General features: G+C 42.8%; 1 protein-coding gene across 2 annotated transcripts; it reads right to left on the bottom strand.

Annotated features, from left to right (window-relative positions):
- Positions 1 to 56,745: 56,745 nt before the first annotated feature.
- Positions 56,746 to 122,843, bottom strand: LOC147431702 (putative nucleoside diphosphate kinase 5). Of its 2 annotated transcripts, none has more exons than XM_086494625.1 (4): positions 122,108 to 122,843; positions 99,195 to 99,302; positions 99,007 to 99,063; positions 56,746 to 57,156 (listed from the first exon to the last, which is right to left on the bottom strand). In XM_086494625.1, exons 1-4 carry the CDS (start codon positions 122,389 to 122,391, stop codon positions 57,153 to 57,155), a joined length of 453 nt encoding a protein of 150 aa, XP_086350751.1. In that variant the 5' UTR covers positions 122,392 to 122,843; the 3' UTR covers positions 56,746 to 57,152. The 2 variants fall into 2 exon arrangements, with proteins under 2 accessions (XP_086350751.1, XP_086350752.1); XM_086494626.1 differs by having other exon boundaries at positions 99,007 to 99,116; positions 122,108 to 122,839.
- Between the last annotated feature and the right edge of the window lie 21,336 nt (positions 122,844 to 144,179).

Below are 144,179 nucleotides of genomic sequence, written 5' to 3'. Positions count from 1 at the left end.
CCTCGCTCTTGACCATACATCGTGCCATTTTTGTAAGTGATCCTTTTTTTCTTTTAGAAACATGTTGAGGTGTATTGGCACTATACATTGGTGCATTATCCCACGACTAGCAAGAAATAGATTAAATTCATGAGACATATTCTCCCCCTTTGATTTGCATGGAGGGTCCCATATTACCTTTAGAGACATTTTTAGCCATAGCCGGAAATTGCTTGAAACACATGAACACTTCGGACTTAGATTTAAGTAGATACGCACATGGATGCCTAGAGTAATCATTAATGAAAGTCACAAAGTACAGGCAATTACTACCCAAGGATGGAGTTTGCATAGGCCCACAAACATCATTATACACAAGTTGCAACTTGCATGTACCCCTTATTGAAACATCCTTTGGAAACTTTGAACACTGCATCTTACCCAAAATAATGCTTGCAAGATTCTCAAGGATATAGCAAGCTTCAATGTTTCTTGCATCAGTGCATTACTACGATCTCCACAGGCTATTGCACCATACAGGCAAGGAGCTAACAATGGAAAGTTTTGGAGCTTGCAGGTGTCGAGCAATTTGCTGGGAGAGAATTTAGAACTAATTGGATATAGGTTTAGCTCATTGTTTTGAGTGGAATGGAAACAACATCGATGTCTTCCTTGTCAAGCATGTTACAACTAGCACATTAGAGTACCTAAAAAATGGTGGCACCACTTCTTTTTGGCATATCACTCGTGCAAACTTTGCCATATCTCTCAAGTTGGACGCCTGGTTTTGCAATGACTTTGGTTTTCAAATGCTCTGTACGTCATATTTTTTGTTAAAAGGTTTACTGAAGTCTTTTATTATTAAATTTTCATGGCCTTGTTTTATTCCTAGAGAATGTTCACGTGAACCTCGCTTACAATGATTTCATCGATGTATACAATGAAATGATGGATGTTAATCTAACAAAACCCCCATATGATTATGACAATTTGTAACGGGATTAGAAACTACCCGGGTTAAGATGAATGACGTTGGATGTAAGACCTTCCCGATGACCTAGTTTATGGATGCCTTGTGAGCCTAGGATAAGTTTCCTTGTGAACCTTGGTGATGCATCCGCAATGACATCTACCATGATGTATCACACATTATGCCTAGATGGATCTGCAATTACTAGGATTAATTTGTGAGCTAGGGTCATGCCATCTCAATGGAATCCAATCCCATAGATGATGGATACAAAAAGTGTCCATGAATTGAAGTTTTCTCTTTTGAGATGCACCATTACTCTCTCAAAATTTTTGCAGTGTTTGTGATCCTGAAAGGAAATATATAAACATAAATATATATAGCGTATAGATGTTCTTGCAAATGAAAACATGGATAGAAATCAATCGGATAAATCCAAAGCATAACTTGTGCTAGTAAACAAGATGGGTGACTATTGTGAATGGGAAGAAGGCAACACCACCTTACCACTAGAGTACGAGGGAGTGAAAAAAATAGCCATACTTGATAGCACAGCTAGCATAGCTACCAAGGAAATCTAGAAAATGTGGGGAAGACCTGCTCTCAGAAAGTCATGAATGAAATTGCAACTAGCAGACGGATTTGTAGAAAGACCTTTAGGTATGTTGGAGCAGATAATTGTATCCTCTTGTGGATTGAATATGAGCACTTTTGCCATAGTAGACTTTGGTAAAAGCAACAACTTTGACATTATCTTGGGGCGCTATTTATGCATCAACTCAAAATGTGCAAGATTGGGGCTATGACCACCTCTACGAGAGGCACAAGGGTGTAACAACAAGGTTCAAGACCAAGGACCATAGTTATAGAAACGTTAATTGAACACCGACGGAATTCTTTGACGTAACTACAACACCTGACAAGCAATTACCTGCATGATTGACAAACCAAATACATGTTTGGATGTGCGGAGCATTTGAATGTGGAAGCCTAATAAAGGAAGATTGCATCCTAGAGAGGTTAGTAGGGAATAAGATCCACCTTCCATAGACATTTCTTGAAGACTTTTTAAACCCTTTGGGTGGAATAAAATATTGGAGACTCTAGATATGTGCATGAACGAGCTAACACCCACAAAATTTTGTGACAAGGAAGGCTTTGACATAATGCTCTTCCAAATAGTGAATGCTATCTTAAACCCGGAAGTAAAAACTAAGACAACAAAAACTTCATAGATGATTGATTACAAACGAATAGTCAAAACAAATAGTCAACGAGTTTTCCTCTCAAGACATCAACAATGAGAGTGACAATGAATTCCAAGATTTCAGGGATGATAAGTTAGAGAATGACGTTGAAGATGGGCTATCGAGTAGTTAAAAAAATGAGGACAAACCAAAACAGCACGAAGCGCTCTTCTATGATTTTCCAAATCAAAAATCAAGGAGACAGTAAAGATATTTAAAAAAACAAGTGTAAAAACAAAAGAACCGGCAAGAAAAAGTAATGCCTTGATTATTAAGCAAACTATAGTATCTTATGCTCGTTGGAGCAGATGATTGTGTCAAGGATAAAATCACACAAAAACTAGTGAAATCAGCTTCTATGAACACAAATCTAAAGGAAAAAAAGCAAAGAAGAACCCAAAGACACAGCTAAAACACCAACAAAATTGTCCAAAATGGAACACAAATGTGAATATCTAAAAGCTAAAACAAACACTGAAAAGAAGTTTGGACAACTGAGATGGAAAGGGAAGAGGGATCTAACACAGAAAGATTTGACGCGCCCTCTCACTATAAAAAATAGTACTCAAGGAGCTAGGTACTTCTTGTGATGGGCCTAAGAATGCCAAATGGATTGACCTAGCTGGACCAAAGGAATAACCAAAACCGGCTTATTTTAGCAACATACCTCACTGAAGAGGAAGAGAAGCTTCTAATAGCTACGCTCAAGGAGTATAGAGATGTATTTACATGGTCTTCTAAGGACCTTAAGGGAGTTGATCCAAGCATTTTTTAGCATACGATACTCCTTAAGAGTGATTCCAAACGCCACAGAAAACGTCCCTATATGTATAATGAAACAGTCACAAAGAAAATCAAAGAGGAGATAGACAAATTTAAAGAAGTAGAGTTTAGCTATGGGATCGAAAACACAGATTGAGTGTCACCAATTGTGGTATTACCAAAAAATAATAGAAAATTGCGAGTGTGTGTAAATCTCAAATAGGTATACACTACCACCATAAGAGACAATTATCATAGATCATGTGGTTGAGAGAGTTGCGAGCAAGGAGACTTACAACTTTCTTGATGGCTTTTCAGGCTATAATCAGCTCACTATAAAGCCAGAGGATCAACACAAAATATCTTTTGCAACAGAATGGAATATATTTGCCTATAGAGTGATTCCATTTGGCTTGACCAATGCGCCTGCCACATTCCAAAGGCTAATGAGTCACGCGTTCAAAGAATATCTTCTTAGAAATTTACATCAATGACTTATATGTGCATTCTCTCCTCAAAAATGAACACGTAGATCATTTGAAAAAATTCTTTGAGAAGTGAAAGACTTATTGTATTTGCTTGAATCTCAAAAAATATGTCTTCATGGTAAGACAAGGAAAGATTTTAGGGCACATCGTGTCCAAAAATGGCATTTCCACAGATCTCAAGAAGATACAAGTCATTGTTTCTCTTCCAAGACCTATAAAATGTAGAGAGCTACAAGCCTTTATGGTCCATTGTGGTACCGAAGTTTTATCTATATGTACGCAATCATTGTAAAGCCTCTTTATGATCTCACTACCAAATTTGAATGGACTGAAGAGTGCAAGAAGGCATTCCAATAGTTGAAGCAGAGAGTAATTTATGCACCAATTCTAAAAGCTCTTGATTGGAATAGGATTGTTCATGTCCACGTTGATGCATCAGCATATGTAATTGGATGCATCCTAGCCCAACCTGGAGAGAGCAACTTGGATTTTTCCATTTGTTTATCTAGCATACAACTTAATAGTGCGGAAAGAAATTATACCACCTCAGAAAGAGAAGAATTGGAAATGGTCTATGCTGTCAAAAATTTTAGACACTACCTTCTCGCAAACAAATTTATATTCTTTGTGGATCATCAAGCACGTGTACTTGGTGAAAAAGCCATGCAATACAGAACAAATTATATGATGGTTTATTATATTGCTTGATTTTGATTTCACTGTAGTAGTAAAAAAGGAAACTATGCATCAAAAGGTAGACCATTTGTCTTGATTGACTCATGGAGAAGCACCTCAAGGATCTGATGATGATTTGCATGACTCATACCTATTCAATATTGAGATGGTATCAATGTGGAGAGAACATGCAATACCATTGCTCACCATTGGCTCTTTGCAAATTGAAATGCAGGCATCAATCTTTGAGCACACGTGACCACTTGTGCTAATAATGGGATGATTATATAAGCATGGGAATGATGGAATACTTAGGCTATGTATAGAGCCAATGGAAATGAGTGTGTACTTGATACAAGGTCATGTACAAACGACGGGGACTCATAATGCAAAAACAAAAATATATTAACAATTGATGAGCCTTGAACTGTATTGGCCTCATATAAAGTGAAATGATCATGTGACTATGTTTGTTTGTGTGACACGTGCAATTCAAAAACTTGTCAAACATGCAACACTACTTAGGATAGGAGTTGCACGCAAGTGGAGTAATCGTTTCAGATGGAATTTGAAAACTATATGGTAATTGAATATCACCTTTACAGGAGAGGAAATGAGAACAATTTGCAAATTTGTGATGTTGAGAGTGAGTACATACCAATTATTGAGCAAGAACATGCTGGATAGGTAGGCCAACATTTTTCTACAGACAAAACTGCAAAAGAAATACTTCTTGCAAGAATATGGTGGCCTATCTTGTTCATACATGCAGTGCAATATGTGAAAAGATGTGATGATTTCTAGTGCACCAGAGCACCTATGAGACGAGACAAAATGGCAATACAACGTATCATGGGAGCAAGGGGATTTTCCTAGTGGGGGATGAAATTTGTCGGACCTATCTCACCACCTGCCTATAGGATGTAGGCTCAATATATCATAGTGGCCATAGATTATCTAACCAAGTGGATAGAAGCCAAAGAAACACAATAAAATGATCCACAAGCAATTGTGCAATTCTTATACGAGAACATCTTACCAGGTATGGACTATCAATTGAGATAGTCAGTGATTGAGGGACTCACTTCATAAACGACATGATTGAATTCTTGTTAAGAGAGTTCATGGTGCTTCATTTGAAATCAACACCCTATCAGCCTCAAGAAAATGGACAAGCAGAGAGTACAAACAAAGTTTTACGCACAGTGCTCATCACAATTATAGATGAGTCAAGAGCAGACTAGGATCAAAAGTTACAGTCACCTCTTTGGGCATATCGGGTAGCCTACAAAATAAAACTAGGGATGACACCTTTCAATTGGGTGTTTGGGAGTTAATGCCATATTGCACATGGAATTCTTGATTCCCACACTATGAGTAGCCAAAAACTTAGGATGGATGGGACATGAACTGCCAAATAGGACTGACCAACTAACAAAGCTAGATGAATTGCGACTCAAAGCAATTGCTACCATTTATGCACAAAAATGAAAAATGAAAGATTTCCATGATCAGCACATAATCACAATAAGGAGTTTCAAAGGGAGGACTATGTATTAGTCTATACCTTGAAACAGCACTCCAAAAATTTGAAAAAGCAAGCTAATGGGTCCATTGTGATCATCAATTATCACCTTGTGGAGTCATAAAACCTGCAACATAAAGGAAGAGGAGATGCCTAATTGAATCAAAATTTGCAGATTAAAGAGATATCACTTACCGCTAATTGCTGATATGGTCGACAAGATTTAACATGCAAAGCAACAAAAGAAAATTTCTCAAGCTATCCAAGACCATGCTGGAGAGGAAGCAAAGTTGCACATTTTAAAGCACAAAGAACGACATCTCACACCTCCAATTTGACAACTGGAAACCCCATCTCCTCCTATTGAAGCAATTTAGACATACACAAATTGGCTTGGTGGGATGGATGTACGAATCAATATCCAACTAAGAGATAGATCAACAGATAGAGCACCTATAGTTACGGGTGCATGAGTCAACGCAATGAATTATTTGTTGTACCTAAAGTTGTCAGATGGAATATTGACACCGATGAAGATAGAGCTCAGAGTAGCCAACAAAGGCACAATGTTCAGATTGGGACATGCCAATATAACAATCAACATTGACGGCGATCACTATCCACGTCGATTCCACATAATGGTTGATATTGATCTTAATGAAGCAATCATCTTAGGAGTCTTGTGGATGCGAACGTTCAGAACAGTTCCAGATTGTCAAAGTGACACCTTCGAGTTGAATTCAACCTTAAAGGCGCCTTACCTGTCACTCCCTTAGCACCAATAGATCATATTTTGATTGTACAGTCAGTGCAACCAGAATTATAGCCTACAATGAAACCTACACAATCTACACAAAGCCATGGAAAACCAATCAAACAAGTCTAGATAAAGAAACCAATAATTGCGACCAAACCAAAGAAAATATGGCTACCCATGCCACAAAACACCAGTTTTTCTTCCAGTTTAATCTAACAACAAGCAGGCAAAACTACACAAAGTGGTTCTACTTCGAAGAAGAAATCCACACCGCAAACCAACTCTCTATTTATTCAAGTCGAGTATAAATGGATTACAAAATCCAATTTAATGAAGCCACCAACCTTCACAATATCCAAAACCAAAATACAAGTGGGTACCAAAACCCATGCCAAGCCAAATACTCAATCGGCCTCAAGTACTCAACACAGAACCTACCATCAAGGAAGGGGCATGCCATCTTCAGACCACATAAGTTATATGGAAACTCGCCAATGAAAACCATTGAAGTTTAGTGCCCACATCTTGCACAACATTTTGTTGCCCAATGCATCTCTTCCATAAGTATAATAGGGCCACATTCCATGATCGCATAGATAAATCTGTTCGTGCACATGCACATTGCACAAACCTTTGTCTGGGATGACTTAGAATGGGAAGGGAGGAGTAACAGTAGCTCGAGCAGCTGCAAGATTTTACTGTTTTTAGACTTATATTTATATACAAAATAACATAAAAGTTCAAAAGCCAATTGTCTTTAGACAAAGGACAAAGATTGGCACATAAAGGACTCATTTTGTGATTCATTTTTGTACATCATAGTGAGAATGAGATATCTATCTAATGTTTTGTACATAAGATAGTCAAGAGCGACTGATTCTAAAGTGAAAGGGACCAGGCTCAACAATGATGGACAACAACTAAGCCAAAAAGATCCTAAGTAAAGATAGAGTCCTCACCTACATCCATATAAACAAGATACATTATCTTTGAATACGTTTTTACAGGTGTCAACAAAACCCTATCATTTGTTATTCATGTCCTAATTAAAACCTTTTTTACTTATACCTTCCATCCATATAGTGTTAATATCGACAAGTATCCATTCTATAAAAAATGGTATGAAGCTCTCACAGTTTTATGAGATAAAAAGGCCATTACCCCTCTTGATCAAGTGTAAAGTGTGTTTAGTTTTTAATTTTGAAATTTTAAAATTCCTTTTAAGTTTGTGATCAGAAGGCCATCACCCCTTTTGATCCAAGGGATATCTTTATAATAGGTTGTGAAAGTATTAAGGTAAGTATTAAGTTCTGATCAGAAATCCATCACCCCTTCTGATCCGATTGTTTTACCCATTTTTATCCCAAAGAAGTTAAGACCCTTAGACATGAAGTCTTTTTTCTAAACCACTTCAGGTTTTGAAAGGTTCTTGTTAAAAATGAAATCTAAGATTACACACATGTGTCACATGCATGGTCTTTATCCAACTAGTGCTTAACAATATGATTCTTAAACCTATTATGCATGAGTGATCAATAAAGGCCAAAGTATAAATTGTAACTGATAGTCACAATTAATGAATAACATATCATTATTGCCTCATAAATTTCATGAAATAGTAGGCTTTACCAATGTGTGAGTTCCGAAGCCATACAAGGAGCACCCAGAATCCCTTTTTTTAAAAATTGTGTTTTAATCCAGAGTGACCAATTTTTTCACAAAAAAACCCACATTGGTATTAAAACTCAAAAAGCCAAAAGCAATTGGCTGCCTTTCCTTGATTTGAGTTTCTACCAAAGATTTGATTTAGAAAATCAGTGCAATATACTTGAATAGTTTTAGGACCTCCAATGTTTATAGCTTATCAATGTTAAGGGTTTAATCACTATCTAGTAAAAAATGTCCAGCACTATGTTAAGCGAAATGCCAATTGTACAAATACCAAGTCAAGATCATAACTTATGCTACATTTCCCATGCAATATTAGGATAGACTAATAGTTTTAGGAGAATTTTAGTAATTTATCTCCTAAATGAGTAGACAATATTCCATGTATGATCAGTAGGTTAAATAGGTTATGTCTTAACCATAAAAAGACTAGAAGTATAATCCTACAAAAGTTAAAGCAACTATCCACATTTATCAATCGTAAACAATATGTCAACGGCATAAAACCTAGTCATGAGTTCAAAATTATGAAACCCCAATATTTGGGCAGTCCACTACTTTCAACCAACCCCGCACCACTACTTTCAACCAACCCGGCAGAGAAGAGAGATCATTTATCAATGAGTGAGAACTAGTAACCTAGAATTTGAGAAGGACCTATGGGAAGGAGCATGCATTGCTCAATCAATCCCAAGACAAATGTCAAAATTAGCATACCATCTTAACATATTAAGTTAAAAACCAGCATGATTTTTCTATTTGAATTCAAAAGCTGTCCTTTGAAAGTTTTCTTCATTCTAAAGGTTTGACTCCCTTAAACTGCCAAATAAAGAGGCCCTCCTAGACCCCATTGTCTTCCTTATGCTTCACCAAAAATGGTGAAATGCAATAACTTTGCAAGATATAGATGTGAATGCATCTAGATTTGGCATCAAGCATTTTCCATTGCTCATCGGTATAGCGCTCACCTTCTTGGCATGCAAAGAGTGGCTCTAATTCAATTTCATGGATTAAGACATCCTGAATGTGCTCTTTCTATGTGGAAAAATTTGTACAATCAAACTTTTTGATGTTATAGATGTCGTTCTCAGAACAAGGGGCCATAATTGTAAGAGTTCAACCCTATGGCAAGAAGACCAAGAAACTATGGTGAGAATCTTGAAAAAAATTGACAGATTCTCCCTTGTAACTAGAGAAAAATCTCAACTAAAAATGATCAAAAATTTTATCAAAATCAAAGACTGATGCATAGAGGGTATGGTTTACTAGTGTACATAAACTAATCACTGAATTGATCCGAAATAGACCGCCAAAACGACATCAAATTCACCTAGTCTTCTCGATACATAACCTTTGGCAAGGCCTTGAAAAAGGGGTGCTCCAACAAACCTATGTCATCAAATGGATCTCAACATTTGAGAATCCTCATACTCAATAAAACCTCACCACGACCATCCAAAGGCTTATCATAAGACATGACTAAAGTGAAGCTCAACAATGACTATCTTTTGGCCAAGTCTCAAAAATGGTTGGGATTGCCAAAATGCCAAGATATGGATCCAAAAATGATATGCAATGATAGTGTCTACAACTCAATGTACATGAGTGATTAGTGCTACTATGTGTAGGAGGACCAATGCATAAAAAGGCACCAATTTGATGCAAGCAGAAAATAATGAATGTATCCCTATGGGGATAAAAGATTTCAATACCATCTGCAAGTGACCACAAAAAAATGCATTTGATAACGCAATGATAAAACTGCATAGCATCCCAGAATGATAAAATTGCCACAAATTTAGTGCCAAAAGTGTGTGGTAAAACCCTATACTTGTATCCAGTAAACCTATGTCCGAAGCAAGCCAAATACATTCTGTGTATGCAAACCAAAGCTACCTCTCAAGCCTAATGAGACAAATTGTGTAGTTTTTATGACAGCAAGTACACAAGTAATAAGGTTTACTTGATAAAGAAACTATTTCACCTTCGTATGAAAGAAGAAAGCACAATGTTTGATTATTTAAATTAGTTTAGCGTATTCTTTAGTCAATGGACATCAGAGGGATTTGATTTTGACAAAGAGGTGCATGTGCTTGTTATGTTGTCTACCTTCCTCATGGACATTTTTTGCACAATTATAAGTAATGCTACACTTAAGGAAAGCTTGTTTTATATATTTATATATATATATATATATATATAGAGAGAGAGAGAGAGAGGGAGAAGGGAGAAGGGAGAAAGCTCCCTCCTAAAGCTCTTTCCAGGAGGGAGCTTTTATGGAGCTTTTTTTTATTTTTTCTACTACAAGTAAAAATTATTTTTAAAAAATCTCCCTCAAAAAGTTGTCTCGATTCCCATCCCCATGCTTAAGACGGTTGGTCCTTCATATATTTTGGTTTTTACTTTAGACATAAGTGCAGATACTCTTGTTACAGAAGGTGCCACTAATGCACACAATTGCGTCATTGATTTTGGTGCTTCCTTTCATATGACACCACATAGAGATTGGTTCTCTACTTATGCATACACAAAAGCATAATGAAGTTCATTGACTCTTATGAGCTTGACATTGTGGGTGTTGGAGACATTAGATTGGTCTCACATGGTGGCACGGAATTTATGTTGAGAAGTGGCAGACATATTCCTAAGCTAGCAAAGAGCTTGATTTTAGCAGGGCAACTAGATGACAACCATTTTTGGGAACGGATCTTGGGTCATTAAAAAGGGTAATGTTGTGGTTCTCAAAGGGAAGAAACATAGTACCTTGTATTGTATGTATGTGTCGTTTGTAAAGAGGATTATTTAAGTATAAGCGAGTTGTCATCTACTGAATTATGGCATAGCCGGCTAGGCCATATGAGCCAAAAGGGAAAGAAATCATTGACTTACTTACATACATTCAGTTTTCCCAAATTTTGTACATGTAAACATTGCATTTATGGCGAACAAAGTAGAATAGTGCACTTACCATTGAATAGAAAGTGCTTACATCCATTAGAATTTGCGTATAGCGATGTACGCAATCCTAATTTGACCAATTATCTCGGGGGCTTGTTACTTCCTGCCTTTCATTGATTACTCCATTAGAAAGGTATGTGTCTATCCTTTAAAACACAAGGATGATGTCTTCTCTATCCTTAACAAGTTCTTATCATTAGTTGAAAATAAGTTAGGCGAGAAGCGCAAGAGCTTAAGGATTGATAATGGAGGAGAGTACTTCTGCAAAGTACTTTTGTGCTAAGAGAGGCATTAGGTGGAATTTTACTATGTCTTACACACCTGCTCATAATGGAGTCACTGAGAACATGCATCACATGATTCAAGAGAGAGTCATCAATTCCTTTTATAAAAGTTTTTACCAAAGGTTTTTGGATGGAAACCGTTTTGACATTAGGACACATCATTAATAAATCGATTAATATGCTATTGAATCACCTTATTGCAAAGTACTTGCGGTTTGGAAAGAAGCCACACTATGATCATTTGCATGTCTTTGGATGTTAGACCTATATACATTTACCAAAGGAGCTTTGAGATAGGCTATACCCAAAGTCACACAAGTGTTTTCCTTGGTATGGTGCAAATGGAAAAATGGGATGTCATAATAATCAATATCTAATCCCCTAACATATTTTATCATGTTAAGCTGATCATTTTATATGGGGAAGTACCAGGGGAGAAAAAGCTAGAATATTGGTTAAGCTGGCAGACCGACCATAGTAGGGATCCAAAGGGGGGCCCATCTGCAAAAGAGAAATGTGCATCAATGGGCTTCAAAGACCCTAAGTTTCAGCCCATTAAGACTTCCAAAATGCTAAGGTTCCAAAATTCAATAAAAAATCCAATGGTCAAACCTTAGGGAAATTGGATGCCTTTGGAAGACCTAAAAGTCTTTGCAAATCCCTAGATGGGAGGGGGTGAGCCCTTTTAGTAGGGGATGAGAGATAAACACACACACACTCAGGCTCCCTTTACACAAAGGGAATAGGGGACACATGTTAAGTCCCTAGCCCAATTGCCCCCAAGGTGCATTCAAATCCTATTGGATGGCCATAGAGGTGGACCAATGAGAACTAGGCTAGAATACATTTAGTTTAATTCCTTTTAAAACATTTGATAAAATAACCAATAGGAATTAAGCTCTCTATAAAAGAACCAATAGGAATTAAGCTCTCTAGAGGACTATTGGACAGTCTCCCAAGGGGTCCAATGAGCATTCAGTAGCCCAATGGCTTGCCTGATTCCTGTTGGCCAGAAGACAAAGGGGTCCAATGAGAGTTTAATTTCATAAATCAAATACCTAAAGCTCTCAAAAAGGGGGAAGGAGGGCACATGTCGAAAGGCTATCACTTATGCTTCTCAATTATCATTGGCTAAGCTTTGTAGGGTCCAATGGGGTGCCAGCATGAGTAAAATGCAAGAGGGGTCGACCAAGAGAGAGAGAGGGCTGATTTTGGCAAGGCATTATCACTCACACATAGACAGTCACACAATTTCATGTGTGAAGCAAATAAGACTCTCTCTCTCTTTCTCAAGCTTTAATGGAAAGCTCATCATCTACTCCAAGCTTGTGAGAAGGGAGGCCTACACCAAAAACTCTTGGCTTTGTGATGCAAATCCAACCAAGAGCCAAGTTCCAATGCATGCTCATCCCGTCTACACCTAAAAATTGTTAGATTCGCTGGCAATAGTAAAGAGAGTGAAATTAATGTTGATAGCTTTGATTTTGCTAATGACCAGGCTACTAATGATGTCCCTATGCTTGTTAACTACCTTGTTTCTAGGCTTCAACAAGCCATGGGAAATCCATCCCTCCAAAGTGGAGTGCAATGGCAGCTTCGTGCTCATGGGATTCTCCAAAATCCCCACCATGAAGAGAGAGTACCTAGAAGCCTCCTTGTGAGATTTCCAAAAGAGGCCTCTCTCCGATTCGGGAAGAAGAAGAGGATCCGTACAAAGGGCTCAAAAATCTACTACTTGATGACACATCTCCTTCCCAAAGGAGAACTCAAGAGTCCCCACCAAAAGAACGAGAAAGAAGTGAGTCTCCTGCCACCTCGGCAGAGATGGCTCCACAAAGACGGTGGGCAAAGTGCTCTCCATCACCCCCTAAACGGAGAATACCATCGCACACTTCTCCACACCATAATTCAAAGAGAGATGATAGAAAACAAGAGAAGAAAAAGGTGATAAAGAGGTCACCCTCTTCTCCATCTTCTTGATCCTCTTTCTCTTATGAAGAAAGTGATGGTGCATACAAGGAGGAACAAGGCAAGAAAAAGGCGAGAAAGAGGTCACCCTCTTCTCCATCTTCCTCAAATTCTCCATCTTTTGAAGAAAGCGATGGTGCAACTTTTGTACCACCAAAAAAAAGACTCCATAATAAATCCTATGCTGCATGGAAGAGGTCGTCCAAGCTCAATAAGTTCAAAGAGGGAGGAAAGAACATCTCTTTCCTTACCTACGATGGCACCTTTGGTGCTACGAACAAAGTCTTGGCTTTCATCAAACAATTCGATGAGGCATTTGGAGATAAGGGCTTCATGGAGTCCTCTAAGCTACACCATGTAGCTATGCATTTTCAAAAGTTCGCCAGGCAATGGTGGTCTAGCCTACGGGCAAATGGTGAAGCTCCATGAACATGGAAAGCTTTAAGAGCTTCCATCATGAAGCAGTTTTTGGCTACCGATATGCCAAAGACAAAGTAATCACTGAATGGCGAAGCTTGAAGCTCTCTCCTTACAAATCTATTCATAAATATGTAGACAAGTTTTGGGACTTACATCTCAAAGACACTATCTTCAAAAAGATGGATTTTGGAGAGCAAAAACAACAATTTGCGCGGACTTTACTGAAGATATGGCGGAGCATGTCAACTCCCAACGGCCACGTACCATATTTGCGGTCATACACCAAACCATGGTGTCTTCACAAATCAATTTCCAAAGAGGGGCTAAGAGAAATCTTAAGCCCATGGAGAACAAGGACTGTAACAATGAGCCTAAGGGGAAGGGAAATGTCCAAAAGTTTCCTAAAGCCAATGCCAACAACAGCAAAGCTAAGGAGAAGGGAGTTTATAAAGGCAAAAATAAACTCTCTTCTGAAGAGCTTGAGTCTTATCGTAAAGATAACCATTGTTTCAAGTGCGGGGAGCAAGGGCATGCTTCCCCTGCTTGCCCCCACAAGAATACACAAAATGAGCCTCCTAGAGCTACCTTGGTCAAAATCCAAGAAGAGGAAGCTCACCGCAAAGGATCTCCTCTATGCCATGCTTGGGGAAAGGTAAGAGAACATGATGCTTTTATTCTCTTTGACCCTGATTCTACTCACAATTTTATATCCACAGAGTTGGCCACCCAGCTAAGCATCCAAGCCTATGAGATGGGAGATGTTCTACCCGCCGATGGTGCTTTCAAGGGGCAAGAATCTTCAGCCACTCCCTTAATTGGGAAATTGAGGCTCCATGTCCAAAGCTGTGTGGACAAAGAGAACTTCTTTATCTCTCCTCACAAGCATGAGGATGTATCCTAGGGGCACCATGGTTTGATTGCATGGCTGCCAATGTTAAATTCTCTGAAAGGAAAATCTACTTTAGGTTCACGGAAAAAGATATGTATATAGATGCTAAGGAATTGGGTAACACCATACCCATTGTACATACACAAGCTTCCAATAAGTCAATAAAGAGCTCCATTTCCATGTACATGATTTTTGTTAAAGAGTCTCAAAATGAAAGTAATGCTTTAGCAAAAGAAAATTTATACAATCACAAGGAATTAGAGTTATCCAATTTTCTCAAGGGATTTCAAGATGTTTTTATTGATGACATTCCTTGTGGACTACCTCCTAAACGAGACAATGATGACCATGCAATTGAACTTCTTCTAGGAAGCTCACCACCTAATAAACCTCCTTATAGAGTTTCTCAAGCTCAACAAGAGGAGATTATGCGGCAAGTGCATGAGTTAATTGAGAAGGGCATGATTAGGCCTAGCTCATCTCCATTTTGTTCACCTATGTTATTAGTGCAAAAGAAAGACGGCACATATCGTATGTGTGTCGACTATAGAGCACTAAATAGCATCACTATCAAGAATAGGTTTCCCATTCCATGGGTAGAAGACCTATTTGATAAGCTACAAGGGTCCACCTACTTCAGTAGAATTAACCTAAAAAAGGCTACCATCAAATAAGGATAGTTGATTAAGACATTGTAAAGACCTCATTTTGCACTACGTTTGGTCTTATGAATACATTGTCATCCTTTTGGCTTGACCAATGCACCAGCCACATTTAATCGCTTGATGGAGAAGCTATTCAAGCCTCACCGAACCTTTACTGGAGTGTTCTTTGATGACATTATCAGCTACTCTAATTCATTAGACGAACAAAAGCAACACCTCCAGGTAATATTTCAAGTCTTACGAGAGAATAAACTTTATATTAATCAAAAGAAAAGTGAGTTTTGCTTACAAGAGATTCAATAATTAGGTCACATTATCTCTCAAGATGGCATCCAAATGGATCCATCAAAGCTAGTAAGAAAAGGATGGCCTAATCCAAGGAATCTTCATGAACTAAGAAGCTTTATAGGTATGTGCATATACTATAGACGCTTCATAGAAAAGTTCTCACAAATCACGGGACCATTACATGACCTAACAAAGAAAAACGTTAGGTATACATTATCTTCTCTACCCCATAGTCGAGGAAGACTATGATTTCAAGAGAGAGGTAATGTCATAATAACTAATATCTAATTCTCCTAAATGATTTTTTCGTGTTAAATTGATCATTTAATATGGGGAAGTACTAGAGGAGAAAAGGCTAGAATATTGGTTAAGCAGGCAGATCGCCCACAATAGGGATCCAAAGGAGGGAAAATAGGGATCCAAAGGGGGGTCTATCTACAAAAGAGCAATGTGCATGAATGGGCTTCAAAGACCCTAAGGTTCAGCCCATTAAGACTTCCAAAATGCTAAGGTTCCAAAATTCAATAAAAAGTCCAATGGTCAAACCTAGGGGAATTGGATGCCTTTGGAAGACCTAAAAGTCTTTGCAAATCCCTAGATGGGAGGGGGAAAGCCCTTTTAGTAGGGGATGAGAGAGAAACACACAAACACACACACACACACACACACTCAGGCTCCCTTTACACAAAGGGAATAGGGGACACATGCCAGGTCCCTAGCTCAGTTGCCCCCAAGGTGCATTCAAATCCTATTGGATGGCCATAGAGGTGGACCAATGAGAATTAGGCTAGAGTACATTTAGTTTAATTTATTTTAAAACACTTGATAAAAGAACCAATAGGAATTAAGCTCTTGAGAAGACTATTGGACAGTCTCCCAAGGGGTCCAATGAGCATTCAGCAACCCAATGGCTTGCCTGATTCCTATTGGCCAGAAGACAAAGGGGAAAGGGGACACATGTCAAAAAGCTATCACTTATGCTTCTCAATTATCATTGGCTAAGCTTTGTAGGGTCCAATGGGGTGCCAGCATGAGTAAAATGCAAGAGTGGTTGACCAAGAGAGAGAGAGAGAGAGAGAGAGAGAGGGGGGGGGGGCTGATTTTGGCAAGGCACTATCACACACACACACTCACACAATCTCATGTGTGAAGCAAAGAAGACTCTCTCTCCTTCTCAAGTGTTAATGGAAAGCCCATCATCTACTTCAAGCTTGTGACAAGGGAGGCCTACACTAAAAACTCTTGGCTTTGTGATGCAAATCCAACCAAGAGCCAAGCTCCAATGCATGCTCATCTCCTCTACCATGCTAATTACTAAGCTATGATAAGCTATTATGAGTGATTATGTGAGGATATATACTTCTTTCTCGTAAGAATACTCCTTCTTCCTCTCAATCTACTCTCATACCCCGCTACTCTCACCATCTTCGAAGGTGTGTGTGGTCTTGGGTCTGAGACTGTGAGGGAATTGATGTTGTGTTTTATAAGTGTGTGCATGGTGCTTGAAGTTTCATCTTCATTGCACCAGCAAGTTATTGAAGGAACACAAAGTATTGTATTGTAAAATGTCTCCCTTGGTGGGGGAAACCTATAATACAAAGCCTTTTGGAGGGGGGACCGGCTCCATGTAAATCCGGTCCTAATTTAACTTCTCTCTCTTTTGAAGTATTGTTCATGCCTATCTAACTAGGTGTTATGTTTTTTGTTGCTCTCTCCATCCAAGCACTCTTGCTATGCTCATTAGGAATCTATTCTAATGAAATGCTCACTATGTTTATGCTATTTTCCGCTACACACAAGTTACTAGGCCATTAAATGTTACATGGGATATCATCTCTACCATCACTCAAAATTTCATAAATTCATTTGTATTCACACGTTATCTTGAACGAGTCAAATATGCACAAGAAGCCTATCAAAGACGTTAAGTACAAAAAATCACATTCAAGAACTTTGCCCCTTACATTTTGTGACAACTCAAAAGACTAGTGATGGACTTTCCACTAGGAGTGCTCCAATTGACAAGATAAAGAGTAAATCTAGTAGATCCTCAAATCCACATGAGTGCTTTCAGTCAGGGTTGGACTATGTCATGCTGGTTGACTATGGGTAGACATCTTGTTACAAAGAATCCATTCACATGGATGACAAGGTCCAATGGAAATAGGCCATGCAATCAAAGTATGACTTGATTTCCAACAATGAGACCTAGGATTTAGTTGAGTTGCCAAAAGGCAAGCAAGCCTTAGCTTGCAAATGGGTTTACAAGAAGATAAGAGGATCCCAAGCCTAAGTACAAGGCCAGATGTTTAGGGGTTCAAGCCGCAAAAAGGAGTTAATTTTGATGAAATATTATCACCCATAAGCAAGGTGACTACCCTACATATAGTGCTTGGACTAGTAGCCATTGAGGATTGGAGCTTATCCAAATGAATGTGAAGACCACATTTCTTCATGGGGATCTTGAGGAGGATGTTTTCAAGAAGCAATCTAAAAGTTTTGAGTAGCTTAGCAGAAGGAGCTTGTATGTAAATTCAAGAAAGCTCTTTAAGGCTTAAAGAAGGGTTCAAGTCAATGGTATCAAAAGTTTTTATTCCTTCATGAGGTCCTAAGGGTTTAGAATGTGTCATGAGGATCACTTCTTGCATACAAAAAAACTCAGTGACAGTTTTCTTGCAGATCATTCGCATCTTATATGTAGATGACATGATAATTTCAAGAAAGTCCACTTAGTGATAGTTTGCTTGCATCTCATTCTTGGATAGCAGTGAAACATATCCTCGAGTACTTAGGGTACAATAGCCAAGTGCCTACACTTTGGTAATAGCAATGCATATATTGTTGGTTACATAGATGTGAATTAGACGGATTGCAAAGATAGTAAGAGGTCTATATCGGGCTACATATTCATATTCACAGGAGGAGCCATTTCTTGAAGTTCATCTCTCCAAGATTGTATGCCTTCTTCCACTATAGAGATTGAGTATGTGTTAGCGTCAGATGCCAACAAAGAATCTATATGGTTGGCACATTTAGTGGGAGACTTACACATTCAGTTGGTTCTAGTTTTTCCTTGTGATAGTCAGAGAGTACCATTGCATTGACAAGTACTCTTGTGTTTCACTCCAAGTCAGAGCACATTGAGGTGAGGTATCATCTCATTTGGGATGTGTTGACAAATAAGGAGTTGAATCTTATCAAGGTTCAGACTAGTAACAACCCAACAGTTTTTCTTACAAAGAGTCTGGCTATGGAGCAATTTGTATTGCATCAAATTCATGGATATAGAGTGAACACAATTGTACAAAGGTGAATCTATTGTCATGCTTTATGGTCGTAAATACTAACTTTAGTCATAGCCACTTATGGACACATTGGCTTTAAGTGAAAGATTATTGGGGTAAAGGGCCAAAGTGCGTGAATGCCATGACTAACCCCCTACATTTCTACCAGTAACTGATTCTTCATCTTCTTCTCTTGAGTAATAAGGAACCCAGGCGGCATCCACGCATGCACACACACACAATGTGTGTCTCCACCCAATCTATCTCTTCCCTTCCCTCTTTGCATGCATGCATCCATGCACCTCATGCATCCATGCACCTTATGCATCTACCAATTGTTGAAAATCGGCCTCTATATTCTTTTCATTTATCAATGCCCCTTTGATCCTCTCTCTCTCTCTCTCTCTCTCTCTCTCTCTCTCTCTCTCTCTCTCTCTCTCTCTCTCTCTCTCTCTCTCTCTCACACACACACACACACACACACACACACACACACACACACACATGTGTGTGTGTGTGTGTGTGCATTGGTAGTTGTCTGGCCATAATCCCTAAAAGTGATTCACATGAGTGAATACGCTTTTGTCTAATTTTGCAATACATTGTCCACAAATATTCCCTCTCTTTGCAAAATCTCTCTCTCTCTCTCTCTCTCTCTCTCTCTCTCTCTCTCTCTCTCTCTCTCTCTCTCTCTCTCTCTCTCTCTCTCTCTCTCTCTCTCTCTCTCTCTCTCTCTCGTGTGTGTGTGTGTGTGGTGATAAATGTGAGCTACATCTCAAGCTAGTACATGGATGGTTCAACTTTGTTGTAGGTAGGCACGTCCCCCTCTCTTTGCAAAGGCATACTCAATGTTTGAGTTTCTCTTCGTGCACGCATGCACACACATACTCATTGCAATAGAGAATGTAACATTTAATGGCCTAATAACTTGTGTGTAGCGGAAATGAGCATGAACATAGTGGGCATTTCATTAGAATAGATTCCTAATGAGAATTACAAGAGTGCTTGGGTGGAGAGAGCAACAAAAATCATAACACCTAGTTAGATAGCATCGACAATACTTTCAAAAGAGAGAGAAATTAAGATAATGACAACAGTTGAGGACCGGATTTGCATGGAGCCGGTCCCCCCTCCAAAAGGCTTTGTATTATGGTTTCTCCCATCAAGAGAGACATTGTACAATACAATTCTTTGTGTTCCTTCAAGACTAGCTAGTGCAATGAAGATGAAAGCTTCATGCACTAAGCAAAACACTTAGCAAACACAACTTGAATTATCCTCGTTCTCAGACCCAAGACCTCACACACCTTCGAAGATGGTGAGAGCTAGCAGGGTATGAGAGTAGATTGAGAGGAAGAAGGAGTATCTTACAAGAAAGATGTGCATCTCCTCACATAATCACTCATATTAGCATAGCTTAGCTTATTAATTAGCTTGTTAGAGGAGATGAGCATGCATTGAAGCTTGGATCTTGGTTGGATTTGCATCCACATGCCAAGAGTGTGTTGATGTAGGCTTCTATCTCACAAGCTTGGAGTAGGTGATGAGCTCTCCATTAAAGCTTGGGAAGAGATAGTCTTCTCTTTCTTCACACATGAGATTGTGTGAGTGTGTGTGTCATAATGCCTTGCAAAAATCAGCCCCCTCTCTCTCTTGGGCGAGCCCTCTTGCTATTTGCTCTTGCTGAGCCCTCATTGGCTCTCCCCAAGTCAAACCAATCACTATTAAGCATCATAAGTGATACCCTTCTGACATGTGTCCCCCTTTTCCCTTTTGTGAGAGCTTTAGGTAATTAAATAATTAAACTAAACTCTCATTGGACCCCTTTGCCTCCTGGCCAATAGGAATCAAGCAAGCCATTGGGCTCCTGAATGCTCATTGGACCCCTTGTGAGACTGCCCAATAGTCTTCTAGGAGACTTAATTCTCATTGGTTTCTTTTATTAAATGTTTTTAAATTAATTAAACTAGATTTTCTCTACCTTAATTCTCATTGGTCCACTTCAAGGGTCATCCAATAGAAACTGGGCACACCTTGTGGGCATCTGGCCTACGGAGCTGACATGTGTCCCTCATTCCCTTTGTGTAAAGGGAACCTGTGTGTGTGTGGATTTCTCTCTCATCCCCTAGAAGAAGGGCTCGCCCCCTCCCATGTAGGGATATGTGTTGACTTTGGAGAGCACACAAAGCATCCAATTCCCCCTAAGCTTTAACCCTTTGGACACAACCTTTGAATTTTGGAACCTTAGCATTTTGGAAGTCTTAGTGGGCTGAACCTTAGGGTCTTTTTAGCCCATTTTTGCACATGGCTCTTTTGCAGATGGCCCCCCCTTTGGATCCCTATTTTCCCTCCTTTGGATCCCTACTGTGGCCAGTCTGCTAGCTTAACCAATATTCTAGCCTTTTCTCCCCTGGCACTTCCCCACATTAAATGATCAGTTAAATATGAGAAAATCATTTAGGAGAATTAGATATTGATTATTATGTCATTACCTCTCTCTTGAAATCATAGTCGTCCTCGACTATGGTGTAGAGAAGATAAAGCATATTCATGAGTCCTTTTCTTAGCGGGTAGAGGATTCCTATGTTACCCTACGACATCATTCCACAATGGATGACTAGTCCATTTGGTGCTTGAGAGCCTTAGGCTGCCGCAAGCATGTCTGCACATTAGTCCTATCATTCTTCCATAATAGAGTGACAAGCTCTACTTGGTGTTTGGGAGACGTCGTCTCCGCAAACTTGATCTAAGCATGCATGCTACTTCATTTTTGTGCACAATAAAGAAAAAGAAAGTCTTATAAGACAAAAACTTTGTTCATTTTGTACATTTGCTTACTCATTGGGAAGCATTGTAAGCATTAACAAGGTTTAGGTTATCCTTTAATTGTATGCCTTGCATCCATCTAGCATCTTCAAAAGGATAATTCTTAAACTTAATAAGATATCGTCGGATAGTCTTACCGCCTCTTAGCACCTTGTCTTCATGTCGAAGAATGGACTCGGGCTGCAGCACCTCCTCTTGGTCCTCGATCTCCGGCGAGTCTTCAATAGTTGGTTCTTGAGGTGGCTCTCCTTTGTAAGGCTTTAATAGGCTCACATGGAAAGCATTGTGTATGAGCCAATGATTGGGCAACTTGAGTTGATAGGCCATCTCATTGATTGGCCTAAGAATCGGAAAGGGACCATAGTACCTTTTTGCTAGTTTAGCATAGTACTTTCGGTGGCCCGTAGGATTCTTGCCCGTCGTGTGCCTTAATAGAGCCTTGGGAAACTTTAACAAGACCCAATCGTTTTCTTTAAAGGCTTGGGCTCTTCTGTGCTTGTCAGCAGCAACCTTTTGCCTTTGCTGTGAGATCGAGATAGCATCCTTAATCTTTTGGAAATTCTTGTAGGTCTCGGCTATACTCATCTGCAGTGAAGATCTTCCCATGTACCTTAAGTAGCAAGGGACTTTTTTATCTTCCCTCAATTACCTCGAAAGGTGCTTTTCCCGCGGAAGTATGTACAGTGTTATTGTAAGCATACTCCACTAAGGGTAAGTACTTCTCCCATTGGGATCTTTGATCTACTTCCGTTAAATAGGCTTTTAGTAGATCGAGAATGGTTAGGTTAGCTATTTCACTTTGGCCATCCGTTTGTGGATGATAGGCCGAAGAGAAGTTTAGCCTTGTCCCTAAATTCTCAAAGAGACCCTTCCAGAAATTACTGGTCATTCGAGGATCTCTATCCGACACTATGGACATTGGCAAGCCATGGTACTTGAAAATTTGTGAAATGAAGAGGGTTGCCATTTGATGGGCTTTGATAGTCTTTTTTACAGGTATAAAATGAGCTTGTTTACTGAACCTGTCTACTATCGTCCATATTCCCGTATTCCCATGGATAGACTTAGGCAATCCAAAGATAAAATCCATGGATATGTTCTCCCATGGTGAATTAGGGATTGGCAAGGGTTGAACCAATCCAAGTTGCTTCCCTCTATCAAATTTTTTCTTTTGGCATACCACACATTTAGAAACATACTCTTGTATGTTCACTTTCATGGTAGGCCAATAGAAATATGTTTCAATTCCCTTTAAGGTAGACTGAATCCCTCTATGCCCCGCATAAGGTGGAGCATGAGATTCATACATTACTTTCTCACGTAGTGAGTTAGTAACGCATAGTCTATTGCCATAGAGAAGATAACCATCTTGTAAGGTAAATGGTTCTTCTTTCTTCCCTAATGCAAGGGCTGAAATCACATCTCTAAAATCGGGATCAATAGCATACTCATCTATCATTGAAGATAGATTCATCTATCATTGAAGATAGATCATTGTGAGTTGCTATGGAAACCGCATTCACTCTCGGCCGTCTTGAGAGTGCATCAGCTACTTGATTATGCTTGCCAGCAATGTGAGCAATATGAAAATGAAATTGTGAAAGGAAATTTTCCAACCTCATTTGTTTGTCGGAGAGCTTGGTCTGCGTCATGAAGTACTTAAGACTTTGGTGGTCCGTTCGCAGAATGAAAGGAGTCCCCAATAAATAGTGCTTCCATGAGTCTAAGGCATGTAGAACTGCAAGGAGCTCCTTTTCATATATGCCTAGAGCTTGCTCAATAGGGTCGAGCCTTCGACTCTCATAGCCTATTTCTTTCGATTAACATAAAGTTTATTCTCTCTCAAAACTTGAAATATTACCTGGAGGTGTTGCTTGTGTTCGTCTAATGAATTAGAGTAGATGATAATATCATCAAAGAACACTCCAGTGAAGGTTCGATGAGGCCGGAACAGCTTCTCCATCAAGCGGTTGAATGTGGTTGGTGCATTGGTCAAGCCAAAAGGCATGACAATGTATTCGTAAAGACCAAATGTGGTGCGAAATGCGGTCTTTACAATATCTTGATCAACTATCCTTATCTGATGATAGCCACTTTTTACGTCAATCCTACTAAAGTAGGTCGATCCTTGTAGCTTATCAAATAGGTCTTCTACCCGTGGAACGGGAAACCTATTCTTGATAGTGATCCTATTTAGTGCTCTATAGTCGACACACATACGATATGTGCCGTCTTTCTTTTGCACTAATAGCACCGGTGAGCAAAATGGAGATGAGCTAGGCCTAACCATGCCCTTCTCAACTAACTCATGCACTTGCTGCATAATCTCCTCTTGTTGAGCTTGAGAAACTCTATAAGGAGGTTTGTTAGGCGGTGAACTTCCTGGAAGAAGTTCAATTGCATGGTCATCATTACCTCGTTTAGGAGGTAGCTCACAAGGGATGTCGTCAATAAAAACATCTTGAAACCCCTTGAGAAAATTGGATAACTCTAATTCCTTTTGGTTGCTTTTATTTTCTTTTGCTAAAGCATTAGGTTCATTTTGAGAGTCTTTAACAAAAATCATGTACACGGAAATAGAGCTCTTTATTGACTTGTTGAAAGCTGGTGTATGTACAATGGGGATAGTGTTACCCTTTTCCTTAGCATCTATATACATGTCTTTTTCCCTGAACTTAAAGGAGATTCTCCTTTCAGGAAATTTAACATCGGCAGCCAGGCGGTCAAACCATGGTGCCCCTAGGATTACATCCTCATGCTTGAGAGGAGAGATAAAGAAGTACTCTTTGTCCACATAGCCTTGGACATGAAGCCTCAATTTCCCAATTAAGGGAGTGACTGAAGCTTCTTGCCCCTTGAAGGCACTGTCTGCGGGTAGGACATCTCCCATCTCGTAGGATTGTATGCCTAGCTTGGTGGCTAACTCCATAGATATAAAATTGTGAGTAGAACCAAGGTCAAAGAGAATAAAAGCATCATGTTCTCTTACCTTTCCCCAAGCATGGCATAGAGGAGATCCTTTGTGGTGAGTTTGGTGAGTCTCCTCCTCTTGGATTTCAACCAAGGAAGCTCTAGGAGGATCTTGGCGGTTGTTCTTTTGGGGACAAGCACGGTACGCATGCCCTTGTTCGCCGCACTTGAAACATCGGTTATCCTTACGATAACGCTCAAGCTCTTCAGGAGAGAGTTTATTCTTACCTTTGTAAACTCCCTTCTCTTTAGCTTTGTTGGAGTTTCCCTTAGGAGACTTTTGGACATTGTCCTTCCCCTTAGGCTCATTGGAACCCTTGTTTTCTGGGGGCTTATTATTTATTTTAGCCCCCGTTTGGAAATTGATTCGATAGGCCACCATAGTATGGTGTATTACCACCGATATGGTACGTGGCCTTTGGGAGTTGACATACTCCGCCATTTCTTCGGTTAAGCCCGCACAAAATTGTTGCTTTTGCTCTCCAAAATCCAACTTTTTGAAGACAGTGGCTTTGAGTTGTAGGTCCCAAAACTTGTCTACATATTTGTGGATGGATTCATTGGGGGAGAGCTTTAAGCTTCGCCATTCGGTGAGTACTTTGTCTTTTGCATCGGTGGCCAAAAACTGCTTCATAATGGAAGCTCTTAAAGCTTTCCATGTTCCTGGAGCTTCACCGTTGGCTCATAGGCTAGACCACCATTGTCTGGCGGACTTTTGAAAGTGCATAGCTACATGGCATAGCTTAGAGGACTCCGTGAAGCCCTCATCTCCAAACGCCGCATCGAATTGCTGGATAAAGGCCAAGACTTTGTCCATAGCACCAAAGGTGCCATCATAAGTAAGGAAAGAGATGCTCTTCCCTCCCTCTTTGAATTTCTTCAGCTTGGACGACCTCTTCCATGCGGCATAGGATTTCCTATGGCCTCTTCTTTTTGATGGTTCAAAGGTTGCACCATCACTTTCTTCAGAAGGTGGAGAAAAGGGTGACCTCTTTCTCGCCTTTTTCTTGTCTTGATCTTTGTCGTCTTCACCATCACTTTCATAAGAGGAAGAGGATGAAGAAGATGGAGAAGAGGGTGTCCTCTTTCTCGCCTTTTTCTTTTCTTGCTTTTTATCATCCCTCTTTGAATTGTGGTGAGGAGAATAATACGATGGTCTTCTCCACTTTGGTGGTGATGGAGAGAGTTTAGCCCGCCGTCTTCGTGGAGCCATCTCCGCCAAGGTGGCGGGAGACTCGCTTCTTTCTCGTTCCTTTGGTGGAGGCTCTTGAGTTATCCTTTGGGAAGGAGATGCATCATCAAGAAGTAAATTCTTGAGCCCTTCATATGGATTCTCTTCTTCTTCCCGAATCGGAGAGAGACCTCTTTTGGTAGTCTCACAAGGAGGCTTCCTAGGTGTTCTCTCGTCATGGTGATGAGCTTGGAGAATCCCGTGAGCACGGAGCTGCCGTTGCACTTCACTTTGGAGAGATGGATTGCCCATGGCTTGTTGAAGCCTAGAAACAAGATAGTTAACAAGCATTGAAGCATCATTAGTAGCTTGCTCATGAGCAAAATCAAAGTTATCAACATTAATTTCACTCTCTTTACTATTGTCAGCCATTCTAACAACTTTTAGGTGTAAACTTTTTAGGTGTACTTTGGCACTTCAAGCCCTAGTTGCTACTCCTCTTTACCCCTTTAGAAAAAGCACTCAAGCTACTGTACTCGCGGCTCGAATACCATTAATTGCAAGGAATAGAAGAGAGGGTCTTTCGACACCAAAACATCACCGTCTCCTATCAAGCTTCTAATAGCTCAATAGTGGTTAAGCCGTAGGGAAGCCCCGTAGGACTCCACTATTAAGACCATAGCTCTCGACGGTGATGCCCCGTTAACTGCACAAAGGCACGCGCACTACAAGGCTGAAAAATCCTTATTCTACTTACTCACAGGCAATTAATAATACCAACCATTTGTAGTTAGCTTGAGGACCTCCCTTCTTGAGCAAGAAAAGAGAAATCTTGTGCTCTGATACCAATGTAACATTTAATGGCCTAATAACTTGTGTGTAGCGGAAATGAGCATGAACATAGTGGGCATTTCATTAGAATAGACTCCTAATGAGAATTACAAGAGTGCTTGGGTGGAGAGAGCAACAAAAAGCATAACACCTAGTTAGATAGCATCGACAATACTTTCAAAAGAGAGATAAATTAAGCTAATGACAACAGTTGAGGACCGGATTTGCATGGAGCCGGTCCCCCCTCCAAAAGGCTTTGTATTATGGTTTCTCCCATCAAGAGAGACATTGTACAATACAATTCTTTGTGTTCCTTCAAGACTAGCTAGTGCAATGAAGATGAAAGCTTCATGCACTAAGCAAAACACTTAGCAAACACAACTTGAATTATCCCTGTTCTCAAACCCAAGACCTCACACACCTTCGAAGATGGTGAGAGCTAGCAGGGTATGAGAGTAGATTGAGAGGAAGAAGGAGTATCTTACGAGAAAGATGTACATCTCCTCACATAATCACTCATATTATCATAGCTTAGCTTCGTAATTATCTTGGTAGAGGAGATGAGCATGCATTGAAGCTTGGCTCTTGGTTGGATTTGCATCCACATGCCAAGAGTGTGTTGATGTAGGCTTCTATCTCACAAGCTTGGAGTAGGTGATGAGCTCTCCATTAAAGCTTGGGAAGAGATAGTCTTCTCTTTCTTCACACATGAGATTGTGTGAGTGTGTGTGTCATAATGCCTTGCAAAAATCAGCCCCCTCTCTCTCTTGGGCGAGCCCTCTTGCTATTTGCTCTTGCTGAGCCCTCATTGGCTCTCCCCAAGTCAAACCAATCACTATTAAGCAGCATAAGTGATAGCCTTCTGACATGTGTCCCCCTTTCCCCTTTTGTGAGAGCTTTAGGTAATTAAATAATTAAACTAAACTCTCATTGGACCCCTTTGCCTCCTGGCCGATAGGAATCAGGCAAGCCATTGGGCTCCTGAATGCTCATTGGACCCCTTGTGAGACTACCCAATAGTCTTTTAGGAGACTTAATTCTCATTGGTTTCTTTTATTAAATGTTTAAATTAATTAAACTAGATTTACTCTAGCTTAATTCTCATTGGTCCACTTCAAGGGTCATCCAATAGAAACTGGGCACACCTTGTGGCATCTGGCCTACGGAGCTGACATGTGTCCCTCATTCCCTTTGTGTAAAGGGAGCCTGTGTGTGTGTGTGTGTGTGTGTGGCTTTCTCTCTCATCCCCTAGAAGAAGGGCTCGCCCCCTCCCATGTAGGGATATGTGTTGACTTTGGAGAGCACACAAAGCATCCAATTCCCCCTAAGCTTTAACCCTTTGGACACAACCTTAGCATTTTGGAAGTCTTAATGGGTTGAACCTTAGGGTCTTTTTAGCCCATTTTTGCACATGGCTCTTTTGCAGATGGCCCCCCTTTAGATCCCTACTGTGGCCGGGGTTTGCTAGCTTAACCAATATTCTAGCCTTTTCTCCCCTGGCACTTCCCCACATTAAATGATTAGTTTAATATGAGAAAATCATTTAGGAGAATTAGATATTGATTATTATGACAGAGAACGACTTTGGGAGGGTGAGGGAGGGCAATACATTTGCTTTGACACATAGAGGTGCCCAACATTCAACAATTTTTGAAGCACTTTAAGAAAGAGTACTGGAGTGTCAAGGGGAGTTGGCCTAGCATTAAAGGCAAGGGGCTTGAAGCACACATGCTATGGTTCCTTCCCTGTGACATGTGGGTGTGTGTCCTCCACACTATCTCACACGGGCGGCTTCAAATGGGATCTACGATTGAGGTGAATCGGGCAGTCAGATGCACATTTGTAAATCTGAGACATTTGATAAATTTGGGGAGAAAAGTAAATTCAGGTAGGCTTGTAAATTTGGGGCAGTCCACACCCCATGTCTTGAACCCGTTGAAGGAGTACGAGCGGAAGTGCGACGCGAGAGAGAGTGCGAGAAGAAGAGCACGACGATATGGTGAACTCGCTCTACTGTAATGTGTAGAGCATAGTGAGTTCTTATTAGGTTTTTACAAAAGAATATGTGTACATACCTGGCGGCCCGCCCACTTACCTGGGCGACCACATTGGGCTTTATACCCCAACAACCTCCCACTTAAAGTCCAATGTGGTACTTTAAGTGTTAGAGAAGCTACTATACAAGCTAATATACAAGAGATGTAGAGAAGTGATGTACTACCCTACACCTAATTGCTTGCGAAAATGCACAAAGCTCTCTGAGGGAAGTCCTTTTGTAAGTAGATCAGCAGGATTTTCTGTGGTGTGAACTTTGACAAGCTGAAGTTGCTTATCCTCGAGCATTTCCCTGATGAAATGATACTTCACATCCACATGCTTTGTCTTTGAGTGATAAACTAGATTGAGAGCCAATTGTATAGCACTTTGACTATCACAATATAACACAGGCATCTCTTCTTTGATTCCCAAATCTGTTACTAGTCGATTAAGCCAAATTGATTCTTTGCACGCCTCTGATGCTACAACATATTCAGCCTCTGTAGTAGACTGAGTAACACAATCTTGTAATCTAGAACGCCATGATACTGCTCCACCAGCCAATGTAAAGACATACCCTGACGTAGACCTTCAGTTGGTATTCTAAGTCACCTGCATAATCTGAGTCTGTAAAACCCTTTACACTTAGCTCCTGACTCCCATAGCATATACGCATACTCTTTGTAGCTTTCAGGTATCTCAATATTCCTTTCACTGCCTCCCAATGTTTCTTGCCTGGGTTTGACACGTATCGACTTACTACTCCCACTGCAAATGCAATATCTGGGCGAGTAGCAATCATTGCATACATCAAACTACCCACTGCAGATGCATATGTAATCTTATCCATTTCATCCTGTTCTTCCTCAGACACAGGACAATCTTGTTTGCTAAGTTTCACATATGGTGGCAATGGAACACTCAGTGCCTTTCCCTTCTCCATATTGAAACGTTGCAAAACCTTGTCAATATACTCTGTTTGAGATAACCAAATCAACTTCTTTGATCTGTCTCTCTCAATGCGCATACCAAGTATATGACTTGCCTCACGCATGTCTTTCATGTCAAACGATTTTGCCATCTTTGACTGCAAAGCTGAAATTTCTTCCAAGTGCTTTTCAGCAATCAACATGTCATCCACATACAAAATAAGGATCAGCCAACTACCATCCTTAGCCCTCTTTGTATGTAGACAGTGATCAAACTCACTACATTTGTAGCCTTGAGAAAGCATAAACTTGTGGAATTTATGGTACCATGCCCTCGGTGATTGTTTTAAGCCATAAAGACTCTTTAACAACTGGCATACCCAATCTTCCTTGCCTTTCTCAACAAACCCTTCTGGCTGCTGCATGTAAATTTCCACATCCAAATCACCATGCAAGAACGTTGTCTTGACATCCATTTGGTGCAACACCAAATCTAATATGGCAACCAATGCAAGAAAGCATCTCAATGTAGTCATCTTGACCACCGGAGAGAAGACTTCATCAAAGTCAATGCCTTGTTCTTGCTTAAAGCCCTTGGCAACAAGCCTTGCTTTGTACTTTGGCTGACTATCATGAGCGGTGATCTTATACCTGTAAACCCATTTACAAGGTAGAGCCTTTTTGCCCTGTGGTAATTTAACTAGCTTCCATGTCTTGTTTTTATGCAGAGCTGTCATCTCTGACTGCATGGCCAATTGCCAATTTCCGGAGTCCTTCATTTGCACTGCTTCCTTGTAACATGAAGGCTCATTGCAATCAGTCAACATGACATAGTTCATAGATGGAACAAACCTATCAGGAGGTTGTGTGACACGTCCAGATCTACGCACAATAGGTGTATCAGGCTCAGCCACAACCTGTGGTTCCAATCTATCCTGTCCTTGCTCCTCTTGAGACCTGACATTTTGTCTTGCACGTGCAGGTCCATCTTCTTGGAAGACAACTCTTCTAATCTCCTCAACCCTCTCTGGTTTAGAATGATATTTGGATTCATTAAAGTGAGCATCATTGCTGCGGACAACCTTTCTGGATTCGGGATCCCAAAGTCTATACCCCACCTCACCAGAATTACCATAGCCTAGAAAGATGCACTTTCTACTCTTTGGCTCAAGTTTGTTCCTAAATTCCTTTGGAACGTGAGTATATGCCTCACAGCCAAAGACTCTGAGATGCTTGTATGAGGGAATTTTGCCTGACCATACCATCTCTGGCACTGAATCCTTCTGCAAAACCTTGCTAGGAGATCAATTTACAAGATGAACAGCTGTTGATATAGCTTCAGCCCAAAACCCATTTGGCAGCTGTGCATTAGAGAACATACTTCTGACCTTCTCTTGTATGGTCCTATTCATCCTCTCAGCAACACCATTTTGAGGAGGATTGTAAGGAGCAGTAAGTTCACGTTTTATACCTTTTGACTCACAAAATTCCTGAAAAGCCTTTGAAACATACTCTCCACCATTGTCACTGCGTATGCATTTAAGCTTCTTGCCACTCTGATTCTCCACAAGTGTCACAAACGTTTTGAAAACACTAAACGCTTCATCCTTGTGCTTGAGAAAGTAAACCCATACTTTCCTCGAGTAATCATCTATAAATGTCATAAAGTAAGAAGCTCCCCCTAGAGATAGGTTAGGCATAGGTCCACACAAATCACTATGAACAAGTGCCAACTGTGTATCTCTTCTACTGTTTCTATGCTTATGTGGCTGTTGTGTTTGCTTACCATACAGACAATGTTCACAGAATTCAAAATCATTAAATGAAAAGCCAGGTAAATAACCAGAAGGAGACAAGATTTCCATTCCCTTCTTGGACATATGTCCTAACCGGCTATGCCACAAAGAAACGTTCGGCTGGTCGGTTACATTGATTACATTTTTAGAGACATTTGATACATAAATCATGTAAAGTCCTCCAGACTTTACTCCATGTGCTACTGTCATAGAACCCTTGGATATCTTCCACATGTTCTGTCCAAAAGTGGTGACGTAGCCAGCATCATCAAGTAAACCTGTGTTAATCAAGCTCTTTGTAATTGCGGGAACATGTCTCACATTCTTCAGCGTGAAAGAAGAGCCATTCTGAAACTTCAATTGAACATCTCCAACACCTAAGATCTCACATGTCTGCCCATTGCCTAGCCGAACATGATCTTTAGTGGTCACATAAGAGGTAAACCACTCCTTGTTTGGAGACACATGAAGTGATGCCCCTGAGTCTATAATCCAGTCACTCAGTGCATTTCCATCAGATGTTGTAAGAAGAGCTGAGTCCATTGTATTCTTCAAGAAGTAGATGTCTCCTGACACTAGACTGTCATCCTCTGCAACAGTGTTTGTCACATTTATTTCTTGAATCTTCACTGAGGACTTGTTCTTCTCACCATGGTCTTCAGCTTTCTCTTTGCCTTTTTCTGCTTTCCATTCTCTGCAGTCTCTTTTCATGTGACCCTTCTTGCCACAATGGTAGCATTCTATGTCTCTCTTGCCTTTAGCACTGCGGGACTTGCTACGAGACTGATTCCTCTTTCCACGTTTGTACTTTTCTTTGGTCCTTCCCCTGACAACTAAGGCGGTTCCTTTGCCTTTGTCCATTGTCTTTCTATTGGTTTCTTCAGTAAGCAGACTTCCTTCTACACCTGCTATGTTCAAACCATCTGGAGGTGCAGAATTACTCAAAGCTGTGCGAAAAGTGTCCCAACTTTTCGGCAATGTGATCAGCAGGAACATAGCTCTAACAGGTTTATCAAACTTGACACCTTGAGCTGACAACTGACTATAGATTGTGTTGAATTCATTCAGATGATTGGACATAGGTGTCCCTTCTTTCATCTTCAAGTCAACAAGCTTCTTAAGCCAGTATACCTGTGAAGCTGCACTCTGCTTCTCATAAAGATCACTCAGCTTTAACCATGCTTGATAAGCCGACATCTCGTCTGCTACATTGAAGTAAACGTTTTCTGCCAAAGTCAGCATAATGGTAGAAAGTGCCAATTCATCCATTTCGCTCCATTCATCTTCGTCCATATCTTCTGGTTTTATCCCCTTGAGCTTTATAGGTTTTATCTGCTTCTTTTGTACCAACACGTGCCAAATCTGCTTCTTCCACAATGGGAAATTGGTTCCATCCAGCTTCTTGATATTGTAAAGAGGAGTGTCCTGTGATCCAGCCATAGCTACGCTTCATAGTGGTTTACTTTCCTGGGAAAAATTCGGCAAAGTTTTCCCTGTAAACTGACCTCTGAACCAATATCAACCTGTCAAATGAACCAAGAAAGCTTCAGATTCTGCAGAAATTTTGGTAGAGTCTCCTTTGTAAAATGGCTCTGGTGTACTAAAAACAGACCAAAAAACAGCTCAAGAAACCATTGTCTCTCTAACACTGTAAGCTGTGGGTAAACATGTCCTGCACCTGTACTGTCTCTGACTATCCTGTCACTGTCCTGTAAGCATAGACTGCGACAATGCCTCAATGGCAGTAAAGCAAAGATGCAATCCCAACTGTCTAACTCACAGTCAATACATCCTAGCTGCCTATCTAAGGGTGCTCGAGGGATTGCTCCAAGACCTGTATCACCGAAAGGATCTCAACATTCGAGAATCCCCCAGCTCAATAAAACCTCACTCGACCCTCAACAAAGGCTGCAGTAAATCTGACAGTACATAGACTTCCCACAAAGTCATACATCCACAAATTTTCCACTATATGCTGTAACCGCTGCGGCGGTTGTTTGCTGCGTGACTCACAGCCAGCAAACCCTCAACAGACATACATCATCTCTGACAATACATCCCATGTGGAAGTACCTGCAATGTCAGGATGAAATCTGGAATATCAAGCAGCAAACACAAGCTACCTGATGAACTAGTGGATGTCGCCTACAGTCTGTGTGTAGATGCGCCCGTGTCGTATGTGACACGCCTCCAAGAACTGTGAGTCTTCCTTCGATGTGTAGACAGCCACAAATCAGCACTCTGGGAGTGTCGATATCCTCAGCACCTGCAGTCGTAGGCCGAAAACCCCAAATTTGCAGAGTCGGATCTGCACCCGTCGAAACCACGTAGTCGAAAATGGCCTGCGCAGACCTTTGTCGAAGCCGAACGGTGGCCGAGATGACCTCAGAATGAAATTCTGACAACACCAAGCTCTTCTGGCTATCCCACGAGATTTGGGGCCGTGTCTTTGCCTGTCGAATTTCACTCCAATCTAAGTTGGTGACTCTAGCCTCCTGCAGTGCTGCCCCAAGCCTCGATCTGAGCTCTGATACCAGTTGAAGGAGTACGAGCGGAAGTGCGACGTGAGAGAGAGTGCGAGAAGAAGAGCACGACGATATGGTGAACTCGCTCTACTGTAATGTGTAGAGCATAGTGAGTTCTTATTAGGTTTTTACAAAAGAATATATGTACATACCTGGCGACCCGTCCACTTACCTGGGCGACCACATTGAGCTTTATACCCCAACACCCGTGACCTCCCCACTGCGAGCCATGTGCACTAACCACTACCCCTGTATGCGTTTGTTGAAATATAGGGGATTCGAGTATGTCATATTGTAAATGTGGGCCGATTAGTAAATTCGGGGCAAATTTGTAAATTCGGGCAAACTAGTAAATTCGAGGCAAGTGCTAAATCTAACGTTCCACGATTGGCGCACCTTGCATTTTCCTCCTCCACCATTGATCCCATTTGAGCATACATGTGTGATATAGTGACAAGGGGTGTGGGTGTGTGAGCACAATCCCATAAAACTACAAAAAAGAGGCTAATAAGGGAGCCACCCTGCCAACAAGGAGACCAACAAACCAGAGAAGAAAATAAGCTTGAGAGCTCTTTTTAAGCGAACCAAGGTGTCACACGTGGAAGTGTTGAGCTCTCAGTATTTTTTGAAGCTCTTTCATAATGAGTACAGATTGAGTGTTTCCTGAAGGGTCGAACAATTCTCAAAATGGTTGAGATGTTGTGGGTGTACTTTAAACACAATTAGAGATATGAACCTTGTCCACCACATTGAAGTCTCCATCCCCTTATTTGAGTATTCAATATTACAAAATTGTGGGTAGTGATATCAATTCACACTAACATAAATGTCAATTTCACCATTACTACATAAAGTTTGTAATTTCTAGTCAAGCCAAGGTGACCTTAATCAATGGATGTATGATGGATGGCCAATCTTCACATCTTTGAACTTTTAAAAGAAAGTTGAAGAACATGAGAAGGGTTTGTATCCACAAATCCTAGAGTCCTTTAAGTACCCTTTGGTAGTCTGCACACTATTCTAGCATCCCTTTTCATCAACTGCATGTTCATGGCCTTTAGAATGTGGTGGAATCCTTCCAAAGCTGAAAAGTTGTGGCTTTGTTTGATATATGAGGCATAGCTCTTCCAATGTTTTCTTCTTCTCATGAATAGTAAGTTGGACTGAATCTTTGTGGTGAGGAGAGTTATAGTATGGTATGGTACTGTATGGTATGTCAATGAGTCCCCTTGCACTTTTATGCTTAGGATGTGGTCACACAAAGCACAATTATTAGTAAGATCTTACTTATGCAACTATGCCAAAATTTGCAAAGTTTCAAAAGGCCTTGCATAGTTGGATATAAGACAAATAGCTGGTACACATGTGACCATGCATGAGACACAGTTATTTCAAGAAGTAGCTAATAACTATGCATTGTGCTCACATCATGTGACCATTACCGTACTTCTCAACTTTGCCCGAAACTCTTTGGGCCACTTCAATTGGTTTGGACTCTCCCACATTTTTTTATATTTTTTGTTTGTTAAAGCATCTCCACTCTTTTGAAGCCTTTCATTGTTAAAGTCTTGTGCTCTGTACCTGAGCTCATATGAATCTTGCATCAATAAGCTACATATTGGTTTCTTTTATAGTCCCATATAATCCTTTATACCATATACTTTTTGGGTAACTTCCTAATGAAGCTACTTGTTGTCCCATGCTTTATAGTTTTTGACTTTGAAGCATCAATATCATGATTTCTCAATTCATTGCTCTTGCAAGTTATATCTTAAAGCTTGATGTCCTGTTTTTTTTTGCCCATACTCACAATTGTGAGTGGTAGAGTTACATCACCTCATAAATGAATGTACAACAACCCTCAAGCATTGTCGGTTCCGTGATGAGCCAAAAGATATGACAAAAGGGCGAAGGCCTTTGCCTTTTCATACCTTGAAGCAAAACAAAGCTTGATGTTCTTGATAGGATGTAGTGCTAGAGTTGTACCATTGTAGTTGTAGATTTTGTCGTTCTAGCACAATGTTCTTCCATCCTCCGGTAGCCTTTTGGCTCAAGGAGACAGTATCGTTTATGGAAATTCAAAAGAACATGTTGAGATTGAATGGAAAAGATGCATTACAATCATGGAAAATTCATAGAAAAGGGCCTTGAACACATGTTGTTGGGAAAACAAAAACTAGGGCACCTCTATAGCAATGTTACTTAATAATGTGAAAGACTCAACTGAAGAACTTCAAAAGCTTCTCAAATCCCCTTACACAAACCACGGCTCAAAAAAAAAACAATCTCACAAATTGGCCATCTCCCATCCAAAAGAACACCATGGAAGCTTGAAAACACCTGTCCTGACGACGCCATGGAATTATGCCACATGCCAACCAATGCACTTGAGGAAAATAGGTTCCCTCTTCAAAACCACAATTTCAATGCAGGCTTCTACAAATTATGCATGCTTCCGCAACTCTAAATACATACAATTGCTAGCATGCTGCCATTTCTTACACACAATGTGAAGCATACTTTATCTTCTAAACCATAACTACAAAAGAGGTGCTTTAAAGCTTTAAAAACTCTTTGAAATCTCCAGGACAAAAAATTTTGTAAGTGTTACTTTTTACTAGTATAGAGTAAGAGCCTTGGCTCTAAGGTTGGGTTCACATTTTTCATGATGAGTCTACATGGACCAACCAATGGAGGTACTTGAAGGTTTGCAATTCACACAGCACAAGTCCTAAGCAAAGGCATGCTTGAATGGCATGTTGACTTGTATCCAAGCATCCTTTTTGTTCTTCTAGCTTGGTCTAGCCACCCCTCAACACTAAAAGGGCACAGGTAGAGGGAGATGGGATTCGCGGTGGAGTTCGAAAACGGGGAATCTTGAGGGCGAATGGAGGATGGTAAAAAATAGGCGCCCGTTGCAGGCACGGGGGCTCGAATCCTCACCACCGCCATGACAATGCACTAACTGCTACGCCCATGACAGGCAAGTTGACATGTGGGCAAACCATAAAATGATAAATAAACTTGGATAGGCTCCCAGCTTGTCCAAGTTTACTTTTTCGTGTCCTAGTTTACTCTGGCCATCTTACGCTGCTCGCGTCTCGATCCTCGTGTCCTAGCTTCGTTGTCGTAGATCCCACCGCTTGGGCTTCATTAAATTACCTGTGCCCTTTAGTGTTGAGGCTAGCCACCCAGTAGTGGACAACTACTCCTTCAACAAATCAATTGTCTCAAAGGGCTTGCATGGGAGCACTTTTTTTGTGGTCTTTGCAATGGGCGATGATGATGGAAGTATGAAGAAGGGCAATAGGAAACGATGAGGTAGGCCGAAAATCCTTGGTGAAAAAATGTGAGACAAGCGGGGAGACAAATGCTATGTAATAGTCTACATTGTCCCTAAAACTAAGTGGGGTGACTTTTGATTCAAAGACATGGGCAAAGGGCATGATTTGGTGGTATTATGTGCTTTAAATGGTGTAAATGGACTGCAAGGTCTGTAAAACTTGCAATTGAAAATAAGATTTAGCTCTATTCTAGCATGCTCCCACCTATGACCATTTTTACTTGAGGAAAAGGGGGGGGGGGGGGGGGCATGTTACCATGGTGATGTGTCTTCTCCCAAGGAGAACATTCTTTTGACGACATCATTGGTTCATTAGGATGCATGACCCCCTCAAGTTCCTATTTTCCTTGTGGCTGAAAAGTCCACTATGGCATGGCCTCCATAATTTAAAGTGTATGATGGTGAAAAACATCATTATAATTTAAAGTGTATGATGGTGAAAAACAAAATGATGTTTGACTCTCAGACAAGCCTTCTCGAAAGGGTTGGTCCCCAAGCTTTGACCATGGCATCCTCTAAGTTAATTAAAAATAGAGACACAACATAGACCAAATTTGCAAAAGTGCTTCTCTTACTTAGTGGCATTTTTTTTTAATCCATTCTCCACTAGCATTTCAAGATTCTTTATGACACCCCATGATACTACCATGGATTGCATCTACTTGTACCAACCCAAGGGTAGTATTGTTTGATGCTACTACCTACTACCTATTGCTGGGTCTAACTTGAAAAATGCTATTAATTAGTCTTCCAGATTCCTTGCGAATCTGTGCCTCCTAAAGCAAACAAAAAAGAGATGTCTCCATCATCCGCCTGTACAGCCCTCGCCCCTCACCATGGCGCCTCTGTGCACCCCCCTCGCAATTGCTCATGCAGTTGCCTCTGTCTCGCTCTACACAATTGTCTCTCTCTCAGCTTCGCTTCGCAGCAAGTCTGTCTTGTCTCTTTCTCTCGCTTCACAATTCCCCTTGCAATGCCTGTTTTGCTCCACCCAAGCCCTCGCGTGCACACAAGCAAGAGGGAGAGAGAGGCATTCTGGGTGCAGCCGCAGCCTACCTTGCAAACAAGCCATTCTGAGATTCATCTTTCTGTTATCAGTCGCGGAAGCACACCAGGCGCGCCCTCTGTCTCTGGCTCGCAATAAAATTCCCATGCTGCTCTTCACCTGCACATTCTTGCTCCTACCGTCCTCCCGGGCCCTCGTCTGCAAATGAGCGACACACGCGGCACTGCCGGCTCACCCAATCACCAAAAATCTCTCTCTCTCTCTCTCTCTTCTTCTCTACACGTCTCACTCCGTCACGTGCCATGTATGCTCCCCAGTCCTTACCTTTTGATCTCAAAACCTGAAGGCATCTTTGTTGATTCTTTCTAAAAAGAAATGAAAAAATCGTTTTGGCTACCTACTACCTAGTAGCTACGCCTCGGTCTCCTTCTAATACATGGGATCTCTGAGGATCCCGTTTGGATTTTACTCCCAAGGATTTCACTCCCTTGGGAGTGAAATCTTCTCTGATACTACTAGCAAATTAAAGTTATCTATGACCCCCTTAGATACTACTTTCATAGATTGAATCTAGTGAAGAATGCAAAGTAAAATGTATTACTTTCCTTTTTCTTTGTTTACAAAAGGAACACTAGATTCTCCTTGCATACATTTTTTTTCACCTTTTCGATTATTGATCCTTTTAAGTAACAAGAAAAAAACTAGCAAAATAATCAAAAGCAACATACTATTGAAAGCAAAATAACCCTAAAAATCTAAAAGAAAAAGGCAGTGTGGAGTCTTGATCAACAACAATTATGAGAGCATGAGTGGCTACCCCCAAACAAGTAACAGAATTTAGGCTCAATTCTTTTTCCTTTTTTTTTAGCTCTCTTTAACAGGATGGCGCCCACACACCCACACCTGCATGTCGCACGGGTTGATTCTTAATTTAGGCTCAATTCTTAACAACATGAGGATGGCAAGTCCATGTGAATGACAAAGATTGCTCCATATTCCCCATAGATCTCCAAAGCACCACAATTTTTAAGGAGCCCTCAAGAGTATACTCTTTGTATGATAGACTAAAAGAACCTGAAAGTCTATGAAGCATATCCTTGAGAGAGCACACGCCTTCTCTTTTATTCTCAATGACAGGTATGGGATTCAAAAGCTCTTTTGTGGAGAGAGCACTTAGACAACCTTTTGTGATGGCTCTTTACAATGTGCATGTCTCTTTCTCACACAGCACCACGCCAAACTTGGAATATTAAGGATATGTACCTCTTTCTATACAACTTAGCTTTTCAAAGTCCACTCAACTTAGCTTTTTCACAATCTCAATCAGGATAGACTTGGCAGTCGTGTAACTCTCGACACGCACACTATTCACGCACCTTACCAACTCCGCTATCATCCCATGATAGTAAAAGCTTGGGTGTGTCTATCTTGGAGTCTCTAAGCTAATAACAAAATAACATTTAGGTCTCTCCAAATTAAAAAAACCTTTCAAAACATCCTCAGTGCATAAGTGAAGGGTGAGTCCAGGAGATAAGTCAAAAGACTTTTTGTGTTCATATATTAAAAAAACACGGTCGAATGCACATTCATACATTTGTGTTTTTCTTTTGTTTATGTTTTCTTTAGAGTTTTCTTCTCTATATATATATATTTATTTATTTATTTATTTATTTTAAAAAAAACCATTAGATATGCATTAATAACAATGTATCTTACATGTGTAATCTTACAATTTCACACGTTAAAAAAGCATTGCCACAAAAAAAAAAAAATTTGACCTACCAAAATTGTTGCTAAAATAGTATAAAGCCAACAATGTGATTTTAAAAGGATTTCATACTGAAGAAAACCAAAGTCATTCAACTTTCAGGTAGTGTTCGAGAAAAATGTGTCTCAGCTTAATATCGTGCCGTTTTCAATTTCCAAAATGCCGGTTGAGTGCAAGGGGAAAAGGAGAAATTCCGCCCCAAAATAAAGAAAAATTGTGTAAAAACCTGAAAAAAGTAGCCTAATTTTTAAGAATTTCCTCTTGGCAAATTCAAAGAAAGAAATTTTGTATGTTTAGAAAAATAATTTTTCCCGAACACTCCTTTCAATTGGATTTGTGCTAGTTTGCTCTCGGCTTTGTTGCTATAAAGCTAGAAAAGAAAATGACGTTGATTGGCATACAATGTCTAGCTATATTCAATTGAAGTATATAACAACTTATAATGATTGAACATGTAGACTTGAGAATTATAAGTAAATGAGAAAGATGATAGACCAACTAGTTTGTAAGAATGCAAACCAATTAAAATTGAACTTGTTAATTGAATGCAAAAAAGAAAAAAGCCGTCAACCAAATACATCATTTCAAAATTATTTAATGGTACATATGGCCTTAGATCTTTTTGGACCACATAAGTAGTCCTTAGTAAAGGGTGGATTTTTGGGTGCAAATCCGAACCATTGGAAAAAAGCTTGCTGATTAATGCCACATGGCAAGTTAATGATATTAAACTTTATTTTAAATTATTTTTTTCAAGTACTTGTGAGAGAGTGTTAACATTTGTGTACCTCTCTTTAAAGAGGGACATTGAATATTGTGTCATAAACGTTTTTTTTAATGTTTTTGTAATATTTTATAAATTAAATAATTGATTGTTGTCATATTTTTTTTCAATAAAACGTAATCTTTTACTATGATACCACATGTTTTCAAATACTAGTGTCACTTTCTGTTATTTTCTCTCACAAAGAGCCTTGCGTAGGCCATAGTGAATTTTCACCTTGTTTCATTCAGTGCTCTTTTGAGCATCGTATCATGATTGTTTTGCATGCGTGTTTAATCCTAAACCCACACATTGTCACCATAGAAGGACTAGACACATGGCATTGTGCTATCTTTTATATTAAAGATCTTGAGAGATCTTCCATCCAAAATCCCAATTTGAATACAGCATGTCAATAATTTAGGAGCCTAAGGTTACTCTACAAATTAGTACAACAGTTTTGGTTCAAGCACACTATAGTGGTTGTTTGCACGTGCACAAAAGGCTCCCTTTCCGTTTCCTTCTTTTCCCCGATGAGCATCCTCTTAGATCCTCGCTACAATGATTCATCCAGAATTGTGCCCACATACTACCTTCATGGACTTGCACTGCACTTTGCATATTTTAGATGTTTTTAGCACATTTTACAGATTAACATTGTTAGTTTGTTATATAGCTATTTACATCGGCCATATGACACATTCAAGGGTTAATTATAGCATTTGACAATGCTAGTTGCTGCAAGTTTAAAAGGTACAAGGGAGCAAATATCTTGAGCTCTTCCATACGCATACGCGTGCATGCAATGCATATATGCTCTCTCTCTCTCTCTCTCTCTCTCTCTCTCTCTCTCTCACACACACACACACACACACACACACACACACACACACACACACTCATTAGCCAGGGTGAGGGATTGCCTCTTCTTCTTCCTCCTCCTCCTCCTCCTTTAGCAATGAGGCAATTCCATGCAAGTGGTTAATTGTGCAAACACACTAGAAGGAGGTGGGCAGATAGAGAATCCCTAGGAAGGCATAATTGTGTCATCAATTCATGCCATCCCATAATGTGAGGACTCTGTAACGAGGTGGGTAGGTGAAATTAACTATTGCAGAGTATTCCTTGTAAAGGTATCATTCCTACTTCAGTACTGCGATTGAGTTCTCTCTCCTCTTTTGGATAGTACCCTCTACAAACCCCCAATCAACTTGATTATAAGCCTTCTTGAAATTTAAGACAAAAATACGCTAAACTTTGCCGAATTATTTGGCCCAACCTTGGGCAAAAGCTATTTGTAATGGATGTCTCACATCTAGTAAAAAGGTTCTAAGCCAAGCATTAAACATGCAAATTAAAATTTTATAGACATTAATAAGGAGAGTAATAGGCCACCACTGGCACAACATGGTGAGAGATATTCCCCCCTTCATATTAAAGAATAAGAATATATGATCCAATTTGTCTATAATAATAACCCTCCTAACAAATTTTTAAAACTTTAGGAGGAAATATCATGTGATACCACCATCATTACTAGGATAAGAAATAGGTTTGATGCCAATGATTGTATCCAATATCTTGCTTTCAATAAGGGGATTCATCAAGGCATGAGACATCTATGGCATGGTCTCTCACCAAGAAAAAAAATAACACCTCCTCTTGTGCATGGTAAATAGTGTGAGTGATCCAATAAGTAAACCAAAACAAGAGATAAAGGTAAAGCCATGGTTTGTGCAGACTTCAAAACTAGATTGAATCATGCATAACGTGGTACTTGGGTGAAAGGGGAGAGCGCGCGCACACGCACGCACACACACACACACATGTACATATGTCTACCACAATGTACACTAAACATTCCCTTTGGCTTCTTGATAACGAAACCACTTATTGATTCTTAAGAATCATTGTTGGTGTTATGGCAAGAAAGTGAATGATAATTTCAAAGTGACCAAATTTCATGAAGAGAGGTCACTATGGAGCTAACTTGCATTAAATATAGAGGTTATGACCCTTTGATTCATGTAGTTATGCCCCTTTGATTAATGTAGTCATACCTCACCTCTTGGGACTATTAACCTAGTCATGTATCCATTCTTTTGTTAATATAATCCATTCATGATAATCTACTTGTCGCCTCTAGTACACCTACTTGGATTCATATCCATGACGTTGCTACTTTGTTAGATTCTATTTAGCCACAATAAAACTGGTTAATGTTGATTCAGTACACTATGAAATCAGTCCTCAAATCACTCCATATCATAGTAGCAGACCCATTTTAGAAAGAGGAGGGAAACTTTGGAGGATTATTGTGAGCTATACACAGCTTCTTAGGTAATGAGATACAAAACAAAAGGGTGCAGAGAATCTAGGCAAAGGCTGTCATTTCACAAATTTGGGTACTCAAGTTGTCGTAATTCTTATTTCTTTCAATATGTTGTATCCAATGATGTTGTGTTTTCAATTTGAGTAATCCACTTGACATGCAACTCCACTCCTTCATTGTTGGTAACGTATTCAGCAATTTAAGAAAGGGGGTTATCTTCTTCTAGAGTCTCAAATGGCTGAGTCCAATGAAAATCATGCTATGGTTTCACTTAACTATCTACTTCTTGAGCTTAGGCAAGTCATTCTATGGATTCAATTGAGGATGTAGTAGTGCATCTTGCACTCAAATCTTATCTATTTGCCACTTTGAGATCTCTACCAACTAGTAATGTTCAATTCTCCTCATTGGCAATAGTAATACTTCCAAGTTCAAAGCTCCTTACACAATGTCATGCCTTTATCTTTCTTGATAGTTCTTTGGCCCTACATAATTGCCTATTCTACTTGGTTATCATTGTATCCATGATGTTGAGCACTCAAATTCAAGTTTCACGAAATCCTTGCACCAAAATTTTATGTCAAATCACATTGTAAACAAGCCCTATGTAATGGGAATAATACACTACCCTCTTATCAACAAGGGTAAGACTTTTCCTTTGAGCACAAGCACCAACCTTTTCTCCTTCAACACTATGCAGGCTTGGAGATCACTTTCAAATCTATCATTTGTAATTGCAAACACTTGCAAGGTATAAAGGTAAACAGTTTTATGACCAAAAGATGGCCTTTCTTATAGCACCTTCACAAGAAAGTGCCCACTGACCTTGATAGATCGGGTTTAACTATAAAAATTCAGATGTCAAACGCCAAGGCTATCAGGACATTTAAAGGAAAGAAGCGAAGGGGGGGTTCATCTTGGATCATCACATTAAGCTACACACTAACCCATTGCGATGTATATTTCCACTCCAACTATACTTGATTCTAGCTAGGCTATGAGCTTGGTCATGGGCTTGCATATTTCTCATGAGCAGTGTCTCAATGAGGTGCGTTTAGGGCTTGTTGGGGGAAGAAGGTAAAAATGGCATCCTTAGCTAGACTTGCACCATACCCAAAAGCCTATTATCAAGGTTCAAATTTCAAGGAGATAATGTTGGGTAAAATGCTGGCCATGATCACTTGTCATTTCCCATAGTATAGTCACTTGAACCTTGATGTGTTATTTACTCCTCAATAAATGCAATGCATTGAGCAAGACTCCCCTACTTATAAGCTCAGCCCACCATTCTAAAATATGATTGAAGGCTTTTGGTATCCACCATCCCCACCTTACCTTCCTTGAGTTATGCCCCTTTGATTCAACCAATCACACCTCACCGCTTGCGGTTATATAATCAAATCATGTAACCACTCTTTTTGGTAACCTAATCTTGTCTTTGTTTCTTAGTTAGTGAGTCTTATTTTTCAACTTGCTATGAAGTGCTCATAATCATGCCATTATCAAATTTTTAATTACCTATGATCCATGATAAGTAGATTATGCTGGATAGTCTTAATTCCTCAATAATTGCTCCTATGATACAGATCAATAGAAAAGACACAAAACAGAGCTCTAAAATAGGAAGTTTCCTCCCTCTAGCCTTGAGAGAAAATTCACGTTTTAGGTGTTAAACGTCTATGTGTCTTCAACTATTATGAGTGGAAAACTTGTTTTCTTCATCAAAATACAACGTTCATGATACAAGAACTACACTACCCTCATTACTGGGGTACTCCTCAACGTGTGTCAACTTTCTCCATACCATACCCATGTTGATGATGGCTCAAGGCAGCAACAACTTCTCGGGAGGTCACCCATCTCAGCACTTTCATTGCACAAGCATGCTTATTGCAATTTCCATATATTGTTCTAACCATCCAGACCCCGAAATCTTAAGGTGCTATGCACCTCTAGTCTAGCCGATTTATGCAAGCCTTGTCTCAAGTTGGGCTTACCCTAATAGCTGCCCTCTTAAGCAAAACTTGGGATGCTCATTTGTTCATGTTTGCAACACATTCCTTATGCCACACAGGCTTTACCTTGGCTTTATGCCACGTAGACTCTCTATGCCACACACGCTTCTAATGCACACAACCATGGCACCAATACCAATATAAGGCTCATAGGGCACAACTTTTTTGGAGGTCACCCATGTCAATATTGTCGTCACACAAGCACCATTAATTGCAAGGTTTCCATAAATTGGTCTAGCCATATAGCTCCCAAAGTCTTAAGGTGTTAGTTAAGGTGTTAGGGACCTTTGATCAAGCCAATTTATTTATGCAAGCCTTGTCACAATTGGGATTTATTCAAACATTTGACATCACAACAGGTGTAAGGGAATAGTGAATCATGAGACGAAAAGTGCACAAGAATATGCAAAAGAACGTGCCAAGTCCAAAGATATATGTACAATTTTCAAAATAAAAAGAATTTTGAAGTGTGGTTTCTTTCAACTTAGTTGCATTGTACTCTCTCTCTCTCTCTCTCTCTCTCTCTCTCTCTCTCACTTATTATCTTTAACACATGGCTCCTCACAAGTTTTATCCTCCATTTCAATTTGGTGGTACGTTGATTTGCACATGTTCTTGCACATCCTTGCATCGGTTCCTAAACGCACGAAGCTACACAATCTTTGGTCAAATCATGGAGAAAAACATTGTAATTTACATTCTTTAGTCATTCTTATCACAAGGGCTAACTTTTTGAGCTAAGATTTCTCAATCTAGATGTGTATAGCCAATTTCCTTATCTATGTTGCACTCAAGAGGAGATGCTATCATAAATTGCAAATGCCCTCTCACAAGCATCATCCACAAGAGCACAAGTTCCTCTGCATACAAAAGCAAGATCATCAAACTCAAGTTCATCATTACTAGATTGTGCTTAAGGTACATATGCTTATCAGCAGCAAGATTGTGCTTAAGGTCTAATGCTTGAAAGATGTCCTTTCTCTTTTAAAAGCCTTCCTTCTTTTTTTTTGTGCAAAACTCACAATTGTGAGTGAATTATATTGAGCAGCCCAAAAAATTACAAGGTCTAGTCATGCTCTTGTTGGCTGCGGGTTGGTGGGGGTGGCTACCCTGATGTAATTATAGAAGCCTCTTTTAAGAGCATGGAAATACTCCTTAAAAGTTGCATCTCTAAGTTATATATGAACTCTTTATTGACACTCAATAAACTCAAATGCGGACCAAAAAAAATTTGTTATGCTCCATGTTACTATACACAAACTCTACTAATGTTTTTCTCCCATTGGTGCATTGGTCTACTTCTTTTATGTAATCTTTAATTAGGTCCAAGATAACTAAGTAATCAATTTCAACGCGCCCACTTTTTTAGCGTGATAGGCCACAAAGATTTTAGGCTCGTTCCTATCTGGTCAAATAGATCGACCACTCTAAAAGCAATCATACTTGTATATTTATGAGACAAAGAGGTTAGTCATATGGTGTGTGGATTGATAATCTTCTTCACGTATAAAATACATTCGCTAAATCTAGCATATATCCATATTTCGACATTGGCTTTAGAAGACCAAAAATGAAATCCATAGAGATAATATCCCATGGTGTTTCTATTGCTGCCAGTGGTTGGAGTAACCCCTCTTGCTCTTCTCAATCATACTCAAATATTTGGCACATGGAACAAAGCATATGCTTTTCTTTTCTCATTGATGACCAACAAAACCATCTTAATTGGATTTTACCATCACTTGAATACCATGATGGCCCACAAAAAAACGAGCACGGAATTCCTGCATAACTTTCTCTCTTGATGCATGGGTAACCGAAGTGTGTGTGCGCGTTGATGCATGGGTAACCAAAGAGTGTGTGTGCGCGGATGCGTGCGTGCACGGTGTGTGTGTGTGTGTGTGTGTGTGTGAGTGTGTGAGAGAGAGAGAGAGAGAGAGAGAGAGGGGAGAGGGAGAGAGTAGATCATTGGGTGGAGCAAGACTCAAAGGAGCTACTCCTTATTCTTGGTATATGTACAAGAATAAGGTGACTAGTGGGCAGGCGTCTATAACCTAGGCGGACGGGTAAGGCATAGACGCCTTTATCCCAACAATCTCTCACTTAAAGGCGAATGTGCCGATAAGTAGGTCCTACTAGCTAAACTACTAGTATGTACAAGAAAACGGGTAAGAGACTCTCTCAATCTATATCCAGTGGCTCACTTAGATGATCTACGTGCAATCGTATCGGCTCTAATGATAGACAAGCAAGCGTATCCACGCTAGAACCTGCATGTATATCCCGTAGACATCTCTGCATGGTCTACAAAACTCCACTATGCATCATGCTAGTGTTAGTCAGACAATCCCTGCTACAAATGCTCCCACTGCAGCTGCTAGGGGTCGGGTCTCAGATGCCGAGCCTTTTATGCTCGAAGCTGAAAGAAAGAATGCCAAAGTCGGACCGATGTGAGGTGATGCCCCGGCTGACTCACCGAAGCTCGCAAACGTATGTGTGTGCATGCACGGCCGAGATTGCTCGCATTGTCGCTCGTTTCGCCGCAACCAAGAGAGTTCAAAATTCTCTCTCTTGCTCTCTCTTTCCGCTCAATAAGAGGAATCTAGCTTGCTGTCTCTCTCCGATTGTCTCTCTCCGAGCTACTCAGTGCGGGCTTTTTCTCTTTCTCATACTCTCTTGCGAGAAGTGTGTCTGTGAACACATGCTAAGAGAGACATTTTTTTTTAAAAAAACATTTTTCTCTTTGTTCGGTTGTCTGAACGAGCCCTGAAGTGTGTGTGTGTGTGTGTGTGTGTGTGTGTGTGTGTGAGAGAGAGAGAGAGAGAGAGCAACACACACTCTCTGCCTTGCGTCCTCCCCTGTTGGTTGCCTTGCTCGGATGCGGTGCAGTGTGTGTGTGCGAGAAGGGAAGAGGGAGAGAGTAGACCGTTGTGTGGGTGAAGCAAGACTCAAGTGAGCTACTCCTTATTGTTGATAAACGTACAAATAAGGTGAGTAGTGGACGGGCTTCCATAACCTGAGCGGTCAGACAAAGCATAGATATCTTTACCCCAACAGTAATAAATACATATCCCTAAACCATAGGAAATTAATGCATCATCAAAAGTGTTTGATTAAGTACACCTTTTAACATGCATAAATCTTGAGTCTCCCTCGCGTAACTTGTAAGAAGCTTGTGACTTCCCATTGTTTATGGAAAACACTAAGTCTATTTAGTTTCAGATGCATATACTTAGTACTAAGATCATTGTTATATGCTTCTGAAATATCATATTTTTCTACCATTGCAAAAGAGAATATAAGAAATGTACCTGCCTCATTTGTTTGTCGGAGAATTTGCTCAAAGTGATGGGTACTCTAGGGAACCATTCGTATGTTAAAGTTTATATGGATCTAAATAGAATACCCAATGTGATCCTAGTTATTACGTTGTCTTTTATGTGCTTATGTTACTTATTTGACATAATTCAATTCAAGGTAGGGTGATTCTTACTAGGTAGTATATAAGTGCACCCAAGCCTCCATTGTATAATCATCAATTCATTGGCATGGTAGGTTGGTTTCTCTCTCTCTCTCTCTCTCTCTCTCTTTGTACACTTTTGCATTGTCAACTTTGGCATGGTATCAAAGTAGTTTGCTCGTTGATTGTGGAGAGTATCGACATGGTCAGGAGACGAGAAGAGGATCGACAATGGTTTGTGCCAGCATTTTTCAGTTGCGTTCAAAAATGCATGTATAGGGGGGTCTCAGGTGGCAATGTTCCTTGCGAGACTTTTGAAACAGAGTCCACAAATGAATTTCCAATGGAATTTCGGATACAGGATCTGCAAACGGTATTCTGGAGAGGGCGACAATATTCTTACAGTGCGTTTTGAAACGCATGGGAGACGAAGACCCAAGGCGGTCGGTGCAAGGGCTCTATAGGTGACATTTGTTGCACACCGAGGAGAACCTCACTTCAAGGCATTTTGAAACGCCACTGCAATTGGACAACCAGTTGGAACAACGTTTTTGAGATGCAGTTAAAATAGGGCAAGCTTGGGGAACTCACTTTGCAGGGCGTTTTGAAATGCCATTCTACGGGTTAATTTTTAAAACAATCCTCTGAAGCAGCTTAAGGCACTTGGAGAAATTGAAGCTACTTGTCAGCCTACATCTTGAGACATGACAATGCATGAGCTATGGTGAACTTTGTAGGCATATGTGGCATGTTGAGATGTTGTAAACTGACTTCCACAGGGTTGCTTTTTGAGATGCTAGGAAAAGTCCTCCAGGGAAGCGTGTTGAAACGTAAGCAAAGAGGGAGCCTCCATCCACTGAAGCGGATGAAATCAACGTCAGAGAGGCCAATATTGTTGGCTATGCCTAGTCCATTGTCTTGTACACAACTGACTGCTTTGGTACTCACAAGGTCAACATAGCCTCGACAAAGAGGGGCTAATTGTTGGAAGGGCATCGGGCCTCTTCCCCTATGATTAAAGCAAACACGACACCAACAACTTGAACACAAATGAGGAAAAGAAAATACTTGTACTTCTCACCCAAAAAAAAAAAAAAAAAACACGAGAGTTCTCCACTTTCATTCTTGATGTTTAATACACAAACTTTATACTCAATAGCTATTTGATCAAAAACATTTGATACGCGCCACTCAAAGCTTGATACACAATGCTTGATATACAAAACTCAAAGCTTGGTACATGATTTTTGAGCCCTAGAAATCGCTAGATGAAACACCTCCCTCGAAGCTTGGTACTGGATTTTGGAACCCTTGTATAAGCGGAATACTCTATTGGTTGCCTCATGTTGCTTTATAACCTCCATGCCATGCTATTGTCCTCAATTACTACCCTAAATTTAGCCAACATAGGTTGCAAGTCCCAGCAATGCCGTAGGAAAGGCGGCTTGATCGCACGGTAGTCTGACATCAACGTGCACCAAAGTCATCGATTTTTGGCTCAAAAGATGCACCCAATCTTGTTGATGCTTTCACGTCTCATGGCTGTTTCCATTTGAACTTTGTGCCTGCATGCTACTCACGTTGTTTTCAAGCTCTCTCTCCTTTAGTAATCACATTATCCACCTTTAGTTAACCCAATGGGTGGCCTCCACTTGGACGAAAGCCCAAGTCTATTGGCCATAGCCCATTTAAGTACCCACAATTCAACCCCATGGCCTCAATGCTTTAATATTTCCCAAAGAATCAATGTTTTGGAGAGCTTTAAAAAATTTCCGATGCTTCCAAAATGTTCAAAATGTTGAAATCCCAAAACCAAGTGTCCAATTGTCCAAAAGCCATCTCCATGGCAATGCTTTGGAAAAACCTTTGTCCCAAACACAAATCCCTTCAAGCCAATCCTTGGGTGGAGATTTTGCTACATTTATACCATTTTCTTGCAAAATCTAAACGAAAATTTTTTAGTCTTCTCGCAACCAACTGTCTTGAATTTCTATTTGGCTAAGCTAAGACACTTTTCTCAAACACTAAACTTGTTTTTTCTCCTTGTGGAATCAAAATTGCATAGCATGCACCCCCTCTGAACTTACACATCCTTCGGCATGTGCCACTCTACATCTCCTCTTGGCCTAGCAATGTCTCTGGATCATCCTCTTCATCACTGCCAAGCTATCGATCCAAAATTTGGTCCTCGATTTCAATCTTTGAATCATGCTTCTTGAACAGTTTACTCCACTTCCCTATTATGTGCACCTTCAATAGTGTTCCCTCTAGCTCACATAGGTTGCAGATAGCATTGTCATTTACATGTTAGACAATGTATGGTCTAAACCAACACTTCACCAAAATGCTAGAACGTTATTATAAACCAATACCCAGTCTCACTTTTTCATTTCCCTTGGCCTTAGTCTATGCTTCTTGTCAAAACCCTCTTTGTTCTTCAACCTTGCTTCTCTTAGCTTTTCTGTGGTAACCTCAATATTTTCACTATGTCTAATACAAGTAGACCTTGTTTGCTCAAGTTTGTTTCTCAAGGTAGACTACTCCATGTCAATATTGATTCTTTTCTTTGCATGGCCAGTTTTTGCCCATACATCAACTTCAATCGCATATACATTATCATGGAACTACGTGTGGTATAATCCGCCCATAAATCATATGGTGATATCCTAAGCCAATCACCAATACGCCTGTTGTATAATTCAGACAAAGCTTTAATGATGGGTGGATGATCTCTTTCACTTTCTCCATTAGTGGTTAAAGCTAGTTTAATCCCTTACATGGTTAAAGAAGAAGGTGTTAAAGTTTATACATCTCAAGTGAATGTCTGATGTGATGTTAGTTATTATTTTTTCTTTTTACTTATTTAACTTATTTGAGACGACGCTAAGTAGGGTGTTAAAGTTTATACATCTCAAGTAAATGTCTGATGTGAGTTATTATTTTTTCTTTTAAGTACTTATTTAACTTATTTGACATGACACTAAGTAGGGCAATTCCTATTGTGTAGTATATAAGTGCACACAAGGCCCCATTGTATAATCATCAATTCATTTCGTGGTTGGTTGGTTTAGCTTAGGAAAAAATGTCAAGACCTAAAAATAAATTGTAGGTAGCTTATCTAAACTAGCCCCACATGTGTGTACAATAATTATATCTCTTGTAATGATCAATCTCTTTTGAAGAGATTCAATCATCATGTTTACATGCAATCTCCTCTTTCTTTTTGTTGACCTTGGCCCTGAAATCTTGACTACCCTTTGGCATTGGGCTTGTGCACTAGTTTAGTATCAACTTAGTTATTTTCAATGATGCCACAATGTGGTGTATAATCTTGACAAAAGCACCTTAAGAGAGAGCACAAATATGCTTGGTACAAGCCTTTGATCGTATAGTCTCCCTTAAATGGACTTTGACCATAGAGCATAATAAGTATGCACTTACATCCTTTGATAAACGAACACGAATCGTTATGTTTGCACAAATAAATCTCTCTATCTTTGCTTAAATAAATCTCCTTGTTTTAAGACAATGACTTTGAGATGTAGATAGACAACCTTATCTATTAATCCTTCTTTGCTCAAAATTGAAGCTTCTTTAAGTGATCATAAGAATGATCAATGAGTAATTCTTAATGAAGCCATTTTGACACTCTTTTGTTGGTAAGCCTAATGAAGTTTTCCGGTTTCTTAAACCTACAAGTAGCCCCTTGGCATGATCTAGGCCACTACCCTCGACCCATTTTGCATGGCTAGCAGTGTCACGGTGGTAACGGCAAAATTAGTTATCACGTAAAGACAACTAGCATAAAGCATCAATAAATATAAACATTTGAGAATGCGTCTGATAGCATTGAGTGGTACATGGCGGGGCAATCAATGAGGGGCTTCTAGAGGGGTTGTTTCGAAGGTCTACCCACAGCTTCTTGTTTGTGCAAGTCACTATGCTAGAGGGGGTATTTCGAAGGTCTACCCATAGCTTCTTGTTCCTGCAAGTCACTGTGCACAAGAGAAGTTGATGATCAAGGGGCCTTAGTCGTACGCAAAACAAACACTCAAGAACCTGATGACTTTGTGCTTAATGTGGATGTTTTTGGCTTGTCAACTAAGCTAGTCGGCTTTAATTGACTGCAAAAGAAGCTGAGCCATACAATCTTGGGTCTTTGACTACATAAACTAAAGTACAGCCTTTCACAAAATCAATTATATTGAGGCCTTCGCCAATAGCAAACGTGAGCTTTGTGTCAATTGTAGCCCGTGAGGTGCCCCTACAATAGCCCATGGACTTTATCACCTGCACCGTGGTTGTTCTTCCCTCTACAAGCAAGACTGCAAACAAGGAGAAACACAAAAGGAAGCAGCTTTCTATCCCTAATGATAGATGGAGAATCAAAGAATTGCAAAAGGAGCTTGAGGATGAGGCCAAGTTGAAAGAATAGGAAGAACACTGAAGAAATGGTCATGGTAGACATGATAGCAAAGAATAGGAAGACATACAAAAGCAGTGATGATGGTAGACATGATAGCTGAAGTGAACACAATTGTCAACGAGGACAAAAGTCAAAAAAGAGATGACGATAGAGATTGCAATAGACAAGATCGACATGATGATGGAGGTCCGGGTAGACATAATCGACATGAGAGAAGGTCGAAGAGACCATGATGGAGAGGATAAATATAGAAGGGATCATAGCCACAAAGATGTAGTGATAGAAGAACTAATAGAGAGCATGTTGATTGCAAGGATAGATACAATGGATATATTGGTAGTGATGATGATAATAAATGCAAAGACCAGAGAGCAGGAGCAATCTAGATTATAAAACCCCTAGCTTTTTAAAAGGGCATCAACCACACGAACTTGAGTTAGCATTTCAATTGTCGAGGATCATGGCTACTTTGTGCATCTTGTGGCGGATTGTACATGTGTCGTTAAATAGCCACACCTATGATTTCTAATACAAATTATGTTGTGAAGAAAGATCAAGAGGTATGGATTAAGCTTGTTTCCATGATTGGGAATAAAATTAGCCTTTCCATGAGGGATTTGGAACAAATGATAGGGCAAGACCTTCTTACGATGAAAAGAAGCTCATCTCAAACGAGGAATCTAATCCTCTAGTATGAATCAACCTTCAACAAGTGGCAAAGGGCTTTCTGAGATTATCACAACGAAGGAAGATGAAAATGGCTCTTGTATTGGACACTAAAGAGAACTAGTTCACGTAAGCGGCTAAGTGCCATGGGTCTTGGGTGTGACAGTATGATGCTAATAGATATTGGCTCTTCTATTGAGATAAAGGCGCTAAAGAGGAGCTTGAATTGAGGGCAAACATGTCTTATTAAGAGGGCAAACAACGTACTCCATTGATATATTACTTGTAAAAATCGAAAGACTTCAAGATGACTTATTTCACAAAGCTTCAATAAAACAATTTGCTTTGGCCAAAGAGAGAAGAAAGTTACGAGAGCAGCAAAGAATCTGAATTGTCCTTGGGAAGATCCCATGCCAAAAAACTAGAGACCAATATCTTGCTCAAGGACTTCATGGCGTAGGACTCTCTGCATATGATACACCAAAGGTGGAAAGGATGCATTGGGTAAGGCACCCACATTTAGTCAATGGTGCAAGGCTCTCTGCATATGATATGCCAAAGGTGGAAAGGACGCATTGGGTAAGGCACCCACATTTAGCCAGTTGCCAAAGCTATCAATAAAGCAGTAAAGACAAAGTTGTTTACAACCTTTTTAACCAAAATGTAGTCTCTTCGAACATGCTGACTCTAAGATATGCCCAACATGGCTATGACAAGGACAAGACACAAATTCACATGGTCATGGCATGGACTTAAATACCAAATTTACAAAGAGAAACTCACGTTATATATCTTGTTTTTGAATACCATGCCTATGTTGTAGGAAATGGACTATAGGCCAAGGCACGGCTTTTGTTTCTTATAAACTAAAGAGACACAGTGCCAACTCTCCACCATACTTTTGCATGACACACGTAGACCGTGCACTATCAATGTTTCTTATTTTTTTTAAATTTGAATAGTACAAAAAGTTAAAACTTATGTTTTTCTTTTTCTTTCCTAGCTCCTCAAAGGTGAGATTTTTGTCGTTCAAACTTCAAGTGAAGACATTACTCATAAGGTTAGTGCTCTGCCTTGATGGAGAGATTACATGCATGCTTTACAAGAAAATGAGGTTGTGATTTCACAAGTATGCTTCATAAAATCTTCTATGTTTACTTTGATTTATACTTTTTGTTTACCAAAAAGTTATCGAGTAAGTTTTCCATAGTACCCTATTTAATACATGTCAACTACTATGACTATTGTTTACACACTACATAATATAGTATACAGTCGAAACAACAAAATGAGGTGCCCCCAGCTTAGTATTCTCACCCTATCAAGCAGACACGCTTCTTTTATCACAGTTGCCCAATTCAATGCAGTATGTATATGTTTACTTCATTCCTAGGTGGCTTATGTCTATCTACATATGTCCTTATTTGGCAATGCATCTTATATATTGCAACCCAACGTTCTCCTCTGCATAGCCATTCTGTAGCACGAGGACAACTCTTTATCCCAAAGTTTTCCTCTTTAGATATGTTTTGCACTAGGTTTTGTGATCAACAACCAAGACTCCTTACTCCCTCTCACTGCGACAACTCTCTCTCTCTCTCTCTCTCTCTCTCTCTCTCTCACACACACACACACACACACACACACACACACACACACACACTACACTTGATTTAGAGTAAGGTCGCAAATGACCAATATTACCAGACTAATTGGCAGTCTACAAAATAAACTACCAAAGTAGGTTCAAGAGTAGGATTTAAGCAAAATGATCAAGATGCAACTCTTTGCTCGATTCAATTATCCCCTTTACCAACCCTATATTGTATAGTGAGCCCTGTGGAACACAACTTGCTTCTTCCCAATGCTCATCAAGTCCCAAGCTAAGCTATTACATTGTTGCTTATCAATTGGTTCTACTCACCACAACAAAAGGTGAGGCGACAATAATCACGACCAACTCACCAAGTAACCAACTACGCTCCAAAATCTATCACGGCAAAGAGTTCACTACTCAAAACAATTGTTGGAGAAGCCGTGAGATTGGACCATTTTATAAACAACTATAGAGGCAATCAATCATCATATATGATTAATAAATACACATGCAATTCTTATTTAAATACTCACCAATGCACTTTGTACTTGTTTACTTCAGTGCTAGATGCTTGATGTCAATCTGCCTATGTCATGTTATGTTTATGTCCTCTTATGATTTATAGATGTTCTATAGCAACGCCCAATTCTAGGTCTTGGTTCTTATCCTTTGGGCTCTTACGGCAACCTACCATATCCTCTTAGCTAAAATTTAAAGTTGTCTTGGTTCTTACCCTTTGGGCTCTTACCACATCATCTTAGCTAAAATTTAAAGCTTGTTAGAGAAGGGAGAAGACGTTAAAAGCATTTTCAAGGAGTAATTACTTTATGACGGCAATTTGACACCCTTGAATGAGCCAAAACTTACTCACAGTTTTGCAAGCTCCAAGCGCTTCCTCCACTCCTCCAAAAGCTATTACAAATCACAATCTCAGCTATAAGGTAATAAATAAGGAAGCATCTGCCCTTTCCTTCTGTAGCCGTTTGATGGTAGAGCATCCCTCATACGAATCAAATTGGGAAGTGGAAGGAGGACATGAATCATTTCGCCTTTAACGAGGACATTAGTACTACCTTCCTTCTAAAAAAGAAGAAGACCCATGATTGATATCGTCTTCTTGTGGACATCTCATCATTTGCATGCCCAAGATGCTACGTCTGATTTTCTTTGATCTTGTCTGTTTGCCCGAATAAACTCCAATCCCTGCTCTTAATGCTTCAATTTGCATGCTCTAGACCTTAAGAAGAGAAATTTACTTCTCATGGGGGTGAGAGATCTTGAGTGACTTTTTTCCAATCCATGCATCTTGATATTGCCATTTTGCACATGGAACAACCGTAAGAAACCAAGGAGTTTCACAATGGCATAATGTCCTTGACTACCAGAAGTTGGCATTGCAGATTGAGGGAAGAAGACTATCTAAAAAGGGAGAAAGTGAGACCATTGTGACTCCAATGAAGCCGAAGAAAGAAAAGTTAAAAAGAAGAGAGAAAATACGATGCACGCGTGGCAAAAAGTGATAGGGCAAGAAAAGCACTTGTGCCTTGCAATCCCAACCTTGAGCCTTCCCTTGTTCTCTTTCTGTGGTGTCCAAACAATTGACGTTTGGTCATACGACATTAGTACTCTAACTTGGACATAAAGAATGGTGCAACAACTGTGGACTTCTTACATAGTGATGTGGACCCCTCATCACTATCGTTACAAACACTAAAAGAACTGGCTGGGCTAAGCTTGATTTTCTTCCACCAATAACAAGAAGCCTTCAACCTGACAAGAGTGAAGGCATCTAGCAGCTTCCACCTTATTTGGTTTGGTTTTACAAATTACCTGCTACAACTCTTCGTGCCTCATCTCTGCACCATCATCTACAGCCACAAACAACATGTTAGAGGCGGGCGGCGGGGGCAGAGAGGGGGGGGGGGGGGGGGGGGGGGGGGGGGGGGGGGGCCACCAAGAGTATGTTAACCGATCACATTGTTTCATGTGACACTCATATAACTGTGACACAGACATACAACAGTGTGTCAGCTAATAGTGCGACGATGGTAATAGGAACAAAACAGATATTTGTTAGAAAAATGAGAAAAATTTGAATATACCTCTCTCTCTCTCTCTCTCTCTCTCTCTCTCTCTCTCTCTCTCTCTCTCTCTCTCTCTAGATTCATTTTAGTATCTCTTTTTTCGTACTCAGACATGGTATCAGATTTATCAGTATGTAACAGATTGGTCTCAAAGGTCATTTTGGCCTTTTGAAGACGTCAATATATCATTTCATCTCTCTCTCTCTCTCTCTCTCTCTCTCTCTCTCTCTCTCTCTCTCTCTCCTCTTCTAGATTCATTTTAGTATCTCTTTTTTTGTACTCAGACATGGTATCAGATTTACCAGTATGTAACAGATTGGTCTCAAAGGTCATTTTGGCCTTTTGAAGATGTTAATATATCATTTCATTTCTCTCTCTCTCTCTCTCTCTCTCTCTCTCTCTCTCTCTCTCTCTCTCTCAACTCTATCGTGCTGCCCCCTGCTCTCTCTCTCTCTCTCTCTCTCTCTCTCTCTCTCTCTCTCTCTCTCTCTCTCTCTCTCTCTCTCTCAACTCTATCATGCTGCCCCCTGCAGCCCAGCCCCCCCCCACCTACCACGCCCTCTGCTCGCGCTCCCCCAGCTGCCCACGCCCTCGCGCTGCCCCACCTGCCTAGCCCCGCCCACGTGCTGCCCCCCCCCCCCCCCCCCCCCCCCAACCTGCCACGCCCTTGCGCTGCCCCTCCCCTGCCATACCTCCTTGCGTTCCCCCACTCGCCTAGCTACCACTCCCACTGCCCTCTGCTATGACCTGTGTTTTCTACAGAACAGAGACAGAGAAAAGGGTGTCGAGAACACAAATTTCGTCGAGCACGGAATTTTTCGAATTCTTCTAGTACAGATCCAGCAGTTTTCCACAAGGGAATCCAGAAATTCAGATAGCAGATTTTTTCGGCAAATGTATGCTTATGTGGATGTACGCTTGATACGGGAGATAATGTATGCATAGTGTGGATGCATATGTGCGCTTAGTGGCTCTTTTTCGGACGGCGATTAAGCATGAGGAAGCTGAATGATAAAGCCGACCCCCTAAAGGATGCCATTCAAAAGTGCAAAGAGGAAATGACAGAGACCATTACCAAGATGAACCGCAATCTATTGGGCACAATAAAAATGCTCGAAGGACGCATGTTGATCCAAGAGAGCGAGATAAATGCACTGGAAGATCGAGTGACGACTCAGGATGAAGAGATTGCGTCACTCAAGAAAGATCTCGCCGAAGCACAATCATTGGAAGAGGGCGAACTGCAACCCTTAGTAATCGAAGAAATCAAGGAGCAAGTGCGGGCCATCAAAGAGGGAGAAGAGCAACACAAAGAGATGACGACTTCTTGGGTGGATGTTCTTACAAAAACTCAACAGAAGGCGGATAAAGCCGAGAAATGGATCGAGGTGGCCAAGAAAGGAAAAGGCAAGGAGATAACGTCCACGTCCACACCCACTATCATTAATCAGACACTAGAGGAGGAGCAAAGAAGACGTGTGCGCGCTTTACATGTGAGAATTTGCGGTCTTAAAGACAAAGGCAATGTGGACGAAGAGGTAAAAGAACTCATGGCCTTGATGGGGGTTCATGAGCGTCGCGACGCACACAAGAGCCTGGAGAGTGGGCAACAAAAGGAAAAATGGAAGCAGTGGGGAAACCTCAAAAGAAAGGGCACTCATTCTCCGTTTTCCCTCCATGGAAGCGAAGAAGTCCTTGATGAAAAGACCGACTCTTAAAGAGACGGGCATCTTTCCCGGGGATGATCTTACCCTCTCGCAGATCGCTCATATGCAGGAAGTAATGCCGGAGATTAGAGCGGCAAGGGGAAAAGGCAAGATTGCCTTTTACCAAGATGGAAGAGTGGTAATACTAGAGCGACGCTCCACATGACGGTGTGAGACTTATGGGACCACACTCAAAGTGACTGCCTGGAACTGTAATGGATCTATGCGTCTTGATGTGGGTGCTTTTGAGGATAGTTTTATTGGAAGAGACATCATCTTTTACTCTGAGACACACCAGGCCCCTGGGCAATCCATGCCTCACATCAGTGGATACAGGTGGGAGACAGCTTACAGACAGGAGACACGCTCAGAGCACAGAGGACGGGGCTCGGAGGGAGTGGTAGTGTTATTTAGATAGGATTTGCAGCCATTGATACATATAGCCCGTAGGGATGAGCACGCTAGGTACATGTGGGTGAGATTGAAAGCAGAGACAAGCAGATATATCTACATTGTTATTTGCTACTTTCCCCAGAGTACATCAGTCTATGCATCACCCAGAGGACAATCCCCTTTTTCTATTTTGGATGATGACATATGGGAGTTCTCTAAGATGGTGACATTATCATCCTAGGGGACTTCAATGCTAGGACTGCCCATCACCAGACAGTGTTTTATGATACTTCAGAGGAGATGCTAAGAGAGCTAGATGTTGTAGAGACGGGATTGTCCAAACTATCACACGATGTGGAATATACTGAGTATGGGCGACACCTAATAGACATGGGCACTGCACATGGACTGGCCATCTTCAATGGCCTACAGAGGTTTCCTGTTGCAGGAGGTTTCACATGCTTCCCACACAGACATGTAGCCAGCACAGTGGACTATGTCATGGCACAGCCGAATCTCATCTCTAGTATCCAGGATCTCACAGTTGGGCCCAGACCGGTCGGGGTGGCAGTGGATCGTGCTCTTGTGTCGATGACCATCTCCTTCCAGTTCATTGTAGCACACAGGCCACGGGTAGCAGCCCCTACTCGCTACACCTTCACGCAGGAAACGGATTCTGCATACATAGACGGGATCTACTGACGCCTATGCACTGAGGAACCGGGGCGACCTCTGGAGGAGCTTACTATACTGACACAGACATTACATGATGCAGCAGCAGAGGCATACCCACACATCCAGCCTGAGCAGAGACGCCGATCAGGGAGCATGCCTCAAAACAGCTGGTACGATGAGGAGTGCCGCCATACTAGAGCTAGACTTCAGAGGGAGGTGCTTTTGGGGGACGTCACTCACAGACAGTCGCAGATTGACCATGCGGCGAAAGAAGAGGGCATTTTTGGCTCGACTCGAGCAGGATCTATACCAGCTATTCTTGAGTCAAGACTCGCGTGAGGCGTGGCGGCTCTTTCATGAGCAGTCCCCTCCCCCCCTGCTGTTACCTCCACAGAGACATGGGGTCGGTACGCATCATCTTTGTACACAGTACCTGGACAGCCGCCCCTTCCAACCCCCCCGATCCATGCCCACACACATGTGCTTTTTTCAGCGCTAACATGGTGAAGAAAGCCATTGACAGGATGAGGACTGGGAGAGCATATGATCATGATGGCTTAGTCGCTGAGCATTTCATGCATGCCAAAGACCTACTAGCAGAGCTTCTAGCAGTTATCTTTAACCGTGCCATGTGTGAGGGCCTGCCGGACACTTGGAGCCTCTCTACGATTGTACCTATCTTCAAGTCAGGAGACCCCATGGAGCCTGGGAATTATCGCACTATCATGATTGGACACACACTAACACGGTTGTATGCATCCATTCTTGAGCAACAGTTGAGTAGATGGGCTGAGAGGGAAGGAACGCGTGCAGCTGGGCAGGCAGTGTTCAGGAGAGGCTTCTCTACTCTTGACCATATCTTGACACTCAGGGCCATCATCGAGGAGGGCAGATCTCATGGGAGACGGATCTATTGTAGCTTTGTGGACTTCCGCAGAGCATTTGACACAGTACCCACAGCTAGATTGATGCGCAGATTACAGGAGATGGGAGTACCCACAGAGCTCATTTGGGGGATCATGGCATTGTACAGATCACTAGTAGGGCATGTACGCACCCCTGAGGGACTATCTACACCGGTTTACTCCACTATTGGGGTGAAGCAAGGCTGCCTGCTCTCTCCTACTCTATTCGGTATGTATGTGGATGAGGTTTCTGACTACATTGAGAGCGATGGTGATAGAGGTGCACAGTTGGCAGGGACATGGATTCCACTTTTGTTATATGCTGATGATATTGTGTTGATCTCCGAATCTCCGGAGGGAATGCAACGTCAATTGGATGCTTTGCATAGGTTTGCCCACGAAAGTGGTTTGTCTGTCAACCTTAGTAAAACCAAGGTTATGGTGTTTAATACCACCCCACAGTGGATCAGGAGGTCAGCACCTACATTCACATACGGCCAGGAGACTGTGGAGTACACAGATGCTTACACTTACCTTGGAGTGGTTTTTAGTGGACCTGCATTCTCACTCAGAAGAGCAACAGAGACCAGATTGACTAGAGCCCACGCAGCATTGGGTAGACTGGAGAGGATGTGTTCATAGGTTCAGTTTCAGGAGCCTCGGACGAAGCTCTGGCTCTTTGACACTTTGGTGGCTTCTGCATTGCTCTATGGAGCTGAGATATGGGGACCTTCATTGGATCACCACGGGAGGCCGGGTCGCACTGATGGATGGGGGAACATGGAGAAACCTCTCGTCTCTATGATCTCGCGGCTTATTAGAGCCAAGGCATAAGTACCACGGGCCATTATCCGAGCAGAGCTAGTGGCCCCCCCACCAGTGGTTGAGGCGCTCACCAAATCAGTCTCCTTCATACACCGCACATGGTAACTTCCTAGAGACAGATATGCTCGCATTGCACTTGAGTCCTCTCGACAGTTAGCCATGCAAGGAGATACAGCATGTTGGTATGGGGAGATGACATCATGGTTTCAGGCGCATGGGTTCAGCATAGACAGGTTGCCACCCTTCCAGTACTCATTGGATGCACCATCTCTCACTCTTACACAGTCCGCAATCACCAGGCTCATCCGCCAAGACCTGACCCAGCTAGACACCAGGAGGACATGGATACAGCCAGTACAGGAATTGGGCACGAAGATGGCTTTCTACAGAGACCATCTTCTCCAACTTACGGAGGATGGTTTTGTAACGAGACCTAGATACATGGACACCCACTTGTCTCATGGGATACGATGTGCTATTGGCCAGTTACGTACATCTTCTCACCAGCTGCGGATTGAGACTGGGAGATACAGCGGAGTACCAGCAGAGGCCAAGTCATGCCCCTTGTGTGACATGGAGCCTGAGACAGAGTTGCAACCGCTGCCCCGTCTACTACGAGATACGAGGCCACTTCCATTGCTTGTTCAAAGAGGGTTTTGGACCACTCTCCAGAGTCATGGGATACGAGGATCAGAGATGCCTGGGTTTGTTCTTGCTCGAGCTACGCAGACACAGATAGCCTGATGAGTGGCGAGGCTAGCCAGTCTCAGAGACGGAGCAGACACGGGACAGCCACAGGAGCCACTCCCACAGCAGAGCTCCCTTTCGTCTCACACCAGAGGCACACTGATCGACCGAGCGATTGAGCTAGGGAAATCCAGGCGCCCACGACTGCAGAGGACTACACAGCATCGACGGAGGCTACGTCAGAAAATTCGGAGCACTCTGGCCAGGCATGCACGACGCCCGGTCAGACTACTAACCATGGAGGAGATTGATGAGATCCGCCAACGACCGATGCTAGATCTCCCGCGATTTAGCTATCCCAGCAAGCCGCCCATTTTTCTTAGTTCACATTGACCAATCTAGGATCCCACAGTATATATCTTTGTTTTGTTATGTTGTTATTTTGTTACTCTGACTTTGTATCAGATCCACCACATTGTAACTTTTTGGTCTCATAGGTCACTTTGGCCTTTTGAAGACGTTAATATAACATTTCATTTCATTTCTCTCTCTCTCTCTCTCTCTCTCTCTCTCTCTCTCTCTCTCTCTCTCTCTCTCTCTCTCTCTCTCTATGAAAAAATCTTCCTATTGAAATAAGCATCTCAAGGGCACACTCTCAAGATCAATATACAAAGCCAATCACCACAGAATTGTAATCCAAAAAAAGTCCATGTAATATAGAATAAATAACCATGCCTATTTCTTGGATAATTATAGTCTCCCATATCTAAATTGAATAATTATTTGGTAGGTGCTTTGTGTGTTAATGCGCTTACTTCTGCTCGTGACCAGGCTGAATTTTTGCACCAAATTGTGGATCTATTGCCTATTGTGGATTCATAAGTTGTAGGGGAAGATTTCAACAATGTACAGACTATGGAGGATTGGTGGGCTACTGTGCCTCTTGCCTTGCTTGCTATTGCACTCTGTGATAGAGATGCATACGTACTTCTTTTGCATTTTCTGGTACCGATGCTTGGCATGTCCCATCCATGACTCACTCTGCAGTCTTTGCAGTTTTGTGCGGTTTCAGGAGACAGTCAGGTCGTTTGCTAGAACGATTAGATAGATTTTACATTGGCTCTTGGGCAGAATCTAATGGTGGGACAATTCCGATGTGGCTTGCTACAGTGCTTTCTAATCATGCCCCAGTTTCTTTGCATTTGAGATTCCAAGTTTTCTCTATGCCTAGACAAGGATCATGCATTCTTGATTGCATAATGCTCTTTTGTCTCGGGCGGTGCAAGATATTTGGTCCCTCACTAGCTCTACGGATCCCGTGACTCATTTGCACGCATGCATTACTGCACCATCGCAGCCTTACAGACAGGCAGCTGGAATGCGACATAGCTTGAGGTGTTTCCAGACGATGGGTTTTTGGGACAGGGAGGATTGACACCAGAGAGACTCTCAGCCACATTCAGATGGAGAAATCTGAATTCTCTTATCACGTTTCGATATCGGCATTGATATCCAAGGTTGATAGGATGAATTAAGGATTTATTTGCACATTTTAGGGAGTGCCCTATGGGGATTCGGGCTTTGTGTGATTCAATAGACACACTGCACAAGAATCCTGATGCGGTCCTTGGCATGGCTTCAGATTATTCTGAGGTCTTGTTCACTGTTGATGCGATGACTGATAAAATTATGCATGCACGACTGGAGCTCTAGTCTCATGTTAGGACCGTGGTCACGGAGGATATAGGTCGCAACTTATTGGCATGATGCAGTGGTTGGTATTGATGGTGCTGCTCGTCCCGGAGAGGATGGGTTGACACGACAGTTTTTCTTGCAGTGTTGGGATGTGCTCAATCTAGTTATGCTTTCAGATTTGCAGCACATTTTTGTTGCAGGAGATGCCTCACACTAAGTCATCTGGGCTCGTGTCTCTTATACCAAAAGGCGGAGATGCATCTTCCCTCCAACAATGGAGACTGCTCACTCTCATGTCTTCAGTGTAAAAGATCTGATCCCACATTATTAGTCCGCGCTTGCGACTATTTTCGCTTGACCTCATTATGCATCACACAGAGGTTTTGTGCAAGCTCAATGCATTTTGGACAATTTTTTTCTCCTTTTAGGAGGGTTTTTTGTTGACGCCATGTCGCTTTCCATGCATGGTAAAACTCCACACTCGCGCAATCTTGCTATGCCTTTCGATGGCTAACCAAATTTGTTGGATCAGGAGTATGCAAATGGCACTTCGCTCTTTGCACAGTATATCTTTCTTACTTTGGATAGCTTACGGAATGCTCTCACTACCTTTTGCTTGGCCAGTGGTGCTCTTATCAACTCGCACAAGTCTTTTGGTTTTACGGTAGGAGTTAATGAGGATTGTCAGTGGGATGTACACGATAGTTTCACTTGGTTGGCCAAGGGATAGGCTTGCAAATATTTAGGTTTTCATGTTGGCATTGATGTGTCATATGAGCAACGATTTGAACCAGTTTTACAGTCTATCAATAGGAAGCTTTGTCATTGGTCTTCCTTCCATTTGTCTTTGGCTGGCAGAGCTCTTGTGGTAAATCAGGTTCTCCTTGCGACGGCCTGGTTTACTACATCCCGCATGACTTGTCACTCTAGATTTATGGCACGTCTACGCCGCTTAGTGCAGAATTTTATGTGGAGCGGATCAGATGGGTCTACAGACACACAGCCGCGAGTTCACTGGGATACAGTGATCTTTCTCCTAGACAGGGCGGTTTGGGGATTATTGATCCAAAGATGCATAGTAGTGCATTGCTTATCACGCTCATAGTCCACTGTTTCAAGGGCTGAGCCTAGGAAGCAGTTAGGCAACAGAGGTAGAAAGTGGTGCCTCTACTCGAACAAATCTACATGCGCAGGGACCCTCCACGGCTGCCACCTCTTTACAGCAGAGATACCACCTGCTTCTCCATAGGATTCCTAAGGATATCGTTGTACCTTCATGTAGTTCTAAAGTAATGATATTCCTCTTGCTGTGCTGATGACACAATATAAGGAGAGCTTTCCCCCTTTTGGATTACATAAGAATGAATATGTTACCAAATAGCGCTCCCTTGCACAAAGGTGCCATGATCATGTCCACAATGTCACCATGTTATCCCACAAATATGCATACACCACCACTAGAATGGCCAACTACAATCTCCCAAAAAGTATGAGATGCCCCAAGTGACAGCTTGCCACATCTACTGTAGCTTTCCAGGCATAGCTTGTGCTCCTGCACAAGAGTATATCCACATATTTGTCTACATGAGAACGCACCTCTCGTCTAAGCAAGTTCTGTCTTGGGCAACCGATACTAGTGTGATGCAATCCATTGACATTCAATGTGTAAATCCATGTCACAAAATAAAGATGAACCTAAAACCTCAAAATCATACATCAATCGTAGCAAGTACTACACAGACAAGAATTGGCAACGCTGCTGTCTTGTGCCAGTGGAAGAGCATCATCATCATGTGGCAACGCTCATAGGGGCTGTCTTGGAACAAAAGAGCGAGCAACCAGCATTATCACTTGCTTTCATCACAAAGAAGTCTATCAGGCACTCTATGCCCATCACCTTGACCTTCACATCTTGAGCCACGCCCAAACACCTAGCTTTAGCATGGTTGGTCATCCTCATGCGCACATTTGACTTGGCTACCACCTTAACACCTGTCTCCTTCATGGCTTCTTCTGTCATGACACAAACCTGTGCTTCACCGTCTATGTAGGCCTGTACCTGCATCCTCTTCTCAATGACCGCATCCACAAGGGGAAGAACGTCAATCGGGCTACCTACACTTAAAGCCATATTATGCATTGCATGCACATTGCCCTTAGCTCTTGGTAGCCTCATGCTAACACTTCTAGACCACTGTCTCCTCACCTTAGGATTCAAAGCTAACAACTGACCAAAAGTAATGGTTGCTTTTTGAAGAGTGTACCTTCTATGCACGGCGCAGAATGGAGAGTCCCACAAACAAAGCTCCCAAGTTGTCCCCATCGTACTCAGCACTTGAGAACTGCCAAGCTAGGGAAGCACTAGCCATGAAAGATCGAGGAACATGAGGAGGTGGCAGGGCGTACAGAAGTGAAGATGATGGTGGCGCACGCGAGAAAATGTGAGAAGAGGCTTGGGGGGTTGGGGGGGTTAGGGGTTATGTGGGTAGATACTAGATAGTGCTTGTGGTGGTGGAGGAGCAACGATAGGAGGTGGTGGAAGAGGAAGAGGCACAAAAGATGATGGCAAAGGCAAAAAATTTGTATCCATGGCATAATGTGAACGAGCTGTTGGAGTGGTGCACCGAGGTATCTATGGTGCAGGTACTGGATGCAGAGAGGTAGAAGGTCTATCCTTCTATGGGCAATGGGCATTCTATGGGTGGCTGAAACCTATGAAACAACGAGAAATGTCGGCTGCCTAGTAGAGGCACAGGTACAGTAGGAGGTGCTGCCGACGAAAAATACGACAATGAGGAATTCTTTACCAATCCTTTATGGAGCCATAAGATGGTCTCTCTCTCTCTCTCTCTCTCTCTCTCTCTCTCTCTCTCTCTCTCTCTCTCTCTCTCTCTCTCTCTCTCCAAAAGTGGGGCTTTTGACCCTTTGCATTACATAAAATTAACCATAGGTCCATATAAAAGAAAATGGGAAAAACCCTTGAAAGGTATACAAGGAGATCATGGGAAAAATTTCTAAATCAAACCACACGATACATCTAGGGATAAAGATACGGTAATCAGGTGGTGTAGCTGGATTGTGATCAAGTCTACATAAATCTTCCCGAATCTTTGTCCACCTCAGGCGACGTAGCAAAAACCACAGATTCCAATGTTGGGAATATGACTGATATAAAGCATCCATCGTAAAAATCTCATGTAGCAGCTCACAAAGGCCAAGGGACGGTGAAACCCCTAGGTGGTACCTCCAAAATCATCCGCATCCACTTTCACATTCCTGATGATGTACCCCAAAAAAGGATGCGGATCTGCGGCACAACCAAACTGGAAGAGAGGCAGGAGGGACACAGTCACTATCCACCTCAAAAGCAAAGGGAAGGTACCAAGATGTACATCTCTTTGACCAAACCAACTTCACTAATGCCTCTCTAAACTAACTCTCAAACAAATCTGCAAAAACTCTCTCTCTCTCTCTCTCTCTCTCTCTCTCTCTCTCTCTCTCTCTCTCTCGTGTCGCTGACCATTTCTTTTCAGTTTAGTGTAGCACACAGGCAACGGGCAGCAGCCCCTACTCACTACACCTTTACACGGGAGACGGACTCTGGATACATAGATGGGATCTACAGACGCCTATGCACAAAGGATCCAGGGCGACCTCTGGAGGAGCTTACTACTAAACTAACACAGACACTACATGATGCAGCAGCAAAGGCATACCCACATACCTAGCCTGAGCAGAGAAGCCATTCGGGAAGCATGCCCCAGAACAGCTGGTATGATGAGGAATGTCGAGACACTAGAGCTAGACTTCAGAAGGAGGTGCTTTTGGGGGACATCAGTCACAGATTGACTTCCGACGCCTAGTGCGGCGGAAGAAGAGGGCTTTTTTGGGTCGCCTAGAGCAGGATCTATACCAGCTATTCTTGAGTCAGGACTCACGTGAGGCATGGAGGCTCTTTCATGAGCACTCCCCCCCCCCCCCTTCCTGCCATCGCTTCTACAGAGGCGTGGGGCCAGTATGCATCATCTTTGTACACAGTTCCTGAGCAGCCCCCCCTTCCCGACCCCCCTGATCCATGCCCACACACATGTGCTTTTTTCACCGCTGAGATGGTGAGGAAGGCCATTGACGGGATGAGGACTGGGAGAGCATATGATCATGATGGCCTAGTGGCTGAGCATTTCACGCATGCCAGAGATTTACTAGCAGAGCTTCTAGCGGTTATGTTTAACCGTGCCATGTGTGAGGGCTTGCCTGATACTTGGAGCCTATCTACTATTGTACCCATCTTCAAGTCGGGAGACCCCATGGAGCCTGGGAACTATCGCACTATCATGATTAGACACACATTGGCACGGTTGTACGCATCTATTCTTGAGCAGCAGCTGAGTAGATGGGAAGAGAGGGAGGGGATACGCGCAGCCGGGCAGGCAGGTTTCAGGAGGGGTTTTTCTACTCTGGACCATATCTTGACGCAGAGCGCATGGGAGACAGATCTATTGTAGCTTTGTGGATTTCCGCAAAGCATTTGACACAGTGCCCAAAGCTAGATTGATGCGCAGATTACAGTAGATGGGAGTACCCAAAGAGCTCATTTGGGGGGTCATGGCATTATACAGGTCAGTAGTGGGGCATGTACGCACCCCAGAGGGTCTATCCACACCGGTTTACTCCACTATTGGGGTGAAGCAGGGCTGCCCGCTCTCTCCTACTCTATTTGGTATGTATGTAGATGAGGCTTCTGACTACATTGAGAGAGATGGTGATAGAAGTGCACAGCTAGCAGGGACATGGATTCCACTATTGTTATATGCTTCCACTATTGTTATATGCTGATGATGTTGTGTTGATCTCCGACTCTCCGGAGGGGATGCAACGTCACTTGGATGCTTTGCATAGGTTTGCCCAAGAAAGTGGTCTGTCCGTAAACCTTGGTAAAACCAAGGTCATGGTATTTAATACCACCCCACAGTGGATTAGGAGATCAGCACCTGCCTTCACATACGGCCAGGAGAAGGTGGAGTATACAGATGCTTACACTTACCTTGGAGTGGTTTTTAGTGGGCTAGCATTTTCATTAAGGAGGGCAGCAGAGACTAGATTGACCAAAGCCCATGCAGCATTGGGTAGATTGGAAAGGATGTGTTCACAGGTTCAGTTTCAGGAGCCTCGGACGAAGCTCTGGCTCTTTGACACTCTGGTGGCTTCTGCATTTCTTTATGGAGCTGAGATTTGGGGACCTTCACTAGATCATCATGGGAGGACGGGCCGCAAGGATGGATGGGGGGACATGGAGAAGCCTCTGGTCTCTATGATCTCGCAGCTCATTAGAGCCAAGGCTTCAGTACCACGTGCTATTGTACGAGCAGAGCTAGCTGCCCCCCCACTGGTGGTTGAGGCGCTCACCAGATATGTCTCCTTCATGCACCGCATATGGGAACTTCCCAAAGACAGATATGCACGCCTTGCACTTGAGTCCTCTCGACAGTTAGCCATGCAAGGAGATACAGCATGCTGGTACGGGGAGATGACATCATGGTTTCAGATGCATGGGTTCAGCATAGACAGATTGCCCCCTTTCCAATACTCACTGGATGCGCCCTCTCTGACTCTTACACAGTCCGAGGTAACCAGGCTCATTCGCCAAGATTTGACTCAGCTAGACACCAAGAGGACATGGATACAACCAGCACAAGAGCTAGGCACGAAGATGGCTTTCTACAGAGAGCATCTCCTTCAGCTTACGGAGGATGGTTTTGTGACGAGGCCCAGCTACATGGACACCCACTTGTCTCATGGAATACGATGTGCTATTGGCCAAATTCGCACATCTTCACACCAACTGCGGATCGAGACCGGGAGATACAACGGAATACCAGTAAAGGCCAGGACATGCCCCATGTGTGACATCGAGCCTGAGACAAAGTTGCACTACACATGCCACTGCCCCGTCTACTACGAGATACGAGGCCGCTTTCATTGCCTGTTCAGAGAGGGCTTTGGACCTTTCGCTAGAGTCATGCGGTACGAGGATCAGAGATGCCTGGGTTTGTTTTTGCTTGAGCTGCGCAGACACAGAGAGAGCCTGATGAGAGGAGAGGCTAGCCAGTCTCAGAGACAGATCACAGACTTCTTTAGAGCTGCCACTAGACACCCAGAGGAGTTACTACCACAGCAGAGCCCGTCGCTTTACACCAGAGGCATACTAATCGACTGAGCGACTGAGCTAGGGAGATCCAAACACCCGCGACTGCGGAGGACTACACAGCATCGACGGAGGCTGCATCAGAGGATTCGGATCACTTTGGCTCGACATGCACGACGCCCGGTCAAACTACTGACCATGGAGGAGATTGATGAGATCCGCCAACGACCGATGCTAGATCTCTTGTGATTTACCCACCCCAGCTAGTTGTTTAGCTGCTTAGTCCACACCTGGCAGTTTAGGATTCCATAGTATTTATTTTTTTTTTTTGTCATTTTGTCATCTTGTTACTCTGACTTTGTATCAGATCCACCACATTGTAACTTTCTGGTCTCATAGGTCACTTTGGCCTTTTGAAGACGTTAATATAACATTTCATTTCATTTCATTTCTCTCTCTCTCTCTCTCTCTCTCTCTCTCTCTCTCTCTCTCTCTCTCTCTCTCTCTCTCTCTCTCTCTCTCTCTCTCTCTCTCTCTCTCTCTCTCACAATAACAGGTCTTGAGTTCAACTCTTCTCGTCGAATAGATCTTTAAGGTCTCTTGGGATAGTTTCCTACGACGTTGAAACAATTTTCTTCTTCTCTCTTATGGACAGCTCTCTCTCTCTCTCTCTCTCTCTCTCTCTCTCTCTCTCTCTCTCTCTCTCTCTCTCTCTCTCTCTCTCTCTCTCTATTTTTGGGCAGAAAAGAAGAAATTATTCTGTGTACAAAAGAGACCCCTGCTCGTGCTCCCAATGGCCTATCACCCAAAAGAAGTAGAAAAGTGGATAATAATGTGAGAGTTATATGGATATCAAGGTGGCCTGTATGATGAATGTGAAATGAACCATTGAGAAGGTGCATAATGCAAGGTGATCTCACCATGGTCCCGACTAAAAAGATGTCACATGACACATCCAACCCTATGTGTCCGTGGACAAGCTACAGCATGATCAGGGTTCGGTTCAGTCAAGTCAGTCTAGAATAGGAAGTGATCTGGCACTTTTGTGAGTCTGTTTGCAGACCTAGATGCATATCCTCTGGTTGCACACGGCATGATCATAAGCATTACCATCAGAATCCTTCAAGGGAATTTTCCAGTGCATTTAGCATATTTTCCCTATTTTTGATATTTTTCACTTATTATTTTCAAGTGACTTTTGTTGGAAAGTAGGTAGGGCAAATTGAGTAAGTTTGTACATAAGCAAACCTAGACTAGCACTAATTGGGAGAAGAGGCAGCAGGAGCCCAAGCTCAACAAGCAACTTCTCAGCAAGAACCCCCTTGGTGGTTTTCCCTCCAAGCAAGACTTCCACTTCCCTAGCGTTTTTCATCAGCAAGCACCCTTGCCAACAGTCCCAGCATTTGGCGTTTTTCAGCCCAGTACATATCACCAAGATCCCCAGTCTTCTAGCGTTTTCCATCAGGAAGGTACCAGCAGCCTAGCGTTTTCTGAAGCATCATCGCCCCCTGTGTGCATGGCGATTTCAGCAGACAAAGACCTGCAGTTTTCAGTCCTAAAGACCATCAGATTTCAGCCCCAAGGACCCGCAGATTTTCAGCCATAAGGACCAGCAAAAGCAGCTTTTCTCTTGCGTTTTCAGCCGCAGCAGAATTCAGCCATTAGCGTTTTTGAACAGCAGTAGAAGGACAGCAGTTTTCAGCCCTTAGATCGGTCTCGCCATCCCCGTCGTCGTCATCGATCTAGCCTAGACTTGCATAAGTCACATGCGTTCAATTTGTACCAGTTTGTGCAATCAATAGTAGACCACTCTCGCCGACGAGAGTGGGACCTTCGAAGGAGGGTTTTACAACGTCTCTGGTGTCGTATTCTCTTCTCTCTCTATCTCTCAGTCTCATACACTTGTACGCACAGTGTCCATTCACTTTGTTTGTGATCATTGCACTCTCTCATTAAGAATGGAAGGCTCTCCCTTCCATAAGAACAAAAGGAACCTTGAGCATAGTTCGGAGCACTCATCTCGAGCAAAGTCCAAACATTCATTCCGCTGCACCTTACAAAAGAACTTACGATCTCTCCCATGTGTGAAGAAAGAAGCATCTATATTGCTCCACTGCCTTGAAGAAGCTTGCAGACGTAACCCACTCGTGAAGACTGCTAACGTGGCAGGCCGTACGGACGCCCGTGATTTGTGGCGGATTATACGATGGCTGCGCTGCAAGTTTTGGAAGGGTTAAGACACTTTTAAGTTTGAAGCTTTTCATGTACTGCTTTTGAGAGGCCATGGGCCTTTAAATATGTACCTAGGGCCTGTCTTCCACTCAAATTGCTGACGAGCACTGAGCAGAGAGGGACCCCGATGTTGGGTTAAAGGCCCAAATGGCCCCCTTTAATGTACATTTTAAAGGTTACTAACCTTTGGCCAAGTTCACATTGAACGTGGCCACTAACTTATTAAATTGGTCCTTATACAAATAATAAAGGGTAAGTGAGTTTCTAACAACTCACTCACTTATCCCCTTTTGAAGAAAACGTGCTCTCTCTTCTTCTGCTAGCGCTAGCTGTCCTGCTTGCCTTCGCCTCCCTTCTCTGCACACACCTCGCGTGCTCTTTCACTTGCACACACCGCCGCGCGCTCATCAACTGGTATCAGAGCCCGATTAGGGTTTGCCCCCAAACCTGCAAACGCTGAATTTCAACCAAGAACGTCAACTTTCTCGCGAGAATTTGCAATTTCGTCGCCAAAGGACTCGCGTCTCCGGACACTAGAGAGCTCCCGGCAACCCAAATTGACCTAAAACAAGCTGAAATTAGGTCAAAAACAGGAAATTACAGGTTATGACAGCAAAATACAGGTTTTGAAAATGATGTATTAAGGTGTGGGAATACTTTTGCTAAGTCCCCGCTACCCGAAAACCCTGAAATTGCCGAAAACAAGCCCTAAAACAGGTGTTTTAAGCAAATTTCAGATTTACGCAAGTTTTTGCAAGTGTTTTTATGGTGCGATTACATTGGGGAAAGTGCAAAAAGATGCAATCCACGCACATTTGACAAATTTTGTCGATGTATGACCATCTGTGGCTCAATTTCATGCAATTTGATGCTACAAATTGGGGCTTTTGTGCTTGCATGCTTCTAAAGGTTGTGTATTAGCCTTATGTATGTCTTTTGAGGTTAAAAACAACTAAATTTGTTGTTTTCGAGCACAAATTCGCTCGCTGAAATTTCCTGCGCATAAATTTCAGAAATTGAATTTTGTGCCCAAATCGTTCTATTTTGCCCCAAGTTGCTCTTGTGACCATTTGGAGCTGTAGTGCACATCTCTGTGAGGCTATACTCCGATTTTTGCACATTTTGCCCAAAAATTCAACGTATTATCCCTCTTATTTCGTGCAACTATGGCCTCATCTTCTTCGGATGTGAAGAACCTCTTCGAGATTAGGAGGTTCGATTGTACAGGTTTTGATCTTTGGAAAGACAGGATTCAAGGAATCCTATTTCTTAAGGATTGCGAAGGGGCACTTAAACAAGTGAAGCCACAGAATATGACAGATGAAGCATGGGTTAGCATGAACAGGAAAGCCGTTACATACATTAAAATGGCCATGACAGATGAGACCGTCATTGATGTGAAGCGTCTCACAACTGCTTTTGATGTGTGGGAGAAGTTAAAGGAAATGTATGAAAATACAACACCTGTCAACCAGGTGCACTTGATGCGAAAACTTGTTGGCATGCAACTAGATGAGTCCAAGAGTGCGGCAGAGCACTTGTCATTGTTCGCAGATACTTTGTCGCAGTTACAAGATTATGGCTTGCCCCCTTTTGATGATAAGCTGAAAGCTATCTTCTTGCTTGTTACCTTACCTGAGTCATGGGAAACTTTGGTGATTCCGTTGTCCAATAACCCCAATTTGACCTTTGATGGTGTTAGGGGTTCTATCTTGAATGAAGAAATCAGGAGGAATGCCTCTTCAGCTTGAGGAGCTGCACACGGCTCTTAGGGCCCTCCCTCGTGGTAGCTGTCCAGGTGAGGATGGGCGGACTCTCAGCTTCTTCTTGGAGTACTGGGACCTGCTTGGCCCAGATCTTTGTAGTGCCTTTCAGTACATTCTGCACACAGGAGTGATGCTAGATAGCATGAGTGAGGGCCTGATTTACCTCATTCCAAAGGAAGGTGGCTCCTTGGATGAGATTCAACAGTGGCGCCCCATCACCATCCTCAACTCAGCCTACAAAATTCTTGCCAAGGCTCTGAGTTTGAGAATTCAGCCACTTTTGGAGAGCCTTATACATGGGACTCAGACAGGTTTTGTCAAGGAACGCAGTATCCTTGACAACATCTTCACTTTCTGGGAGGCTTCTGCCCTGGCACGGCTCCGTGGGGAGGAGCTTGTGATTCTTCTTCTCGATTTTGAGAAGGCATACGACAGAGTTGACTTGACTTTCTAGAGGGCACTCTGCGCAGGATGGGCTTCTCAGATGCTTGGATCAGAGGGGTGTCAGCTTTGTACAGACAGGCTCACAGTCAGGTGCTTTTGGCAGGAGGTAGAGGTGAGCGCTTCATGCTCACACGATCGATCAGACAGGGTTGTCCTCTTGCCCCCTTTCTCTTTCTGTTCTATGCGGAGGCGATGAGCAGATTTTTGGTGTCACAGCAGGTTGGTCTGAGGGGCTTAGCACTCCCTATACGGGGAGATGAGCTTCTGGACACTGAGTTTGCCGACGACTAAGCCTTGTACTTAGAGGGCCAGGAGGCCAATCTACACAGATGTGAGCAGGCTTTGGAGACCTTCTGTTGTGCATCGGACGCACTTATCAACTGGAGAAAGACACTGGCTTTCTCGGTTGGCAATGCTCCTGTGCCAGATTGGATGCCAGGAGAGGGTTTCAGGTGGATTCCTCCAAGGATTGCAGTTCGGTACTTGGGTTGTTAGGTTGGTTTGGACTTGTCCCCCGAGCAGCAGATTGCTCCTCTTCTCCTATCCATCAGGAGAAAGCTGCTACATTGGAGCTCAGCACGACTTTCGCTGGCAGGTATAGTAGTAGTTGCCAACCAGGTGTTGTTGGCAACTATGTGGTACATCACTTCTTGCTGGATCTTCTCGAGTTCTTGTATCAGCCAGGTAGAGAGGCTGATCAGGAACTTCCTTTGGTCAGGTCGTGACACTCAGATTGCCCGAGCCAAGGTGGCTTGGTCAGTCATCACACTTCCTTGTTCTCAGGGAGGGCTTGGGATCATTGATCCAGCACAGTAGAGCAGAGCCCTTCTTGGGAAGTTCGTCGTCAGAGGACTTCTTCCAGGCGAGGAGCCCTGGAAGGAGTTCTTGTTGCAGAGGCTTCGTGCCAGGGTGCCTCAGTCAGGAGGCCCTTGGCAACCTTTGACCAAATGGATCTTTACAGAGTTGCGCCGAGTTGGTTTGAGCAGGAGACTGGAGGACCGCTTCGCTGTGAGTTTGCTTCGATCTTGGGAGCTCCTACGGCGTGGCCTAGAGCAGAGACAACCGACGTGCACGGAGGAGCACCTTCGGCAGCCCCTCGTCTGGAACCCCATGGTTAGCACTCAGAGAGGCCACTTGGTTGGGAGTCGGCCTCATGTTTCTTGGGGTCCCATGGCAGCAGGTCCAACGCGCTCTCTAGGTGACTGGCTAGAGTTCACAGGTTTGTCAGAGGAGGTGCAAGGTGTCCAGTTACAGGGCATGAGAGGGGTGCAGAGCATGTGTCAGGACATCTCAGAGTCAGTTCCAACTGAGTGGTTCACGCCTCTCGAGCCAGTAGCACCTCGATGGATGGGAGCCTTCACACGACTTGAGGTTCTCATTTCAGTCAGGGCCTGCTCAGAGACTGTCCCAGCCCTTTTCTTCGAGCTTCAGGGTGGGGGACGATTACAGTGAGTTGCAGTAGAGGCCCCGCAGGTAGCAAAGTGTTGTTTCCAGAGGATCCAAGTTGTGGGCATCTGAGGGAGGACTTGCATCATAGACCCTGACCCAGCAGCTCTTAAGACTGGACACTGGAGGCTATGAGCTTGGGAGTGTTGTCCCTTGGCACGAGTACAGTGGGATCCTGGTGAGTGGCTATGGAGAGACCCCTTCTCTGCTGCAGACCGCCCAGGAGTCCCCTTCTTTCAGTACACTGTTCGGCTTGGACGTCATATACTTGCAGCCTTGCAGCACAGAGAGAGGCCCGCCCCGCTGCAGCACGTCATTGGCAAGAGGAGGGCCTCACAGTCGAGTTCTTGGCAGCCTTTTGGCAGAGGCTGTGGGACTCCAAACAGCCGAGGCGCGTCACTTTGTTTCAGTGGCTGGTTGCACACAGAGCCACAGCAGTAGGGAGCTGGCTTGTACATAGTGGTCTCTCGGCCGCATGTGCAGCCTGTGACTAGTTGGTGGAGAGTCAACGTCATTGTCTTTGGGACTGTCCCTCGGCCCAGCAGGTGTGCCTACGAGTTCTTCGGCTGATGCCTGCCCTCTCCTCGGCTCGACAGTACACTTGGGGGGCAGCGGCTTGGTCCACCCTCACGGGCCCGGCACTTCAGTTTGAGCTATCTTCCACCAACAGGATGATAGTGATGCAAGGGGGGCGACCTACACTTCAGCCGGCTACATAGCTTACTCCACAAGAGTGGTGCAGTGAGAGAGAGGAGTGTTGGGAGCTCATCAGTGGCCTGACACTTTGGTTCATTTGGCGGGCCCGCTGTTTCCGCATCTTTGAGGCTCGCCCTGTGCCACCAACAGAGACTGTTCGTGACTTTTGGCTAGAGCTGATCCATACTCTCAGAGGACAGCTTGAGGGACTACAGGGCAGCTCCGACCGCATGCGGGAGCGCCGCGAGGCTTTCCTTCGACTCTGGCGCCCTCGGCCTTTCTACACCATAGTCCAGGGGGTGCTCAGATGGCACTACTGTCCACCTGTGTGGCTCTTCCCTCCTCCCATCTCTTGATTTAGCCTCATTGTATATATGCTGTTTTTTCATTGGGAGTGTCTTCCCATCATGCTTGTTGTAGCCCTCTCTTGCAGAGGTGGTTGTAGCCCTATGGGCAGTTTTCATTAACTAATAGAAGGATCTTTTTCTCGGAAAAAAAAAAAAGAAATCAAGAGGAAAGCAAGTGGAGAGGAAGGCAGCTCTGCCAACATGGTTAGAGGAAGGACAGAAAAGAAGAATGCTTATGCACAAAGGAGTAAGAGTAAGAGTAAAGAAAGGGGAAATGCCAGCAGAGGCAAGGGTGATGTGACTTGTTTATCAATGTGATAGGAAAGGTCACAAGAAACCCGATTGCAGATATTATAAAGCTGAGTTAGAAAGGAAAAAGAATGGAGGAGACAAAAAGAAAGAGAAGAAGGAAGTCAAGGCACATGCACAGGATAGCTCAAAGGACAAAGAGAAGGCCAATGTGGCTTCTAGTGTCGTGATTGAGGAGCTGTCAGATGTAGAGGACATCTTGTGTGCCACTTTGTTAGATGATGATGCTTATGACTATGATGCCTCTCTTAATGTTCATTCACAGGACATGCAGATCACCAAGAGTGATCTTATTGATGCTTTGTTGACTGTCAATGATGCATAGTCCCAGACTTGGATTGTTGATTCCGGTGCTTCATTTCATGTGACTCCTATCAAGGAGTGTTTCTCTACTTTTGATGCGGGCAAGCGTGGCCATGTATACCTTGGAAACAATCATGCATGTTCCATTGAGGGTATTGGCACTGTGCATCTCTCCATAGATGGCACAAATGAGCTTGTCTTGAATGTTGTTCGATATGTGTTGGGAATCAAGAAGAGTCTTCTTTTTGTTGGTCAGATGGATATGCATGGTTACAACGTCTTGTTTGAGAGAGGGTCATGGAAAATGACTAAAGGCTCAAGACTGATTGTAAAGGGTACAAAGAAAGGGACACTTTACTGCATACATGGAAAGGCCGTGTTGGGCAAGTTTATTGCATTGGCTGAAATTAACTCTCACATGGAGTTGTGGCATAAGAGGCTTGGCCATATGAGCCAAAAGGGCCTTTCTAAGCTTTGTACTTTGAACAAGCTTGATGCTAAAGGCACAAAGCTTGATTTTTGTAATGAATGTCAATATGGCAAGCAAGTAAAGCGTTCTTATTACTCTAGTGTCTCTCGTAAATCTTGTGTGCTTGATCTTGTACATTCTGATGTAGTAGCATGCCTACAAGTCTATGGGTGGTGCATGTTATTTTGTCTCCTTTGTTGATGATCATTCTAGAAAAATTTGGATTTATTTGCTTAAATCTAAGGATGAAGCCTTTGCTGCGTTTAAGAGATTTCATGCATTTGTGACCACCCAAACTGGTAGAAAGCTAAAATGCTTGCGTACAGACAATGGGGGGGAGTACACAAGTGCTGAATTTAACAAGTTTTGTGAAAATTTGGGCATTAAGAGGGATCTTACTGTGCCATACAGCCCCTCTTCTAATGGTGTGGCTGAAAGATTTAATACGACACTTTGTGAGAGGGTGAGATGCATGCTGTCCACAACTAATCTCTCTCATGGATTTTGGGGAGAAGCTTTGAAAACTGCAGTGCATATATGCAATCGATCCCCTCACATGTCTTTGAAAGGTGACACATCCCTGAAGAGGTTTGGTCTGGCAAGCCTGCTTCATATAATCGATCACTTACGCATTTTTGGTTGCGAAGCTTTTGTGCATGTAAGACCGGAGTTGAGGAGTAAACTAGATGCGAAGTCCATTAAAGGCCTCTTCATGGGATATGGTGAAGAAGGCGAATGGGTGACAGGATTTGGTTACCTCAGCTCAAAAGGGTTGTACGCAGTTGGGATGTTGTTTTTAATGAAGCAAGGCTGCTTCAAAACAATTGTGCCTCAAAGCATGACCATAAAAGGGTGAAATTTCAGCATGATCAGCCACCTGTTAGGCCTATTTTTGACCCTCAGGATGCACCACAAATGGCTGAAAATGTAGATGATCCACTGGTGTTTGAGCCAGATGATGTTGGACAGCAAATTGAGGCTCCTGAAGGGCATTTGCAGCCAAGAAACAATGCTGAAAATGATGTACAGCAGCCCATTGTTGATGATTTTGTCGTGCCACCTGATGTAAACTCATTGCCGCATAATGTGGATCATTGGGTGAGGCGGTCTACTCGTCAAAGACAGCATGTGAGTCGATATGACCCCTCTTTGCATTACATTATGTTGACAGATGAGGGAGAGCCTCTTACGTATAAAGAGGCAAAGACATGTGAGCACAGCGACAAGTGGGAGCTTGCTATGCAGGAAGAGATTAAAGCTTTGCATGCTAATCATACTTGGGATTTGGTTGAATTGCCCAAAGGAAGGAAGGCTATTCCTAACAAATGGGTGTATAAAATCAAAACTGTTGATGCAAAACCCAAGTATAAGGCAAGGCTTGTGGCAAAGGGATATGTTCAAACCAAGGGCATAGACTTTCAGGAAGTATTCTCTCCTGTTGTCAAGATGACCACGTTGTGTGTATTGTTTGCCATTGTGGCTGCTCTTGATTTGGAAATGGACCAAATGGATGTACATACCGCTTTCTTGCATGGTGATGTGGAAGAAGAGCTTTACATGAAGCAACCCGAGGGTTTTGTCATCCCAGGCAAGGAACATTTGGTATGTATCCTCAATAGAAGCTTGTATGGGCTGAAACAATCATGTAGGCAGTGGTACAAGAAGTTTGATCGCTTCATGCTTAAACATGGTTACAAAAGAAGCCATGCAGACCATTGTTTGTATACCAAACGTGATGAGGATGGCAACCCTATTATTCTTGTGCTCTATGTAGACGATATGTTGATAGCTGCAAAGAAAAGAAGCACTGTTGATGCTCTTAAAGGACAGCTGAAATCTGCGTTTTCAATGAAAGACATTGGGGCAGCTGAACATATACTTGGAGTACGTGTTACACGGCAAAGAGACAAGCGCCTATTGTATTTGTCGCAAGAAAAGTACATTGAAAAGGTGCTGGATAGATTTAACATGGCTGAAGCAAAGCCTCTTGGTGTGCCATTACAGCCATATGTTAAAATCTCCAAGGATGATTGTCCCAAGTAAAAGGAAGAAGCCAATGACATGCAAAGTGTGCCTTATGCTTCAGCTTGTGGTTCACTTATGTATGCTATGGTTGCTACTAGGCCTGACATAGCCCATGCAGTGGGAGTTGTAAGCCGGTTTATGGCTAATCCAGGCAGGTTGCATTGGGATGCAGTGAAGTCCATTATGAGGTACTTGAAAGGGACTAAAAACAAATGCCTCTTCTATGGTAAAGGACCAATGGAGTTGAAGGGATTTTGTGACTCTGACATGGCTGGTGATGTGGATAAACGGAAATCCACAAGTGGCTATGTATTTACTCTTGCGGGAGGTGTTGTTTCATGGTGTTCTAGATTGCAAAAGATTGTTGCATTGTCTACGACAGAGGCTGAATATATTTCAGCTACTGAGGCTTCCAAAGAAGCTATTTGGTTAGCACGCCTATGCAGTGAGTTTGGTTTGCCTGCCAAGGCACCTATACTTGGTTGTGATAGCCAGAGTGCCATATGTCTAACAAAGAACGCCATGTTTCATGCACGCACAAAGCATATTGATGTGCGGTATCACTTTATACGAGAAGTGCTTGAGGATGGCCTTATTACATTGGTTAAGGTCCATGCATCACAAAATCCAGCCAATGCTCTTACTAAGTGCTTACCCAAAGCACAATATCATCTATGCATAGAGATGGTGGGAGTCACGTAGCTTAAAGGCGCCATTTATGCCTTTAAGTGGGAGGTTGTTGGGTTAAAGGCCCAAATGGCCCCCTTTAATGTACATTTTAAAGGTTACTAACCTTTTGGCCAAGTTCACATTGAACTTGGCCACTAACTTATTAGATCGGTCCTTATACAAATAATAAAGGGTAAGTGAGTTTCTAACAACTCACTCAAACTCACTCACTTATCCCCTTTTGAAGAAAACGTGCTCTCTCTTCTTCTGCTAGCGCTAGCTCTCCTGCTTGCCTTCGCCTCCCTTCTCTGCACACACACTGCACTTCCTCGCATGCTCTTTCACTTGCACACATCGCCGCACGCTCATCACCCGGACTTTGTACTTTGCTCAGGCTTTAATATAAAAATAATACCGAAAGAGGCGCCAGACTTTGGGGCCAATAACTTTGGGCACGTGTCGTCTCTATTGAATTGTGATAAAGTTATGAAGTGTTTTTAAGTGATTATCTCGTGTGTCGTGCCAGATTCCCGATTTGGACACCCCAAGTCTATCACAGTGGTATCAGAGCTCAATCGATTTACCTCCTACGGAGAACCCTTTGGTCGCGACCCGCATGGATTCAGTCGACGAATCCCGCAAAGACCAAAGCAATCCACCTGACAATTCAAGGTCAGGTGAGAGCACGGAAAATTCAAATGGACGATGGCTAGCTCCTGACAATTCAGAACAAGAGTACGCGCCTCCATGGCCCACGGAGTATAAACAAATGGAGATGCACCATCAACAGCAGGGTGATGCTTGTGCTAAGCAAATGCTCTAGTATTCGAAGGATCCCCAGTACGCAAAATTTTTGACCAAGCATCCGATCGACGAAATGGATACTCGGTGGCGAACAGCCATCAACTCACCTTTAAAGTCAGCATTGAAGAAACCACCTGTCCCGCGGGTGTACACTGAAGATGAACTTGATGATGTGATAGAACGACGAGTCGACCAAATATTGAGAACCACGAAGCATTCAAGGAGACGCAGCCAAGGAGCAGACTACCTCGGTTACTTGGGTCGTCAGTCTTCTTTTGCAAATGCACGAAAGCCAAAGAAGCAAGTACATTTTGAGGGTGTTCCCAGTTCACCCTCATCCTCTTCTGACAGTTCAGATAGCTCCTATGATTCCACTGATGAGAACCGAAAGAGCAGCAAACGAAGAAAGACTCAGAGACACGGTAAGAACAAGAAGAAGGCCAAGAAGAGCAGATCCCACCGAAGATCTCGGACATCTTTTGACAGTTCTGAGGAAGATTCATCCTCTTTTGAGAGTTCGGACTCTAATGACCAGATGTTTTATTCGAAGAGGAAGCACTTTCATAGAGTCAACCAATACGACTTTCTCGAGAATAAGAGCAAGAAGACCAAAGAATTCAAGGACGGTGGACAAGCACTAAAATTTGATACCTTTGTAGGTTTTCGAGATGCTCACAAGGCCCTCAATCTATTCAACAATTTGACGCAGCTTTCTCTGGAGGGCGCTACTCAGAGACTCCAAGATCAGGAGGGCAGCATCCTATTTGAAAAGAAATGCACGGACATGGCGGTTCACTCTTCTCTTACGGAAAGAAGCACCGACAAAGTGGCTAAAGTTCAAGCGACTATTTATTTCCTCTTGGCGCACTGGGAGTGCGAATGTGATGTGATTACCGCTTGGAATCATCTTCGGATGACCAAGGGAGTATGGTTTCTGACATCTTCCTCCGGAGTGCAACTTCTGACAAAGTGGGGTATACTGAAATGCTTGCCATGGAAACCCTAGAAGATTATAACTTGAAATTTCTCCCCATCTCTCAATAGGTGTCTCTCTTCGAGCTAAAACCCTTGGAGGTCCGGTGTGATTGCTATGTCTTGGGAATACCATCGCCGCCAAAGGAACACTGTCTGTCCAAGAGCTGATGGACCATGCTGTGGTTGTCTACGACCTCATGGAAGGAACCTAACCCTAATTTTTTATGCAGGTTTCAGGATGGAAAGTCAGTCGACTTTTCAAGCTCGGCTGATGTCGAGATTGCTTTTTAAGTTTGAGTTCTGTTTGAACTTGTTTGGTGATCCTGTTTGGAATTTGTTTGAAATGGATGGTATCTGTTTTGAACGTGTTTTGATGCCGATTTGAAATGTTTGACTCGTTTTTAATACTGGTTTCAATGATTAGTGATTTTACTCCTGGGTGGAGTAAGGAGAAATGTTGTTTTGGTATTGTTTGAACCTCGGAAAGACGCAGACGGGATGTCTGGGAAGTGTTTCGTTGTATACTTGAAAACCTCGGAACGACGCAGGCCGATGTCTGGGGAGCGTTCCGTTGTATGCTAGAAAACCTCTGAACGATGCAGGCCGATGTCTGGGGAGCGTTTGGTTGTATGGTTGACCTCCAAGCGACGCAGGCTGCGGTCTAGGGAGCATTTGGTTGTACAGTCTTCGGAGCTCATGGCCCGGACCTTTTTAGATTATTTGCGGGAGGGGTGACGAGGTAGTCATTCAGTAGCTTCATACCGTAGACCGTTTGTCTCGGGGGAGTGCTCAGCGGCGCTGTTTGCTGTGTCATGTAACATGCATATGTCGCATTTGTGTTGCATTGTGATGTGCCAACCACTGAATATTCCTAATTGGATGAGATTGCCTGGGTATGTAATTTTAGTGCATCAAGACACTAGTGGAAGATCGGTGCGGTCAAGGTGTGGTGGCTAATTTTGCTACACCGAAATATCAAGAGTTTCGATTTGGACGAAGGGAGAAGCCAACTCCTTAACAAAAAAAGAGCAAACTGATTGTCCCTCGGAATGATCCTCGGAAATTTTTTAGCTAACTTGAATTGTTTTGCAGATATGCTGTAATCGCGCACGATTACTTTCTTTCAAGAAGGAGAGATGTCACAAACTGCTGACGTGTCAAGCCATTGAAGAACGGAGCCACTGAGCAGATCCCGACTGAGGGGCCTAAACCCTAAGTGAAGAGGCAGAAACAACAGAAGATGAAGAAGGACCATCACACACACACACAAAAGATATGTAGCCAGCTGATGACGTGGCGAATCTGTACGGACGGCCCGGATTTCATGTTGGCTTGCTGACATGGTAGACTGTACGGAATCCCGCGTTTCACGCTGACTGCTGACGTGGCAGACTGTACGGATTTCTGGAGATTGCACTGACATGCTAACGTGGCAGCTTGTACGGATTTCTACGATTTGCGATGTTGGCGTGGCAGTTGTACGGATTTCCATGATTTATGCTGGCAGCTTTTGGGCACTTCTTTTGGACCAAATGCTTTTGAGTTTGAAGGCTTTTCATGTAAACTGCTTTTGGGCCTAGGGCCTTTAAATTATGAGGCCATGGACTCATTCTCGGGCATGCTTTTGAACGAAGGTGCAAAGGATGGAGTATCGGCTTGTACTTTGATGATGCAATATAAAGAAATATCGGAAGGGACGCCAAGGTTTGGGGCCAATACTCTCTGGGGTGGAATTCCGCCACTCCATGTTGCTTGTCGTCTCTCTCTTAGTTCAGTTGTTATTGAAGTACTAAAAGTCTGTTCAGTCTGTTATTTTCTATTGGCACGTGGTGCCCGTCTTGTGACATCACACCCAGACTGCACTGACCTTTTAGGGTGCCTCGATGGACTAAGACCACATAACTGTGTATATCATCCAAATTGGAACTATTGTTGCACCAGATTTACATGCTTCATAAAATGCTATATACGTGACACAAATGCACATATGCAGTCACCAAACATAAAGACATTCAGATACAGCCAAACGCTCCCCAGATCACAATCTGTGTCGTTCAAAGGATTACAACTAAACGCTCCCCAGATTGTAGTCTATGTCGTTCACAGGTTATTAAACATCATTGAAACCAGCATTGCAACCAGAATCAAATAAATTTAACGGGTACTAAGACAAGGTCAAGCAGGTTCAAACAAGATTTGATCTCGCTCAAACAATTCTTAAACAATATTTAACATCTCAATTAAAATTTCAAACAAGTGGTTCTTCTCGTTGGATCTCCATCTCCCATGCTCTCAAAAGCTCGTAAATATATCTTCCTACATCTTGCTACTTGTTGTCTACAAAAGAGCATCCAAGATATAATTTTGACACGCGCTGCAGACACCCTAATTTGTTGTTGAAAGCCCTAATCTGGAAATGGTTGGAATCAAAACCCGTTCATCAATACGTAGGGCTCGTAGAGAGGATCAACTTGACTTCTACGCATATCTAAATTTTCAGCTGTTGAAGAGATTTTTAAAGGTCTCCGCAACACAGAAAAGCATTATGATTTTAGAGCTTTTAGGGCCAAAAAGAACTCCTGATTCTTCATCTCCTCTTTCTATTGTCGTTTCTTCTCCTTCCATCTTTATAGCTTCGTGTTGTAGCTTCATGTAGGACCGGTTTGCTTGTGAGAACAAATGATTGAGGCTCTAATACCATTGTAACCATAGAGGGCATCACTTGCCAACTGAAATAACAGAACTTGAACAAACTTTAGCACTTCAACACAATCAGAAAGAGAGAGAGAATCCACACAGTGGATACGGAGTGGCAGAATTTCACTCACATATGCACTAGCCATAAAACCTTAGTGTTTCTTTTGTATCGCTCTTGACAAAGGTACAATTGTTGGGAAGAGTCGCTTTGCAATTTGCTGGTGTCAGATTTACCAGAGAGCTCCCCCAAGGCACTTATTTAAAGGCTCGAGGCCCTGAAAAGTAGTACATACAAAGGCTAACGTTGAGAAGCCCTTTTCCTTGCGAATAAGTTGCCACACCAACATCCCTAAAAATCCGCCATGAATTTTGGGTCTTTAAAATTCTGTTGCGATTTCCGGTTTCCTAAAAACCCGCCACAGTGTCTCCAGATTCCGTACAATGTGCCATATCATCACCTTTTGGGCGCTAGAACTCGTCCTCTTTAGTGGACATACCAAATCATCACTTTAGTGTCGAGGTACTCTGAGAAGACTTGTTCTCCTTAGGCTTTCCTTATTGTGCTTCATCTCCTGTGCGAGAGCAATTCCTACCGCCTTGTTGAGATCGATTGGATCGAGTACCTCGACATCATACTTGATATACTCGTCCAATCCATGAAGGAATGCCTCTTTGTGCTCGTCATCCGATTTGTGTAATTGTGGCATACCATTTTGCTTGACGGCGCCGATCGTCTTTCAACCATGCTAGGTAATGTGGTGGCATAAATCGCGCCTTGAGCTTGTCTTCGAAGTGGGCCCAATTGAAGGAAAGGGACACGCCTTCCTCGGTTTCCTCTAGGTGCGCGGTCAATTGTGCCTCTTGCTATGTGTGGTACCAATTAATGGCATCACCGACAAGGTACATGCCTGCCATCAAAACCTTGTTATTTCCTGTCTTCTTAGTTGTCGCAAAATAAGCATTAAATTGATGCAACCAAGAACAAATAACACTAGCATCCCATATTACCGTCATACTTATCGAATGTTATCTTCTCTGTGACGGGGTTGTTGGAGTCCGAGTCTCTGCTTGTGCTACTTGATGAACTACCAACATCTTTGACCGGCTTGGGTTTCGAGGTAAGTACCTGTAGGACCAACTCTTGCATGCGTTGATCTCTCTGCGCCTCATGCTCTAACTCCAAGGCCGCTCCTCTGTCTTCGGCCACCAAGCGCGCTTGCTCACGTTCACGCTCCAAGGCTACCCTTCTGTCTTCAACCGCCCAACGCGCTTACGCTCCAAGGCTAATCGTCTTTCTTCGCGCTCGCGATCCAATTCTGCCTTTCTTTCCTTGCGCTCACGATCCAAGATTGCCTTTCTTTCCTCGGCCGCCAAGCGCGCTTGCTCACGCTCGCGAACCAAGGCTACCTTTCTTTCTTCGCGCTTGCACTCCAAGGCGGCTGTAACTATGTCAGACTTTGTAAATAATTAATGTATTTACGAGAAAAGAATTATCTAATTAGTTGTGCACACATCAAAATACTTATAGCAGTTCTGGGGCCTCAGGTGCGCCCAAGTTTGGGCCAGAGCATCTCAGAGAGACCCTAGCAGAAAATACCCTAAAGCCCTAGTGATTGGGAAATCAGGTCTTCAATGAAGGGGTAGATAGTAGCCTCAGATTTCAGGCTCAGAAAATTACGCCCGCTAGTGCAAGCTTAGGAATCAGATGGGGTCCTTAGAATAATAACCCTAAGGCCTGAATTATTTTACGACCTTAGGATAAGTTAGTTAAAGTATTTTTAAATTGTTTATGCCGGACCAAATGACCGGACGACTGCGAACAGGTAATGCCAGAGCAGTGCTGGTACGGCATTGCGTTGGGCAACAGGTAACAGTTTCATTGCATTGCATCTATGTGTGCAGTTGTGGTTCAATTTGCACATTTCATTAATAGTTTGTGAACTTTTAAAAGTGAAAGTTTAAGGGTTTTTTAATTATTAAGTGTGCCAAGTGGTACACTTACCAATGCAAACTAACTCTCTCTCACTCTCACTCTCACTCTCACTCTCACCCTCTCTCTCTTCCTAGCGCCCCCTCTCCCTGATGGCTATTTAGGAGTCCCCCCCTCCCCCACTTTTCAGTGTTGGCAATGCTCCTACCCCCCCTATTGTGAGTATGCTCTACGCATTGGAGCCCTCCATAGAAGCTTGAGAGCAGCCCCTTGCGACATATGTGGTGGCCTCGTGCTCCCATTGTCTAGAACAAGGGTTCTCATAGCCATAGCCAGCTTTTGATGAAGTTTATCGCGAGAAGTTGCAACAGCCACTCTCTTCGTAGAGTGTAGTGGCTGTAAATTCTCTGTTTTCAGCCCTTAATCACCTCCTTTAGGGTGAATTTCAGCAAAATACATATAGAATTTAGTTCTTCTCTACCTACACTACCCATACACAAAGTTTCGTGCAATTCCATCGCGGAAAAGGTCTCTATTTCGGCTTTGGAAGGTGCTCAGGTAACATTTTTAGGTTATGTGCAGAAAATTACAGCAAGCATGTGTGCGTGCATTTTGTGTGTTTCTCCCTTGTTTTTGTTACAGGAATGATTATGCATAAAGGGACTCAGTTAGCGGAAGGTAGACTCTCATTTTCGAGAGCTTCCGTTGAGTTTTGTGGAAGATAGACTCTCCTTTTCGAGAGTTTCCCAAAATCTCATAGCAGAGGGAAAAATCCTCTCAGTATTCAGAGAGTAGCTTTCGCACTCTCTCAGTCAGAAGCAGAAAAGAAAGAATAGAGGACAGGCTATTGCCCCGTTCTTGTGCTTGTAAAGATTCTCCCTTAGTAATAAAGATAATCTCTTTATGGGGGGGGACCAGCCCATCTTCTGGTCCCCAATGAAGTGTCAAACTCTCTCTTCTGGTCCCCAATGAAGTGTCTCTCTCTCTCTCTCTCTCTCTCTCTCTCTCTCTCTCTCTCTCTCTCTCTCTCTCTCTCTCTCTCTCTCTCTCTCTTTTTATCTTGAAGTACAATTAAAAGTTAGTTTACGCTTCCGTATTTTTGTGACCGTGGTATCAAAGCAATGTCATCTCTCTCTTCCTTAAGGGATTGACGACTCTTGGCAGACTGCAGAAATGGGAGGACGCAAGATAGAGTTCTCTCCTTACAACAGGTGGAAGAGTTGCAAAAAGCTCTCTCCCATCCAGAAGTCCAAAAGATTCTCCATACTCTTGAGAAAGGGAAGGAGAAAATGCCGATGGGGTCGGGAGAAATCCCGCAGAACCCAAAGGCGCCAGAACCAAGGAAAGATCCTTTGATTGGAACCTACCGCATGCACGAGAGGCAGAGGAAACCTCCAGAACGTCATGTGCGGTTTAATCCAAAGGTTCAAGAGCAGGATCCTCTGTTAGGTGCAGCAGAATGATTGTTTGCGCTTTGCTCAAGATGAGTGCTCCAAACTGTGCTGAAGATTCCTTTTGTTCTTATGGAAGGGAGAGCCTTCCGTTCTTAATGAGAGAATGCTATGATCACAAACAAAGTGAATGGACACCGTGCGTGCAAGTGTATGAGACTGAGAGATAGAGAGAGAAGAGAGATACAACACCAGAGACGTAAAACCCTCCTCCGAAGGCCTCACTCTCGTCGGCGAGAGTGGTCTACTTATGATTGCACAATGTGGTACAATGCGTATGCAATGGACTGATGCAACTTGGGACTATGCCGATGACGACGACGATGATGACGACAACGACTGTAGGGCTGAAATCTGTGGTCTTCTAACTGCTGAATTTCGGGACTGTTTCGGTGGCTGAAAATGACTGTTTTCGGCTGTGCATTTTCTAGGGCTGAAAATGGAGATCTTCTGCAACCAACTAGGGCTGAATCTGTTGCTGTCCAATAGGGCTGAAAACGCTGACCATCTGATGCGACAATGGCTGAAAACCAAAATCGCTGCTGCATCTGCTAACGCTAGGGAAAAACACTGGTCTTTCTGGGACTGCTGGCGATCAAGGAATGGCTGAAAACGCCAGGGAACTGTGGAGGTGCTGAAGGTGTGCAAAAACGCCAGGGAACTGTGGAGGTGCTGAAGGTATGCAAAAACGCCAGGGCTTAGTGGGAAACCCAAAACGCTAGGGCTAGGTATCTGTTGCAGTAAGGTATTGCTGAAAACGCCAAGCAATGGTGGGGGCTGGCGATGGCAAAACTGAAAACGCTAGGCTTGGGGAGGGAGGTCGCCAAGACTCGCGGGTGCTGGGGGTACTGCGGGTTCTTGCTAAGAAGGTGCCTGTTGAGCGGGAAGCTCCTGCTGCCTCTACTGCCAGAAAGTGCTAACTTCGGTTTGCTTATATATTAACTTAGCAAAATTGCCCTACCTACTTTTGTTGGGAAGTCACTTAAAAATAATAAGTGAAAAATGTCAAAAATAGGGAAAATAGGCTAAATGCACTGGAAAAATCCCCTAACTGATTCTAATGGATTCTGATGGAGATACTGATGATCATGCTGTGTGCAACCAGAGGATATGCATCTATACCAAGTGACTCAGCATGCACGGTCTACGAATAGACTCACAACAGTGTCAGATCACTAAAATCTAGACTTGACTGGACTGACTGAACCCTGCTATGTTGTTGCTTGCCCACGGACACATAGGGTTGGATGTGTCACGTGACATCCTCTTGATTCTCCTCGGTTTTCTTTCATGAAGGATCTGGATGACATCGTCGCTCCAGAGGACATGTTTCTGGACGATCCGTCGCAGCAAGAAGTACATTCAAGGGAAAGGACTCTTGTCCACAAGGAGTCTAAGCATAGAAAGAAGGAGCACCATAAGAAGGAGCACCACAGGCAGAAAACATTCAAGTCGGGAGACAAAGATGTGAAATTCGACACCTACAATGGACGGCGTGATAATGACAAAGCTTTGGCTTTCATCCGCCAATTCAAAGTTGCATTTGCTGAAGGGAATTTTAAAGAAAGATCCAAGCTTCGCCATGTCAATATGTACCTGAAAGGCACCGCCAATAGTTGGTGGTTAACCCTTAGCCTGGAAGATCGCAAACCCCAAGATTGGACTGCTTTCAAGAAGGAGTTCTACGCACAGTTCCTTCCTCCAGACTATGAGGAAGAGGTAAAGAAAGAATGGGATCGACTTTCACAGTCGGAGAACGAAACTGTTTCACGCTATGTGATAAGTTTTGGGACGTTCTCTTGAAAGTCACTCCATTCAAGAAGATTGACGATTCGGAAAAGATGCGCAAGTTTGAAGCGGGATTGCATGAAGCCTTGCAAAAGGCTATGAAGCCTTACCCTCGGGGTAACTTGCAGATACTTATGGAATCAGCCCGCATAGCTGATGGAATACATGACAAGGGTACTCCCAGGAAGATGGAGCAAAGCACTTACCATGCCAAGCAGAAGGCTCTCCATGAGCAGCCTACCTCTACTTCTTCTTCTCAAAGGAAGAAAAGAACCACCTCCGAAGCAGAAGCAAAGCCAAATCAGCCCAAGAAAGGGAGATATCTCTCTCCTGCTGAGTTGCGAACCTGCATTAGTGAAGGAAGATGCTTCAAGTGTGGACAAGTTCGTCATATGAAGGGTGATTGTCCTACCAAACCTCCGCAACCACCCTCTTCCAATGCAGTCCCAGATGTACAGAGCAATACAACCAAGGATGGAAAAGAAAGAGCTCTTCTCAAAGCATGGGGTAGCATCAACAACCAACAGGCTCTTATTCTGTTTGACCCTGGCAGTACAGACAACTTCATCTCTACAAAGCTAACTGATGACCTGAACTTACAGCCCAATCGTCTTAGAGTTTCTATTCAAGCACAATTTGCTTTCAAAGGGCAGAACTCTAACTCTACTCCAATCATAGGGAAGTTGAATCTAAAGGTCGACAACTACAAAGATCAAGAGTCTTTCTTGCTAGCTTCACTTGAAGGATGTGATGTTATCTTGGGAATGCCTTGGCACTACTAGATGCATCCCATTCCTGACTATGTTCAGAAAACCTTATCCTTTGATCATAAAGAAAAGGAGTATCTTGTACTTGCAGATGCAGTTGATTGGTGTATCCCTATCGCCAATCAGATTGCCATCAAGAAAGTAATGAAAAAGTGTGTTTCAGCGTACTTGATTTTTGCAAGAGAGAGAGATGTGTCTGTTTCACAACTTTCTTCCTCTTTAGAGCAAAAAAGACTTAAGTTATTAGAAAGTTATAAAGATTGTTTTGCAGATGAACTTCCAAATGAACTCCCACCTTCGCGACCTGAGGATCATACAATTGATTTGATCCCAGGAAGTTCTTCTCCAAATCAGCCCCCTTATCGAGTTAGTCTAATGCAGCAAGAGGAAATTCTCAAGCAGGTTAACGAACTTTTGGAGAAGGGCTTAATAAGGCCTAGTACTTCTCCATATTGTTCACCTGTCTTACTAGTACAGAAAAAGGATGGCACATTCCGCATGTGCATAGACTATAGATCTCTAAACAAGATCACAATCAAGAATCGATTTCCAATCCCTCGGATTGACGACATTCTTGACAAGTTACAAGGAGCAAGTATCTTTAGTCGTATGGACTTGAAGAGCGGTTACCATCAAATCCGCATAGCTCCTCAAGATGTGCATAAGACTTCATTTAGAACAACCTTCGGGTTGTATGAATTTCTAGTGATGCCTTTTGGACTCACTAATGCACCAACTACATTCAACAAAATGATGGATAGAATCTTCCACTCATATAGAAGCTTCACAAGCGTTTTCTTTGATGATGTCTTAATCTTCTCAGAGACGGAATACGAACACTACAAGCATCTCGCATTAGTGTTTGAAGAATTACGCAAACACAAATTATTTGTGAATGCTAAGGAGTGAGTTATTTTTAAAAGAAATCCACTATTTGGGCCATATAGTATCTCATAACCAGGTGAGAATGGACCCTGATAAGATTCAAGCAGTTGTAGAATGGCCTACGTCAACCGCAGTACATGATGTACGAAGTTTCCTTGGCCTCTGTTCTTATTATCGGCGTTTCATTCAAGCCTTTGCCGCTATAGCAGGTTCCCTTCATGACCTGACAAAGAAGCGGACTCCATTCCAGTGGGGGTCTGGACAAAAACAAGCTTTTGAAAAGCTTAAGTATTTACTCAATCACGGACTTGTTCTCACCGTCCCTGATCTTCGCAAACCTTTCGAGGTATATTGCGATGCATCTGGAGATTGTGTAGGAGTAGTTTTGAACCAAGAGGGTCACGCCATAGCCTACGAAAGTCGGCGCCTTAAAGATGCAGAGTTGCATGTCTCCATATACGAGAAAGAGCTAATGGCAGTAATTCATGCTCTTTCCATTTGGAAACACTATCTGTTAGGAGCTGATTTTATTATTAAGACAGATCATCAAAGTCTTTGCTACTTTCTCACACAAAGAAAGTTATCAGAAAAGCAGATGAGATGGGCCAACTTTCTTTCAATGTTCCATTTTCAGATTTTACACACTTCTGGAACAAAGAATGCAGTTGCAGATGCTCTCTCTAGGCGTCCAAAGATCAATGCACTAACAACCATTTATCATGAGGAACTAGAATCTCTCAGCGAGATGTATCCTCAAGATCCAGACTTCGCTACAATTTGGGCAGATCTTCAAGCTGGTCACTCAAGGCCACCTTATTCCATTAGGGATAATACGCTCTATCGTCAACAAGCAATATGCATAGCTCAGCCCTTGCGACAGAAGGTGATGGATGAAGCACATAATTCTCCTTGTGCCGGGCATCGGGGAATTGCTGCTACTACTAGTGCCCTCGAAAGGTATTTCTTTTGGCCAGCACTCCGTGCGGACAGTGAAAAACATGTACGTGAGTGTTTAGTCTGCCAAAAAGTAAATTATGACAGACATAAAGTTTATGGCAAGCTTCAGCCACTCCCTGTGCCTAACACGCCATGGGAAAGTATTGCCATGGATTTTATTACGGATCTTCCTAGATCCGAGAATGGAAATGATGCAGTCTGGACTATAGTAGACAGATTCAGTAAGCAAGCACATTTCCTTCCAGTAAGGAAGACGATCAAAGCTGATCACATGGCTAGGATATTTCTAGCTCAGATTTTTAAACACCATGGATTGCAAAAGACTATTGTCAGCGATAGAGATCACTGCATGACTAGTCTATTTTGGCAAGCATTGTTCGAAAACTTGGGAACTAAGCTTGATTTTTCATCAGCTTATCATCCTCAAACAGATGGTCAAAGCGAAATCGCTAATGCCACTGTTTTAGATCTCCTCAAGTGCTATGTTTCGGAACGACAATCCGAACGGGAACAGTACTTACCAATAGTTGAGTTTGCGTATAATAATACCATACATTCCTCAACTAGTAAAGCTCCCTTCGCAATTATTTATAGGAAGCCACTCTTACTTCCTATTATGGTTACCAAAGAAAATATCTTCGCCGCAGATGAATTTGTACACAATATTGATATTGCCCATCAACAAGTAAAGCAAGCGATTCTTCGTACTCAAGAGCAACAGAAGAGAAAAGCAGACAAGCACAGAAGGAATCTCAATCTTGAAAAAGGACAATATGTCCTGCTTCCGTTTGAGAAAGCTAGATTGAAAAAGCGGGTCAAAAAAGGAAAAGTTGTTAAACTTTCCCATAGATTTTACGGCCCTTTCAAAATTACAGATAAAGTCAATGATGTGACTTTCAGATTGGATTTGCCCTCTCACTGGCGCATCCATAATGCTTTTCATGTCAGTCTCCTCCGACCATATGTTGGACCTCCTCTAGTGGCGCCAGTACAAGAAGATCCTCCAGAAGTCGAAGAGACTGAGGAAATCCTTCAACCTAAACAGATAATACACCACTCGGAGAGACAACTAAAGTTGGGGAGCCTACATCGAAAGTATTTAGTCAAGTTCAAGAATTACACCCCTTTAGATGCAAAGTGGATGGCTGAGTCTGATCTTAAGGACTACCCAGACATCTTGCACAGTTATGTTGGCGCTCTACAGTTGAGATCAACTGTTTAGAACCAAGAGGGATGTAACTATGTCAGACTTTGTAATAATTAATGTATTTACGAGAAAATAATTATCTAATTAGTTGTGTACACATCAGAATAGTTCTAGCAGTTCTAGGGCCTAAGGTGCGCCCATGTTTGGGCCAGAGCACCTCAGAGAGACCCTAGCAGAAAATACCCTGAAGCCCTAGTGATTGGGAAATCGGATCTTCAATGAAGGGGTAGATAATAGCCTCAGATTTCAGGCTCAGAAAATTACGTGTGCTAGTGTAAGCACAGGAATCAGATGGGGTCCTTAGAATAATAACCCTAAGGCATGAATTATTTTACGACCTTAGGATAAGTTAGTTAAAGTATTTTTAAATTGTTTATGCCGGACCAAATGACCGGACGACTGCGAACAGGTAATGCCAGAGCAGTGCTGGTACGACATTGCGCTGGGGAGCAGGTAACAGTTCATTGGATTGCATCTATGTGTGCAGTTGTGGTTCAATTTGCACATTTCATTAATAGTTTGTGAACTTTTAAAAGTGAAAGTTTAAGGGTTTTTAAGTTATTAAGTGTGCCAAGTGGTACACTTACCAATGCAAACTAACTCTCTCTCACTCTCACTCACCCTCTCTCTATATGTAGCGCCCCCTCTCCATGATGGCTATTTAGGAGTCCCCCCCTCCCCCATTTTCAGTGTTGGCAGTGCTCCTATCCCCCCTATTGTGAGTATGCTCTACGCATTGGAGCCCTCCATGGAAGCTTGAGAGCAGCCCCTTGCGACATATGTGGTGGCCTCGTGCTCCCATTGTCTAGAACAAGGGTTCTCATAGCCATAGCCAGCTTTTGATGAAGTTTCAACGCGAGAAGTTGCAGCAGGCACTCTCTTCGTAGAGTGTGGTGGCTGTAAATTCTCTGTTTTCAGCCCTTAATCACCTCCTTTAGGTGAATTTCAGCAAAATACATATAGAATTTAGTTCTTCTCTACCTACACTACGCATACACAAAGTTTCGTGCAATTCCATCGCGGAAAAGGTCTCTATTTCGGTTTTGGAAAGTGCTCAGGTAATATTTTCAGGTTATGTGCAGAAAATTACAACAAGCATGTGTGCGTGCATTTTGCGTGTTTCTCCCTTGTTTTTGTTACAGGAATGATTATGCATAAAGGGACTCAGCTAGCGGAAGGTAGACTCTCATTTTCGAGAGCTTCCGTTGAGTTTTGTGGAAGATAGACTCTCGTTTTCGAGAGCTTCCCAAAATCTTATAGCAGAGGGAAAAATCCTCTCAGTATTCAGAGAGTAGCTTACGCACTCTCTCAGTCAAAAGCAGAAAAGAAAGAATAGAGGACGGGCTATTGCCCCCTTCTTGTGCTTGTAAATATTCTCCCTTAGTAATAAAGATAATCTCTTTATGGGGGGGGACCAGTCCATCTTCTGGTCCCCAATGAAGTGTCAAGCTCTCTCTCTCTCTCTCTCTCTCTCTCTCTCTCTCTCTCTCTCTCTCTCTCTCTCTCTCTCTAATTCTCTTGAAGTACAATTAAAAGTCAGTTTACGCTTTCGTATTTTTGTGACAGCGGCACATTGCACTTCTTGTTGTAACATTATGTCTATCATCGTCTTAACCAAAGCCTCCATAGGATTTGGTGCAAATCGTGGCATAGATGGGGAAGGGGGAGGGTCGGAAAAACCTCCTGGTGGAAAAAATTCTTCTTCGCCACCTCCATGCTCATCACCTTCACGCAAAGTATCCATTCCGCTTCGGGTGATGACCAGACACTGAGTTCTTGGTAAGTCCACGAGGAACTTGGGGTCTTGTGGTTCTTGGGTTCTTGGGTTCTTGAGGTTCTTGAGTCCTTGAGGTTCTTGAGTTCTTGAGGTTCTTGAGGTCTTTCTTTACCTTGCAATCTGAGTTAGAGAAGGCTTTCCTCTTACCCGAGCTCTACTCTTCCCTGCGGCGCACCCCTTGGCGGCCTTGCACTCACACCAAGGTTGCTTTTTCCCATCTCACGTCGATTGGCCGGCCGCTAAGTGCACGGTCTGATGTCAATCGGTGAAAAGAGACACAAGGAGAGGCTGCACAAGCCCTTCTTTCTTGGGTTACTTGTCACTCTTCAAAAACACGAATAGGCATCGACACGCCCAAGTGGACTTGGGTTACGTGCGACCGCAACAAGCAAAACAATTTATGTGGTTCTTTCCTTGAGTGATACAGAAACAATGCCAAAGCTATGATACCAATGTAAGGTGCAGAGGAAGTGAATGTTGAACTTTGCTCGAGATGAGTGCTCCGAATTGTACTCGAGGGTTCCTTTTACTTACGGAAGGGAGAGCCTTCCTTCCTTTAGTGAGAGAGTGCAAATGATCACAAACAAAGTGAAATGACACTGTGAATGAAGGTGTTGAGACTGAGAGAGAGAAAGAGAGAGAGAAGAATACGACACCAGAATGTTGTCAAACCCTCCTCCAAGGGCCCCACTCTCTATGGCGAGAGAGGTCTATGCTATTGATTGCACAATCTGGTACAATGGTCTAAATGCAATGGACTTGCCGATGATGTCGACGACAATGATGACGGCGACGAGACGGGCTGAAAACTGAAAACGCTAGGGACTGAAATTTACAAATTCGTTGAATTCTACAACTGTGTCGGCGAGGATGGCGATGGCAACGACGCGATGATGCGCTGAAAATGCAGATGCTGAAATCTGCGAACAGCGGGCTGAAACTGTAAACATTGGTTGATCTCATCGTGCGGCAAGGAACTGCTGCGGGAAAGTGAGATCTGCGAGGTTTGGGGCTGCTACTGCGGAGTCTAAGTGCTGAAAACTGAAAACGCTGATGCAATGGATGTTCTCGTCGCCGGGAATCTGCAAAACGCTAGAATGATCTGCAACTTGCAAAAACGCCAGGCTGATTCTGCGATCTACTAACGCTAGGGCTGATTCTCTGATCTGCTAACGCTAGGGCTGGAATCTGGAAAACGCTGGCTGATCTGGGAAGTACCAAAACGCCAGGTTGTCTTGTGGCTGAAAACGCTGAGTCTCCTGCCGGTTCTTGTTGAGAAGGTGCACTGTCAGTTGCGAGAACTCTACTGCCTCTTCTACCAGAAAGTGCTAGCGCTAGTTTCGTTATATATTAACTTAGCCAATTTGCCCTACCGAGTTTCCCAACAAAGTCACTTATTAATAATAAGTGGAAAATGGCTAAAATACGGAAAATGGGTTTTGTGCACTGTAAAATGCTCACGATGGCTACGGACTATAATGCTGATGATCATGATGTGTGCAACCAGAGGATATGCAACTACTCTAAGTGCCTGGACATGCACGGCTTGCGTAAAGGCTCACATAGGTGCCAGTACACTTCCTAAGCTGACCTGAACCCTAGACCTGAAGTAGCTTGTCCACATGCACATAGGGTTAGATGTGCACGTGACGTTCACACAGGAAAAACTATGGTGGAGCTTTACGAAGCATTGTGATTTAGGATCCACAAGGCACTTTGGTAACCCACAGGAGTTTGAAGCTTTCAGTGCAAAGCAACAATGAAGCAGAGTAGCTACTTTGGAGAAAGGACTACATCTTTGCCTTGAGCTTGGCATCCATCGCATAAGGGTAAGAGGTTATCCTCTTTTGGTGGTTAAATAGGTACTTGGGGCTCTTTTGAAGGTTAAACAGGTAGTTGGGGTGTAGCAAAGTACAGATGTGAGGCTGAAAAACATATGCTACAATGCAAGCTATAATTGGGCAATTGTATGAGTTGGAAAAATCACAGAAGTATGCCTTCCTTCCTCATGCCGAAAGGTATGTGCTTCTTGGTGGAACCTTATACATGAAAGGGGTCTTGGCTCTCTCCTCAAATTGGTAATGAGGTTACAAATTGTGAATTGCACACAATTGGAGATTAAACCATGCAATACATAAATTCAAAAAAATCTATGGATTGATCCAAGATCTAATTCTGCCACTTGGCCATCAAAATTGAAGGCATTGTAAATCCTCCAAAACATGCCATAGAACAACACGTTTGAAGACAAAAACCAACAAGTTGTCTCCAAATGGCTTTCCGTACAAGCATCCAATTATTGGGCGCAAATCTCACGGTGGTAGTTCTGCTGATAAGATCCCACACTTGATTTGTCATTCAACACAAGAAGTTATATATTAATTTACAAAAAGAATGAATGAACTTGATGTTTTGCATTTGCTTTGCCATGGGACATGCATCATTTACACAAAGCATTATTAAGTTCCTAGGTATTTGCATAATAGAGCCTTTATTAGAATTAGAAGTGTGATTGAAGTCATTGATATTGGTGAACTGCATAACAAACTCTTATCTCAATCTAAACTCACTATTTGTCCAGTCACAAAACAGTCATGTGCAAAATCTGAATACGTAAGAACTTGCTTTTTGTGCAGTTATCTCGTTAAGAACAACGCACCTGCTTGAACATCTCCCAACAGAATCATAATTTCTCGATTTGCTGCTGCAATAGAATCTGATCCATGAACACAATTTTGCGTTGTACTAGATCCATATATGGCCCTAATGCTGTATCATCTACGTTATCAATTAATAGCACTAGTCATCTGTTTGAATGGTGATTCAAAAGCAATAAGCATCACACACCTATTTGGTTGCTCAATTTGTGCTTTCTTTGGATCAGTGGGTCCAATTAACTCACGCCATTTTGCAACTGCACTGTCTTGCTCTAACACCATTGCCAGGATGGGACCACTGCAAAAGAAATTGAGAACAAACCCACTTGAAATCTCTACACGTCGATGGCAATACGTAAGTCATAATCGATAACTAATCTTGCGAGGTGTTTCAATTATGGCAGTTCAACCGAGGCTTACTTTCTGAGATACATTCAAAAAGTGTGCTTTTGAGCAATCAAGATGTTAAAGCAAGTCAAGTGCCTAAAAAACACGCACAGGAACAAGGTTCAATGCAGATTAAAGAAACGTGAATGTTGGAAACGGACTCAACAACCATAAAAAATCAATAAGTTGCTGGTTAACTCCCATCGCCACACCCTATTGTTTTATCATGCCAAGAACCATCCAAATCTTCATTTTTTTTGCAGCTGCGTCCTGCTTCCATTGTTTTTCACCCAATCCCACCCTGATAGCTTGTATTACTGCCTTTTAAATGCGAATCTATCGGTAGCACTTGACATACGTAGCGACAAATTACAGCCCACTCTGTACACCCAGATCTCACAATATTTATCTGCATTTCTACTCGGAATTGAGTCAGCTGCCTCTCTATTGCCCAAGCAACCTCTCTTCTGCTGTTTTTGCAGCCATTCATCTGCATTTCTACTTGACATTGTTGGATCGTTTCTTAGGCATCTATGTGACCCCTTCTATGTAAGTTCGCTTCCCAGCAGTCCTGAACCTGCCTACTTCATCAGTGTTTTTGTTAAGCCTTGAGATTTGTCCTCTCCAGCGCGAGCCCTACAGTACCTATTATTCCTGTGTTATGGCCCATTTTGTCATATCGGCATTTTCAACCTCTCTGCTTCCAAAGTGACCGCTTCTTGGTGCTTGTTTGTTGTTTTCCAGCCTAACCTAAGGGTTGGTCTCTTCAAGCAACGGCTGGATGGTGACCCCGTAGGCTGCCATAGCAGGGAAGTGCTTCATCTCAAGTGTTTGGGAGGGTTGTCCGAGGTGGACTGAAGGGTCTTAGGGAGTGTCGGGGTTAAGGATCGCAATTGACAATTATCAGGTGGATTGACACATACTCACATCTTTATAAGAGGAAAGGCGATTGGCTGGTCAAGAGGGAGGTAGGTTGTCGAATCCGAAGCGTTCGAACTTGAGGTGTGGGCAGCAATAATGTAGAAGCCCTCAGGAGTCAGGGCCATGTTAACATTGTCGAAGTTCTAAGGTTGGATGCAGCTGTGCAAAGTGGGCTGAGAGAGCATATGACTTGAATGGCCATAGGGGAAACCATATTAGAAGCGAGGGCTATGCCATGCTGCATAGGGTGAACAAGGTTTTGAAGATTCCTGAACCCCCTGAGATAGTAGCAGTCTTTATCTTCATGTCCACTCTTCTCACAGAAATGGCAATAGGCCCTATGGGGACAGGCTTAAGGGAGGTGGCCAGTTCCAACATGTGTTGCGCAATACTTGTGCCTTATACTCTCCTTGGGCTCTAATCTCCTCTTTTCCCACCTCACTTGCTCCACCACTGCCTATTAGAGGCACCTTACTTGCCTTAGTGAGTGGAGTGAGGTCCTTTCTTCTTGCAACTTGCAAGGCATAATGTAGCTCGAGCACCTCGAGCTCCGTGCTTAAAAACCCAATTAGTCACCTTACATAAAGACACTGGTTGGTATAGCACCAGAAAGCTCTTTGAACAGTTTTCTAGCTCCCTATGTTCGTGTAGCTGCAGCAATAAACTCTCCCAAGTTAGAGTCTGGTTCAACAAACTCTCCGAGCTCCATGCCTCGGGGAGAGCCATATCTACCCATTTTTGTACCATGAAGTCTCCAGGTGGTTGGGGAAGCTTGGCTACCAGAGCCCTAGTCCCAATGACTAACTCGGCGAAGGTCACACCAGTTTCTAGCACCAAATTTTCAATATCGTCCAAAGATTTTTCTAAATGGTCACCAAGTCGAAAGGCATTAAAGAATGCCTTCTTCAATGAGTTTTAATCTTCAAAATGGTTCTTTGTAAACTCGTTGTACCATTTGTCTGCAAGGTTGTCCAATGGCCTTATATGTCTCATACACAAACAGTTCTAGTTCTAGACCATCTTAGTGTAATGTGCAGCGGAAGTGAATGATGGTGAATGCTCAGAATGAGTGCTCAATTAGTGCCCAAGGCTCCTTTTACTAAAGGGGTGAGAGAGCCCCCCTTATTGCTATGCCGATAGTATTCTATTGTATGACTTTATGAATATTGAAAATGGGAATTCCCGAATTGGAACCTGAATGATGTGTACTCTCTCATGTATTTTGTTTGAGTGCAGGAACTGAAAGACAAAATGACTGCAGCATTTCGGTCTTGAGAATCTATACTATATAGAATGATAGCAATAAGAATTAGCTAATCCGACATCAATGAGGTCCGGGATGGATCTAGGTGCGATTGCCAAATACGTTGCAAGGAATCATGGTCTTAGATCTGGAATCAATTTTTATATAATTGATATGATGTGAATATGCACTAACTGTGTCGACTTTGTGCAAGTGCTTCATCTGTGATGACTAGTGCGTCAGTACTTAGAGTCAATGTCTATTGAACTGGTTTATGGCCTCTGTCTGTTTTGCACGCGTAATCAAGGGCGATTACCATTCTTTAAAGAGGGGGGTATGTCACAAACTGATGACGTGGCATAACTAATAAAGTTGTTCCAGCTTTATGACACCCTGCCGACGAGGCCTAAGTGACACAAGGCATTAAAATATTTGCAAAGAATCTGCTGACGTGGCCGGGTGTACGGGCGCCCACGAATTGCGTTGTTGACGTGGCTGGTTGTACGGAATTTCGCGATTTGCGTTGGGCTGTTTTAGCGCAAGCTTTTGGTCCCAAATGCTTTCAAACTGAAGCTTTTCATGTAAACTGCTTTTCCAAGGCCAAGGGCCTTTAAATAAGACCTTAGGGCTCCCCTTGGCAGATTCAGTGCTGACGAGCCGGTGAGCAGAGGAGAGCCCAAGGAAATTGTACTTTGCTCTATTATTAATACAAAAAGAAATACCAAAAGGGGCGCCAGTCTTTGGGACCACTCTCTTGGGCACGGAACTCCGTTGGGCCGTGTCGACTCAGTTGTACTGGGATTTAAATTTGTGAAGTTTTTAAAGTGAATCTCTCTTGTGTCGTGACAGATTCCAGACTTAGGGTGTCCAAGTTTGTTACAAACCCTTTAGCATGTCCAGTATATCACCGATACTAGGTATTGGAAACCTATTCTTGATGATTTTATTGAGAACCCTGTAGTCAATGCACGTTCTCCACGATCCATCTTTCTTTAAAACCAACACCACTGGTGAACAATAAAGTGAGGTACTGTGTCACAAAATGATGACATGGCATGACCACTTGTGACCGGACAAAAGTGATGACGTTGCTGACCGTACTGAATTCCCGAAATTGAATATGATTGATTTTTACTCTCATATTTGACTTGTTTGAGTGCAGGAATTGAAAGAAGAAATGACTACAAGCTGCAGCATTTCGGCCTCATAAATCTCTACAGACATGATCGCAATAAGGATTAGTTAATCCGGCATCAGTGAGATCCGGGATGGATCTAGATGCGGTTACTAAATACGTTGCTTGCAGTCATGGTCTGAGATTTGGAATGAATTTTTATGTGATTGATTTGTCATGTGATGTCCCGTGATGTCATGAGCAGTGATGTGATTGTCGTCTTTGTGCAAGTGCTAAAGGTGTCGTGTCTAGTGCGTCGGTACTTAGAGTCGGTGTCTACTAGATTGGTTTATGGCCTCTGTCTGTTTTGCACGCGTAATCGAGGGCGATTACATTTCTTTCAAGAGGGGGATATGTCACAAAATGATGAAGTGGCATGACCACCTGTGAGACCGGACAGAAGTGATGACGTGGCTGATTGTACGGACGCATGAAAAATGCGTTGGCAGGTTGACTACACGGACGCTGCAAATCGCGCTGACAGGCTGACGTGGCACAACGTATGAAAATTCCTCCTTTCACGTTGACAGACTGACGTGGCACAGCGTACGAAAATTCTGCTTTTCACGCTGACAGGCTGACCTGGCAGGACTGTGTGGAAATTTTGCTTTTCGCACTGCAGATTTTTATGGCAGATTTTTGACCAACTGCTTTTGAGTTTACAGGCTTTTGGGGCTCTGCTTTTAGCACCCCTTGTAATGTTTATAAGTGATCGAAGGGGGCTCGCTTCTCAGAGCATTTGGACGCAGAGTCTGAGAGTGAGCACCCGCGGGAGTTGTACTTTGCTCAAAGATTAATATAAAAGGATATACCGAAAGGGGCGCCAGTCTTTGGGGCCAATACCTCTGGGCACGGAACTCTGCAGGGCCGTGACGACTCTCTCGCTCTCTTTCTATTAAAATTCAGTGATTTTGAAGTTTTTGAGCGTGTGTTGCTATTGATTTCTCGCTTGGAGTGCCCAAGCCGGTTACATACTGGGTTGAATGAGACCCTCCGGAATTAAATCAATAGTGTGATCTTCAAGACACTGAGAAGGTAACTCTCCTGACAAGCCTTCAAAGAAACAATCAGCTTGAGCTTGCAAAAAGTCTTGTTGTTCCTTCCTGAGGTCGGACAAATTTGACATTTTCTTGCATCTATCTCATGTAAGAAGATCGAGTAAACAAACAGATTGGATTTCATTAATCTGGAAATGGCCGAAGCCGATACAAATGGGATAGACTCGCCCTTTAATTTTACATCAAGAACTATATCTCAATGCTTTTAACGATCACTAGCATCAGAGCATGAGCATTTTTCACCACAGGGATCCAGTTTTGCAAGTGCAAGTGAAACACCTCTTACGTCCCTTTATTAGGGCGACTTTTTGATAAATCCCAATCGTGGGGCTGTACTTGCACTGCTCGACCAAGATCTATGCATCTATATGAGAAAGGCAAGGGGCACCCAATAGAAGCAAAAGAAGCAGAGACACAAAGAGGGCACAGCACCCAACAGACCGGCAACATCCTCAGGCTCTCCAACGTTTTCTCAAGAAGCAGATCCAGAGCAAGCTAGCGTTTTTGGCCAACAGACATCAGCGTTTTCAGCCTTGGGAAAAAGGCCAGTAGCAGTTATAACCGGCCTGTACAACGTAGAGGGTGGTACTATTTCAATTACCTATTAACTTTACACAGAGCACTGAGAAGGAAAAAGGAAAGAGAACACAGATGCGTCCAGCGACTAGAATGAACTGCGCACACGAGACAGACACCCTGTAGGCCCCAAAGACTGGCGCCCCTTTCGGTATTTCTTTATTCGATTTAAGGTAGACGATCGGACCACTTAGTACAAGATTTCACAAAGCTGTCCAAACCTGGCGAGGGCTGAAAGCGCAAGTTTCCGACCTGATTTCGATAGCATAACGACGCAAAAAACCCTGTAGGTCAAAAGTACCTCTCTAGGGTGGATTCCCTCACTATTTGGAAGCTTTCTGGTGAGCTGTCACAGAAATTCAGCGTGCTGTAATTCTCTGTTTTTCACTGCCATGTGCCCAAAAGCCTGTGCACGCATCCCAAGGCTCTCACGAGGCTCCCCTGGTGTTCCCTTGCAATTTAGGTGCAAAACCCTAAACCTGCAGAAAAACACAGCAGGCTGTAATTCCCTGTTTCGGATCGTTTTTAGCGGAGCGAACACGCCTACGCGTGTCCCAAGGGCTCCCGCACGCAATGGGATAGTTCCCCTGTGAATTGGACGAGTTTTCACGCGAGAAAACTCTCCAAACTCGCAATCTTTCGCGATGGAACTGTGCGTACCTATGGGGGATTAGCAATTAGCTAATCCTGTTCCTATTCAGAAGGCTCTTGCCTTGGCAAAAGCGCATAAACTGTAACAGACTTGGACACTCCAAGTCAAGAATCTACCACGACAACACCAAATAACCACTTCAAAACAGTTCACAGTTCACAATTGATTCAACACTGGCCCAGCGGAGTTCCGTGCCTAGAGATATTGGCCCCAAAGACTGGCACCCCTTTCGGTATTTCTTTTTGTATTAATCTGAGTTCAAAGTACAAGAGTGCGGGCAGGCGCTCACACTCAGACTCTGCATCCAGATGCTCTAGGTTGTGAGTGGCCTACCCACTTATTTAAAGATACAAGGGTTGCCAAAAGCAGAGCCCCAAAAGCTTTCCAAAAACTGAAAATCAAAAGCTAAAGCAAAAGCTTTCTTTGTCTCTCATAATCTCTCTCTCTCTTGAGAGGGAAATAAAGCAAACAAAGCAGTTCTCTCTTTCTCTTCACATGCGTAGAAAAGCAATGCCCCAAAAGCTGCCGAACTTTTCACGCAAAAGTTACCCGTGATTTGCGCCGCAAAACGCGGGGACTGCAACGTCAACATGTACGGATTAGGGTTTGCAGAGTTTTAAGGTTAGGGTTAGGGTTTCAATTTTTTAGGGTTAGGGTTTCTACAGATTAGGATTTGGACAGCCACGTCATCACTTTGTGACATAAACCCCCAGAACTGTACATATTCATCCGAGTAGCCCAACTAGTGGGGCATTACCATATGTGCCAAAGGGGAGAGAGAGATGCACGAGAGCAAGTCATCGTGCTACATGAGACAGAGGAGAAGGCAAGCTTTCTATTAAAGCTATAGACCTGCACAGTGCACCCACTACTCACACATTGTAGGTCACTTTGTGAGTAAAAACCCAACCTCAACTCAAAAATGGGCGCCCCCTCTTGGGATCAGAGCTGCAGGTTGTTCTGGTACTACCAAGTGTCCAGTTTGCCCCTTTGAGTTAATTCCCTAGTTCCCACTGACTTATAAAGCTGTAAGTGACTTTCCGAGTGGCCCAGACTTCATTTGGCACACACAGGCTTCCATACTCATCAGAATTCAGTGCTAACTGGCCCGACTAGTCCCAGACTGACCGACCCAAACTCCCGATGTGAAAAACCTGTTCGGCCGCAACCATTTCACACTGGCCATGCAATGTCCACTTGCACCTTTTCAAGGGTTCTACGGAAAACAAGTAAAGATAAAAATAAGTAAAAATATCTAGTACTTATTTACGGAAGGCAACAGGAAAAATACACCTCCTGGTGACACTTTCCACCCTTGAAATACTGCAAGCGACCTCGCTTGCATGCCAATAATACATGCGGTATCTCCTGATATCACATGTATTCTATGATGGGAATCCAAGATATACATGCTTCCGAAAATGTAGCGTTGGACGATTAAACAATCCCACCAACCTGGCTACGACACATATATCAAGCATAGAAGTCTTCTAGTGTATTGTCGAGCACAAACATCTCTAGCTAAATTATGTATGAGAGTAGATACAATTGCTTAGCTACTCTGTTGAGCATCATGAACCATGCTCTTGCCTTGCTCCAAAAAGGCTACATCAAGTCACTGTGGGTTCCATCTGAAAGGCTTCAAGATACAATTGCAATAGCTGAGGTGAATCAACCAATTCAGACTCTTCCATCCATTTGACATCCAACAATGGATAGTCCTTGAATAACGTCTTGCAACCTTTCCTCTTAACCTTTCTTTCTTTATGTGCCAATATCTCTTCAGGAAGAAGGATCTCATCCAATTCTTCCACTTCGGGTTGTTCCTTATCAAGCATATTCTCTGGCACATCACCAACAAAGGGTCTTAGAAGGCTGACATGATAAGCATTATGTATTTTCCAACCTTCTGGTAGCTTCAACCTGTAAGCTACATCGCTGATCTTTTCTGAAATCTAAAAAGGACCATAATATCGCATACTGAGCTTAGGAAACAAACCTTCCTTGCCTTTCCTTTTCCTTAACTTGGCCCTTTCAAAGCGCAAAAGCACCCAATCACCAAGTGAAAATACAAGTTCATGACGGTGACGATCAGTAGCTTTCTTTTGCTTAGCCTGAGTCTTTTCAAGAGCAATCTTTATCTTCATGTATGTTTCATCCATATCTTGGACATACTTGTTTGCCTCAATATCTTGTCCTTAGTCTGCAAAATGGGCGGGACTTTCTTCCCTCCTTCCACTATCTCAAATGGTGCCTTACCTGTTGACGTATGCACAGTGTTATTGTAAGCATATTCAACCAATGGAAGATGATGTTCCCAATGTCACGTGCACATCTAACCCTATGTGTACGTGACAAGCTACTTCATGCCATCGGTTCAATTCAGTTCAGTTAGCCTAGATTAGGAAGTGATCTGGCACTTTTGTGAGTCTGTTCGCAGACCGTGCATGTCCAGACACTTAGAGTAGATGCATATCCTCTGGTTGCACACAGCATGATCTTTAGATTTCCATCAAAACCCATTAGGAGCATTTTACAGTGCAGAAAACCTATTTCCCCTATTTTAGCCAATTTTCACTTATTATTTTTAAGTGACTTTTGTTGGGAACTGGGTAGGGCAATTTTAGCAAGCAACTATATAAGTAAACCTAGCGCTAGCACTTTCTGGCAGAAGAGGCAACAGGAACCAAAGTGTTCAACAGGCACCTTCTCGGCAGGACCCCCATACCTAGCGTTTTCTGCATCAGCAAGAGACACTAGCGTTTTTCCCACAGAACCAGCCCTTGCATTTTTGCATGACAGGTTAGCCTCAGCAACAACAAGAGGCAGTAGATCAGCCCTAGCGTTAGCAGATTCCACAGCACCACAACAGATCAGCCCTAGCGTTAGCAGATTTCCCACAGCAGACAGTTTTCAGCCCTAGCGTTTTTGATTTGCAGATCAGCCCCAGCGTTTTGCAGATCCACCACGACGGAACACCAAGAAGCATCAACGTTTTCAGTTTTCAGCAGTTAGACACCGGAGTAGAAGTCCTGAACCTCGCAGATCTCACCTTCCCGCAGCATATCATTGCCGCACGGTCAAATCCAACGTAGTTTGCAGATTCAGCCCGGAAAACGCAGATTTCAGCATCTGCATTTTCAACGCGTCGTCGCATCGTCGCCATTGACATCGTCACCGAAATAGAGTCAGGATTCAGCAGATAAAGATTTGCAGATTTCAGCCATTAGCGTTTTCAGATTTCAGCCCGTCTCGTCGTCGTTCTCATCGTCATCGACATCGTCCGCAAGTCCAAGCATTGTAGAGATTTGTGCAATCAATAGTAGACCACTCTCGCCATAGAGAGTGGGGCCTTCGGAGGAGGGTTTGTGTAACAAACTGCTGACGTGTCAAAGCCTAAAGATGGAGCCAACTTACAGATGTGGCCGAGGGGCCTAAACCCTAAGAAGAACAAGTAACAGAAGAAGTCCTACCAACATATGGGGACCCCGTTCGATGGGGCCCCAAGTGACATAAAGGAAGAAAATAAAGCAGGATCCAGACACACGCAAAAACTGATGACATGGCAGATTTCCAAAAATTGCGCTGGCATGATGACGTGGCAGGCTCTACAAATTAATGTAAATTACGCTGGCAGCTTTTGCCATTGCTTTTTGGACCAGAAGCTTTTGAGTTTTAAAAGCTTTTTACTGTAACTGCTTTTCACGCCAAGGGCCTTTAAATATGAGGCTAGGGCTCATTCTCTGGCATGCTTCCTGGAGAAGGTGCAGAGTCTGGAGTACCGGCTTGTATTGTGTTGATGCAATATAAAGAAATACCGGAAGGGGCGCCAAGGTTTGGGGCCAATACTCTCTGGGGTGGAATTTCACCACTCCGTGTCGCATGTCGTCTCTCTCTTTCAGTTCAGTTGTTATTGAAGTGCTAAAAATCTGTTCTTTTCTATTGGCACGTGGTGCCCGCCTTGTAACAGTGGTATCAGAGCTAACTCCTTGATCAAAAGAGCAGAAAGAAGAAGCTAACTCCTTGATCAAAACAGTCGAAAGGAGAAGCTAACTCCTTGATCAAAACAGTCGAAAGGAGAAGCTAACTCCTTGATCAAAAGAGCAGAAAGGAGAAGCTAACTCCTTAATAAAAAGAGCAAATTGATTGTCCCTGGGAATGTCCCTCGAAATGACCCTCGGAAATTTTTGAGCTAACTTGAGTTGTTTTGCAGATATGTTATAATCGCGGACGATTACTCTCTTTCAAGAAGGGGAGATGTAACAAACTGCTGGCATGTCAAAGCCTAAAGAATGGAGCCAACCTACATATGTGGCCGAGGGGCCTAAACCCTAAGGAGAACAAGTAACAGAAGAAGTCCTACCAACTTATGGAGACTCCGTTTGATGGGGCCCCAAGTGACATAAAGGAAGAAAATAAAGCAAGATCCGGACACGCGCAAAAACTGATGACTTGGCAGATTTCCGAAAATTGTGCTGGCATGATGACGTGGCAAGCTGTATGGATTTCCACGTTTTGCATTGGTTGATGACGTGGCGGGCTGTACGAATTTCCGTAAACTACGCTGGCAGCTTTTGGCATTGCTTTTTGGACCAGAAGCTTTTGAGTTTTAAAAGCTTTTTACTGTAACTGCTTTTCAAGCCAAGGGCCTTTAAATATGAGGCTAGGGCTCATTCTCTGGCATGCTTCCTGGAGAAGGTGCAGAGTCTGGAGTACCGGCTTGTACTGTGTTGATGTAATATAAAGAAATACCGAAAGGGGCGCCAAGGTTTGGGGCCAATACTCTCTGGGGTAGAATTCCGCCACTCCGTGTCGCGTGTCGTCTCTCTCTTTCAGTTCGGTTATTATTGAAGTGCTAAAAATCTGTTCAATCTGTTCTTTTCTATTGGCACGTGGTGCCCGCCTTGTGACAGTTTCACAACATTCTGGTGTCATATTCTTCTCTCTCTATCTCTCAATCTCAGCACCTTCATTCACCGTGTTCATCGCTTTGTTTGTGTCCATTGCACTCTCTCACTAAAGGAACGGAAGGCTCTACCTTCCGTGAGTAAAAGAAACCTTGAGCACAGTTCGGAGCACTCATCTTGAGCAAAGTTCAACAATCACATCCGTTGCATCACTCAAGGAAAGAACCACAAGAATTTTTTTTGCTGTTGCAGTCGCACGTAACCCAAGTCCTCTTGGGCGTGTCGATTCCTAATCGTGTTTTTGAAGAGTGACAGGAAACCCAAGAAAGAAGGGCTTGTCCAGCCTCCCCTTATTTCTCTTTTCACTCATTGAGAGCGGACCGTGCACCTAGCAGCCGGCCAATCGACGTGAGGTGGGAAAAAGCAACCTTGGTGTGAGCGCAAAGCCGCCAAGGGGTGCGCCCGCGGGAAAGAGTAGAACTTGGGTGAAGAGCGATCCTTCTCTAGCACAGATTGCAAGCTACAGAAGAACCTCAAGACCCTCACGAACCCAAGAACCCCAAGAACCTCAAGAACTCAAGAACCTCAAGAACCCAAGTTCCTCGTGAACTTAAGAACCCAAGACTTCAGTGGATGGTCATGACCCGAAGAGGAATTGATACTTCGCATGGAGGTGGTGAGCATGGGAGTGGCGAAGAAGAGTTTTCCCCACCAGGAGGTTTTTCTGACCCTCCCCTTTCTCCATCTACGCCAAGGATTGCACTAACTCCTATGGAGGCTTTCGACAAGATGATGATGGATAGAAAGTTAGAAAGCGAAGAAAGAGTAGCAGCCATAGAGCGCAAATATGAAGAAAGAATGGCAGCCATAGCGCGTGAGCACAAGCAAGCACGCTTGGAAGCCAAAGTAAGACAAGCCAAATTGGATCGTGAGCGCGAATAAAGACAAGCAAAATTTGATCGCGAGAACAAAGAAAGACAAGCAGAATTTGATCGCGAGAACAAAGCAAGAAAAGCGATCAGTGACCAACACATGAAAGTGTTGTTGCGACTTTTTTCTAATGTGCAGGTGCAGTTTGAAAAGGAACAGGAGAAGGAGACTCTTTCAGTCTTTTCTTCTCCCAAGCATGACACACATGATTTGCATGATTATGATAAGCATGATGATTTGAATGATAATGATAAGCATGATGATTTGCATGATCAAGATGTGATTATTCACGAGCATGATGATTTGCATGATCAAGATGTGATTATTCACGAGCATGATGATTTGCATGATAATGATGTGATTGTTCCCAAGGATGATGGTTTAGTTGATACTTTTTCTAGTGAAGCTAACCTCATTGCAGATTCGACCAATCACGAAGAGCCGATCTTGGCTCTTGAGTCGAGATCCAAAGAACCCTCACAGGAAGGTTCGATAGATCACGAAGAAACGATCTTGGCTCTCGAGCCTAGGTCTAAAGAACCCCCGCAGGAAGTATTAAGTGTTCGAATGATTAGTCAGCACGCATTGTTCGAGTGTTTCATTTGTGATGTTTTCCTGTATTTTAGTCACCGTCCTTATGTGATCCCTTTTCATAGGCATGACATATTGCACGATGAACACAATTCACTCATGAATAAGCACGCATGTATGCGGATTACTCATGAAAAGATGAAATGTTTACACCCAAGGAATTCACATTCCATGTCTCTTCCTTGAGATGACACGGTATCCGAAAGAGCACACGAAGGATTGAGCATCAAGCATCGGCATTTCCTTTGTGATTTGCCACAGTTCATTGATTTAGATCAAAAAGACAAGTTTCAATTCTATTGTTTGCGTGTGTTTGATGAACGGTTTGGCACTCCGTCTATATGTTCATCTACATTGCATGCATAGTCTTTAAAGAAGACTAGAATTTTTCCAGTCACTTTACATGGAATGGGTATACCTAGATGAATCCAGGATACGCCCAGATTCACCCTTAAAGGAAAGTGCAAGGTATAGACCCATGGTAGTCACCCACAAGACAATATAACCATCAACTCCATCATGTATAGTATTGACTAAATACCACGACATCCCCACTAACGTCGTCAGTGCCAAATAGTGGGTGTAGAACTAGGTACTAACATATGCTCCCAACCACAACACGCACACACACATGAGCATACATCAACACAAAGTTCAATGTACTGAGTTTCTGTCATGACTCCGGAGATCAAGGGCAGTAATGAAGCCTAGCACTAAAAGAAGCATTAAATCGAAAAAATTAGCACAAAAATGAGGTAGTTGATAGGGCATACGCACCACAAAAGATAGAAAGAATTAGCACAATACCAACTGGTCGTAACTCGGACAAAAACTTGACAATGTGAAGTTTGCATGTCCGCCATACGACTAAAAAATATACCTAGATGAATCCAGGATACGCCCAGATTCACCCTTAAAGGAAAGTGCAAGGTATAGACCCATGGTAGTCACCCACAAGACAATATAACCATCAACTCCATCATGCATAGTATTGACTAAATACCACGACATCCCCACTAACGTCGTCAGTGCCAAATAGTGGGTGTAGAACTAGGTATTAACATATGCTCCCAACCACAACACACACCACACGCACACGCACATGAGCATACATCAACACAAAGTTCAATGTACTAAGTTTCTGTCATGACTCCGGAGATCAAGGGCAAACTCAGCCATAATGAAGCCTAGCACTAAAAGAAGCATTAAATCGAAAAAATTAGCACAAAAATGAGCTAGTTGATAGGGCATACGCACCACAAAAGATAGAAAGAATTAGCACAATACCAACTTAGCACAATACCAACTGGAATGGGTATGTTCATGTTTTTGTGTTGGAAGTGGTTTCAAGAATTTTCATCCTCGGAGATTCTTGAAGAAGGTAGATGCATGACTATCGACGAAGTTGAAAGCATTGAAGGAGCCACAGATGACGTTGTGTCACTTTCGGCGCGGCCCAAAGAAGCAAGCGTTGTAGACCTCTATGAAGTTCAAGTATCGCATGACCTACACATCAGAGTGGGCCGGCGAAGAGTCCTTTCCAGGATTCCAAACGCTGTTGGCGATCTCCCTCGACGCCATACAGTTCGGTACTAGTACCTCACTTTAAAAAGAAGGGGATGTCACGTGCACATCTAACCCTATGTATACGTCGACAAGCTACTTTATTACATGGGTTCAGTTCAGTTCGGTTAGCCTAGATTACGAAGTGATCTGGCACTTTTGTGAGTCTGTTAGCAGACCGTGCATGTCCAGACACTTAGAGTAGATGCATATCCTCTGGTTGCACACAGCATGATCATCAGATTTCCATCAGGAGCTATTTACAGTGCAGAAAACCTATTTTCCCTATTTTATCCAATTTTCACTTATTATTTTCAAGTGACTTTTGTTGGGAACTGGGTAGGGCAATTTTAGCAAGCAACTATATAAGTAAACCTAGCGCTAGCACTTTCTGGCAAAAGAGGCAGCAGGAACCAAAGAATTCAACAGGTACCTGCTCAGCAGGACCCCCACACCCAGCGTTTTCTGCATCAGCAAGAGACACTAGCGTTTTTCCCACAAAACCAGCCCTGGCGTTTTTGCATGTCAGATTAGCCTCGGCAACAACAAGAAACAGCATATCAGCCCTAGCCTTACCAGATTCCACATCACCACAGCAGATCGGCCCTAGCGTTAGCAGATTTCCCACACAACAGACAGTTTTCAGCCCTGGCGTTTTTTATTTGCAGATCAACCCCAGCGTTTTGCAGATCCACCGTGACGGAACACCACGAAGCATCAGCGTTTTCAGTTTTCAGGAGTCGGACACCGCAGTAGAAGTTCCAAACCTCGCAGATCTCACCTTCCCGCAGCAGATCATCGCCGCACGGTCAGATCCAACATAGTTTGCAGATTCAGCCCGGAAAACGCAGATTTCAGCGCGTCGTCGTCGCATCGTCGCCATCGACATCGTCACCGACATAGAGTCAAAATTCAGCAGATAAAGATTTGCAGATTTCAGCCATTAGCATTTTCAGATTTCAGCCCGTCTCGTCGTTGTCGACATCGTCAGCAAGTCCAAGCATTGTAGAGATTTGTGCAATCAATAGTAGACCACTCTTGCCATAGAGAGTGGGACCTTCGGAGGAGGGTTTGACAACATTCTAGTGTCGTATTCTTCTCTCTCTATCTCTCAGTCTCAGCACCTGCATTCATCGTGTTCATCACTTTGTTTGTGTCCATTGCACTCTCTCACTAAAGGAACGGAAGGCTCTACCTTCCGTAAGTAAAATGAACCTTGAGCACCGTTCAGAGCACTCATCTTGAGCAAAGTTCAACAATCACGTCCGCTGCACCTTACACCCAAGTTGCCACATAACATTTGAGCAGATCCAGGACAGTAGAATTTGCCTCTTCTAATTGTCCATCAGTTTGCGGATGAAACGAAGATGAGAATTTTAGTGTAGTGCCTATAAAAATGCCTTCCAGAAAAGACTCGTCATACGTGGATCCCTGTTCACTAACAATTGATTGAGGCATCCCCGGATATTTAAAGATATTGTTCATGAATATCTTGACTATGTGTTCTGGCTTTATCTTCTTCCTCACGGGAATGAAATGGACTTGCTTACTGAACCTACAAATGATAGTCCAAATCCCATCATTGCCTGTTTGCATCCTTGGAAGATCAAAGATTAAGTCCATTGCTATGCTTTTCCATGGCCTATCATGGATCGGCAATGGCTGCAACAATCCCGATTGCTTTTGCCTGTCGAATTTGACTTTTTGGCAAACTAAGCACGATCTTACAAATGTGTCAACATCTTGACGCAAAGCTGGCCAGTAGAAGAATGCCTCAACCCCTTTCACTGTCGCATCAATTCCACGATGCCCAACATAAGAATGGAACATTGACAAGTTTGCCCATCCCATGTGCTTCTCAGACAACTTCGTTTGTGTGAGAAAATATCACAAGGTTTGATGATCAGTTTGGACAACAAAATCAGCCCCTAGCAGATAGTGTTTCCAACTAGTGAGAGCATGAATTACTGCCAACAATTCTTTATCATAGAATTGCAAGTTTCTTTCAGTCTTCAAAAGAATTTTGCTCTCATATGCGACTACTCGGCCATTCTGCATTAGAACTGCACTCAGACTATGACCACACGCATCACACTGAACCACAAAAGGTTTCGAAAGATCTGGCAAAATGATTACAGGATCTGAAGTCGACTTCTCTTTTTAAGTGTTTGAAGGCTAAAATTTCCTTGGCTGTCCACTTGAAAGTAACTCCTTTTCCTTGCAGTGCATGGAGTGGAGAAGAAATCTCAACAAAATCTTGGATGAACCTCCTGTAGTAGGAACATAAGCCTAGAAAGCTTCGAATGTCATGTACGGACTTCAAGTCTGGCCATGACCTAATTGCTTCCACTTTGGCGGGATCCATGCGTACCCCATCCTTTGAAACAATGTGCCCAAGGAAGTGAATCTCTTCCAAAAAGAATTCACTCTTCTTCGCATTAATGAGTAGCCTGTTCTTACGTAACTAATTGAAAACTGCGGTCAAGTGATCCTTATGCTCCTCTTCAAACTTTGAGTAGACAATCATGTCATCAAAGAAGGTACCCACGAAGTTTCTATGTGGTCTAAAAATTATGTCCATCATTCTATTAAACGTGGCAGGAACATTTGTGAGACCAAATGGCATAACAAGAAACTCATAGAGACCAAATGTTGTCATGAATGCAGTCTTATGGACATCTTCTGGCCTAATGCGTATCTGATGGTACCCACTCTTTAGGTCTATCCTTGTAAACAATGACACTCCCTCAAGCCGATTAAGAATGTCATCTATCCTCGGTATGGGGAACATGTTCTTGATGGTGTTCTTATTCAAAGCGAGATATTCAATGCACATGCGCCATGAACCATCCTTCTTCTGCACTAAGAGTACAGGCAAACGAAAAGGGGATGAGCTGGGCTGAATCAGCCCCTTCTCTAAAAGCTCGTTGACCTGACTCATAATCTCTTTCTGCTGGGCTGCACTAACCCTGTATAGTGGTCTATTCGATGGACTAGAACCTGGCACAAGATCTATGGTATGATCCTCAGGTCTCTTAGGAGGTAACTCCCCTGGCAAAGAGTCTAAAAAACAATCACTGAAACCACTCAAAAAAGTTGACATGTCTTTATCTAAGGTAGACAAATTAGATACAACTTCAAGTACTTCTTTTGCAAAGATCAAGTACGCAGAAAGATGATTCTTTATTACAGATGAAATAGCAAAAGCAGAAACAACTGGAACAGACTCGCCTTTAAGCTTTACATCAAGGACATGAGTCTTTCCTCTATGTACAAGGGTAATCTTTTTGTTGTAAGTATCTACCATAGCATACAACCTGTAACACCATGGGATACCCAGTAACACATCACAGCCCTCAAGTGGCATAATATGAAATTCTTCCGCATCCACATAGCTCTAAATGTGCAGACGAAGATTCCCCAAAATGGGAGTAACAAGCTCTGAATGACCTGGGCATGCCAAACCTGCTTCCCCTGTCATACCCATCTCCTCTGCACGAATGCCCAACTTTATGCCAATTCTGGTGATATGAAATTTGCACGGGCTCCTGGATCAAAGAAAACTAGTACTGTATGGTCTCTAACTTTGCCCCAAGCTCTGCACAGGTCCGTGGCATCTATGTTTGGCTGGTCACCAACCAAATTTGGGACAAGTCCTGCACTCTGCTTTGGCTTCTTCCCTTTATGGTTTGACTTGTCATCCTTATCCTATGACTTCTTCTGTGGGCATTCATTTGCAAAATGTCCTTCCTCTTCACAAATGGAGCATTTCTTCGCCTCCCTAAGAGCTTTCCTTTCTTCAAAGCTTTTGCCAGAAAAATGCCTTTTTTGTCCTTGTCCTCGTCCCGAAGAAGGTTTAGACTGCTTCTTGGACGTGTCAGCTTCTTCACTGGAGGGCTTCTTTGTGGGAGGCACAGAAGGCTTTGTTGCAACATTGCCCTTGGCTGAAAACTATTTGCCCTGGGACCCTTTCGTGTGGCTATTAAATCCATCGAAATCTCCCTTCGACAAATTGTTGGCTACTCTTGCATTCTCAATCAACTGAAACATATTCATGACAGTAGTCTTTGTGCAGTAGTCCCTGATTTTCTTGGGCAATCCGCAACAGTGCTTCTCAATCTGTTCTGACAATGGCACAAATCTGTAAGAGGTGAATGGCAACAATGCGGACAAAAACTGTTTATTCTACTCTTCCAAATTCGCACACTGTTTAGCATTCAACTCGTGCCATTCTGTCATCACATCCACTTCGAAAGTGTTTGTCAGCCATGCAGGCGAAAAAAAGCTGTTTGAATTGGACCCACGTTGTTGGGGCTTGCCGCTGATTCAACAATGCGGTCCACCATTGAAGCGCATTCCCTTTCAAGAAAGTGGCAACCTTGCGTATCTTTGAAGATTCCGTGAAGTTTCCTCCAACATAAGCTGCATCGAGCTGTTGTATGAAGGTCAAAAGCCTTCAATTGGTCCTCAGTTCCTCTGAATGTTTCAAACTTCACTCCCTGCCCACCTTCCTTGTAATCCTTCGGCTTACTCAAAGGAGCGTTATTATCATAAACAGGTGCCTGTAACAGTGGTGCTCCATGATTGTTCATTCCAACACTCGCATCTACTGTTTTACCTGTCGTATCTACATTTTGTACGTATGGCTGCAAAAAACCAGCCATACCAAATTGTGTTCCAAGCACTCGAAACTAGCCATAGACACCTTGAAATCCTAGTTGGACACCCATGTTCGCGTACATAGGGTTACCCATGCCTGTTTGCATTGTCCCGAACACATTCCCTGGCATATAACCTGTGGAAGGTCCAACCATAGCTTGAAACACTAAACCACCTCCAAAATAACCAGGATAAGTATTAGGTAATGGAAGGGTCTGACGCATAGCCTGTTCATTACTCCCTTGACCATTCACAAACGGTTCCTATCCAACTAAAGCAAGTTTCTTGGATCATTGGACACCGCTAGTTGCTCAACCACATGGGCATTCCCTCGAGCATCATGAGTCCTTTGCGCATTGGAAATCTCCTTTTCCTGCAACGCCTCAATCATGCCCTGTATAGGAGGCTGAAAACCCAGTGTTGAAGCCTGTAAGAACTCATGCACCCTTGGATTGCTAGCCAACTGTTGAAACATGTCCATGCAGCAACACAGTTGAGCTCTAAACAGCCTGTCCTCTTCTTGAAGAGTTGAAGGAACTTTCTCTGTGCCATGTGAGGAAGATCCCTCTTCAGGTACTTGGTCTCTCTTCTCTGCCATAACGACAAGCTCTGTGTTGCTTTCACCCAAAACAATCCACGCTGCACTTTTTGAAGAAAAAGGGACTATCCCGTCGATGGAACCATATAACCGGCTTGTACAACGTAGAGGGCAGTACTATTTCAATTACTTGTTAACTTTACACAGAGCACTGAGAAGGAAAGAGAACACAGATGCGTCCATCGACTAGAATGTCACTGCGCACACGAGACGAACATCCTGTAGGCCCCAAAGACTGGCGCCCCTTCCGGTATTTCTTTTATTCGATTTAAGGTAGACGATCCAACCACTTAGTACAAGCTTTCGCAAAGCTGTCCAGACCTGGCGAGGGCTGAAAACGTAGGTTTTCGACCTGATTTCGGCAACATAGAGACGCAAAAACCCCTGTAGGTCAAAAGTACATGTCTAGGGAGGATTCCCTCGCTATCTGGAAGCTTTCAAAACACAGCAGGCTGTAATTCCCTGTTTCGGATTGTTTTTAGCGGAGCGAACACGCCTACGCGTGTCCCAAGGGCTCCTGCACGCAATGGGACAGTTCCCCTATGAATTGGACGAGTTTTCACGCGAGAAAACTCTCCAAACTCGCAATCTTTCGCAATGGAATTGTGCGTACTTGTGGGGGATTAGCAATTAGCTAATCCGGTTCCTATTCAGAAGGCTCTTGCCTTGGCAAACACGCATAAACCCCCCGAACTCTACATATTCATCTGAGTAGCCCAACTAGTGGGGCATTACCATATGTGCCAAAGGGGAGAGAGAGATGCACGAGAGCAAGTCATCACGCTACATGAGACAGAGAAGAAGGCAAGCTTTCCATTAAAGTTGTAGACCTGCACAGTGCACCCACTACTCACACACACATTGTAGGTCACTTTGTGAGCAAAAATCCAGCCTCGACTGAAAAATGGGCGCCCCCTCTTGGGATGAGAGCTGCAGGTTGTTCTGGTTCTGCCAAGCGTCCAGTTTGCCCCTTTGAGTTAATTCCCTAGTTCTCACTGACTTATAAAATTGTAAGTGACTTTCCGAGTGGCCAAGACTTCATTTGGCGCACACAAGCTTCCATACTCATCAGAATTCAATGCTAACTGGCCCAACCAGTCCCAAACTGATCGACCCAGACTCCCAATGTGAGAAACCTATTCGGCCGCAATCGTTTCACACTAGCCATGCAATGTCCACTTGAACCTTTTCAAGGGTTCCGCGGAAAACAAGTAAAAATAAAAATAAATAAAAATATCTAGTAATTATATACGGAAGGCAACTGGAAAAATACACCTGCTGGCGACAGCAGTCCTCAACGTTTTCAGCCCATAGCCTCGCAGTTCCGTACCTTTTTCCCGTACCAGATCCTCGTCGGAATCCACTAACGCCATCAGATTCAGGCAGCGTTTTCAGATTTCAGCCATCAACGTTTTTGCATAGCCTCATCGTCGCCGACGCGATTGCAGAATTCAGCGACAACGCTCAGTTTTCAGCCAGCCTCAACCCTAGCGTTTTTCATTTTCACCCTCAGTCTTCATTATCGTCGTCGTCGACATCTTTGGTGTCATCGTCGTCGTCAAGTACCACAGCATCTAGAAGCATTGTACCAAACCTTTGTGCAATCTAAAGCAAATACCTCTCTAGCAATAGAGAAGGAGCCCTTAGAGGGGGGTTTGGGAACCCATCTGGTGTCGTCTCTTTTCTCTCTCTCTAGCACTCTCATGCACTCTCAATCACAGTTTGCATTCCACTCGTTTTGCTCATTGTATATTCTCTCTAAGGAAGGCTCTCCCTTCCCCTCAGTAAAAGGAACCTTGAGCACTCACTGATCACTCATCCTGAGCCATACAACATCATTCCCTTCTGTTGCACAATACAAAGTATCTAGGTCTTCCTTGGTCATTCTCAGATGATTCCAAGCTATGATCACATCGCGTTCGTTTTCTTGAGTGAGCCATGAGGAAGTAAAAACTCGGTTGAACGGAAGCCACTTCATTGGTGCCTCCCTCTGTAGAAGCAAGGTAGACCAAGAGGTTTGTGCGTTACCCTTGAGGTAAGATGCCCCCCTCCGGACCTTGGAATGCTCTAAGTAGCATCCTCCGGGATATGCGATGTCAAACTGTTGAATAAAAGTGAGGGTCTTGTGGGTATCCTTAAAACCAAAAAAAGTATCAAACTTTATTGCTTGCCCACCCTCCTTAAAATCCTTGGGCTTCTTACCCTTGTCCTCCAGAAAATCATACTGGTTGGCTCTGTAAAAGTGCTTCCGCTTAGTTGAAAACATCGGCTCATCATAATCCAAACTGTCTGAGGAGGAAGAATCCTCATCCAGACCATCAAACTACTTCCAAGATCTCATGTGGGATCCGCTATTCTTTGCCTTCTTCTTGCTTTTTCTATCCTCGTCACTGAACTCGGAGGTAGAAGTCCAAGCTGTGAGAATGTCCTTCTTGGCATTCTCAAAAGTAGATCTTCAACCCAAGTAGCCCGGATAGTCTGCTACTCAGACTCTGTTTCCCTCGCCACTTCTTGGTCTTCATGAGCCTGTTGACTCGCCAATCTACCGCTTCATCGAATTCATCCTTTGAGTACACCTTCTGAGCGGGAGTCCTTGCTGTAGTCTTCTTCTTCAAGGTGGTGCGCCATTTGGAGTGCATCTCGTCATGCGGATGCTTGACCAAATTTTTGCAATGGACTCGGGAAACAATTGAAAAGTGTAGAAACAAGTAATGACACACTTGCTAATAAGCAACATTTTACTTGCAGCTATTAGAACAGGAAGAAGATATATCATAATGAAGAAAGGAAAATGAAAGAAGGAAAAGAGAAAAGATGAAATGAAGATTACAATTGATCCCAAAAGAAAAAAGAAAAAAGAAAAGAAAGAAGAAAGAGAAAACTTCAAAGGCTTTAAAGCAAGGATGAAAAGGCAAAGCCGAAGACAAAAGATGCAGGGGAGAACACTAAGATTAATAAATTGATTCTAGAAAGCTGAAGGAAATTGGTTGACCTCGATTTCTATTCCTCGAAAAGCTTATTGTAAGGCATGTCAGAGATTTCGACATGATTATGATAATTGTTACCATAATCGTAATCATAGGGGAAGAAGACGAGCCCAGTATCAGAACTGCAATCGGTAAAATGAATGCTACAACAGGTCAGGTGCTACCATGTACCTATTCTGCAACAGTGGGACATAGACAAGGATCAGCATTTGGTGTAAACATAAAGCTGAAAGAGGAATCCATGTGGTGAATGTAGCTTCTAATAACCCTGCAATGCCTGCATGGCAGTCAATATCAAGTCCCCAGCTCTGTTGAATGCAGTTATGTTGAAAGCGATTTCAAATTTTGGAAAGCAGTTTGTTTACTTTCTGCAGAGCTTTGGCACCTCTGTTGAAAACTTAGCACTAAAGAATTTTGCGCCAAATACATCCTGATACCTGAAGCTACGTTTCAGACGAGGTCTGCAAAATCCTTGCAACATTTTTTTGGAGAACCAAAAGGGGAATCTTTATTTTAGATTCAATGAGGCAATTAATCATGTTGAAGTTAAAGATGCTTAAGTTGGACACCTCCAGGGTCGCTCACAGCCCTAAAATTAGAAGAGCCTAGGAAAATGCTACCCTTCAAAAGAAACATAGGAAATTTGGAAAAGAAGTTGTATGCCTTCCGGTCTTCTATGTGACACCCTAGCATGACTCAAACCAGATACATTGTTAGAACTGATACAGTCGGCCAAGCACACAAATCCCATAATGCACACTCATATGATAAGTTCAAAGCCAGAAGAATGTTCAAAAGAGGTACATGACTTGTAGAGCACAGACCATGCAAGGACATGAAACTTTGAAAGCTCGAACCTGGTCATGAAGTCGATCAAATCATCGAAAAAGGCCTTCGCAAAATGCTCGTAATAAAAGACTTTTGCAGTCATCATGTCTAGCTGAAGAGACTTCTCCATGATGATGTTAAAGCCCGCATTTTCGATGATGGACTTAACAGCCTGTGTGTGGTTTGCTCGAACCCCGTCAGGTTTCACCAAAGCCAGAGTTCGCTCCCTCCCCGGTACTGCTTTGGATGAAAACAAAGAGGGGAAGATGAAGAGAGCCACAGTCCATACCAGTAGCGGGTATAAGCGCGCCATTTTCGTTCGCTAGTTAAGCTGTGCGGCCAGCTCAAGTACCTGTTGGTTGGCCCGTGTTTAAGATTTCCAGAGGAGGACCTTATATTGCCATCCAGGACCTTGGGTACCAGGTGTTTTATTCATTCTGTCAGCCGATTCCTCCTGATTCCCAATGCCAGCGTTCATTCCCACTGCTAGCCTTCGGATTCATATCTCTCACTCTCTAAAAGGGTGCCTGATGATTCGAACACGCACGGCTTCGGGAAGCTTCGCTAAGTTGCAGCTCTAGTAACTAACCCACCATCCACAAGACACTGCTACATACGGCAATCCATACATTACTATAAATGTGATCTGCTTCCGCAGTAGCCAGCTGAAATGTGCCCGGCTCTTAGCATCGCCAGACACCTCGTGGCCCCTCCGGGTCTTTCCCCCACTTTGACTTGTGCCTCATGGCCTTGCCTCGTATGTCCCCTGTTAAATGGACTCTGCCTCGCATCAACTGAGATTCCCGATCCTTTTCCAATTAACTTCCTACTAGTATGGCCGGGCCTCTCTCTCTCTCTCTCTTCGCGGGAGAGAAAATCGATACAAACTTGGTGGATCTTAATCATCTTCAAAAGGCCAAGATGGTAGATGAGAGCAAATTGATACAATCTTAGTGGATCTAATACAATGTTTGGGTACAAAATAAAATGAAAGAAAATAAAAGCTAAAATGAACATCAGTGATTGAGGATGCCCACATCAGGCGTTGTTCGCGCGAGAGAGAGAGAGAGAGAGAGAGAGAGAGAGAGAGAGAGAGTTTCAAATCACTAAGAAAAAAAAAAGGGACTTGTGTGGAGCTTTGTGTGTGTGTGTGTGTGTGTGTGGAGAGAGAGAGAGAGAGAGAGAGAGAGAGAATGAGAATGAGAAATGAAATGAAATGTTATATTAACCTCTTCAAAAGTCCAAAATGACTAATGAGAGCAAATTGATACAAACTTGGTGGATCTTAACCGTCTTCAAAAGGCCAAAATTATGGCTGAAGAGAATATAATCTTAGTGGAACTAATAATAAAATGTCTGGTTACAAATAAACTGAAGTAAATTAAAAGCGCTCTCTCTCTCTCTCTCTCTCTCTCTCTCTCTCTCTCTCTCTCTCTCTCTCTCTAGGATTGAAAGTAGATCACCAAATATGAAGCTACAATAGCTCAATATACACAGTACATTCACATGGTGGATTTAGCCCGGTCTTGCACATGGCATTATCAATGTGAGAGGCAATTACATTTGGACAAATTACATGATCAGGTACAACTGGGCGAGAGGGGGCATTGTCAAAAGGGCCTCTCACTCCAGCGGGCAGGGCGAGAGGGGGCATTGTCGAAAGGGCCTCTCACTCCAGCCGAAATGAAGTGCAAGGAGCAAAAAAATAGGACGAACTCACATCTCATATCTTGAAGGGAATGACCTCAGCAATAATCTCCTCACTTAGATCTTGGACTTCCTTGTCAAGGCTCTTCAAAGTCTCCTGCTTCTGCACCTCTAGGTTTGCAATAGCTTCTGAAAGCTCTTTCTCTATTCTTTCATGTGATTCCTAAAGCTTGGAATCAAGCTTTGTTGCCGTCTCCCTCTTCATCTTGTTGAGCTCCACCGTGGTCTCTGCACGTGCGGCCTTGAGAATCGCCTCAGCCTGCTCTTGCAACTTCTGGCGGTCTTGCAGTTTTGACTATGAGGTCTCACCGCTCACATCGGCTCCTACTTTCTTGAACTTCTCATATGAATCCCTGAATGCATTGCCCTTCGACACCTTGCAAACCATGAGTTGTTGAAGGTGAGTACTGGAACGCGAAGAGAGAGAAACTGAAGAGGAAGAGAGTTGCAACGTTGTTCCCAAGATCTGCGGAGAAGAGAGGAGGAGGAGGAGTGACTGACATCGCGGCCGACTACATGGCTCGCAGAAGCGCATGCCACGGAGGTTAGGGAATTTGAGAGCGCCATAGAGGAAGCCATCACTCACTCATGCTTTCTTCCTTGCAACACACACACACCCTCTCTGTGTCTCTTTGTCTCTCTCTCTCAAACGCGCACACACACACACACGATTGAGCGGAAGCTTGTGTAGTCATCAGGGCGGGAAGATGAGCGTGCAACAAAGGAGAGTCGAGGTTGTGCTGAGCGTGAGCATTGAGGAGGGTGTGGCTGTTGCGAGCTCTGCCTACGACTTACAAAGGTGGGAGCTGATCTGTGACCCGTAGCTTGACGAATGGACTCCCGCTTGAATCCTTCATTTGCCCACTACTCAAGGCACTGCCCGCTAATCAAGGCAAAGGACCCTCAATTTGTGGGGTGCAAAAGTCAATTCGGCCATGCAAGAGCCAACTCAATCTACTGCCGTGGATGATGGCAAATGTGAGCGTTGGGCATTGAGAGAGAATGGAGGCAGCATTTGTTACCACATGGCAATCCACACCTCTCATCTTTATATAGATATCTTTATATAGATATAAGATTCAGAGGGTATCAATTACTACATACTAGGTTCGTGATTTTATACAATTCATATGGAGATTCTGTGAGATTCTCTTCATGCCCTCTGCGGATTCATCACCATTGCAAAACGAGCACTGGGATTCGAACCCCTGCTTTTACTTACTTCCACTTTAATAATTCTCCCTTAACCACTCCACCGAGCACGTCACGCTACTCTGCTAGGCGATCTTCAAAACAAAATTAAATTAAAATCTGCATCCGCCTCAGTGTTTCCCCGTGGCGCTTCCTTGGCCCATCGCCTTGCTGCACCTGCCTGCCTTCGCCACTTCTTGCGTCGTCACCTGGCGAGGACAAACAGGCTTTCGCCACGCTACCTGTCTGCCTTCGCCACTTCTTGCGCCGTCACCTGATGAGGAAGAACAGGCCCCGCATCAAGTTAGATTCTCTTTTTTTTCACCTTGAATATGATTGGGTACCCCCTACTCACACCCCTTTTATGGTTTTTTTTTTTTTTTTTTAAAGGACCGTAGGACCTTATAAACTACCTCAATAAGTACGACTCCAGGCCATGAGGAATCAAATCCTCAAATTTTCCCCCTCTTTAGAAATGGAAGGTAGAGAATCGATGATGGTCTTGGATTGTTGACCCCTCTTAGAATGAGGGTGTCATTTATTGATTACGATAAATTGGTGATAATTTAGTTGGGAGGACATCTGAAAGAAGTGGCTAGTCTTTTGCTGGGCAAGCAATCCGACATGGTTAGTATATTATCCATTACCCACACCACATGGGCTTCTTTCACAAACATCCGTTGTCTCACAGACCCTCAAACGCTCAAATGAGGGGACCAAAAAGATTTAGACAACCTCTATTTTGCATACAAGGCGAACATAGTTTGCTACCAACATGGGTTATTGGCTAGCTGGTTAGAACAAGCTTTTTGTCAGCTTTTTTCACTTGAAACCAAGCATCCAAGACTTAAACGAAAGGGGGAAGAAGAGCGTACGCACAAGGGGAAAGGGGAGGAAGAGAGGAGAAGGGGGGGGGGGGGGGGGGGGGGGGGGGGGGGGGGGGAAGGATGGTCCTAACTAAGTCTCCAATTCAAGGATCTCTTTTTCATTTTGTAAAAGAAACAAAGACATGTCCATTGATGTGGCCTTTCCCTATTCAAAGGAATGAATGAATGGCCAAGAAGGTTTGTGACTCTCGCCTTGCAATCAAAATGTAAGAGATTAAAAGCCTTCACACATGAAAATCCAAAAATTGTAGAGTCAGATCTCTTTTTTGCAGCCTCAAGTTGAGTTATAATTAAGAAATTTATAAAGATAAAGTCACACATGACAAATGGCCAATATAACATGCCATTATGTTGAGTGCCATGGAAGCTATTATCACACGAATAGTGATAAAATTCCATGCATGCACAAATAGCTCAAACACAAGCACGTACTCGCATCTCTCATGTCAGGACAAGGGCAAGGCCGGATTAGGCAGTGTAGAACGGGAGTCCAACTAGGGCAAAGGGATAGGAGCTTGCTATATAGTGGGAGGTTGGGTAGTGGACTCCAAGGCACTAGTTCCCCTTGTTTCACATTGGTATCAAGAGCCAGCTAATTGGGAAAAGGCATGGAGAGCACTTTTTTCATGTGCATGAGGGCAAGGCCATGGAGCTCCCCCCTTGACTGTGCTCGACGAGCCCTTGTTGGGTGGGCAACCCCGCTTGCGAGGAGAAGGGGCCGAAACCGGACCTGCGCCAAATCTTCCCCTCTCGGGCTTGACAGCATCACGCGGGCCTGCTGAGCAATTCGCATGCCTGTTGCGAGTGGTTTCAACCCACACCCAAGGCGGGCTGAGCGTTTTCCTGCACCTCGCGCTGCATGTGTTCATGCCATTGACTGTGCAACGCTTTCTTTCATACACAGTGGCCGCCCAAACACCCTTTGGGTTAGTGGCGACCCTAATTTTTTTCACAACCAAGGGTCGGTACCCACAGCAGGGTACCCTCCCTCCCTCTTGTGAAGCTTCGGGCAAGGCTCGGCATACCGACAGAGCAAAGGCAATCCGTTGCTCGCAAACAAGGCCATGAAATAACTAGCAAAACCTAAAATTTCTGTTGCGTATACTACACATGGTCTTTTTGTAAATTACTTCAAGTCGTCTTCAATTTATCCAAGATACAAAGACCAGTGCAGTACTGGTGCTCAAGGCAACTACACCTACACTAACGGATTGTTTTCTTGGAATCCGGAGCAAGATTACATCCTCAGTGGCAATTGGAGTATCGTGTAGGGGATCGTGACTGTACAAAAATGACTTAAATATGGCACTGTGCTGGTGAATTAAGTCTTAGATTTAGGTTCCTTTTAGTGGTGGTTTGTGATGACTGTGTAAGGACGGAAACGTACTTTATACCACCTGGTTAGCATGCCTTGCACAGAGAAGTGGAAGCCCGTGGCTACTGTGACAGTCATAAACGTAAAAGTTAACACCAGAAGTGCCTTGCACCGACTGGACTGGTAGGGATTCGGTGAGATGATATCCCGATTAATGTAGGTGCTCCCAACTTGGTTGCCACTGCTCTTGATGTCAAATCAATCGTAGCACTAATTAGAAGTCCCGTGTCATGTGAAATTGACCAAGCATTTGGCTTTGCACAACAAACAATACTGTCCAAAGTAAATGCGGAATGTAAAATTGTGGAACACGTGTATCATATACACCCTAATTCACTGATCCTGCATGCACCTCATAATGTTTTCGACTGATCGTATAAGCCGAGAGTATGGAACTGGTCATACCAAAAAATATTATATTAGAAAAGAAATCGGGGCATAACGCTACCCAATTCAAAAAATGGACAATACTCTGAAAATCCACATTCACGTATGAAGACATATAACTACTGTGCCCTGCACCAACTGGAGTTTATGTCGAATCACGAACTAATGCATCATGCTTACGTTGTCGGACATGTGGACACTGCTTTTTTTGATACGTTCCTAAGCAAATAAAGCATAATGTTTGACATAGTCGCTTCCTGACCATGTTGGTCACGACGAGATCTGTTCCTACCTCTGAATTATCTTGTGCATGTTGGACCCCGTTGGTCATAATTGGTGGGGTAGACAACCTCTTGGGTTTCCAGCAAGTGAGAAGTTGATCGTGGTAGCATATTGTAAATTAATCGTGTGAGATTTTCCACTTGCCTAGCCAATATTTGGACTCATACAGCTAGCTTGCAAAATCGTTCCTCAAAAGTTTGCTAGTCCTGTCAAGTGACAAACTCCCTGGCATCCGGCAAGTTACTATCATCCTCTAGAATATCAAACACGCTCTGAGGAGGAGGTGGAGATACTCGCGGAGAGAAAGATAGATTGCCTGGGTATACATCATCCATCCCTGTTGCCATGTGGATACCCTCCGTGAGAGTATCCGGCCGCACGACATTCACATGTGAATCGGACTCCAAATATCCGAAGTCAAACATGTGTTGATCATCAATTTCCGCACTCATGGTGAAAACGGGTTGTGCGAACAAAAGAGAAAACAATACATGGAGTGTAGAAAGGCTCATAGCCATATCAAACACAAAAACTCGTAGCAGAGGCCGGTGATTAGTCGTGCTAACTCAGCCTGCGGTTGTAAAGAAAAATACATGGAGTCGAAGAATAATCTCGTAGATGTAGGATGTACCGCAACCGATAATTAGCCTTGCTAATTTTGTTCGTAGGTGAGGTTAGATGTGACTTGTGTTTTTTGTTACCTTTATTGATGAGAGCGTTATACAATCAGATTGTTGCATGCTTAAAGGATAAGCTGCACGCTACACTAAGATGCACACAAGCATGGGCACGATATATACAAGGTAGTAACTTAAGGAAAGTTCCTCAGCCCAGCATTCTCTCTCTCTCTCTCTCTCTCTCTCTCTCTTTCTTATCTCTCAAAAAGAATAATGAAAACTTTTTAAGAATCTTTTTCTACATGTATTGTTTGGGGGTCAGCATAAGCCAAAGCGCCCTAACTCTCAGCTAGAAATTGGGCAAGACGCCCTCTACATTAGTCTTCATCATTTCCACCACGGTTGAACACTAATTGCCATATAAGGGCTATGAACCACACACGCTAACTAAGAGTCATTGTCAGATCTCGGATACGACCCAACTATTGACATTCCTTGGGTGATTGTTCTTAAGATCGAACAGATCTATCCAGTAGAGTACACATCGACGTTAATGGACAAGCAAGAGTCTTGTCATTACGGATGTTTAGGGTATCATTTTTGCACAACATGTTTTCAGTCCGACACTCGAGCTAAGTTCTTATAAACTCACATCAGCTGATCTCTACCACGGATTTCAGATACAACAAAACCGTTGCGACAGCATGGCTATCCATAAGAGCTAGGCCTTTCACTAGTATGGATCTCCTCCTCTCTCTATAGCACTACGAGTGTCTATGGACGCATAGTTTTGGGGTAAGACCCCACAAGTGCTTACTGAATCACCCCATAGGCATTGAGGATCATAGTCGATCTATCCCATTTGTACTTTCAAGGAAAGAGGTCCACAATCTACCAAGGGGTAGTGGGACAAATTCAACTTTTCAAGTTGATTTCAATCGTTTTTATACACGGTCGACTAGGTTGATTACCGTTATCTACTAGTTGAGCAGATTCTATAAGGGTCTTACCAACGGGTTTGACTTGCGAAGACAACACCCAGGGTTACCAGATTAAATTTCTTTAGCTCACTAATTTCTCTTTTAGTGTTTCACAGGTCACAAAATTTTTGGTCATGTATCTTTCCAGGTGGAAAGCTGCACTGGTCATTCATATAAGTATCAGGTATTATTTACCCCAGTATAAGTATATGTTTTTGGGTTTCTTTTTCTTTCCAATTATGTTTGATTAAGTTCTGTACAAGGGATGTTTGAGCTAGAAGGCTTTCATCCAGCTTGCTCTTTAGCCGCATGACACGGTCATGTAAGAGCACAATATTTTGAGAAAATAGTGTTATTTTATCTCTTCCCTGTTCCTCAAGATGTCATGATGGGTTTGATTCTTGTTGAAACAGTTACAGACCTCCAAGGAATGGTTCTGTTTGGCACATGTTGACACATGGGATACAACATGGTTTAGGAACTCAAGGATTTCGGTTTAGCCAGTGTGGAACAATGATAATGAGGGTCCCTCTCACTCACGTCGCAGAGTGTTAGCAGCTACTTCCACACACAAGTACATCTCGTGCTTGATGGATGTCACTTTTCTTGATGTCCTTATTTGAGACATATTATACATATGGAGAATATGAGTCTCTGGGACTGACACTGGAGCCTAATGATGTGTCGCGACAAAGTTCCTACGTGCTGGTTGCATCCATTTATTAGACCGTTTTGAGCACACCGTATCAGGAACAATTTCAGTGGCCAGAAATTGTCAGATACTCAGTACAGATTTGTTGCAATGACAAGTGCTGTGAAACCACCTTAACTGAGGGTCGTTTCTACGTACAGCCAAGTATGCTAAGTTACTGAGAATGTCTCATGGTTGGTACCTAGGTGTGTCTGAACTTTCACATTATGTTATGGTCCAACTCTTGTTGAAAGGCTTTCACGTACGTTCCGTGGAAAGTCTCATCATGGAATTGCGGTTCGGATTTGTTTGTGTTAAATGCATGCACACTAGGTGTTATGGGCCTAGTGTTTAACACAGATTTGTTCAGAGTGGCATGCAAATTCATGCACTTTCTTGTTTATGCAATTTTTTGCACTGCAAGTGCAATCTCAACTGCAGATTTATTTTGAGTGTACACCCTGCTAGGTACTGGCTAAAGATGGGTGTCTATGGATGGATGGTCTAACCTCTATGAGCTTGCTCCAGTCCAACCCACTTTAAACCTAGTTGGTTGCCTCCACTCCATATCGCGTATATGGTTGGATCCTCATTGATTGAATCATGGTTTATCTCCAGTCATGGTAGACTGTATGTAAAGGTTGGGGGAAAGTACCTCACTCTTACTGCCGCTATTCATCGAGCGTTGGATGGGCAGCTTACAAGTATTTTTCTAATGCTAAAGGATCTGCTAAGAGCATACGTTAGCACAATGCATTTCGGAAGGGGCGATTTTCCTCCTATTCTAGAATTTGCTTAGGTTTTCAACTTTGAACACCTATTTGCAGTAGTTTCATAAGTCAAGGGCTTAGTAGGTGTGCTGCCAAAGTATGTTGGCATATAACCTACATTAGGGGTGAACATGTAGTTCTGTGTGTTCCAAAATGGTCAGAAGTATGACATGAGGACTCTCCCTATTCTATTTCGTAGTAGCTATGAGCTTTTTAAGATACTCACGCGAGTTGGAAATCTAGCTCACAACTTCATGGAAAGTTGCACCTAGGTTTTCTTGCATTATTCCAGTACCTTCAGAAGATCTGAAACTTGGTTATGCCTTTGGATAACTCTTAGTTGTGGTTACTCCTTTATAGTACTCAAGTGAGTTATACATAGAGTTACCATTTAAGACCCAAGTGCTTGCAAAAGGACAACAATGTTGAAAATCAAGAGGTTGCACTAGGTTTCATTGAACCTCCTCACTGCATTAAGTATCAGTTGGCTTGCGTATGGGATGCCAACACGGAAAACATTAGTGTTCTTACGAAGATACTACCACTTTTGTTTTTTAGGACAAAAACTCTTCTTTAAGGGGGGAGTAATGTCAGGACAAGGGCAAGGCCAGATTAAGCAGTGTGGAATGGGAGTCCAACTAGGGCAAAGGGCTAGGAGCTTGCTATATAGTGGGAGGTTGGGTGGTGGCCTCCAAGGCCCTAGTTCCCCTTGTCTCACATCTCAAACGCAAAAATCTAAGCTTCAATTGCAAAGCATCTATTCTTGTGGGCTATAACCTCCATTTAAAGGATTAATGACAACTTTAGCCCAAAAATAGTTTGGTAAGGTTGCATGGAAAAATATGCTACAAATTTTCTCAAATTTTACATTTCATTCTAATTGCAACTCTATTCTAGGGAAGGTTGTGAGGAGCAATAACCTTTTTCTCAATTCCATCCATGTCATAGAAATTTTGGAAGTAATTGGAGGTGTATTCTATGCCTTTATCAATCCTTAAGCACTTAACTTTTTGTGGAATAGTCAACATGTGCACTTTTTATTACAAGGCTATTTCAAATTCAAACGGTGACATGCATGTTCTGGTCATCTGAATTTTGCCAATTTGGTGCATTTTAGAAAATTAATATGGTTGCTTCGTTGCCCCCTCTTAGGCAACATTGAGACCTTTGAAGTCAATATGCAGCACTCTTGAGTTTCCTATGGATGGTTCTATCCTGGCTACTTAAAATTGCACCTTGTCCACATTGATATTTGTAGTATGTTGCATACAAACTTTTTTGAACTATTTGTACTTTGTGACTTTTATTGGTGATTACTCAAGGCATGCATGGGTATATCTACTTAAGGCCAAGTCTAAAGTTTGTGCACCTCGAGCGATTTCTTCTTGCAATGCATCCTATATTGTATTATAGCCACCTTCATTTTGCTTGAGGTGGGGAGTTTATGTATAAAGAATTCATATAAAACATATAAAGGATTTAATGCATTTCTGGCAAGTAGTGGGATAAAACACCAATGCACAAATGTGTATACCCTTCAGCAAGATGGTGTTGCTAAGACAGAAAAAAATGTCACTTATAGAGATGGCACAACATATGGTCAATAGTTAAGCTTTGCCGCTTTTTTTTGGCTTGAGTCTATTACGTGTGTTGCTTGTGTGCTACATAGGTGCCCCACTTAAGGTTTGTAGTCTATCACTCTATGTGAAGCTTCAAATGGCAAGAAGCAATCTATTTGTCACTTGCATGTCTTTGATTGTGTTGCTTATGCTTTAGTGCCTGAGCAAGAATGTAGAAAATTAGATGATAAGGTTGTGAAAATGTATTATACTGGTTATAGTTTAGAAAGTAAATGTTATAGGTTTTATCATACGCAAACCAAGTAGATCTTGATTAGTCAAGATGCACTTGTTGTGGAAGATGCATCTCAAATTTTTCTAGCATCTACAAAGGAGATGAATTTTTAGGTTGTCATATGTGTATGATGTGTTGTTGTCTTTGTTTATTATGAAAGTTTGAAGGTATGTCCAAAACATGTACAACCTATGCATGTGTCAAATGATGTTATGGATCAACTAATTATCAATGTTGATGTCCATGATAGACTTGATCAGAACCCGAGGGATTCACTAGTACCTTCCATATGGTGGCTTGTAAGTCCACAATAGGGGGGGATTTTTAGAACTCTCATAAGCGTATACCATAAGGGGTACCCTCAAATTTGGGGATGCATATAACGTGTGTAAAGGGGGCCGACGGGGGAGAGGGGGGAGAAGGGGCTATAGCTTCACCAGCCTGTAGATTTTTTAACATAATTTTGATAAAGTAGATGTTTCTTTACATTGAAAGAGCATTCAACAATTATAAATGCACTATTTAATATATTGAGGTTTATTTATGTTTGCAATACCTAAAATTGTAGCTTATATTTGTTGATAGTTACCATACATATGTGGTAGTTATGTGTGTGAACATACTTAGGACCGTCAGGGGCATTTTTTCCCTCACTAAGAGGTTTTTTCCCCCGTGCATTGTATATACGCCCATCACTCTAGGGTTAACTTATCTTTCCATTGTGCACCTAGAAATACTACTCTTTGTTGTGTGCCTTGAGCTTCTTCATCTTCTCCAAGTTGTGTGTGTTTCCCTGCAACCCTTTTTTTAACAATTGGTAGTAGAGCAAGTTGCATCCTCCTGGGCATAGTCGTCAGCGTCGCCAACCCGCCTGCTCACTTTTTCTAATTTTGGTGAGCTTTGGTGAGCATTAGTAGGTCAGAAAATAGTTTGAGCAAGCTCATAGAGCTTAGTCTGCTCAGATTTTCCATTCGGGCTCATTTCGGTCTTCGTTTCCACTATAGGAAGTACTGCGCATGCAATTTTGTCCTTTTGTGCAAAATTTCTATCATTCCTTTTTTTTGCATAACAGGTCCCTTACAGTCTTCTTTGGGTTGTGTTGTATAGCACACGTTAGTCCAACTTTGTTTCTCCTCGTTTTGGGCAATTTCCACATCAAGTGCAGGCACTCGCCCTGGTTGACAATAACACAGATGTATTCAAGATGTTCATTGCTGAGGATAAACTCAATGGGGACAATTACCCAATGTGGGCTTACATGATGCAACATGTTCTTATGTCAAAGGGCACTTGGAATGTTGTGCAGGGCATTGATGTACATCCTGATTCTATGGATGTAGGCATTGTTGAGGATGTTGTAGGTTTTGGTGGTAGGATTGCTATTGCTAGAGCTATTTTGCCTATGGCTGAGCATGCTCATTGGGATGTTAGAGGTGCACAAGCTCATGCATTAATTGCATTATTTGTGAAGCACATTGTTACTCCTGACATTCGCTCAGCTAAATCAGCTAAACAAGCTTGGGATATTCTGGTTGGTCTTTATGCAAGGTGCAATGAGGCTAAAATTGCATTGCTGCGTAAAGTGATGGAGTCAAAGAGTATGCACGAGGAAGACGACATGGAAACTTTCCTTGCTAGTATCAAGGATATAAATGAGAAACTCATTTTTGCAGGCGAAGTCATTTCACACAGTTTCCTTGTGCAGACTGTCCTTGATGCATTGCCAAATTCTTACAAGACTGTCGCTAGTACTTGGAGACTTATGACCGAAGGAAACCTTGATGTTGTCAAGTTTGATACGTTATGTACATTTTTTTTGCAAGAGAAAGAACAGGGCTAAACAATGTATGCTGAACAGGCTTTTGTTGCTGCTCAAAGAAAAAGTGGTAACAACAATGTAGCCACTTCTCACGGTTCTTCCGCGAGTGGAAAATCACCCATTCCTAATGCTTATGTTGGCAGCACTTTGTCTGGAAATTCTTGTGAAAAGGGAAAAAAAGAAGATGCGTTGCCATTATTGCAAGGCCAATGATCACCTAATCAAGTAGTGTCCTCAATTGAAGGCAAGGGAGGTCAAGAAGAAAGAGGCTGGTTCCACTACAAGTGCAACTATTGTAGAATCTTCTATGAAAGGAGATTGTGATGTTGATGTAGATGCAGAGTGGGCATTTAGTGCAGAGAGTGCACTTATGATCCTTATGTCCATGATTCACGTATATCGGTTCCTGTAGAGTCACATGTGTGGTACTTTAGCAGTGGTGCTACAAAGCACACTACATCACATTGTGACTTGTTTACATCTCTCGAGGCTATCCCTCGTGGGAATACAGTAACTTGTGCCGACAATGCCTCTTATTCGGTCCAAGGAGTAGGAAATATTGTGCTAACTAGTGCGAATGGCAATTCTTTCACACTTGTTGATGCACTTTATGTACCTGGGATAAAAAAGAACCTTTTGTATGTATCTTCACTTGCTAGATGTGCTCTTATTATGAAATTTGTGGATAACATATGTATAGTTCATGATCTCAGTTTTGGTTATGAATTTGTTCCATCTGGTATTTTGTGTCGTGGGATGTATAAGATCACTTTGTATGACAAGTGTGGGCAAAATTTTGCAAATGCAATTGTGGATTCAAAGGCCATTTCAAATGCAAAACTTTGGCTTGCACATTTTGGGCATTTGAATTTTGCCAGTTTGCTACATTTGCAGAAATCAAATATGGTTGCTTCTTTGCCACCTCTTGAAGCACCTGTGAAGCATGTTTGTGAAGGTTATATTTTGGGTAAGATACAACGTTTGAAGTTTCCAAAGGATGGTTGAGCTAGGGCTACATGCATATTGCAACTTGTGCGTAGTGATGTTTGTAGGCCTATGCAAACTCCATCGTGGGCAATTACCTTTACTTTGTGACTTTCGTTGATGATTACTCCAGGCATGCATGGTATATTCACTTAAAGCTAAGGCCGAAGTGTTTATGTGCTTCAAGAAATTTCTGGCTATGGCTGAAAATGTCTCTAAATGTGCTATGGGCATCCTTCGTTCATATTGAGGGGGCAAGTATATGTCTCATAAGTTTAATGCATTCCTGGCTAGTTGTGGGATAAAACACCAATGTACAATGCCGTATACACCTCAACGAAATGGTGTTATTGAAAGGAAAAACAGGTCGCTTATGGAGAAGGCATGATGTATGGTCAAGACTAAAGCTTTGCCACATTCGTTTTGGCTTGAGGCCATCAAGTGTGCTACTTATGTACTTAAGAAATGTCCTACAAAGCTTTGTAATCTATGACTCCTTATGAAGCATGGCATGATGGGATTGATCACATGCACGTTTTTTGTTGTTTAGCTTATGCTTTGGTGCCACAAATACATTGCAAAAAATTAGACGATAAAGCTGTTAAATGCATTTTTGTTGGTTACAGTACTAAAAGCAAAGTTTACAGGTTGTACCATACACAAACAAAACATATCTTGGTTTCACGAGATGTTGTGTTTGTGGAAGATTTTGTTTAGCTCTTGCTATCATGTACTAGAGATAGTAATGTACGCTCACAGGACATTTATGCAATTGGTTGCCTCTTTTCAGTGGTGGAAACTTGAATATACATTCCCATGAGGCAAATGTACAACCTATGGGGGTTTCAAAAAATGCTATGGATCAGCCATTTATTGATGCAAATGTACAGAATGTACTTGATGTGGAAAGGGCTGAGAATGAGCAGGCTAGAGGTATGCCAAAATGGTTGGTGCATACTTTTTGTGACAGCAAATTGGATGCATCTTTGTCTAGTCGTACTTGTGTAGGTTCTTGCCATGCGTCTTACGCATCAGATTGTTATGCTTTGGTTGTTTCTAGTTTTGTGATGTTGAGGAACCTCTATCTTTTGATGAAGCAAAAAATTCTAAAAATTGGAAGGCTGCCATGCAATTAGAATATAATGCACTTATAGAAAATGACACATGGACTTTATGTGATTTGCCTCTTGGTAAAAAGGCCATTGGTACGAAATGGGTTTACAAGTTGAAATGTAAATTGGATGGTGAGATTGATCGCTATAAGGCTTTGACTTATTGCAAAAGGTTATGCACAGCAGAAATGCATAGATTATGAAAAGACTTTTGCTCCCACTTGTCATATGACTATTGTGCGTTTTCTATGTGCATTGGCAGCTCGTTTTGGATGGGATGTACATATTTCAAATATTGTTACTACTTTCTTGAATGGTGACATATTTGCGGAAGTTTATGTAACGCAGCCTTGTAATTTTTTCATAAAAGGACAAGAAGATAAAGTGTGCAAATATAGAAAAGCTTTGTATGGGTTGAAGCAATCTCCTTGTGCTTGTTATGAGAAAACTGACACTCATTTGGTTAATCAAGGCATTTGTAACAATCCAACAAAAAAGCACTTTGTATGTAAAGCATGAGGGTGATGTATTTCTCATCTTTGTTCTATATGTGGATGATTTGCTGATTACTAGCCCAAATGCAACACATATTGTTGAATTTAAGGCTGATTTGAATGCTACTTTCAAGATTAAAGATTTGGAGCTGTTGCATCATTACTTGGGCATACAATTTAAGCAGTGTGATGGTGGTATTGACTTGTGTCCAACAAGTTACATAGAGACATTGCTATGTAAGTTTGGACTTGAGGACTACAAACCTATTGCTACTCCCATGGATTTATGCATAGCTTAGGGTCTAAGCATTGGCATTTCTACTCACGTGTCAATAGATTTATGCATAGCCCATGGTCTAAGCATTGGTAGGATGTCCATAGGATTTTTTGCTACTTGAGTGGCACTTTGCATCTTGGGTTGTTTATTCCAAGGGGGGATCATTGCCGCTAGATTTACATGCTTTTTTGGAGTTAGATTGGGCTGGATGTTTTGACACACGAGTGTCCACAAGTGGTTTTTGTTTCATGCTTGGCATTTCATGCATATCGTGGTTGAGCAAGAAGAAACCTATTGTGGCCACTTCAAATTGTGAGGTTGAGTACATGGCAGTCTTCATAGGTACAATTGAGTGTCTATGGCTCATATGCCTTATGGCTGATTAGGGTGTTGGACATAACACTGCCAACATCATCTACACTGACAATTGGAGTGCATTGGAAGTTGTGAGGAACCCAATTTTCACGCTCACATAAAAGCACATTGAGGTGCATTATCACTATGTCAAGGAGAGACTCTCTACAGGAGAGATCGGCTTGGCTTATGTGCCAACATAGGACAATCTTGCAGATTTGTTCGCAAAAGGCATTGTCTCGTGAGAACTTTGAAGCTTTTTGCAAAGCTTTTGGATTACTCCCCTTTGTGGATTGATCATGCACTCAGGGCATGACGCTTCCCTACAGACTACGTGCCAGTTCTTGTTCACCGCATCACTGATCCCAGGGGGATTTGTTACCCTACATATGTGATAGTGATGTGTGTGAACACACTTAGGAATCGGCATGGCATTTTTTCCCTCACTAGGAGGTTTTCTCCCCCGTGCATTATATATACACCCATCACTCTAGGTCTAACTTATTTTTCCACTGTGCACCTAGCAATACTACTCTCTGTTGTGTGCATTGAGCTTTTTCATCTTCTCCAAGTTGTGTGTGTTTCCCTGTAACCCTATTTCCAACATTGACTAGTGGTATAGATGTGTATTTTTTCACACAATTTAGTTAAGGATTGCCAATTTTCTCTTCAAGATGAAATTGGGTTAGTACACATAAGGTGGGGGAGCTTTGAAAATACTCAAAAACATGTGTGTAGGGGTTTATGTAAGTTATATGATCTCCATAGGTAGGGATTGGATTAGTATGCACAGTTTCATATATAGGGGAGTTTTGCCTTGAGGGTTGCTTGCAAGTGAAGTCCCCTCATAAGTACTAGTGAATTCCCTGAGAATGAGAATAGGACTGAAAATGAGTAGGCCAAAGGTTTGTAAAAATGTTTAGTGATAACTTTATGTGATAGAAAAGTGGGTGCATCTTTGTCTCTCCCTCATCATTCAAGTTCACAACATGCCTCTCATGCATTAGATTGTTATGCATTGCCTATGTCAAGTAATTGCAAGGAGGAGGAACCTTTATCATTTGACGAAGTGAAAAATTCAAAAAGTTTGCTTTCTTGCAATGCATTTTGAATATGATACTATTACAAAGGACATCACATGGCTTTTGTGTGTCTTTCCCCTCGCAAAAAAGGCAATCTCTATTGAGTGGGTTTTTGAGTTGAAACGTAAGCTTGATGGTAGTGTCGATCACTCTAAAAGGCTAGATTTGTGACAACGGCATTGATTTGTATGATCTTTTGCTCCCATCTATTGTATCACTATCATTCATGGCATTTGTACAATTGGATCTTAAGGCCATGTTTTGCAATGGTGATTTAAATGAGGAAGTGTATGTAGCATAGCCTTGTAGTTTTGTTCAAAAAGAGCAAGAAAACAAAGTGTGCATTTCAAAAAAGGCTTTGTGTGGTGCATAATTGGTATGAGAAGTTACATGCTTATTTGGATGCATATATTTTTGGAAAAGTTCAAATGAGAGCATGCCAAGAGTACAAATGGTTGATAATCTTCAAGTCCGGTGTGATGCTGTGGAGCATACACAATGTGAAATAAAAATATTCACCTCACTTTTGAAACTTTTTGATGCATGGGAATAAAATCGATAATGTATATATTGTGATATATGTGAAAGCGGCTACTACGGTTGCTATAATGTTCATACCTATCTGGGGAGTCATGGCCATGGATGTGGAGTCGTTGCATGTTTTCTCACTTTATAACATGCTTAATTTGGTTTGAGAATGTACAAATTTCAAGTGTTTTATGGTGGCACACTTGACTCGCCTACAAAGTTCGATGTAAGCAAAAACTGATAGAACTAGTAATTAGAAGGTGCAACCATTTCACAGGCGTGTCGAGTGATCATAACAAGTGGAAAATTGATGTTCATCATGAAATTTGAGCTCAAAATTTTTTTCCAAGAAAATAGGGATTTACCCAGTTTGCTGGGTTTTCAATGCTAAAAAACGATCAATTTTTGGACTAAAAATGGCTTTTAAAAAAATTTTAAAACATGCAATTTTTGAGGAGAAATGATAAAAATTTGAAGCATCAGCAGTTTGAATGAGTTTCTAAGCAAAGGGCTTGCTTTCTTATGGCTAAAACCCCACAATTTTCTCCTTCATGTGTATTCACTACATGGTTGCTCTATGGAGATGTAGTGCAATCCCCTCTCACTATCTTGTATTTGAGTTTGTGAGAGAGTGAATTAGGACTTCCCTTCATCAAAATGGTGCACGAGCTTCAATATGGAAGCTCTTAGATCTGTAAAAAATCAAAACATGGTTTATGTGAAGGTTGAAGCTCGTGATTTCCTTTTAAAAGTTTAAAGTTACGACTATGTAATTAGAGGCTTTACAAGATTTACAAGATTCCATGAAAGAGGTTTGGGTTTTGAATGGGATTTGTGCTTGTATATGAGTTGAGATTTCATGGTTGAAACTTAAGTGTTTTTCATTTCTCTTTTTAAGTAAAATTCATTTGATTTTGTGATCCTTTCATCACGAACTCGCTTACAAAAACAAACAAATTCCAAGCACAATAGGAAAGAGGGGTTTTTATTCCCTATCACGAACGCTCTTAGATTTTAAGCCATCTTTAGGAAGAGGGTTGTGAATTCCATAAACACTTTTTCACGAAGTGTTTGTGACTCTCATCACGAACTCTCACAGCTAGAGGTTTGGTACCTTCTCAGTTAGATCGCAAATTTCTCGACATGCTTTTTGGTGAACACGACACGAAGTGGCTGGGTGAGGGTCCACAATCTTGTTCAAAGGTTTCAATTAAATTTTAAAATCTATGGATCAACAAGAATGGCATGGTATGCACTTTGACCAAGGTACAATGCAAATGTTTCAAGCATCTGTTATGTTTATGCAACAACAACAAGCCACAGAAAGAGGGGAGGTCTCAACAACCAAAGCCCTTCAATCTATTTTGAACAAAATGGACCAATTTGAAGGGAAGTATGTCACAAAGTATCTTTAAGGATTTTTAAAGGAGATGGAGTTACAACAAGTACCAGAGGCAAAGATGATTGGATGTTTAGAGCTTGTTGTGGTCCTTGAGATTAGAGACCATATAAGGGGAATCAGGGAGGAGCAGGGTTGCTTTTTGACAAAAAAATTAACCCATTTTGGGATAGTTTTCCATTTTTAACGGGTGAAAATTTTAGCTACCCTTCAAATAATAAACTAAAATGCCATTAAAATCATAAAATCCTTCAAGTTTGAAGGGCAAGGTTTCCCGCCAAAAATCATCCCTAAGGAGCAGCATGGAAGATTGGGAGAAATTCAAATTAACCATAAAAGAGGAATACTTTTTTGGTGGAATCTGAAAGGGTTACTTTCTTAGAATGTAATGTAAAGCCAAAAGAGGGAATTTCCATCACTAAACAGTTGAGGGTGTTTGAGCAATGTTATGCTCAAATGCCAAGAACATAGCGAGGTACTTCGGATAGTGAAAAGATTGAATTGTTCCTTCATGCTGCAGGTTTTGAACTACAAGAAAAATTTAATGCTACTTCTTGTAAATTTAATGCTACTTCTTGAAGACAAGGATATAGAACAGGGTCTAAAGGCCAAGTGGAAAGAGGTTGCTTGCCAAGGGGCAATGCCATAGAGACAAGATGGTGGTGAATGGCACTACTTCTACCTCTAGCATGCCAAAGATTCCAACAAAGCCTCGTATTGTGAGTCCAAAAGGTGATAATTCTATGCTTGATGAGCTTGTTAAGGGCATGCAAGAAATGAACTTAAAGCTGACAAGGCTTGAAGTGAAAGGGCAACCTTTGATGGGGACGGAGTGTGCGTGTATGGAAGCATGCAAGAGAGGGAAGCAGAAAGGGGGAAGGGGATGAAGGAGAAGCTTCACAAGGAGTTGGGTTAGTGGAGGGGAAAGTGAGAGAGTGGTCAACTCTCTGACTTTCTCTCCCTATATTGAATAGAAAGAAAAATAGTGTAAGGGTTGTTTCCCACGACCACATGGCCTACACTCCAACAACCTCCCACTTGAAGGTCATGGTGGCCAATAGTGGCATCAATATAGTTAGTATATACAAAGGTGATGAAGCATCACTTAGGCTTCATCCTACACCAATAAGTTCTATGCAATGTGTAAATCACACTGAGGCTAGGCTCTTTGTAAGAGCATCAATAGGGTTAACGTCAGTGTGGACTTTGACAAGCTCGATGCGCTTGCCAGCCAATGCATCTCGTATGACATGGTATCTGACTCTATGTGTTTTGACTTTGAGTGAAACACCGGATTCTTTGCCAAAGCAATGGCACTCTGACTATAACAATGCAGTATAGGAACCTCATGAATGCCCAAATCTCCCACTAGACAAGCTAACCATATGGCTTCCTTGCTTGCGTCAAAAGCAACAACATATTCTACCTCAGTGGTAGATGAAGACGTGCAGTCTTGGAGACACGATCTCCAAGAGATAGCTGCTCCTGTAAACATGAACACATAGCCAGATGTGGATCTTCTACTATCCACGCAACCTGCATAATCCGCATCTATGTAACCTACAATAGATGCATCACTGTTTTCGAAGCGTAAACACTTGCTAGTTGTACCCTTTAAGTATCTGAGTATTTTCTTCACTACTTCCCAATGCTTCTTGCAAGGGTTTTCCATGTACCTACTAACAATTCCCACTGCATGTGCAATGTCTGGTCTTGTGGCTACCATAACGTACATCAGATTGCCAACTACTGAAGAATATGGCACTTTCGCCATTTCCTCTTTCTCAGTAACTGTCTCGACCTTGAATCTGCTGCTTCAAATGCTCAATCCGATAGAGCTCCCTCTCAAGGTCAAGGTTGAACTCAACGCTGCAAGCTCGATCTCCTCTCTAGATTTCCCCGATCTGCAATCTCCTCCTCCTCTGAGCTTTCTCTCAAGCTCCAAGCTCAAGCTTTCTTTCGACTCCCTCTCTCGAGCTCCGAGCTCCAAGCCCGACTATGGCTAAGCTCTCTCCTGTGCTCCAAGCTCCTGCTATGACTACGTCTTTAAACAAATCCACATTCTGGTACTTATAGTAATTTTCACAGTCCATGCTTGTGAGCCTAAAGTGTATGCATAGTATATGCACGTCTATTGCATATCGTAGCTATCAAACAGATGCTGCACAACCAAAAAAATCAATTGCGTACCTTATTGCGTACACCTGTCAACGAAGCTTACCCGCCGGAAGAATCGAATTAGTTGCCAGCAAGAAGGAAATCGAGAAATGATTTGCCAGATACTGATGTTTGGTTCAATAGACATGGCCGACAATGGATTCAACTTCACCTTTTCGAGTTACCTGCTGCTTAGAATTGAAAGAATGATCGGCCTTGCCAATCATTGATGCCTTATAAGGCACAGGCCATGCCTGAGGTGGATGTATTACTAGAAAATTGTGCCTTGTAAAAACTTGTGTAGAGGTTAGCTCTATTGGAGCCATGCTGCTTAGTCCCAATCATAGTAATGACTACCAATATTGGACGTAATATGTTGACCCTGGTCCTACTAGACCCGTAGATAATTTCTGACAATCCATTTGTCTCTATCCGAGGTGAAGCACTTTGTTCACTATCGTTGCCTTATGTGATGTCGGATGGTCTGCTGCATATGTCCGTGTGAAACACTCGCCTCAACATACCTGATCGTGTTTAGATGCCGTACTTTCTGCTACAGAGGGCCTTGTCCAAGTTGTACCAATAGATGTGCATGCATACCTATATGCTCTTGCATGGCACAACTATGTCTTATACCTTCCCCTTCGTCTTTGAATTGTATCATCGGAGTTTTTGGTTGTACTTCTTGCCGTGAACGGCCACCGTCGCATGCATGTTATGCTGTTGGGATGTAGTCATGAAACTCGGGAGATCATCGACCTCGGTTCTCCGAGCTTGGCATAACCCAGGGCTGAAATTTGGAGGGGTGTGTGCCCGGGGTCGGCATGCACCCTTGCTTAGGGCTAATGCTAAAAAACTTTTAAAAAAATAAAAAAAACTTACCAGCGATGGCGGGCTGCAGCACCGATCAAGAGAGGGAGTCCCAGCGCTCTGTGTTGCATTCTCGGCTTCGTGCAGGTGATGAAAAACGCTCCCATAGGCTGTGCAACCCCCCTCTGCACGTGATTTCATCGAGGTTGGATCTCGACCTTCCCCTTCGACAACGGTTGTTACCCACGTAGCCGTTCGGTCTCTCTTTCCGACCCAGGGGTCGTTGCCCACGCTGCCGACTTCATCTTCCCGTCCTCAGTTGCCAAGGACTCCTGCCCACGCCC

This window comes from Adiantum capillus-veneris, chromosome 21, assembly GCF_014529385.1.
Source record: "Adiantum capillus-veneris isolate H3 chromosome 21, ASM1452938v2, whole genome shotgun sequence".
NCBI classification, from domain to species: Eukaryota; Viridiplantae; Streptophyta; class Polypodiopsida; order Polypodiales; family Pteridaceae; genus Adiantum; species Adiantum capillus-veneris.
This window is presented reverse-complemented; position numbering and strand designations above follow the sequence as displayed.

Bases quoted from the DNA above. Each gene is read 5' to 3' on its own strand.
- LOC147431702 (XM_086494626.1), bottom strand. From the start codon at position 122,391: ATGGCGCGCTTATACCCGCTACTGGTATGGACTGTGGCTCTCTTCATC. The intron at 99,117-99,194 runs GTGTGTGATGCT...TAGATGATACAG, and splicing joins CAAATTGAGCAACCAAATAG to CATTAGGGCCATATATGGAT. The intron at 57,157-99,006 runs GTGCGTTGTTCT...TTGTGGCTGTAG, and splicing joins GTTGGGAGATGTTCAAGCAG to ATGATGGTGCAGAGATGAGG.